Source organism: Hypanus sabinus, chromosome 12 (assembly GCF_030144855.1).
Source record: "Hypanus sabinus isolate sHypSab1 chromosome 12, sHypSab1.hap1, whole genome shotgun sequence".
Lineage (NCBI taxonomy): Eukaryota > Metazoa > Chordata > Chondrichthyes > Myliobatiformes > Dasyatidae > Hypanus > Hypanus sabinus.
The window spans coordinates 101,191,379-101,335,557 of record NC_082717.1 but is presented as its reverse complement, the minus strand read 5'-3'; the positions used below and the strand labels follow the sequence as shown (position 1 = coordinate 101,335,557).

Below are 144,179 nucleotides of genomic sequence, written 5' to 3'. Positions count from 1 at the left end.
CAACACCTTCCAACAGTATGTCAGCTCTTTCCAATGATTTGATTTTTTTTTTGCCAACAGAGAAACCCCACTCCCTCTGCCTTCCTGCCTGCCCTTTCAATACAATGTGTATCCCTGGACATTCAGCTCCCAGCTACAATCTTCTTTCAGCCATGATTCAGCAATGCCCACAACATCGTACCTACCAGTCTGTGACTGCTGCAAGTTCATCAATCTTATTTCGCACGCTGCGCGCACTCAGATGTACCATCTTCAGTCCTGTATTCACCCTTTTCCATTTTGTCTGCCTTTGTTGCAACTCATCCTGTTGACTGTAATTTTGCCCCGTCATCAGCCTCTCCTTGCTTGGAGTCTCATTGGAGCCTCTGTTTATAAACTAACTACATCTTCCTCAGCACTGTCACCCGTCCTTCCTATGATACATCTTGCATTGAAATATATACAGCTCAGGACACTAGTTACACCATGCTCAACATTTTGATTCCAACATCTGCCTCCACAACCTCTCCACTAACTGTTCTGGCAGTCCGGTTCCCATCCCCCTGCAGCTCTAGTTTAAACCCCACTGTGCAGCATTAACAAACTTCCCCACTAGGATATTAATCCCCCTCCAGTTCAAGTGCAAACTGTCCCTCCTATACAGGTCCCACATTCCCTGGAAGAGAGCCCAAAGATCCAAAAGTCTTATGCCCTCCCTCCTACATCAACTCCTTAGCCACATATTAAACTGGACAATCTTTCTAGCCTCACTAGCACGTGGCACGGGTAGCAGTCCTGAGATCAGAACCCTCGAGGTCCTGCCCTTTAATTTAGGACCTAATTCGTCCTACCTATGTCATTGGTGCCTACATGGACTGCGACCTCTGGATGTTTACCCTCCCACTTAAGAATGCTGAGAACTCGATCCGAGATATCCCAGACCCTGGCACCCAGGAGGCAACATAGCATCGGGGAACCTCGTCCTTGCCCACAGAACCTCCTGTCCATTCCTGTAATTAACGAATCCCCTGTCACCCCAGCGTGCTTCTTCCGGGTCACAGAGGCAGACTCAGTGCCAGAGACACAAGCTCTGTGACTCCCCTCCGCTAGGTCATCCCTCCCAACAGTACCCAAAGTGATATGCCTGCTGTTGGCAACTAACCTGCTCTCAACTCTCTGAAATGAAACCTATGGGCCATCAGTTTGTGAACCCTGGTTGATGGAATTTTGCCTGTCGAGGGAAAGTGGCCCTGAAGTAAGTGGTCTTGATGTTACAGAACAGTGTCCCAGTCACTGTGTCTTCAGCACACTGGGAGGGAGGGCAGGAACCAGGACCCTGGTGAATTACAAGGGATCACGGAAACCAGGGCTCCAGGTAGGGGGAAGAGAGCCTGGGAACTGTGGCTCCGATGAAGAACAGGAGTGGCGATACCAGAACCCCAGTGAGTGGATGTGAGTGTGGGGAGCAGGTGGATGAAAGCGAATATGAGAACTGGGACCCTGTTGAGTTGAGAGCACAAGAACGTGGTGAGTGGGAAATGAACATCACAAACATCATCCAGTGAGCCAGATAGGCAAAGCCAGTGCATACAGAAACATTCCTAAACACTGGAAGTTTCTTCAAAGCCTTTTCAAGGATTTTGTGAAGATTTTTGGGGACGGGAAGAGCTGGGATACTGGTTTCACACACACCAGCCAACCCAGCCAGCAGTCCTATCCTCAGTCAATCACGGTTCCCCTCCTACCAGCTATGTAGATAAATGGCTGCTTTTCAGACTTCTAGTGCCCAGTGAGACCTTGGGTATCACCAATTCTCCAACTGGACCAGATCGACTCCACCCAAGCTCACGAGTTCCTGGGATACCAGTATGTCTATACTTTCAACAAATTAGATTCATTACCAAATTCAAAATGTTTGTAAGTGTTTGTTATATGACATTACATAATGTGTTAAGTACTGGGGACTCATTCAATGAAAGTTATTTAGTTATTGTAGAAAAGTGTTTTGTTAAATCTTCATTCAGTTCAGTTCTTTATAACTTCTACCAATGTACATATAGTGACAAGTGGAAATTTAGAGGAAAACAGGAAATCTGTGCTAAACAACTTTATAAAAATGCGAAGATATATGCAAATAAAAGCCTTTCCAGGTAATTAAAGCTATAAATGGTTTCTAAATATAGTCACCGGAAACTGAAAGAGAGCCATTTTCAACAATAATATTGTTTTAATTTCTCTGGGATTTTTTTGTGTGTCGATAATTACCTACATTCTATATTTTCACAAACCACCAAGGGTCACCAAGGCGCTGGCTGCCTACTCTGACTGTCAAACGTGGGTTGTCTGCTTCAAGATGTAGAAAGTGAGTGATTACTCAGAGAGGAGTCATAGTCCTGGGCTGTATATGTGTTATATCTGGGCTTTACAGTGCGATGTATTCCCTGAAACTACTGTTGTAGTTTAGATTCACTTCCAGTATATCCATCTTGCTGTCTAATTGTAATTAGTATTCGGACTAATTCTGATCGTGAAGTGGCGTACTAGCAGTCAAATCAAACTCGGACTGAAACTAATAGAAATGAGTAGTATCACAGCTTACAAATAAGCAGCACAGTTACCATAATCTCAAGGTTAAAAACTGATCATAATCTAGGGCAGATGTTCCCAACTTTGTTTACGCCATGGACCAATACCATGAACCAAGGGGTCCATGGATTCCAGGTTGGGAGCCCCTGATCTACGACCTCATCTCACATCAGCCATTTAATTCTGTTTTGTTCTGTACTGTGGGCAGGACTGTGAATTTAGAAAAAATAAAATCCATTTGAACCAAGGTTGCCCTTGGGCTAGAATATGAGTGAGATGGTTAAAAGGCATACATTTGGCTTGATGGGAAGATGCAGAGGCTGTGACTAGTGGTGTAACTAAAAAATTAGTGCTGGCTGGTTGTTATTTACCATCTATACGAATGATTTGGATGAGAGTGTACGAGGCATGGTTAGTAAGCTATGAACACAAGAGATTCTGCAGGCGCTGAAAATCCAAAGCAACACACACAAAATGCTGGAGGAACTCAGCAGGTCAGGCAGCATCTACCGAAATGAATAAACAGTCGATGCTTCAGGTGCTGAAGAGGGGCCTCGGTCTGAAACATCGACTGTTTGCTCATTTCCATGGATGCTGCCGCATCCATTCTGAGTTCCTGCCGCATTTTGTGTGGGATGTTTGTAGATGACATTAAAATAGATTATGGTGTGTAGACAGTGACGATGGATTTCAGGATTTAAAGGGAGATCTCGATCAGCTGGATAAACGAGTCAAGAAATTGCAGATGGGGTTGAATTCAGATAAATGCAAGGCGTTGCGCTCTAGGAAGACAAGTGAGGGCAGGACTTTCAAAGTGAACAGTGGGGTCTTGCAGAGTGTTGTAGTACAGATTTCTCTAGGGCTATGAGTGCATCGTTCCCTGAATGTGGCATCACATGTAGACGGGGGCGAAGGTGGCTTTTAGCCCGCTGCCCTTCATCAGTCAGGGCACTTACAGGCCTCCGGTTCTAGATACATAGAAGATAGCACACAGCACAGTACAGGCCTTTCAACCCACAATTTTGGGTTGACCTTTTAATCTGCTCAAAGATCAATCCCTCCTACACAACCTTCCATTTTTCTACCATTCATGTGCCTCTCTAAGAGTGTTTAAAATGTGTTCAATGTTTGCAACCACTCCTGGTGGGCATTCCACGCACCCATCACTTCACGTGTGGCTTGGCGGAACTGTGTCTACTGCTAGGAGAAGAGGCAAAGGCGTGTTTCTGACTCCCTGAAACCAGTTGCTCCCGGTGGATGGGACTCGTCAGCAGCTCACCTAGCAGATGGAAAACTCTGATCCCAAACCTCCACTGCCTTGTGGCTACACCCACTCACGGGGAAGGCTTCGGGAGTGAACCACGAGGGAAATATCCGGAGCTGGAGTCCCGAAGGCAGTCTGATGTTGAGTTCAATTGCTCTGATCAAGTTATCCCAGAGCAAGAATCAGTTCACAAAATGGTAGCTTCTATCACCTCAAGTACATGGCGAGGACAAAGGTTTGTTTACTTACGCTGTCCTTGACCCATTCGAGTTCACAGTTTTCTTCCATATTTTAATTCCTTCATGGCCAACAATAGCTGATAAAATGAACACGTGATCCAATCTTTACACACAGCCTGGAGTCCATTCTTTCCAGTGGCACAACTGCGCACAATGCATGATCGGGTGAGTAATGTTGCAGAGTAGCAGAAGGACACACAATACACGAAGTGCTGTCGTGTGTTCAGACCTCTGCAGTGCAGGCAGGCAGCAGGGCTCCAGATTCTGGATCATTAATGAATGTCCCCTCAGTACATCAAGCAGCAGGTGAATGAAGCTCAGATCTGTAGACCTTCCCTACCACTGCCACTTCTCTAGTGCTCCAGCCTTTTCTGAACGTCTTCCAGTTTCCCAGCTCCAGCCATTTGCTAATACAAGGGGCATCATTTTAAGCTGATTTGGAGGAAAGTATAGCGGGGAAGTCAGAGATAAATTCTCTACACGGTGAGAGGTGGATCTGCAGAATGCACAGCCAGGGTGATGGTAGAGGCACATAAACTCTTAGATAGACACTTGGGTGATAGAAAAATGGAGGTTAGATTGACCTTAGGGTAGGTTAAAAGGTTGGTAGAACATCTATGTTCCTATCGTGGTGAGACAGTGCAGCTCAGAGTTGGCCTTCCTGGCACAGATTTGCTGGTCCTACGGGCACCTCCTCCACATCTGCGGTACTCTCCCGGTCCCAGTTGTCATGAGGAGGCCACTGAAATGGGGTGATAGGGCAGGCAAAGGTATAGAATAGACTGGACTTCACAAGGGTTCATGGGTTTGGAGAGGGTCCTGAGGAGGTTCACGAGAATTATTCTGGGGTTGAAAGGGTTAATATATGAGGATGGCTTTGGGTCTGTATTCACTGAAGTTTGGAAGAATGATGAGGGATCACATTGAAACCTATGGAATATTGAAAGGCTTATACAGAGAGGATGTTTCATATAGTTGGGGAGTCCAGGACCAGAGGGCACAGCCTCGGAATAGAGGATGTCCCTCTGGAGCAGAGATGAGGAGGAATATCTTCAGCCAGAGGGTAGTGAATCTGTGGACTTCATTGCCACAGACAGGTGGAGAGGTCAAGTCATTGGGTATATTTAAAGCAGAGTTTGCTAGGTTTTTGATTAGTTATGGAGAGAAGGCAGGAGGATGGGGTTGAGAAGATAATAAATCAGCCATAACAGTATGGTAGAGCAGATTCAAAGGGCTGAATGGCTTATTCTCCTCCTATGGCTTATGGTCTTATGAAAGTAAAGTTATGAAATGCTGAGTTGAATCTGTGAACAGTAGTGAAGAAGGAAGGGAGTTTAAAGAGTTCGACCCTGTGGCAAGTATGAGCTATGGAGATATTTCCGTCAGAGTGAACACCCTGGATTACTGTCTAGATAAGGGTTTGGGTTTTCCACGTGCTCAGAGGGGTCTTGGCAGGGCAATGATGTTTGCGGAGTGTAGATGGGAGGCTTGTTCAAGATGACAATCGAGCTAACTGCTTGGTTCTGGAGACGTGGACCTCACCGAGCCCTGCTGAAGAATCTGGTGCCTCCCATTCTCGTTTTCCCCCTCATCTCCGACACACCTTAAGCACACATCTCTAGTTATGAACAATTTCCAGCTCTGTCTCTAACAGGCCAACCCTCTCATGAGCTGACCTCATCGCCGCAGGATTATTATGCAGTTCCTACAGACAAACCATGCGGCAACTTCCTGACCTGCCCAGCTATGCCAGATGAGCATCTGGCGAGCATGGACGACCATTGAACCCAGCGATCGTGGATTGGGCTCTCTCTCATTGGTATTGGTGTGGCTGGAATGTGTCCATGCTTATAACAATCATCATCAGATCATTGGGAACCCACTCAAACCTCCACCACTGGGTGCCACAGGGCCTCGTATCTCTGTCTCTGTCACCACTTCCTCCACATGACACCACGCTAAGAGTGTGTTCAGTACGGGGGTCGCAGGGAGGCCTAACTGCACTGCCCTGCCGTGCACCCTGACCGATCAGCTTGCTTTTGTCTCTATTCGCAGTGGTCACACGCACAGCTCTCATTGTTACAGTGCCCCTTTCACTCCTGGAGACCTGAATGGAGTAAGGCAATCAGGCAAAATGGAGAGAACTCGCCCCTTACCTGCTGCACAGAGAGGCCTGATGTGGGTAGGGAAGATCTGGGGCTATGCAGTATCCAGCTGCCGGAGTAAGGAATGCTCCAAGCCTCACCATTACAAAGGCAGGGTGTGTTCCAGGGCTAGCTTGTGATTTCAGGAGAGTTAATGGAGCTTTAAACCTCCTGGCTCCAGTAGTATATGACCAGGTGGAAAGGCCACCAGACACTGAACTGTGCCCACGTTGTTTGCTGCACTCTGCACAAAGTCCAGAATAAAGACTCAGATCTCCTTTATTAGACAGCCCCAGTCAGCAGGCAGACATGGGAACACACACTCACTCACTCACTCAGATACACACACACACACTCTCACTCAGATACACACACACACACTCACTCACTCAGATACACACACACACACTCTCACTCAGATACACACACACACACTCTCACAGATACACACACACACACACACTCACTCACTCAGATACACACACACACACTCACTCACTCAGATACACACACACACACTCACTCACTCAGATACACACACACACACACACTCACTCACTCAGATACACACACACACACTCACTCACTCAGATACACACACACACACTCACTCACTCAGATACACACACACACACTCACTCACTCAGATACACACATACACACTCTCACTCACTCAGATACACACACACACACTCACTCACTCAGATACACACACACACACTCTCACTCACTCAGATACACACACACACACTCACTCACTCAGATACACACACACACACTCACTCACTCAGATACACACACACACTCACACACTCTCACTCATTCAGATACACACACACACAAACACACACACACACTCAGATACACACACACACACACACACTCACTCACTCAGATACACACACACACACTCACTCACACACACACACTCACTCAGATACACACACACACACTCACTCACTCACTCAGATACACACACACACACTCACTCACTCAGATACACACACACACACTCTCACTCAGATACACACACACACACTCTCAGATACACACACACACACACACACACGGACACACACGCACACACACACCATTTTTCTTCCTGCCATTGTGTGGAAGACGCTACAGAATTCTACAGATCTGCACTTGCTGCGGGACAATGGAGGGCCCAGCCATTCCACTGTGTTACCTCTGGGTTGAGCCAGTGCCTGCACTCGCCGGAGCTCAGAAGAATGAGGGAGCAATCTGACTGAAACCTATTGAATGTAGTGGGGGTGTCTGAGACCGGGGGCACAGCCTCAGAATGGAGGTACTCCTATTTAGAGAGAGATGAGGAAGAATTTCTTTAGCCAGAAGTGGTGGATCTGTGGAATCTGTTGCCACACGAGGCTGTGAAGGCCGAGCCACTGATTTTACTGAAGGTGAAGGCTGATAGATTTTTGATGTGTCAGGGTGTGAATGTTACGTGGAGAAGGCAGCAGAATGGAGCAGAGAGGGGAATGGATTAGTCATGATCAAATGGCGGAGCAAACTTATGGGCTGAATGGCCGAATTCTGCTCCTATGTGCTCTGGTCAGATACCACACCAACATCTCATCATTGTCTAACCCTCTATGAGGACACTCCTCAGCCTCCTACATCTGAGTGAGGGTAAAGCCAGCCCATGCAATTACTCCATCCTGCCATTCCAATTACCGCTCTCTATCTCTCTCACCCCTCCTGCAGTCCACAACTCCAGATGTTCTGCAGAGTTTTACTCATGGAATGGAAATGTTGGAATGTGGAGAGCAGATTAAAAAATAGGATTGTGCGTGTTTAATGAAGACGGGTGGGTGATGGTTGGTGTGAAAACGCGAGCTGAAGCACTTGTTACTGCGCCATGTCACTCGTCCAACGGTTTGGGTAGGCCGGGAGATGGCCCTTGGCGCATGGTTACCTGTTCAAAGTACACTTATTATCAAAGTATATAATGCAGTGTACAACCCTGAGATTCATCTTCCCACAGACAGCCACGACACACCATGGAACCCGTTCCAAGCAAAAAGAACAAATTACGCAAGCAGTGAAAAACAAGCAAGAAACTCAAACTGTGTGAGAAAGTGAGCCCTAAGGGACTTGAGAGGTTCTCTAAAGGTCAATTTGCAGGTTGAGTCAGTGGTGGGGAAGGCAAATGCAATGTTTGCATTCATTTCAAGAGGGCGAGAAAATAAAAGCAAGGATGTCATGTTGAGACTTTATAAAGCATTGATGAGGCCTCACTCTGAGTATTGTGAGCAGTTTTGGACCCCTTACCTTAGAAGGGATGTGCTGATGTGGGAGAGGGTTCAAAGGAGGTTCACAAAAATGATTCCAGGATTAACTGGCTCGTCATATGAACAGCGTTTGATGGCTCTGGGCCTGTACTCACTGGAATTCAGAAGTATGAGGGGTGATCCCATTGAAGCCTATCGAATGATGAAAGGCCTTGATAGAGTGGATGTGGAGAGTCTAAGGCCAGAGGACACAGCCTCAGAATGGAAGGGCGTCCTTTTAGAATGGAGATAAGGAGGAATTTCTTCAGCCAGAGAGTGGTGAATCTGTGGAATTCCTTGTGGCAGCTGTCTAGGTCAAGTCTTTATGTATATTTAAGGTAGAGGTCGATAAATTCTTGATTGGCCAGAGATGAAGGGATACGGGGAGAAGGCAAGTGATTGGGTCTGAGAGGAAAATTGGATCAGCCATGATGAAATGGGAGGCTCAATGGGCTAAATGGGCTAATTCTGCTCCTATATCCTATGGTCTTGTGGTCTTATAAAACATCAAATCACAGTCATTGACCCAATCTAGGAATATTCAGTTCAGACCAGTTTAGCGCTGTGTCATTCGTTGGCTGCTGGCTGCAGAGCCAGTCTGCCCTGCTCAAAATCGCACAAAATAGCAATAAAAGAGAAGTCAAACACGTCATAACATGAACCGCAGAGTCCCATCCACAAACCACATCCATCCAACCCTGCCCAAGACCCAGGACTCCAGCACCATCCTTCGGCAGCGTCGAGCGAGAGGGTCAGACGCGGGCACCTTCCTCCGGGAGCTGTGAGTGAGAAACCAGTCAAGCTCAGGCAGACACCCATTCGCCTCCTGCTTTTGTCCTTGTTGAGTTCAATCTTTCTCAATGTCTTAATGGACGAGATCAGTGAGAAATTAAATCAATCATGGGCTCGCGCCCCATCATGAGGCTTCTTGGCCTCCAGGCCGCGCACTTCGCTCAAAACCTCACCGAACACCCTCGGAGTCAGGAAAGCTCCAGATCGCCCAACCCACCATCAAAATGTAAATCCCAGGTTCCAATAGCAGCAGAATCACATTTGAAAGAAGTAACAGAAGCGAGAGGAGAAGTTTCGTTAACTGCCTGAAGGACGTCAACTTTGGGCTCCATCTTCTCCATTCTGTACATGACTAACACGCAGCAGTGTGGCAGATGCACCACTGTGCTTCCTCTAGCACTGAGTCAACAGTTCATGAGGACCATCACTCTTCCTGACACGAGGACCATCACTCTTCCTGACACGAGGACCATCACTCTTCCTGACACGAGGACCATCACTCTTCCTGACACGACGACCATCACACTTCCTGACACGAGGACCATCACTCTTCCTGACACGACGACCATCACTCTTCCTGACACGACGACCATCACTCTTCTTGACACGAGGACCATCACTCTTCTTGACACGACGACCATCACTCTTCCTGACATGAGGACCATCACTCTTCCTGACACGACGACCATCACACTTCCTGACACGAGGACCATCACTCTTCCTGACACGAGGAACATCACTCTTCCTGACACGACGACCATCACACTTCCTGACACGACGACCATCACTCTTCTTGACACGAGGACCATCACTCTTCTTGACACGACGACCATCACTCTTCCTGACACGAGGAACATCACTCTTCCTGACACGACGACCATCACACTTCCTGACACGAGGACCATCACTCTTCCTGACGGGCTAACATGAGTCAGCAGTTCATGAGGACCAACACTCGCGCTGCCCAACGACTCCAGGCCTCTGCTGGGCACAGGCAAAGCACAAGCTAGCGTGCTCTCCACTTTGCCACGTAGCGACTCACTGAATATGCGTACTTGCACATTCTGATTGTATTTAGAAGCGAATTGGTTCCCACAGCTGTGATTGAAGAGGTGGCAGCACAAGACCCGGCTTTGAAGCCATCATATTGCTGAAGACGGCTCAAGGGAAATGGAGCCTCACGACTGCTCCAGCGTTCATGGTTAATCTCCAAGCTCAGCTCTTCCTTTTTGCACAACCTCCACTGCCTTGATTCTCTGCAAATTCAGAACTCAACCAACCTCCGTTTTCAATGGAAAATAAACTTCCACATCTCCACAGTGCAGAGGATTCCATAGATCCAGGGAAACTTCACCTTCAGTGAATAACATATTATGCCTTATTGTGAGACTGACACCCTTGGTCCCAGACTGCTCAGCTGGAGGAAATGTCCTCCCTGCCACCTGTCTGTCACGCTGTATAACAACTTTCACTCAGATCTTTTTCACCCTCCTAAGCTCCAGTCTTGTCTTCTCAAGCCTCCCATCTCTGGAACCAATCTGGTGAATCTTCACCACACTCCCTCTATGGCAAGTCCATCATTCCTTAAGTAAGGAAAGCAAAGCTCTGCTCAATTCAAGTCCAGTCTCATCAAGCCCCTGGACAATATTATTGACCTTACTAGCAGCCCCCTGTGTGTCATCACCCAGCAGCTTGGTACTCGCACAGCCAGTTCCCTTTTAACATATGTGCTGCTCTTCTGTTTTCTGCACCAAAGTGGTTGAAGGCAGCAGCAAGAAAAGAGCATGGCCTGGATGGTGGGGATCCCTGATGATGGATGCTGCTTTCCTGCGACAGCATTCCAGGTTCAGGAACCGTTATTACTCTTTAACCATTGAACCAAACGGGTAACTTCACTCAACTTCACTTGCCTCATCATTGAAATGTTTGCACAACTAATAGACTGACTTTCTCTTCATCTCATGTTCTTGATGTTTATTGCTTTCATGTTAAACATTATTATTTCTTTCCTTTTGTATTTGCACCATTTCTTATCTTTTGCACATTGGCTGAATGCCCGGTTGGTGCAGTCTGTCATTGCTTCTATTATGGTTATTATTCATAGAAACATAGAAAACCTACAGCACAATACAGGCCCTTCGGTCCACAAAGCTGTGCCAGACATGTACTTACTTTAGAAATTACCTAGGTTTACCCACAGCCCTCTGTTTTTCTAAGCTCCATGTACCTGTCCAGGAGTCTCTTAAAAGACCCTATTGTATCTGCCACTGTCACCGTTGTTGGCAGCCCATTCCACACACTCATCACTCTCTGCGAAAAATCTTACCCCTGTCACCTCATCTGTACCTACTCCCCAGCACCTGAAACCTGCCCCCTCACATGCTAGTCATTTCAGCCCTGAGCAAAAGCCTCTGCCTATCCACACGATCAATGCCCTCTATCATCACATAGTCTAGTCGTGACCATTGTGAAGACTGCCGAATTGTTAAAATTTCAGATTTATTTATTAATTTAATTTGTATTCTCCACCTATGTGGTGAGATTCAGACTCATGTACCCAACTAGTAACCTTCAACTGTTATGGGCTTATTGAGTATGCCCACATGAAAATAGATCTTGAGGTTGTATGTGGTGACGTATATGTATTTTGATAATAAATTTACTTTGAACATTGATGTCATAGTTTTTCACAATACTTGTTCATGCTCCTTCACTTAAGCTTGCCATTACTTATGTTCCCACACAGTTTAGTATCATCAGCAAATATGGAAATATGTTGTCTGGTCTCTTCCACCAAATCTCTGATTGTGTTCTGAAAAAGTGTCTAAGACACTTACTTAACGCCAGCCGGTGTGTGGTGGCATCTGCACCAGACTTCGAGGGTTCGAATCCGGCCGGCTCCTTGCCTGCCTTCCATCCGTGCGGGGTTGAGTGTCGAGGTAGGAACTCGGCCTCGTGAGAACACGGACAAAATGCTAAACAAAACAGCAAGGCTGCCGACTGTTGTACCACAAGGAGCGGGGAGCAATTAAAACAAAAACACTTTCATAAGGTACTGCACACATCTAACTATAGAAGATACCTGAATAGCTACAAACCAGGATACTAGCAAAATCCTTAAGTGCTTGAAAACTGACAAGTTGAATGAGTCAGAAGCCTGCCTGCCTTCCTCCTTAACGGAGGTGTGAATGGGCAAGAGAAAGTACATCAGAGAACTGAAAATCACATTAGAACTTAGTCCATGTTGTTTGGTTCATATTGCTAAGAAGCATGTTTCATTATGTGTGTGTGTGTGTGTAAAGTCATGTGCACCGCTACACAAGTTAGTCAATCCACTATTAACAAGAAAGGTCACTCCTGATAAGATGACCAGTGACTAATCATGACATCATTTTCAAGGAACAAAATGAATACAAATTTGGGGACTGCCAAGTAAGATTAACAAATCAAGCAGCCTCTTCTTGTAAATCTTGTTTTCACTAATTATTTCCCATTAGTCAATCTGGAGTTTACATACTTTGTTTGTTGAGATCTAACTGCTTCTCTGCAGGGTATTTCAGAATCAAAAACAGGTTTTTTTTTATCAGATATATGTTGTGAAATTTGTTGTCTTCTGGCTGCAATACAGTGCTAAATATATACTATAAATTACAGTAGAAATGTTGTTTGAATAGAGCTACAGAACTGCAAGGGTAAAGAGACCTTGATGGGAGTTGTCTACAGGCCCCCAACAGTAGTAAGGATGTGCTTATATGGACATAGTAAGGATGTGCTTTAAACGCATATGCTTTTATGGACCATTCAGAAATCTGATGAGGGAGGCGAAGAAGATGATCCTAAAGCATTGAGTGTGTGTCTTCAGGCCTCTGTACCTCCTCCCTGGTGGAAATAATGAGAAGAGGGCATATCTTGGGTGGTGGGGATCCTTAATGATGGATGTCATCTTTTTGAGGCATTGCTTTTTGAGGATGCCCTCGATGCCAGGGAAGCTAGCGCCGATGGCTGAGTTTGCAACCGTCTGTGGTGTTTTCCAATCTTGTGCATTAGCCCCTCCTTTACCAGACAGCAATTAAACCAGTTAGAATTCCCTGCACAATACTGTTGTAGAAATTTGCCAGAGTCTTGGGTGACACACCAAATCTCCTCAAACGCTGCCTTCTTTATAATTGCTTCAAGACAGATCTTCAGGGATAGTGGCACCCAGGAACATGAAACTGATCCCTCAGTGAGAACTGGTGTGTGTTCCCTCGACTTCTCCTTCCTGCAGTCCGCAATCAGTTTTATGAGTGCAAGGTTACTGCTGTGACACCACTCAAACAGCCAGTCTGTCGCACTCCTGTACCCCCGCTGGCTGAATTATCACCATGTCGTTTTCCTAGCACAACTCTTCACTGTCCCAGCAACAGGGTTCAGTTCCCGTTGCTGTCTGAAAGGAGTCTGCACACCCTTCCTGTCACTGCATGGGTTTCCTCCCACAGTCCAAAGACGTACCAGTTGGTAAGTTCACTGGTCATTGTAAATTGTCCTGTGATTAGGCAGTGGCTGAATCAGAGATTGCTGGGCAGTAAAGCTCAAAGGCCTATTCCAAGCTGTATCTCAATAACATTTTTAATAAGTGTTTTCTGGTGAATAAACAGAAACCACGCCATCTTACTGAATAAATAAACCCCCCCCCCCACAGCATACAAAGTTCATTTCAAGCAAACTGATCGGTTATGAAAGATAATAAGGGGCTAGCTGAGAAATCTGAGATTACATTGAGAACTTTCATCTTTCACTTTGTATTCACAGTGAAGTTCGGTTCAACATTGACGGCTTCCCATGACGGTTTACTCAAAACAAAATCTGGGGGCTTTTATTTTATCCTTTTGAGTCTTGGTGATAATAAAATGCCATTTGGTGGTGAGGAGAGACTGTCATACAGGCCCTGCAGGGTTCCGTGAGTAAGTGCTCTCAGTACCATTGTGGTCAATTGTGGTCATTTTGTGTTTTTTTTTGTTGTTTGCTGCAGACATAGATCAAGCCCACTGAAAAATTCCAGGGCTTGGTGCAATCTCCCCCTCACCGGTGGTAACAATGGAGAGCATTTTGACAGGTTGCATCAGGCCTGGTATGGAGACTCCAATGACAAGGTAGCGAGTTACTGCAGACAGCTATACCCTCAGCCCCATCCATCACCAGTACATCTCGTCCAGCCATCAAGGACATCCGGGGGAAGCAGAGCAAAAGAGAAACGTGCAAAAAGAAAGAGAGCGTAATTAGGAAAACGCTGTCCTAAATTGCTGAAAGTGGATCTTCAGCTTCCTGTACTCCTCCACGGTGGTAGTAACAAGAGGAGGGCAAGTCCCTGGAGCTGAGCGATGGATGCTACCTTCTTGAAGATGTCCTGAGTGGAGGGGACGACTGTGCCTGTGATGAAGCTGCTGAATCTGCAGATCTCTGCAGCTTCTGGCAGTCTGTGCATTGGTGCCTCCATACAGGCTGTGTTGCATCCAGTCAGAATTCCCTGCAGGGTACATGCACAGAAACCTGCAGGAGTCTTTAGTGACACGCCACATCTTTGCCCGAGCTAAGGGCTGATGATTCAAACCCTCTGGAGCACGCCAGAGCAGGAACGGTGCACTCTCTGTGTGTTGTTAGGTGACCTGGCACTAGACCCTGGGGAATATTCAGACATACAGACAAATAATTGTCGTTTGATCATCACCATCGTAACAAGATTTCTGAGTATCTGTTTCACTGCTTTCAGCTCAACATGGCAACATGTCCGGACACAACCTTGGACTGCTGCTGGGAGAGTGTTCTGGTTTGTCTAATATTTCTTGCCCTTCCATTGGATGATGTGTCCACAGGCAGATGCTGCTGACTGGAAAATTGTGGCTTGGACTCGTCCACGCTGAGGGAAGTGATGAGGTTTCTGTGCGGCCGCCACAGTGAGGAAGGAGCTCTCCCGCCACTCGACACTGTGTAATGGCTTCCCAGACATGGGAATAGGAATGTAAATGATTGTACTAAATATTTTTCTTTTTGAATGAAATGTATATTTGAAATAAAAAGAAATTTCAACAGCCATGAAATCACTTGCAGAAAGGTTGATCAGAATCAGAATTATTATCACCGGTGTGATGTCTGTTGCTTTGACACAACAGGACTGTGCAAAGGTATAAAAGTACTGGAAATTGCAAATATTAAATAAACAGGGCAGGAGAAGTGAATGATGGGGTGGGTCAGGTGCAGAAGGGTACCGTGTGGCAGAGATTCCATAGACTGGTGAACAAGTGGCAGAGACCCTCTTCCACCGGCCAGACTGACCGGCACAGTAAGCTCCTGCAGGAGCTTTTGGAAATGGCAAATCTGCCTAGACCCTTTTTGAAATCAGACAAAGAACTGCAGAAGGTAAATCTTCAGCAGCGTAGAAGAAAGTGGCTCAAACGCTGGAAATCCAGGCGGTGCAGGCAACCAGCGGGAAGAACCCAGCCGGACAGGCAGCGTCTCTGGGAAAGAGTACAGTCGATGTTTCGGGCCGAGACTCTTCATCAGGACGGGAAGATGAGAAGACGGTGGAAGAAGGTGGCGGGGGGTGGGGGTGGAGGAGGAAGAAAGTGGTTAAGATCAGTGTGTGAAGGGCTCTCTCCCTCTGTATTCCTACATTGGACAATTTTCAAGAAATTAATTGCAGATTATAGGAACAATGTGGTGAAAACTAAATGGGGGATCTCTAAAATTGCTAGCTAATCATATGACAGGCATGCTCTCAATGGAGAAGGAAGTATTGCAGCAATAAAAACCAATGTCAATTTAGGAAATCTGAAGGCTTGTGACCAAGTGCAAAACCCAGAAACTGTCATTGTTGTCAAGGGTAGTTTCATGGATAGAAACTGAAAGTTAATGTTGATAAGAATTGGCAACCCACTTCCCAGAAAAGCACTTTTGACCAAGACCGTTAACCGTTCAGTTTAGGTTAAGACAAGCACTCTCAGACACTTTGTTTGCATTGAGTAATAGAAAGCAAAATTAGAATAACTCAGAATCCATCCATACTATGAGCAAAATTCGTGGCACAGAGTGATCTTAAGGACACTAATCACCTCCCGGCTTCTTACGTTGTCCCCTCTCGCCTAGCAGCTGGCTCCACCTGCCAGCTTGCACTCCCCCCCCCCCACACCTTCTTATTCCGTCTTTTCCCGCCTTCCTTTCCCATCCTGATGAAGGGTCTCAGCCAGAAACATCAACTGTTATTCATTTCCATAGAAGCCACCTAACCCCCGCTTCGTGTGCGTTGCTTAGGAAAAATCATGATTTTACGTGGAGTGATTTTTAAAAATATGATAATTTAATAACTATTTCTAGAGCGCTTTTCATACAGATGACGTGGTTCAAAGTGCTTTATGGTGAGGAAAACTACAAATATGAAAAATAAAAAGAACATGAAGATGAAAGACAGAAAAATGTTAGTTAAGTTGTTGTAAAATACACCTTCTGGTGCTACTTGGACATGTCTTCAGTGATGAACCCGGGGTCGTAGGATGTTTCCGGTCTTTAACCATCAGACACCCTCGCCCGGGCGACCCAGCCGGGGGTGATCAGCCCCCGACTTGCGTCCAAGTGGCTCACTAATCCACGGATTCCCCCCTCCGGATCCACAGCCACCGCGAGGCCTTTTCAGCAGCCTCCGGAATGTTCTTCTGCACTGCAGTCCTTTTACTCCGAGGAGTTTAAGAGTGGGCTGTAATGAATGGCCAGCAAAGCCCCGGCGCCCAGCTTCGATTGGCTGACAGCGAGCTCTCCGGTCTCAGCCCCAGCACTCTGCAACAAGATCTGTGTACTTAGCCCTCTTGTGCTCGTTGGCCTCTTCAATCCGGTTTTCCCAGGGGACAGTAAGTTCCAGCAGGACCACTTGCTTAGTAGCAAGGTTGAATAAAAAGTTTTTGAGCTGGTGTTTGAAAGTGTCAACTGAGTCTTCACCCATTATAGTTAGGTGTGTCGTTCAGAAAAGCTGACCTGCCAATTATCCTTTGAGAGAGATTGTTTAAATTCAGAAGAAGACCGGAGAGCTCGAGCAGGATTACAAAATGAAAACGATTCTCTGCAGTACCCTAGGCAATTATGAGCTTTAAAAGCAAGTAAGAGAATTTTAGGATCAATCTTAAAAGATACAGAAAGCCAATGTAGAATCGCTAGTATGGGAGTGATATCTTCCCCAATCCTGGCGAGAAGGGATAAAAGGCCAGAGTGGGGGATAGAAGAAGAGGGGAGGGGGAAGGAAGGAAAACACTTTTTACTGGAGGGAGACATTAATACTCATGCCATCAGGTTGGAGGCTTATGAGGTGGGATATGGAATATGAGGAGTTGCTCCCCTGCAGAAAGAGGACATCCTGGCAAAAGAGACCCTGTCAGAATGGGAATGCAGATAAGATTTCAAATGGTTGGCACCGGGAAATTCTGCATTTGGAGGATGGAGAGGAGGGGCTTGACAAAGCAGCCCCCCAATTTACATTGTGATTCACCAATGTGTGTGCATAGATTATATTAGTGTCTGGAATACAGTACACAGCAAGAAATAAACGACAGAACCATGAAAGATAAGCAGGGGAGTGGAAAGAATTAGTTTGGTTTTGCAGAATGTCAGCAGGGACTTAAAAGCTCTCTGTGAGTGCAGTTGCCTTTTTAACAATGACGTCTGTCAATCAGACTTGCCGCTCTGACATTCAGATGCTGTGCTACACGCCAGACTTTGCAAGAATCACGCCCACATCTCATACTGTGCGCACACTGCTAGCAACATATCATCATACAAACACCCACCAACAACACACATCCCCCCGTCTGACTGGTGCAGGACCAACGCAAACACGTCAAGCCAACCCCCAGGAAGGAGGCGGGCCTGCACAGAACTCCAATGGCTACGAGTGAGGCAGTGACCAACAAAGAGTTCCGAACCATGAGTGGAATTCTCAGCTACTCAGTCCTCCTTCACAATATCACACTTCCCATCCCACACGCTTTTCTGCTTGACGAGCAGCAGGCGACGTAAGCCTACGCCTCCTGCTCTTGCCACACCATCTGCCCTTCTACTCTAATTACAATCTGGCCGGGAAGGGGTCACACAGGTTGTTTGGTGCCTTGCAACTGGTTGAACCTGCACGTGGTCTAGCTGTGTACACGTGTAGCCCGTGTAGACAGGGCCCAGAGGGCAAGGTGCACTCCCGCCGTTGGCACAGAGGAAGACCTTGGCGGGGTAGCCTACCAAAGTCAAGAAGGTGCATTGATTGCTGCACTACAGGCCCCAGTACCCTAACCTTTCAGAACTGAATGAGACTCAGCGTCAACTATTCGTGCAATCAAGAGTCATCAGCCTCCGTGGTGGCACAAGGAGCTGCTAGAACACGACTGGGTGCTGCAGTTTCTATCATGGCGGAGGATGCCATAGTTCAGGGGGGCTCAGGGCAATTTATGCTGGGTATATTGGGTTGTGCACCAGAGCCCTGCAGTCCAGCTTTTCCTGCTGAACAGCTCTCCCCTGGTTTCTCGTAGGAATCGAATATCAAAATGATTGGACCTTGACTATCTTTACCTTTCCAACCCACCTGGCTTCGCCTATCACCTTCCAGCTATCTACCCTCCCCTCCCCCTCCCACCTCTTTATTCTGGTGTCTCCCCACATCCTTTCCAGTCCTGATGAAGGGTCTCGGCCTGAAACGTTGACTGTTTATTCACTTCCATAGGTGCTGCCTGACCTGCTGAGTTCCTCCTGCATTTTCTGCGTGTTGATTCGGATATTTAGCGCCTCCACGTGTTTATGATTTATTGATCAGTATTCAGTATAGACTGGGGTAGGAGAGTCATTCTTTTCCTCTTCCCTCAGCAACTGGACACTGCTGAAGGCCCCAGTGTCTTCGAAGTCAACACAAACTCCAGAAACACCGCTTCCCGTGAAACTTCTAAAGGCCTGCAAACATGAAGGATTAATACACTGCAACCCTGGAGCTACATTGGCAAGTGACTCATAAGGATCTGACTATGCATTCGAGGTGGGGTTTGGTGGGTGCAAGGTGCAGATATCCTTTCAGCTGCTGAACACTTGGCTCTCCTTACATGCTTTCGAGTGGCATCAGCTCCATCACTTGGGACCAATTCCAAAACCAGGCTTGCACAGTCAGTGATGCACACATCTGGCAGCTGACAAACTTCAAAATTCAATGTTATTATCAAAGTACATATACGTCATTTTCCTTCAGGCATACTCAGCAAATCTATAGAATCGTAACTATAACAAGGTCAATGAAAGATCAACCAGAATGCAGAAGACAACAAGCTGCAATTCCAAATCTAAATAAATAATGAGAACATGAAGTAACAAAATAAAGAGTCCTGAAGTTGGTTATGGCACCATCTCAATGGATGGGCAAGTGAGTGTAGTTGTTCAAGAGCCTGATGGTTGAGGGGTAGTAACTGTTCTTGAACCTGGTGGAGCATGTCCTGAGGCTCTTGGACCTCAGCAGCAAAAGGGCATGGGCTGGCTGGTGAGGATTACTGATGACTGCTTTCTTCGACAGCGTTTCATGGAGATGTGCTCAGTGGTTGGGAAGGCTTCACCCGTGATGTACTGGGCTGAATCCACTCCCTTTTGTAGGGCTGACATCATCGCTCTTCCCCATTAGTGTCCAGCTGCGCTGTGACATGCATCCCTATACCACCCCCACCTTGCCATGCACTAGTTCCCATAGCAACCGTCCAAACATTCTCTAAGATGGCATCGAGAGTCAGATGCAGATTAAATTGAGTGGAAGTGTTAAGTTTCAACTGTTTACCAACACACTGGAACTCCTTGCCTGAACCAGTTTTGTTACAGCTTTTAATTCCTCCTTTAAGATGTTCCTTAACTCAATTCTTTTAATAATCTGGACAGTTAAACCCATATGTTTGATAATATCAGGTTTACTTTGATGAAGTGCCACAATGAGTTATATTCTGTTGAAAGTTTAGCTTCTAGGTTTCTCCCTTGGTTATTTTTCAGAAATGACAAAATTGGCAACTATTTTTGTGTTCTCTTAATGGGGCTTGCACTCACGAATAACTATGTTAGAGCACTCATGTTAAAATCACAACCACTTCATTTTGCAAATAATGCAAGAAGGGCTGTTCCCACTTCTTCAGGGAACTCCTGGTGAAGTTACAAGAGTGAAGTAAGGGGAAGGCTTTCTGAAATTCCCAGCCAATCCCACTGAACCACTAGACAGTACAAGCCACTAAGTCGTTCCCCCTCCCCCCACAACTTCCCTCGTTCTATCTGTCTGTCTGTCTGTCTGTGTAGTTTCTTTTTTATTGGTTTACAGGTTAATAATAACTTGCTCTCAAGTGTACAGTACCATTACATCTCACTTTTTCCAGTCATCATAGGGGAGAATACCATAGGCTGCTGGCCTTATTTGGAAGAGGGAAGTTCACTTTCAGCTCCAAACAGTAGAGCAAAATGCCGTGATGTAATTTCCGTCCTCAGTATTTCCACCTGCCCACGGCCCCTTTATATAGAGTGTGTAACAACAGACATGTGAACAGATTCTCTGCCTGCTGGATTTGTAGCTGTACAGTGATGGTGCTTGTTTCACCTGGAGTTTACCTCAAGTAAAGATACTGTGGCACAATTATCTCCACAGGTAAGCATACTTTTATTCAGTCACCTGCTTACATCAGGATTGGATAAATGAGTACAATTAAAATCAAGAACGCCGGCTAGTTCTGGTAGTCTTGCCTGCCTTCAGATGACCTTATAATCCTGAGAGTCTGAGATCCTTGCCACGTTCCCCTAATTAAATTGCTCTTAAATTCTCTGTCAAGCTCTCTGTCCTCTGGGAACCTCTCCCCAAACCCATCTGCCTCTTTGCAACTTTCCACTTTAAAAATCCCTTAACTGAACTTGAACTTGATAATGTGATCATGTCCAAGTGGCTAGCAAGCCACCACCTGGAGCTAGTTTATCCTTGAACCCACGAGTCCTCTAGATTAATAATCTCACTGTGGTGTACTTCCTTTGTGGTATCCTGAGTGTAGATAATGTAAAGCATTTGGATCATTGGCATTGGACTGGCTTTTATTCTTGTGTGCCATCACTTGCACTGAAAGTAAACCCAGGGGGATTTTCAGTAACGGTTTTTCATCTCTTGTCTTTAGGTAACTCAAGAAACTAAAGAAAACAAGGGCGTAACTTTACCTTACGGATTGTATTAATGAAGGTTTTAAGTAACTCTGTTCTGGTAAGCTGGATTTTTGTTTTAATATCAGCTAATAGTTGTGTTGAATCAGACTAATTTTCAGCCTTAGGCACTGAATTACCAAACTGTAAATGTAATATGCTCTATTGACAGCTATTGTACAAATGGTTTTGTATAAGCATATGGAAGCGTCACACACTGAGACAACAGAACAGGAAAAAATAAACCCAGTGGCCCGTCTGAAAGATAATTCACTTATCTCTTAGGCTTTAAAATAACACTCTTTCCTTTCATGTTACAAAACCAATAGGTATCAGGGGCTGCATTTTTCTAAGTAAGCCAATGTGAAATAACTCTGAAATAAGTAACATTTATTAAGTGAGCCAAATAAATCCATTGTGCAGTCTCGGAGATTTAAAAATGCTCTTCCCCAGTATCATTTCTGAGTCAAAGGACAGAAAGTGAGTGTGTGTGTGTGTGTGTGTGTGTGTGTATGACAGCATGGGAATATTAGGGTTATAACAGTATGAATATGAGGGAAGTTGTGTAAGTGGGGGGTTATTATATCATGCAAATGTGCTATTGATGTATGCAGATGGGAGAGGCTTACATCTGAACTAAAACAAAGGGGTAATCAGCAGGTGAAGCAGCATCTATGGAAAGAGAAATAGTTAATTTAGGGTCAATAGTCTTCCATAAGAATGTGAGAGTTATATTGGTTTGTAAGTTGGAGATTTAATTGAGTATTAAGTCTGAGCGTGTCTGTATATGTATAGAAGTATGATAGTTTATATCAGCAACATGGTGCATGTCTTCCTGTGATTATATACGGACCACTAACAATTGATCTTAACAAGTAGGAATTGATGAGGTGTTCCTATTCTCGAGTTATTTCTGGGCTTAGCACCAGCTGTGGGCCATGAAGCAAAGGCAGCTGTGAGGTCAGGAGGGAGGTCTGAGGGGGTGGAAATGAAAGTGAAAATTTCTGCCTGCTCTTTGGTAATTTCTGGATTTTCAGAGGTGTTTCAATGCACACTTACTCATGACAAAAATACTTCTGTTTTGACAGTCTAAGACACTAACCGTAAGCAATATGGAACCACCTGGCAAGGTGGTGAAGACACTACCACAGGAACCAGCAGAGCAGGTGGGTACCCCTGGGGTAAATATCTTGCAGTGGTCTTGTTACACAGACATTTACCTGTGATGATAGTTGATTAAATAAATGTCTACGAGATTACTGTTTGCAGCGGGGTGCAGCACCATTAGAGGCATGTCACTGTTTAATTTTAGATTTCATTGTTTTGGGTATGTTTATTAAATGTTGGTGTGTAAGATTGAGATGAGCCAATGTAAATACAAGTACTCATTGGATTTAGTATTAAATTGTACCTCTGAATGTGACAGTATCTGACTGCACCTGCTTTGTATCTTTAGGGAGATGCCCAGAAGCTCCAACTGGTGTTGTCAAACAGCAACAACTTGTCTTCTCTGATTGGTAAGTTTGAAAATAAACCTGCACATTCTCCCACCACGTGTACCAGCTGGTTGTTCTGCTGAAGCTCAAACACTTGGTCAACCACTCTTTTTGTGCTAACTGGCATCATATTAGAAAACATCGTTTTTTTGTACCTATCAGTGAAGGTGGTTATTTGACTACTGGCTTTAGGTGCTGGTTGCAAACAAACCTGCAGAGGAGTGATGCTTTTTCCTAATAGTACGTAGCAGTGTACTACGTACAGAGTTTCTGTTAGACCACTTCTCATTAGGATTTTACAAAGGAGAACAATGGAAATATTTAATCCGGTTTTTAACCTGGGGGCTGTACTTTCCCCAATCACTTCCCTATGTACTTTCCCCATGAACTTTTTTGCATGTGCTTTCACATGTATCTTCTGCACTTAATTTCACATCTATATTTTCCTCTTTTACTTTCGCATGTTCAGATGTCTGGGACTGTGGTCAAGACCTCCCTTTAGATGAAAGATTAAATTGACTGTAAAATCTGCTTCTTGGTTCAAATAATGCACGCTCCCATTTCAAACAGGAGCTGATCCAGTGTGCAATTTATAACAAAAAATCCTTCATTTGGATTTTTTTATTGTTACTGTTCAGTTTCTATCTTAAGGAACAATGAGGATTAAACAAAATTAGCTTATCAGTAGATTTCATTTCTTAGAAATGCTGCCTTGGTGTGCAGATTGGCATGTGTTAAACTGTGCTCCAGCTAACTAGATTGTACCGCAGATTATTTCAAAATGCAGAAGCGGGCTGGAGGAAATATTAAAAAAAAGAAACTTGCTCTTTTAGGTCGTGGCATATGATCTAACCTCACTTTTTGCACTTTTAGGTCAAGAGAACACATGTGGCATCAAAACAAGACAAGAGCACAAAGAACAGGCAAAGTGTGATCTGTCACCCGGCAGCATGGAGAGAAAGCCTTCAAAACCATCAGAGAAATCCTGCTGTCAAGTCCAATACTCGCAAGGTAAATTGAGATAAAGCCTTTGTTCTCATGCAGGTTGGAATAAAATTAATTACTTTTGAATTCAACATTTTAATGGATAAGATTCCATCTTTTCTGTTAAATTTCATTCACGGACGGCTACAAAGGATTTTCATCTTTCTTTCCCTGTTTGAAATAGATGCCAGATTGAAGCATAGCAAGAAGAGCAAAACAAGAGTATCGTGGCCTTTCCTCAAAAACTTGGGAAGTGAATCCCCCTCTTCTCGGAATGATGGCCTCTTTGATCGGCCTCTTAAAGACATCTGTGATGATCATGACAATCTCGCCAAACCAGTCCTTGTAAGTGGATGTTATATTTTGTAACTTCAAAGCTTTAAACTAATTCAAGGGAAGATACGGGGGTCTGGGAATGTGGCTCTTACCTTGTGTTTACTTTAAGTGAGGGATGCATGTGGTAGCCTGATGATGTATGTCATTCATATAACCCATAATGAATTATTTAAATAAACAAGAATGTTTAATCAAACAGTTTTACTTAAATATTAAATGTACATCAGTGGACTGTTGCGATCTCTTCCAATCTAATACAAAGTGCTGAAGCCCAGCATTCTAAAGATCTAACCTAACTCATACTCTGGATGCATATTCACTTGAAATGGTCCAGTAGGCAAATTAAACTAACATATTAAAGGTAATGGTAATAGTGTGTAAACACATATAGCTCTCTTCAGGTTTTCAAAAAGACATTAGTGGAATTGTTTCAAAGAATCACTTTTTTCCAATGTGCAAATAAAATTTTAGAGATTGATATGAGATTCACCAATCACACATCCAAACCTATTTTCCAAGTCAGCTATTTACTATAGTGGTTAACTTTCCTCCTTGTGCTTTGTTTTCTCCAGGATGTGTTGATGGTCCTGTTCCAGAAAGGACCCTCAACAGTTGGAATATTTCGCAAGTCAGCAAATTTAAAGGCCTGCAAGGAACTAATTGGAAAACTAAATACAAGAAGTGAAGTGGCCTTAGAAGAGGAGCCTGCCATCCAGTTGGCTGCTGTCTTCAAGGTAGAATAAATTGAAATTCAGTGCTCTAAAGGGGGATTGTAAATCAGGGCAGTACTGGGCAAATTAAGTTAGTTACTTTTTCCACACCTGTGGCCTCAATGGTAATTCTAAATGTCTGAAATGCAGGATTTCCTGAGGAGAATCCCAAACAGTGTGTTGGTGACTGAGCTGTACGAGAGCTGGATGGTGGCCATGGAGGAAAAGCACCTTGAAGAAAGAGTTACAAAATTCAGACAGTGAGTATCCTGACATGTGAGATCACCTGGGGTGTACTGACTTGCTCACCTCCTGTCAGTTGTTCAAGAGCCGTGACTGTTCCTTTACCTTCTTGCTGAGGGTAGGGGGCAGGGATGTGATGTGATGGCAAAATGCATCTCAACTCAAAGTCGAAAACGTGTTCAAAATCTCGGGTGCAACATATCCTTACAATAACTATAGCGCTTCAAGTTTAATAATTGCCTAACTGATTGGCACCAAGTGAAATCATGGCTGGAAATGGAATATAGATTGAAGAGATAGGTTAGAAAAATTATCGGCCTTGATAATACATCGACTGCTACACAACCGCATGTTGTAAACCAGCATAGTTTCGAACATGCAAAGACTACCACCAAAACATTAGCCAGATTTTAGAATATTATCAGCGCGAACAGCTAAGTATAATATATGTAAATAATCAAGTTACGAACACACAGCAGATAAAGCCATTCTGCGTGTTAACTAGCTTTACAAATAAATTGATCCTCACTTTTCTGTGCACTTTTTTCATGACATACCAGATATTTTTAAAATCGTCATTGAGGTGATCTTGTTCAAAGCATCTCAAAGTCTACAGCTAGCATTTCCCAAACAATGTTTGGAGAAGTTTAGTGTCTTGGAAGAAATGTTGAATTGAGTAAAGAAGACTTCAAACCATAGCTAATGTTTGGAAACTCCCTTTTTATTTCTGCTAGGCTTCTGGACAAACTTCCAAGGCACAACTGTCTCTTACTTCGTTACGTGTTTTGTATGCTCTACCACATCAATAAGCACTCTGAGGTGAACAAGATGGACGCCTACAATCTGGCTGTTTGCATTGGGCCTAATATGCTCTGGACCAGCAAACCTCCACCAGATGAATTACAGAAAGAAGTAACTGCAAAGGTAAATATTTGTTACCTGCTACTGACCTGGTCAGTTTGTCTCCAGAAGAGCTGTTGTGCTTGCATTAAGAACTTCTGAAGCTACTGAGAAGGGAATTTGGAGGGCCTTTAATATTGGCCATTTATTCTGAATATTGACTCTGAAGTGAGTAAATCCATCTTCATTTCAGGTTGTGGGTCTGATGCAGTTTCTAATCGAGAACTGTTGCCAAATATTTGGTGATGAGATACCTACAATTCTGGGTGAACCAGCACAGAGACGACCAGAACACATTGATAACCTGGGTACGTAGCATCATATTTTAAAAATGACTTGCATTTATACACTTCAGGACATCACTTTAAACACTGCTTTAAATCAAGGATAGTGTGTATTAGAGAACCCTAACAGTCAGACATTACACAAAGAGAAAAACAGTATTTTACTTCCTAATTGATAAACGTTTGCCACTGGTCAGTGCTTAGAGAACTTTACATTCACATTCAGACATCCACACTTGTTCAGCATCTCACTTCTTTTTCACATTATGGCATGCCTACTCAAATGTTAGACTAGATTGTACACTCCAAGATTGAGGAAGGTTCGCATTTCATATGAAAACAAGTTTAAAGTAGGCACAGTCAAGGCAGATAGAATGTCTTGATACTCATAGCATGGGTCTGAGATTCAAACTTAGAAGTAAGTCTTAGCCAGTGCTTCAGGCTGATATATTATGCATACAAGGGAAGTTGGTTTTGCTGTGTTACTAAAGCAATGCTACTTCCATGATGAAGGCTCAATCAGATTTATTTGTTCATTCGTTTGTTATGTGCCACGTCATGTGACGTGGGTGATCACGGTCTTTCCATGACAGTGATTGCTCTTGGCAAATCTTTCTCCAGAAGTAGTCTGCCATTGCCTTCTTCTGGGCAGTGTCTTTACGAGACGGGTGACCCCCAGCCGTTATCAGTACTCTTCGGAGAATGCCTGCCTGCTGTCAGTGGTTGCAAAACCAGGAATTGTGATATGATCAGATGATCAGGGGGCTTAGCAGGTGCTACACCTTGCCCAAGGGTGACCTGCAGGCTAGCGGAGAGAAGGAGCATCTTAGACCTCCTTTGTTAGAGATGCATCTGATGCACCATCAATAACTCTCTCTGAGACGGGAAGGCGAGATATCGGCTTTTATTGACTGGAAGAAGGAACAAGCAGTGGTTGACCACCATACTACATCCTGGAGACTGAGAGGCCGGGCTCAGGCCTCGATCACCTTTATACCGGGGTCTGTGGGAGGAGCCACAGGAGCAGTCAGCAGAGGGGCGTGTCCAGACAGGTATATGTAGTTCACCACAGCATCCCACCCCACCACCCACCGATAAGATTACTACTGAGAAACTTTGCCAGTGAGATCTCAAATGTTGTAAATGTGACCTTTTGGTTGCACATTTATGGTGATTGAACAAAAGATGGTGGTAGGTAACCACACTAATCCATAGGACATCACTGGAGTCTTCAAACTATTGGGCTAGTCTCTCAGTATCTCCGGTAGGGAACTGTGGCTTTTGAGGTGATTGATTAGAGCAGTTTTGGAACTGTAACTGAAGTGTTTATCATTTTTTTACAGACACATCATCTTCTCTCCAAAATGACTCTGCCTATGACAGCACTGACCAGGATGACTGGAAAGAGGGCGAGAATGAAAAAAGGCGAAGAGCAAACTCCAGCTGTTATCCATTATCAAGGAGCCATGAAAGGTTGAGGTTGGCAAGAAAGCAGAGCTATCAAACAGACATAAAGGCTGGAGCTAGTGTCACAACGTCTTGCAGCAATGAGTCAATTGATGGTAATAGCAGAGTATCGTTTAATCATAGTGTGACAACTTGTCCATCTGGAGAGCTAAACTTGAGAGCAAACAGGCGCAGCTCTGAACCGACCATAGGTGTCACCATTAACCCTAAGAATATCAGACAGCAGGAATTAGTTGCAAGGAGCCATGATGGTTGCTCATTTCCATTTGTCCAGGACTTTACTCATCAGCTAATAAGAAAGCAGGTGTCCGACGAAAGCTTCACAAGACGTGAGATTAGCAGGAGGAGGCCTTGCAACCTTAATGCCAGCTCACACTCCGAACTTTCCACAGCCCCTTCCTCAAAGGCTTCATCAGTTTCATCATTAGCCAGCTCGTGCTCAAACGTGTCAGAGTGCTCAGTCTTTATCAACTCTCCACTTGTTTCCCCCACTTGTACCAGTCAGGAGAGTAGCATCTTTTCAGACCATACAACAAAACTTCAAACCAGTTCAATGCAAGATCCAAACAGTTGTGCAAAGAGCGCAAGAGAGAAAGCTAAGAACCCCGTAAGGAAGACTTACAGCTGGGGGCCATCAAGGACACTTACAAACCCAGAGTCTTACAAGGAAAACACTCTGAGAGAAAACCTGACAACCTGTCAGACTGTCCACGAGGACCAAGTTGATGACAATAGCACTGCCAGGTCCAGGACTCGTATCTTCTCTGCTGATGAAGTATTTCAACAGGTGGACCGTAGAAGGCGTTGCAGCCCACCTTCCTATACTGAAGCTATTGAAGAGAACAGTCCACCTATTGCTCCAATGAATGAAATGACAGTGAAAAACATGAGAAGGCAGGTCCAGCTGAAAGTACACATGAGAGCTGGTTGTAGATTAGCCGCCGAACAGAAAGTCAGACATTGTTCATTAACAGAGGACTTGCTCCAGACTTTGCAACAAAATCAGACCGATCTTGATTCTTGCGATAAACCGACCACAGCTGCTAATCAATGCACGGCCCTGCACATTTGCTCTGAGAACACTTTGCATCTCACGAAATGTGAAGAAGCATACCAGTACAGAGGGAGAGCTATGTCTGAAGCTGCAGGCAGGAGCAAACATAAACTGTGGTCCACTCAGGCCTTTGACGCCTTCAAAGAGTTGCAACATGCTAAAGAGTCTTACGTATAATCCTTGCATGAACTATATCCCATATGATTAACATTGAGGAAACTCATTAGAACAGTCTGATAAGCCAGAGACACAAAGTACTTCCGATGCTGGAATCGGGAACAATGCACAAGTTCCAAGATGAACTCGGAGGGCCAAGCAGCCTCTGTGGAGGGGAATGGGCATTTTGGGTCAAGGTCTATCATTTGGACTGTCTCAGTCGTTGATCATTGTGATGCTTTTCTGTTATCAATGTATTTAGTCTAATGGAATAAAATGCCACCACAGAGTAACATGGTCTCGGAGTCTCTCTGAATGCCTCCTCGGGCTCTTGCCTCTGCTCTTGGGTGCAAATATGGCTTGAATTCCAGGCGTTTGTACACTTTTGTGCTGTGTGTCAAGTTAGTAAATACATGTCACAAGTATACAGACAGGCAAACTCTGCCAACAATCCTTGAAAGATTCCTTTGAGGAAACAGATCTAAGCAGTTTCCGTTCATTTATTCACTCTTTGGGGTGGCCATCAAACTTTACAACTCCTCCCTCGGAGTGTCAGACACCCTGAGCCAATAGGCTGGTCCTGGACATATTTCCACTTGGCATGATTAACTTATTATTATTTAACTATTTATGGTTTTATATTGCTGTGTTCCTTCACTATTCTTGGTTGGTGCAGCTGTAATGAAACCCAATTTCCCTCGGGATCAATAAAGTATGTCTGTCTGTCTGTCTGTCTGTCTGGGAGTAGGAATTGCACCCAAGGCCAACTCTGACTGCCCATTCCTAATTGCCCTGTAAAAAGTGATGGTGAGTCATCTTCTTGAACCATTCATTCACTACTTGCCACAGACCAATTTGCCACAGATTTTACCAATCTGGTAAAACTTCCGAAGTCAGTCAGCTGGGTCACTCATTGTGCTAAGAATTTGCTCGTGGTCATGGGCCACAAGTACTTTTTACACCTTTGCTACTTCTCCTGAGTTTTCTTCAACAAGTAGGGGTGCTGAGTCATCATCCTCATCATCAGTGGAGGATGGATGATATGGTCGTTATCAGGATGAGTTTATCTTGCTCATGCTGATACCATGAGAGTTCATTTGGTCTGAAGTCAATGCCTGGGAATTCTCACCTCTGTACCACTGTACCCCTATCTCCAGTGAGTTTGACCTTCTGTGGGACACGATATTGACAGTAATGAATTAGCACCCAGAGCCATCCAGGGCAGATAATTTCAGAGTTCAAACCATTAGTGGAATTCGTTGCGGCTGAATCATTGGGTATATTTAAGGCAGAGGTTGACAGATTCTTGATTAGTCAGGGCATGAAGGGATACCGGGAGAGAGAAGGCAGGAGACTGGAATCGAGAGTGTAATTGGATCAGCCATGATGAAATGGTGCAGCAGACTCGATGGGCCAAATGGCCTAATTCTGCTCCTATATCTTGTGGTGTTATTTACATCAGGAAAGTTTTTCCTTATGTTGATCCCACATAGATGAGATCGTGCTCCTTGACTCTAGGCTTTTCAACCTAGAGAAGTGCCCGCCCGCCTTGCAATCATTCTTAATGTCAGTGGGAACCCCTCTCTCCTCACTTTTTCAGACTAGTGAGCACTTATCAACCTTACACATTATTTCCAAAACGGTAATCAATTTAGCAAATTTAAAATCTTCCCATCTCCTAGTCAAATCCTTTTTAAGTTAAGAGACATGGGGCATATACTTTTCCAGCTCTATTCTCAACATCAGAACAAGGCAGTCTTACTTTTGTGCACTCTGAGTTGCCAAAGATAATAGTAAACACAAATGATTCTGCAGATTCTGGAGATCCAGAGAACAGCTATCCTCCTTCCCCTCCTCCCACCTTTTTACTCTGGGACCTTCCCCCTTCCTTTCCAGTCCTGAAGAAGGGTCTCAGCCCAAAATATCGACTGTTTATTCATTTCCAGAGATGCCTCTTGACCTGCTGAGTTCCTCCAGCATTTAGTGCGAGTTGCTTTGGATTTCCAGCATCTGCAGAATTTCTCATGTTTATAACTTGCACACAAAATGCCAGAGGAGCTCAGCAGGTCAGGCAGCTTCAACGAAAAGGAATAAACAGTCGATGTCTCACGCCGAGACCCTTTAGCAGGTTGTGATAAAGGATCTCGGCCTGAAATATCAGCTGTTTATTCCTTTCCATGGGACTGGAAATATTGTAGAATTCAGCCAAGGTGTTGCAACCACAGATTCTGCAGCGCAGCAGATTCAGAAATTATGAATACGCACATGTCAGCTAATTATTGTTTCATTGTGATAGTATTTAACTCGATTCATTCTGTCATAGTATTTGTTGAGACTTCGACACAGTAACACTTTGCTGCCTGCTTGCATTCCACCTTGCCTGATAAATTGAACAGTCAAGTCAACTGACCCTGAAGACCGGCAGTATTTGTTTTATTCTTAGTTGCTTTTTCAGCCAGTGTAGACTTCATTTTCCATTTTGAGAGTTTTAGTTAATAGCCCTGTTCGGCCTAGCGTTTATTGTTTTCTTTTCCTGTTGACACTGATCGTATTGAAGTCTGTGAACTACCGACCTGCTTCAGTGTCTCTCACTCCGCACTTGGGCCATGTCCGCACTCGGTGACCCAAGGAGGACCAAGCAGCTAATAAAGAAAGGCAAGATAGAATATGCTGAGAAATAAAGAGATGTAAGATTTTCTACAAACATGTAAAAAAGAATAAAAGACTAATAAGAACAAATGGGCTTCCTTAAAATCAGATGAGAGAACTTATAGTGGAAAATGAGAAATTTCACAACTGCTTTCTGCCTGTCTTCAAGGAAGAATATATAAAATCAGCCAGATGTACTAGAGAACTAAGGACCTAGTGAGACTGAGGAACAAAACTAAAGCAGTGTAAACAATAGCATACTATTGGACTGCTGAGATGGAAACTGATAAATCTCCAAGTCCTGATGATCTATATCCTATAGTATGGACACAAGTGGCTATGGAGATAGTGGATGTTCTGCTTATTGTCTTTTCAAGTTGTGTGGATTCTGGAAATTTTCCTATGGATTGGGAGGTTGTAAATGTGACTGTGCTGTTTATGAAAGGAGGGAGAGAGAAATCAGAACCACCAACCTGTTAGTGCAGTATCAGTTGTGGGGAAAATATTGGAATCTATAATGAAGGTTGTTTAAACAGAATACCTTGAAAAGTATTATAGAATTGAACAGAGTCAACATCGATATATCAAAGGAATCTTTGAGGATGTGAGTATTAGAATAGATAAAGGGAAACAGTGTACTTACATTTTCACGAGAAGTTAGTCAACAAGTTTATAGTACACAAAACTGAGGGTAATGTACTGGCATGAATTGAGAACTTGTTACGAAGAGAGAAGTGTCTTCTATTCCTTCTCAGGTTGTGACATGTAGAATCCGTGCTTGGGCCCTTGCTAGTCACAAACTATAACAACAATTTGGTTGAATGGATCAAATAGCGTATTTCCTAGTATGCCAGTGATATAAAACTAGCTGGGGTTGTAAGTGTAGAGAAATATCATGAGAAGACAGATAAGCTAGGTAAATGGATAAGAACATAGCAGATGGATTATAATGCAGAAAAAAACACTTTGGTGAACGAAGAAGAGGAATATTTTTAACGGTCCAGATTGCGAAAATGCTGATGCTCAAAGGGACTTGAGTGAACTTGCACACAAGTCTCAGATGAAGAAAGCAGTTTTGAGGATAAATGGTGTGTTGGCTTTTACTGAAAAAGATTTGAGTAAAAGAGCAAAGAGGTCTTACTGCATTTAAATAGGACATGTGCAAGAATGCACCTAGATTAATGAGTACAGCTTTGGTCTTCTTACCTAACAAGGGCGTTCTTGCTATAATGGATGGCTGACTAACCTGGTTGCTGCGCTGGTGGGTTGGCCAACAGAGCGGAGATTGAGAAGCTGACATCAATATTCATTAGAGTTTTGCATGATTAGAGGTGATATTATTGAAACTTACAAAATTCTTACAGTGTTAAACAGGGTAGATGTTTTACTTGTCTCTGTAGTCCAGAATCATGGTTTAGGTTCTCAGAACATTGAGGATTGAGACAAGGAGAAATGTCTTCACAGAGGGGCAGGTGAATCAATGGGAGTTCTCTATCCCAGAGGGATGTGGACACAGTTAATTGAATTCACTTAAGACATATATTGCTAGGTTTTTGTATATTTAAGGAATTAAAAAGTAAGAATGGTGCAGAAAAATACAGCTATGAGTAGCCATGACCTTGATGAATGGTGACATTGCATTTTAGAGCTACAAGGTCTACTCCTGTTCCTAACTGGAATGTTCTTCATATTCAAGTAATGAAGGAGATGGAGAAATAAGTCACAAGACCGATCTTCAGGGAGAGATGTGAGGAAAACCTGGATTTTGATGTATTTTGATCCGAAGGAGAGGTGAAATAGCAAATCACTTGGAGAAAATTAATATGGAATATTTCTAATTGGAATAGAACAAAATGACAAGTTCATTCAAAAAAAAACAATGACCACAGTAGGAAGACAAAGAACCTATATCTTACAGAAATTAGATACAGCAAGGGTTGTAACAACAAGACATGGAATTAGCTGGCAAATCATCTTCGAGAAGTCTTTATGGTGAAAGTACAGCCTCAGAGACTTTGGGAGGGCAAACTTAATATTACGTTTTCAGATAGTGGTCCACCCGTTAAGGCAGATGGACTATGACTTAACATTATCCAGAGGTTTATACGGTTGTTGGGAGCTCGTGAAATGAACCACTCTCAGAATCAGAATCAATGTCAGCTTTAATATCACTGGCATATGTTGTGATATTTGTTGTTTTGTAGCAGTAGTACATTGCAATACATAAAAATTAATCAAAACTATAAATTACAATAAGAAACATATTTAACAATCAAATGAAGTAAGTACTGCAAAAAGAGAGCAAAAAGAAATATTGAGGTAGTGTACGTGGGTTCATAGTCCATTCAGAAATCAATGCAAGAAGTTGTTTCTAAAGCATTGGCTGTGTTTCTAGAGGGCATGTCCTGGGTAATGGAGGGTCCTTAATGATGGATGCCACCTTTTTGAGGCATTGTCCTCGATGCTGAGGAGGCTAGTGCCCATGAGTTTGCAACTTTCTGCGACTGTTCCTGATCCACTGCAGTTGCCCCTCCATCCCAGACAGTTAGAATGCTCTCCACGTACATTTGCAGAAATTTGTGAGCCTTTGGTGTTTTACCAAGACTCCTCAAACTCCTGATGAAGTATAACGGGGGTCATGCCTTCTTTGTAAGTGCATCAGTCTGTTGATCTTCAGAGGTGTTGAAACTGCTGATTGATGAGGACTGGTGTTCGATCCTTCGACTTCCTCTTCCTTATATCCACAATCAATTCCTTGGCCTCACATACATCAACACCACTCAGTCAGCTGATCTATCTCACTCCTAAACACCTCCTTGCCACCATCTGAAATTATGCCAATGTGTCATCGGCAAATTTATTGATGACATTTGAGCCGTGACAAGCCACGGACCGAGGGCTGTAGAGAGAGTAGAGCAGAGCAGTGGGCTAAACACTCATCCCGGAGGTGCAGCAGTGTTGATTGTCAGTGAGAAAGAGGTGTTATTTCTGATCCATACTGACTGTGGTCAAGCATACAGCTGCAGAGGGAAGTACAGAGGCCCAGGTTTTGGAGCTTGTAGATTAGTACTGAGGGTCTGATGGTGTTGAATGCTGAGCTGTAATCAATAAGCAGGGTGGTAGTCATTGAGGCAGCTCACCCTACTTTACTTGGGCATTGGTAAGATGCAGGACAACACACTAGGTGCTGGAGGAACTCAGCAGGCAGCATCTACGGAAACGAATAAGCAGCTTTTGGGATGAGACCCTTCATCAGGACGGGAAGATGTCAGAATAGGAAGGTGGGGTTGGGGAAGGAGTACAAGCTAGAACATGATGGGACTAGGTGAGAGTAAGCGTTCAGCACGGACTAGAAGGGCCGAGATGGCCTGTATCCATGCCGTAATTGTTATATGGTGATCAGTGAGACCAGGTGGGTGGGGGAGGTCAGAATAGGAAGCTGGGAGGTGATAGGTAGAAAATGTTAAGGGCTGGAGGAGAATGAATATGATAGGAGAGGACAGTCGACCATGGGAGAAAGGAAAGAAGGGGTGCCAAGCGGAGGTAATAGGCAGGTGAGAAGAGATAAGAGAGGAGCCAGAATGAGGAACTGAAGAAGAGGGAAGACGGAAGAGGGAAAAATTATGGAGAAATCAATGTTCATGCCATTAAGCTAGAGGCTATCCAGATGGAATATGAGGTGTTGCTCCTCCAACCTGAGAGTTGGACCAGAGGAGTTCATGCAGTGATGTATCAGAATGGGAATGGGGACTGGAACTGAAATCTTTGGCCACCAGGAAATCCTCCTTTTGCGGATGGAGTGAAGGTGTTCAGCAAAGCGCTCCCCCAATTTACCAATATAGAGGAAGCTGCATTGCAGAAGAGGACACCAACAGATTCGCAGGTGAAATGTTGCCTCAATGGAGAGGAAGGTGTAATGCTTCCACTCCCAGGAGGGAGATTAGTGGGGAGGGACGACTGGACAAGGGAATCACTGAGGAAACGATCCCTAGCGACACATTCGAGCTTGTCACCCCCCACCTCCTCATTCTGGTTTCTTCCCCCTTCCTTTCCAGCCGAAATACCGACCGTTTATTCCTCTCTACAGATGCCGCCCGACCATTCTGTGTGTGTTTCCAGCACCTGCAGAACCTCCCGTGTTTATGACGGGCTCTCTGCAGGATATCTACCCCCGAGCCCGGTCGAGTCGAGCGACGGAAGCAACGCACAGGTTGCCAATGGCAACGGTTGCCGGGACACGAGGCGAGTGGTGGTTTCCAAGGAGAGCGGCGGCCCTGCGACATGGCGACCGTGTTAGCGCAGCAGGATGGCGGCGGCGGCGGCGGCACCTACACCTTTTCCAGCCGCCCCCGGGCCCTGCAGGGGAGGAAGAAATACCGGCAGGAGGAGCAGTGAGTGGGCGGGAGGAAGCGCTGTGTGTGTGTGTGTGTGGAGGGGCCGGCTCTGCGATGCACGGCCTGGGGTCACCTGGCTCAGTGTTGGTCAAGGGGTGAGCGCTGGACCAGTGTCTCAGTTTCCCTTTTACTGGCGCACGGTGAACTCCGATACCCCAGGGAGAGTTGTTGGAGCATTGGTTTCATCTGTCGCCCCACTCCGAGACTGAGCCCTTTGGCTTTCCAGCTGGCTGACCTGGGGTCTGTAATATTTGATGTCCCGGCTTGCAAATGTCGCTCCACTGCCTGACTGTGATGCCAAGGTAAACTTAGAAGCCAACACCTGGGGTTGCACTTCTCACAGCAAGGCAACATGCCCTTCCAAATCCCTTGCTGAGTATGATGTCTTCCCTTTGATACCCCAAAATAATTCTCCCAGGCTTGCAGGCTCTCTCACCAAGCGCACAATCTCCAGCCCATGCTGACTCGGGGTCGGTGGAGCCTGGATGAAGTACTGACTTGAGTCAGCGTGGCATAGTATCACACAAGTAGGTGCTTAGATCATAGATCTAACATAGATTTGGGTCCAACTATGTTCAGGTCAGGGTGCCTGCCTGTAATTCAAAGTGGTTGGAAGGAGGAGGCAGGTGAGAAATTACTAACTGAATCATAGGTTAGTGGATCAAAAGTCAGCACAGATAAGCACGCACAAATGGTGAATGGTATTGGTGTGAACATAGAACAGCAAAGGAACTGATTCTTCGCCCCAATTTAGTGCTGAAGTAATTAAATTAGTAATCAAATGGACATCTAAATGAATCCCTTCTGCCTAAACAATGTCCATATCCTTCTATGTTCCTCACATTGATCTGCTTATCTAAATGTCTCTTAAACTCCCTAATGCATCTGCCTCTACCATCACCCTCACCACCACCCTCTGTGGAAAAAAAAACTTGCCTCTCATACCTCCTTTGAAATTGCCCTTTCTCATCTTAAGTGCATGCCCTCTGGTATTAGGCACTTCCACCCTGGGAAACAGATACTCCCTGTCTACTCTTATCTCTACCTCTCAAAATTTTATAAACCTCTATCAGATCTCCCTTCAGCCTCCACTGCTCCAGATAAAACAACCCACGTTTGTCCAACCTCTCGTTATAGCACATGCCCTCTAAACCAGGCAGCATCCTGGGAAGCCTCTTCTGCACCCTCTCCAAAGCCTCAACATCCTTACTATAATGGGGCGACCAGAACTATACACAGTACTCCAGATGCAGCTAACTAGAGTTTTATTAGGCTGCAACATAACTTCCTGACATTTGAACAATGCTTTGATTAATAAAGGCAAGTGTGCCATATACCTTGTTTACTGCCCTATCAAACTGTATAGTAATTTTCAGAGAGCTGTGAACTTGGACCCCAAGATCACTCTGCTTATCAACACTGTTAAGGATCTTGCATTTAACAGTGTACCGCCTCGTAACATTTGATCTACCAAGCTGCAATACTACACATATAGCCTGGTTGAACTCTGTTTACCATTTCTCCACCCATATCTGTAAATGACCTTTACCCTGCTGTGTTCTTTGCCAGCCTTCTATGCTATCTACAACACCACCTATGCTTGTATCATCTGCAAACTTACCTATTTACATTTTCATCCAGATCATTTATATACATCACAAACAGCAGAGAACAGTATAGATCCCTGTGTAACACCACTGATCACAGGCCTCCAGCTGGAGTATGTCCCTTCGAACACAACCCCCTGTCTTCTATGGGCAATCCAAGCTGCTAATTTATCATGGATCCCATGTAGCTTAATCTTCTAGATAGGCCTTCCATGAGGGACCTTGTCAAATGCCTTATTCACAAACAAGTTCATAAGACACCACTTGCCCTGCACAAAACCATGCTGGCTCTCCCTAATTGGGGCATGGTTTTCCAAATGTTCATAAATCCTATCCCTAAGAATTTCCCTACCATAACTTCCCTACCACTGACGTGAGACTCAACAGTTTCCAGGAGTATCCCTCTTTCCCTTCTTGAATAATGGAACAACATTAACTACCTACCATTCCTCTGGGACCTTGCCTGTGGCTAGGGAGGGTATGAAGATATTGGTCAAGGCTCCAGCAACCTCTTACCTCTGTCAATAACCTGGGGCATATCCCATCATGTCACGAGTACTTAACAAATGTAATGCTCTTTAAGAGGCCCAACACTACCTCCTCCTTTACATCAAAATACCTCACTGATCTCCCTATACTCCACTTCCTTCTCCTTGGTAAATAGTGATTTAAACTGCTCATTAGTTTTTATAAATGACCTGGATGAGGAAGTGGAGGGATGGGTTAGTAAGTTTGCTGTTGACACAAAGGTTGGAGGTGTTGTGGATAGTGTGGAGGGCTGTCAGAGGTTACAGCAGGACATTGATAGGATGCAAAACTGGGCTGAGAAGTGGCAGTTGGAGTTCAACACAGGTAAGTGTGAAGTGGTTCATTTTGGTAGATCAAATATGATGACAGAATTAATGGTAAGACTCTTGGCAGTGTGGAGGATCAGAGGGATCTTGGGGTGCGAGTCCATAGGGCACTCAAAGCAGCTGCGCAGGTTGACTCTGGTTAAGAAGGTGTATGGTGTATTGGCCTTCATCAATCGTGGAATTGAATTTAGGAGCTGAGAGGAAATGTTGCAGCTATATAGGACCCTGGTCAGACCCCACTTGGAGTACTGTGCTCATTTCTGGTTGCCTCACTACAGGAAGGATGTGGAAACCATAGAAAGGGTGCAGAGGAGATTTACAAGGATGTTGCCTGGATTGGGGAGCATGTCTTATTTGAATAGGTTGAGTGAACCCGGCCTTTTCTCCTTAGAGCGACAGAGGATGAGAGGTGACCTGATGATGTGAGGCATTGATCGTGTGGATAGTCAGAAGCTTTTTCCCAGGGCTGAAATGGTTGCCACAAGAGGACACAGGTTTAGGTACTGGGGAGTAGATACAGAGGAAATGTCAAGGGTAAGTTTTTTTCTTTACTCAGAGAGTGGTGAGTGTGTGGAATGGGCTGCCGACAATGGTGGTGGAGGTGGATACGATAGGGTCTTTTAAGAGGCTTTTAGATAGGTACATGGAGCTTAGTAAAATAGAGGGCTATAGGTAAGCCTAGTAATTTCTAAGGCAGGGACATGTCTGGCACAACTTTGTGGGCCGAAAGGCCTGTATTGTGCTGTAGGTTTTCTATGATTCTATTAAGGACCTTATGTACGTGTTCCACATCCGAGCAAATGTTCCCCTTCCCCTTATCCTTGAGTGGTTCCACCCTCTCCCCAGTTATCCGCTTGCTCTTAATGTATGCATAGAATGCCTTGGGATTCTCTTTAATCTTACTTGCTAAGGTCTTTTCACGGCCCCTCCTGGCTTTCCTAATTCCCTTCTTGAGTCCTTCTCTGGCTTCTTTATAATTCTCAAGGGCTCTGTTTGATTCTAGCTTCCTAAAATTTACACACTTTTTATTTTCAATACAAACAAAATGCTGGGGGAACTCAGCAGGCAATCACTTTTCCTTCTTCTTGACTAAATTCATCACTTCGCTCGACATCCAAGGTTTTTGTGTTGTTCTTTCTTCTGACTGGAACATACCTGACCTGTACTCTGTGCCATTGTTCATTAAAAAGCTTGTAAGTTTTTTTTGAGGCATTGTAAGTGTTGTTACTTCGATGTACCTGTGTATTTTTGAATAATATTATTCATAAAAAGATTTGAAAAGAAAGAAAAAGCTTCCACATGTCAGATGTGGACTTGTCCAAAACAGCTTTTCCCAATTAACTCTCCCTAGTTCCTCCCTAATGCAATTGTAATTTGCCCTGTTTCAATTTAATATGCTCTCACAAGGTCCATACTTATCCTTGTCTATAGCTATCTCAAAACTTAAGAAGCTGTGGCCACTGTACCCACTAAAAGGTCAGTCACCTGGCCAGACTCATTACTCAACACCAGGTCCTGTTCAGCACCTCCTTTGTTAGACTATATATTAATTTAAGAATCTCTCATGGATGCACCTAACAAATCCTGCCCCATCTAAACCTAAATCTAAATCCCCCATGACAACAACCCCATTGTCTTTACACCTTCCCTTAATCTGCCTGTATATCTGTCCCTCCGTGTCCCATTGGCTTTTGGGTGGGGGGGGGGTGCTCATCACAGTGAGTGCACTCTTCACTTCTACCCATATAGACAGTGAACGAGCTCTCCTTTATGTCCTTGATTAGCGGTGCAACTCCTCCCATCCCTACTCTTTTACCACCCTCTCTATCTTTTGTAAAACATCTATACATTGGAACATTAAGCACATTCCTGTCCCTCTCTCAACCAAGTCTTTGTAATGGCCACAACATCATTGTTCCAAGTACTGACCTATACTCTTAAGTTCATCACCTTTACCCGTAATACTCCTAGCGTTACAACTTCAAACTGTCCAACACATTGTATCTGTTACTTTATTCCTGCCTGTTCTTACTGGTCCTGACATCTACCTTCCACTCCATCCCTCCACTTCTGACCTGGTGCTCTGTTTTCCAGTTTCTTGACCTTGTCAGTCAGGAGCTGAAGTTGGGTGCAGTTCCTGCAGATGTAGTCATCAGGGAGACTGAGGTACCCTGAAATCCCGCATCTCACAGGAGGAGCATTCTACTTCCATCCAGCCTACTCTGTGATTTCAGACAAGGCAACATAATAAAAGCTTATCAGTTCTTATTTGTATCTTGTCTCTGAAACCATTCAGTTTTGCACTCACCTGTGTCACTCATTCAGCCTCTTCTCACTGAGTTTGTTATACCTTTGGCTCTAACTTCTCAAGCTTAAGTTCTACAATCAAACAAGTGATTCCAAATGACTCAGCACTCTTAGCCTTCGTCTGTTCTTTCTGAAGCCTGTTGAGCCAAATTCTCCGACTCTAACCCTGGCCCGCTCCAACAATGGATGTTCCCCCAGTAGCCAGTTGTAGAATTCTGGACGATCTCAAGGTTGTGCAAGATTGATGGTAGCAAGCCAGGAGACCACAGTTAATACGTATGTTAGATCAAAAAATTATCATGATGGTTAGATGGCTGTTAAGGTGGTTTTCAAATAGGAGGGTGGAACAAACAGGAGAAAATTTAGTGAAAAAATACTATTCTAACCATATGGCAGATTAGGTGGGAAGGTGATAGAAGGGATAGCTTGAAATAAGCTTCATTAAAGCTGAGGTATCAGCATCAGAAGCCAAGTATCCTTTAAATCTATCATGTTGATGCGATGATCCACAATGTTTGCATGGATGGAAAGGGACTTGTTTGCAAGCAAATGCACATTCTCAAGAGAAATAGGCAAGGGTTTTGGGTGAGGAGAAGTAATGATTGTTGAACCACTGCTGGAGTCTGCAGTATCAGATGTGGGCGAGGTGAATAAGAAGGGAAAGAGTTTGAGAAGATGAGCTGCTAGCATTACATCTGGTTGGAACGTTGGTCAGGATCATCTGGGAATTGGGTCTTTGAGAGAATAATGAAATGATGTAATACTGAGTGAGGGTTTGTGGTGGTGAGTGAGTTATCTACAAATCACCCAACAAGGGTGATGTAGCTGAAAGGTAAGGTGTCAAGAATGGTATAAGGAAGAAGAAACAAGAGATGAGTGGGTTGGACTAGTAGCTAAATGGAGAAGGATACTGGTTAACTTAGGTTAGTTAGACATAGACTCTTTCTCTTGTGTACACCTCCCTATTTATTGCCATCTACGATTCTGCCAACACCAATGGTGTCATCATTCAATTTATAGATGGCAATTGAGCTGTACCTAGCCACAAGGTCATGAGTGTACAGAGTACAGCAGTGGGCTAAACACTTATCCTGATGTGTGCCTGCGAGGAGGAGATGTTATTACTGATCTGTGCTGACTGTGGTCTCCCAATAAGGAAGACAAGGATCCAGTTGTCGATGAAAGTACAGAGGCTGAGGTTTTGATGATTAGGACAGAAGGGTTAATGGTGTTGAGAGTGGCGCTTTAATCAATATACAGCAATCAGGCATGCATTTTGCTTTTGTCTAAGTGCTTCAAAGCACTGTGGAGAGCCAGTGAGGTGGCATCTGCTGTACACCTGATGTGATGGTAGGCAAATCACAGCGGGTCCAGGTCCTTGATTAGGCCTTTCAAAGCACTTCATCACAGTATGTATGAGTGCTACTGGGCAATTGTTGTTGTGGCAGCTCACTCTGCTCCTCTTTGGCATTGGTATAATTGCTAGCCTAATCAAATAGGGAGGAACCTCTGACTGTAGCAGTGAGGGCTTGAAGATGTGTTTGAACACTCCTGTCAGTTGGTGAGCACAGTACATCTCTGGAGTACCATTATCTGACTTCACCCTTATGAGGGATGTTGTAATGTCAGCCTCTGACACAGAGACCATAGGGTTGTCAAATGTTGTGAGGATTTGCACAGGTGTAGTGTTATTCTCCCTAAGTGTGCATAAGAGGTGTTGAGCTCATTGGAGAGGGAAGCATCAATTAGTGCTGTTAGGTTTCGCTGTATAAGAGGTAATGGCATGAAACCTGCACAGCTGTGGTTCATCCAATTGTGTTGCTATCTTCACATGGAATTAGCTTTTCACTCACGTGAAGGTCTTCCATAGGTTGAACCTGGACTTCTTGTAGGCTTCTGGGTGTTCGTCTTGAATGCCCTCAGCAGACTGAATCCTGGTTCATCCAGGGTTTCTGGTTTGGAAAAGCTTGATATGTTCACAATGGCACATCTTTATTCATGCAGTGTTGATGGAGTTGGCGATGGTCATGGCATATTCATTCACAATTTTACCACAGGTTAAAAATTATAACTATCAATGCCGTGCAATTCTCCCATCCTGGGTATGTGTGCAACTCTATTTTATTTAGAGATGGAGCACAGTAGCAGCCCTTTTTGGTTGCGTCTGCACCCACCAGTTTTACCCCTATAACCATTGACCTACTACCTTGTACATCTTTGGAATGTGGGAGGAAACAGGAGCACCCAGAGGAAACCCATGTGGTTATGGGGAGATGGTACTTGCAGAATTGAACCCAGATCACTGGCACTGTAATATTGTTAAGCTGACTGTTACATTACCATCCCTGTTTTGACCCATCCCCATGCTACTAATTTCCTTTGACTCTCCACTCCTTGTCTTTCTACTTTAGTTGGTTTTAGGCTATATCCTGGTCACAGTCTTATGGTTGAGGTAGAAGCTGTTTCTACACTGTTTTCATTCCAGGTTCTCATTGTTATGGTTCAGCTTATAGCTGGAGCTGCCTACCCGACAGCCGCAGCTTATTGTGAAACCAGAATCAGGGTTATTATAGACAATAGTCAATAGGTGCAGAAGTAGACCATTCGGCCCCTCGAGTCTGCACCGCCATTCTGAGATCATGGCTGATCATTCACTATCAATACCCAGTCCCTGCCTTGTCCCCATATCCCTTGATTCCCCTATCCATCAGATATCTATCTAGCTCCTTCTTGAAAGCATCCAGAGAATTGGCCTCCACCGTCTTCCGAGGCAGTGCATTCCACACCTCCACAACTCTCTGGGAGAAGAAGCTCTTCCCCAACTCTGTTTTAAATAACTGACCTCTTATTCTCAATCCATGCCCTCTGGTACTGGACTCTCCCAACATCTGGAACATATTTCCTGCCTCAATCCTATCAAATCCTTTAATCTTAAATGTTTCAATCAGATCCCCTCTCAATCTCCTCAATTCCAGCGTGTACAAGCCCAATCTCTCCAATCTCTCTGCGTAAGACAGCCCTGCCATCCCAGGAATCAACCTAGTGAATCTACGCTGCACTTCCTCAATTGCCAGAATGTCCTTCCTTAAACCTGGAGACCAAAACTGTACACAAGTGATGTGAAATTTGTTAACTTAACAGCAGCGGTTCAATGCAAAACATAATCTAGCAAAAGAAAAGAAAAGAAATAATAATAAATTAAATTTTAAAAATGATAAATACATAAATTGGTTGCAGTATACGTATATTGAATAGATTTTAAAATGTGCAATAAACAGAAATACTGTATATTTAAAAAGTGCACTAGTGTCTGAGGGTTCAATGTCCATTTAGGAATCGGATGGCAGAGGGGAAGAAGCTGTTCCTGAATCGCTGAGTGTGTGCCTTCAGGCTTCTGTATCTCCTACCTCATGGTAACAGTGAGAAAAGGACATGTCCTGGGTGCTGGGGGTCCTTAGTAATGGACGCTGCCTTTCTGAGATACCGCTCCCTGAAGATGTCCTGGGTACTTTGTAGGCTGGTGCCCAAGATGGAGCTGACTAGATTTACAACCTTCTGCAGCTTCTTTCGGTCCTGTGCAGTAGCCTCTCCATACCAGACAATGATGCAGCCTGTCAGAATGCTCTCCACGGTACAACTATAGAAGTTTTTGAGTGTATTTGTTGACATGCCAAATCTCTTCAAACTCCTAATGAAGTATAGCTGCTGTCCTTTTACAAAAGTCATGTCTTAGTCTGAAATTGATTGTCTTCAACCTCTTGCCATGGAAACCTTACTTTGATCGTGTACTTAGTGTCCCTCTACTACCATTAATGTAAATCTGTGCTGGTTTCGCCAGCATGGTGTGAAGTTTTCCCTCATCATCCTTGAGTCGTCATTTATTTCAACCCTGTGTCCTTTCGTGCTGCTGTAATTGTTTCCCTTATGCACTTTTTGTTTAGAACATATTCTGAGCACTGATTAAGCAAATATGTGATAGTACAAGTGCATACTAACTTATTCTTTTATTTTTGAGATGTACAACAGCGTATTATGGAAATATCATGTACGACAGAAGGGTGGTGCGAGGAAACACATATGCACAGCACACACTCCCTTTGGTAAGTATATACAGCATGGTTCCAGTTTATTAGTCAGGATTATAGTAGTCAATTTTTAATTAAATTGAACATACGTTGAACATAGAAATCTACAGCACGTTACATGCTCTTTGACCCACAATGTAACCTACTGTAGAAATTGCTTAGAATTTCCCTACAGCATAGCCCTCTATTTTTCTAAGCTCCATATACCTATCTAAGAGGCTCTTAAAAGACCCTGTTGTATCCGCTTCCACCACCACCGGCAGTGCATTCCATGCACCCACCACTCTCTGTGTGAAAAACTTACCCCGACATCCCCTTGGTACTTATTTCAAAGCACCTTAAAACTATGCCCCCTCGTGTTAGCCATTTCAGCCCTCGGAAAAAGCCTCTGGCTGTCCACATGATCAATACCTCTCATTATCTTGTATACTTCTATCAGATCACCTCTCATCTTCTTGTCACTCCAAGAAGAAAAGGCCAAGTTTACTCAACCTATTCTCATAAGTTATGCACTCCAATCCAGGCAACATCCTTGTAAGTCTCCTCTGCATTCTCTCTATAGTATCCACATCCATCCTGCAGTGAGGTGGCCAGAGCTGACACAGTACTTCAAGTGGGGTATCTCCAAGGTCTTATATATCTGTAACGTTGCCTCAAGGCTCTTGAACTCAATCCCATGGTTAATGAATTGCCAACACATCATACGCCTTCTTAACAACCCTGTCAATCCTGCACAGCAGCTTTGAGTGTCCTATGGAGACAGACCCCAAAATCTCTCAGATCCTCCACATTTCCAAGAGTCTTCCCATTAATATTATATTCTATCTGCAAATTTGATCTACCAAAATGAACAACTTCATACTTATCTGGGTTGAACTCCATCTGCCACTTCTCAGCCCAGTTCTGCATCCTATCTATGTCCCGCTGTAATGTCTGACAACTCTCCAGACTATCCACAACACCCTCAACCTTTGTGTCATCAGCAGACTTACTAATTCGCCCTTCTACTTCTTCATCTAGGTCATTTATAAAAATTACAAAGAGGAAGGGTCCCAGAATGGATCCCTGCAGAACACCACTAGTCATTGGCCTCCATGTAGAATATGACCCAACTACAACCACCCTTTGCCTTCTGTGGGCAAGCCAATTCTGGATCCACAAAGCAAGGTCTCCTTGGATCCCATATCTCCTTACTTTCTGAAGGAGCCTTGCCTAAATCCATATATACTACATCCACTGCTCTACCTTCATCAATGTGTTTTGTTACATCCTCAAAGAATTCAGTCAGGCTCATAAGGCACAACCTGCCCTTGACAAAGCCATGCTGACTATCCCTAATCAGATTATGTCTCTCCAAATTCTGCCTCTCAAGATCTTCTCCAACTACTTGCCCACCACTGAAGTAAGACTCACTGGACTATAATTTTCTGGGTTATCTCTACTCCCTTTGGGAACAACATTTGCAACCCTCTAGTACTTCTCCCGTCCCTATTGATGATGCAAATATCATCACAGGAGGCTCAGCAATCTCCTCCCTTGTTTCCCCCAGTAGCCTGGGGTATATCTCATCCAGTCCCGGTGACTTAATTTTAATGTCTATATGCTTAAGCATTTCAGTCTGCTGTAAGTCATCCCCACAATTATCAAGGTCTTTTTCCCTGGTGAATACTGAAGCAAAGTATTCATAAGTACCTCTGCTACCTCCTCCGACTCCATGCACACATTTCCACTATTGCACCTGATTGGTCCTATTCTCTCACGTCTTATCCTCTTGCTCTTCACATACTTGTAGAATGCCTTGGGTTTTCCTTAATCCTGCTCACCAAGGCCTTCTCATGTCCCCTTCTGGCTCTCCTAATTCCATTCTTAAGCTCCTTCCTAGCAACTTTGTAATTTTCTCGAGGCTTAACAGTACCTAGTTTCTTGAACCTTTCGTAAGCTTTTCTTCTTAACTAAATTTTCTACATTCTTTGTATAGCATGGTTCCTTAACCCTACCATCCTCTCCCTGCCTCTATGGAACATATACACTACATCCACTATGCAGAACTCCATGCAAATATTCCATTAACATTTGCTACATTCCTGCCATGCGTTTCCCTGAGAACATCTGCTCCCAATGTATGCTTCCAAGTTCCTGCCTACTAGCATCATATTTCCCCCTACCCCAATTAAATGTTTTCCCAAATTGTATGCTCCTATCCCTCTCCAGCACTATGATGAGATAGAGATAGAGTTAGAGTTAGATGAGATGAGATAGAGTTGTAGTCACTACCTCCAAAATGCTCTCCCACCGAGAGATCTGACACCTGACCAGGTTCATTTCCCAATACCAGATCAAGTACAGCCTTCTCTCTAGTTGGCTTATCTACAAACTGTGTCAGGAAACCTTCCTGAACACACATGACAAACTCCACCCCATCTTAACCCTTTGAGCTACGCAGATGACGAACAATATTAGGGAAGTTAAAATCTCAACCAGAGTAATTTTCCTATACTGGTGGTGCACAGACTGAATTTAAAATTCTACTCACAGCTAAGTACAGGTAATTCCAGATAAGAATCTCTATAGTTAGTGCTTAAAGACATGTTTAAAACTAGAACACAGATATAAGCGTTTAAGGTAGGCTGAGATTTTCTTCCATCTTTTAAACTGTGGAGGAGGATGTTGACAAAGAGGCAGAACAACAGTGGGCAGAATTTAAAAGAGAAATCTGTTTGGTGGAAGAAGTTTCACTAAAGGTGATAAACTAATGGGGAATGAATAGCTAAAAAGATGAAGGTAAGATATATTTGAAACAGAAACAGTGCAGGATAAGAAATGCAGTATCATGAGTTTAGCAAAGTAAAAGTATGAATTGAGAGTATGAACATGTAAAATAAAACAATAAGTATACTGTCAGTGCGTAAATAGCTAAGAGGAATTGGGATATGAAAGCGACTTTGCTTGGAAATGCAGGGACATTGAGGCAGGGTGTTCTGTCATAGATTTTGGTGAAAAACATAACAGGAACTTTCAAGCACAGGAATCAAACAACAAAGTTAAAGTGGAGCAAAAGGAAATACGGAATGTACTTACAAACTATGGCTCCTTGTATTGTGTCAAAACAGAGAATATAAACATTGTATAAAAAAGAATAATGCTGGGAGCCATAAACAAAATTGTACAATTCCTACCTTAAAAAAGAAGACAATTAGATAAGCATCAGTAACTGTTATGACTCAGAATCTTTATTAAAAGATCAGATAATAAAAACAATTAGAGTTGGAGAATATAATTTATAAAAAAGTTCTGATTTGTAAACTGTTGGGTATATTTAATTAACCTATTGAGGTATGCGTACAAAGCAGTATAATTGTGGTAAAAAAAATTCAGGACCAATGATGAAATACTCAGGAGGCATGTGACAAATACAGTAGATGCACGTTCTGAATTGGGTTCAAAGTAAATTTTATTATCAGTACATACGTGTCTCCACTTACAGCCTGATCTTCTTACTCTACGAGCGTATTTAGCAAATCTGAACAGTAGATCTTAGCAAATTAGAACAGTAATTGCAAGCAGTATCTGTAAATTGTAAACATCAGGAACTGTAAACTGTATGCAAACTATGCAAATGCAGATAAAAATAGCACCAGATAATGAGTGTGAACTAACAGATAAATGAGTTTAGTTATCCCCTTTTGTTCAAGAGCCTGTTGGTTGAGGAACTGTTCATGAACGTGGTGGTGCAAGTCCTGAGGCTCCTGTATCTTCTACCTGATGGCAGCAGTGGGTGGTGAGGATCTTTGATGATGGGTACTGCTTTCCATAGCAATGTTCTGTGTAGATATACTCAATGGTTGGGAGGGTTGGGAGGATTTTACCTGTGACGTACTGAGCCAAATCCACTGCCTTTTGTAGGACTTCCCAATCAAAGGTGTTCCCATACCAGGCTATAATGCAGCCAGTAGGCACACATTCCACCATACGTCTATAGAAGTTTGCTATGACATGCTGATTCTCTGCATACTCCTGAGGAAGTAGAGGCGTTGTCGTGCTTCCTTCACAGTTATATGATGGGTCCAAGATAGGTCCTCTGAGATAGTGACACCCAGAAATTTAAAGTTACCCACCCTCTCCACCTCTGATCCTCTGGTGATTACTGGCTCATGGACCTCTGGTTTTCCTCTCTTAAAGTCTACTATCAGATCTTGGTCTTATTGACATTGAGTGAGAGGTTGTTGCTATTACACCACTCAACCAAATTTTCAATCTCCCTCCTGTATGCTGATTCGTCATCCCCTTTGATACAGCCCGCAACAGTGGTGTCATCAGCAAACTTGTATTTGGTGTTGGAGCTGTACTTAGGTGTAAAGCATATAGAGCAGGGGGCTAGGTAGACATCCCTGCAGTACTCCTGTGTGTGTGCTGATGAAGATTGTGGAGAAGATATTTTTGCCAATCCAAACAGACTGACTGGTGTTTACAAGTAAGGAAATCCTGGATCTAATTGCACAATGGGGTATTGAGGCCCAGGAGTTTACATTATTTTTGAAGGGATGATGGTGTTAAATACAGAGCTGTAATCAATAAAGAGCATCCTGATGTATATGTCTTTGCTGTCCAGATGTTCTAGAGTTGTGTGAAGAGCCAACAAGATAGCATCTGCTGTAAACCCATTGCTCCGCTAGGTGAATTGGAGTGGATCCAAGTTGCCACTCAGACAGGAGCAGATATGTTTCAACACCAGCCTCTCAAAACACTACATCACTGTGGATGTCAGTGCCACTGGGTGATAGTCATTTAGACAGGTTGCCATATTCTTCTTGGGCACTGATACGATTGAAGCCTTCTTGATGCAGGTGGGTACCACACACTGCTGGAGCGAGAGCTTGAAGATACCTGTGAATACACCAGCCAGTTGCTCACACAGGTCTTCAGTACTCGGCCTGGTACTCCATCCAGACTGGATGCTTTCCTTAGATTCACTCTCTTGATGTCAGCCCTCATGTCTTCTTCAGACACTGAGACCAAAGGATCATCGGGAGACATGGAGGTGCACAATGCTTCCTCCCTGGTCAAATTGAGCATGGAAGGTATTGAGTTAATCTGGACCAGGAACAGAAGAGATGTGAAGAATACCACCAAAGAACAAAAAAGTTGATTGAGGTTTATTTGTCAGAAAGCAGTAGAGCCATAGAGTCATAGTGTTATAGAGGAATACAGCACGGATAAAAATCCTTCAGCCCACCCAGTCTATGGAGGCCATGATGCCAACCCAGCAAGTCCCAATTTCCTGTGTCTTGCCCATCTCCCTGTAGGCTCTCTGTCCCATATACCTATCCAACTGCTTCTTAAGCATTTCTATTATACCTGTCATGTCAGCCACTTTGTCTGGCTGCTCATTTCATATTCAACACCCTCGGCAAAAATAAGTTGCCCCTTTTAAATCTTTCCCCACTCACTCTAAATCTTTGTCCCCTAGATGTGGACTCCCTACCCTGGGAAAGACTCTTAGATTCACCTTATCAATGCTGTCATAATTTTAAGCACTTTTATAGGTTCTTCTGAAATTCTCCACTGTTCCAGGGAATAAAGACCCAGCCTGACCACCCCCTCCCTATAACTCAGGCCCTCTAGACCTGGCAATATCCTTGTAAATCCTTTGGCATCCTGTCCAGTTTCGCCATCTCTTTCCTATGACAGGGTAACCAAAACTGTACACGTAGCCTCAACGATGACTGTACAATTACAGCATAATGTCTCAACCTTTCATCTTGTGATAAAGGACAGCGTGCTAAAAGCCTTTATTGTCAGTTTCAGGATGTAGAATATAGATTGATGTTGCACACGAACAGGCCCTTCAGTCCACGATGATGTGCTGAACTAATTAAATGCTAAACTAAGTTAATCCCTTCTATATTCTGGGGAAGTCCAGAATGAGGGGTCACAGTTTAAGGATAAAGGGGAGATGAGGAGAAACTTCTTCACACAGAGTGGTGAATCTGTGGAATTCTCTGCCACAGGAAACAGTTGAGGCCGGTTCATTGGCTAAATTTAAGAGGTAGGTAGATATGGCCCTTGTGGCTAAAGGGATCAGGGGGTATGGAGAGAAAGCAGATACAGGGTTCTGAGTTGGATGATCAGCCATGATCATACTGAATGGCGGTGCTGGCTTGAAGGGCCGAATGGCCTATTCCTGCACCTATTTTCTACGTTTTCTATCTGTACAATGTCTGTATTCAAGTTCAAGTTTAATTGTCATTTAGTCATACATATGAATACGGCCAAACAAAGCACGGTACCTCTGTGCCAAGGTGCAAAACACAGTACCAACAGTCACACAGCACAAAGCAGCACATTTAACAATAACAGAAAAAGATAATAGTCACAAAAAATATATATAGTGCAACACCCTGAATCTCATGTCCTGAAGATTACTGGTGCAGCAGTCCTCACACGCTGGTGCAGCCGCAGATGAACGTAGTCCAGCTCTCTTTCACAGCGGCTTCAGTGCCTTCTTCCCAGGGTGGCTGCAACAGATGACCCCATGGCAAAAGAGTCTTGTCCCTGCAACAGCCGGGGCCACACATCTCCCCTGCCATTGAACCTGTGAACTGGACTTGTACTGTTTGAACTTTGAACCTTGAATAGTATTCTAGATTACTGTACCAATGTATATTCCTCCATCTCTGCATATTCATCAACATACCTAAAACACTTCTGAATGTCTCTGTTGTATTTGCTTCCACAACCACCCGACAGCACATTCCAGCAACTCAGCAATCTCTGTGTAAAAAAAGAACTTTTCTTTGAACTTCCCTCTCCTCACTTTAAATGCATGCTCTTTAGTATTTGACATTTTGACCCTGCCTACTCTATCCATGCCTCTCATAATGTTAAAAACTTTAATCAATGAGTAATAAAACTCAAGAGCTGGAGGTCATTGAGCTGATACTACATTGAAGAAGACAGCAATGAAGTAGTAAACATACTTAAAGTGTGGATACATAAGCAGCAAAGTAAAATTCAATTCTGCTCACTTATTGATGGGAAAGAATGAAATTGAATGGGACAGAGGCATAAAACTGTCTGTGAATAATGTAAATTACTAAAGTAATGGCAGAATGCAAAGCTCTTGGCTTAATTTCCAGAGGGAAAGAGAAAAAATGATTTTTAAAAATTAGCATTTGGTTGGCCATGTTTGAGAATGGACAGTTTCTGAATATGGATATAAGAAAATGGATCAAATAAAAAGAATGTTAGAATATCGGAATCAGGTTTAATATCACTGGCGTATGTCCTGAAATTTGTTGTTTTATGGCAACAGTACATTGCAATACATAATAAACTATAAATTATAATAAGACCACAAGATATAGGAGCAGAATTAGGTCATCTGGCCCGTCAAGTCTGCTCTGCCATTTCATCATGGCTGATCCAATTTTACTGTCAGTCATAATCTTCTAACTTCTCCCCGTATCCCTTCATGCCCTGACTAATCCAGAATCTATTAACCTCTGCCTTAAATATAAATAAAGACTTGGCTTCCACAGCTGCCTGTGGCAAGTATTTCACAGATTCACTACTCTCTGGCTAAAGAAATTTCTCCTCATCTCCATGTTAAAAGGACACCCCTCTATTCTGAGGCTGTGCCCTCTGGTATTAGGCACTCCAACCAAAGGAAACATCTTCTCCGCATCCACTCTTTCAAGGCCTTTTACCATTCAATTAGTTTCAATGAGGTCACCCCCTCATTCTTCTGAATTCTAGTGAATACAGGCCCAGAGCCGTCAAATGCTCTTCATATAATTATTCATTCAATCCTGGAATCATTTTCGTGAACCTCCTTTGTACCCTCTCCAGTTTCAACACATCCTAAGATAGGGGGCCAAAACTGCTCACAGTACCCCAAGTGAGGCCTCACCAGTTCTTTAAAATGTCTCAACATAATGTCCTTGCTTTTATATTCTAGTCCTCTTGAAATGAATGCTATGATTGCATTTGCCTTCTTCACCAGAGACTCAACCTGCAAATTAACCTTTAGGGAATCCTGCACATGGACTTCCATGTCCCTTTGCACCTCAGTATCTCACTGAGAGAAGTCAGACTAACTGGCCTATAGTTTACTCTCTCACTTCTTGAAGAATGGAGTGACAACTGCAATTTTTCAGTCTTCCAGAACCTAGTGGTTCCTGAAGGGTCATTCCTAATGCCCCTATGATCTATTCAGCCATCTCTTTTGAACTCTGAAGTGTACATCATTTGGTCCAGGTGACTTATCTACATTCAGACCTTTCAGTTTCCCAAGAACCTTCTCTCATGTTATGGCAACTTCACACACTTCATGATGCCTGACACCTGGAACTTTCACCATACTGCTAGTGTCTTCCACCATGAAGACAGATGCAAAATACTTATTCAATTTGCCCCCCATTTCCTTGTCCCTCATTACTATCTCTCCAGCATCGTTTTCCAGCAGTCTGTTTTACACTTCATGTATCTGAAGAAACTTTTGGTATCCTCTTTAATATTATTGGCTAGCTTACCTTCCATCTTTACCTTCTGAATGACATTTTGAGTTGCCTTCTGTTGATTTTTAAAAGCTTCCCAATCCCTCTACTATATGCCCTCTCTTTGGCTTTTGTGTTGGCTTTGACTTCTCTTGTTAGCCCCAGTTGTGTCATCTTGCCTTTAGATTACTTCTTCCTCTTTGGAATGTATATATCCTGTGCTTTCCGAATTGTTTACAGAAATTCCAGCCATTGCTGCTCTGCTGTCATCCCTGCCTGTGTACTTTTCTAATCAATTCTGGCCAACTCCTCTCTCATGCTTTTTTACTTCCCTTAACTCCACAGTAATACTACACATCTGACTCTAGCTTCTCAAATTTCAGGGTGAATTTGGTCATTTTATGATCACTTGCTCCTAAGGGTTCTTTTACCTTAAGCTCTCTAATCAATTCTGGTTCGTTGCACAACACTCAACCAGAATAGCTGATCCCTTAGTGGGTTCAAACACCATCTGTTCTAAAAATCCATCATGGGCGGTCTAGAAATTCCCCCTCCTGGAATCCAGCACCAACCTGATTTTCCCAATATATCTACATATTGATCTCCCCCATGTCTATTGTAACATTGCCCTTTGGGAGTGCATTTTCTGATTTTCTGTCTCCTATTGTAACTTGGAGGGCACACCCTTAGTACTGTTTGGGGTCTGTACTGAGCTCCCATCAGGGTCTTCTTACCCTTCCAGTTCCTTAGCTCTATCCAAAATGATTCAACACCTTATAACTCTATATCACTTCTTTCTAATGACTTGATTTAATTTTTTTTTACCAACAGAGCAACACTGCCCCCTCTGCCTTCCTGCCTGCCCTTTTGGAACAATGTGTACCCTTGGATATTAAGCTCCCATCTATAATCTTTCAGCCATGCTTACAACATCATACCTTCCAATCTGCAACTGTGCTGCAAATTCATCTACTTTATTCTGCTTTGTGCATTCAAATGTAACACCTTCCGTCCTTTTCGATTTTGTCTGCCTTTTATGTTGCATCTCATCCTGTTGATTGCAATTTTGCCCTATCAATAGCCTCCCCTCTGTTTGTAAACCAACTAGTTCATCTTCAGCAGTATTATCCACCTTTCCTACAATACTTCTTACATTGAAATATAGGCATCTCAGGACATCACATCATGCTCAACTTTTTGATTCCTAACTTTTTCTGGGGTCTTACCAAAATTTGCTTCCACAGCCTCTCCACTATCTGTACCCTGGCACTATGGTTCCCATCCCCCTGCAACTCTAGTTTAAACCCCACCAGGCAGCATTAACAAACCTTCCCATTAGGATATTAGTCCCCCTTCAATTCAGGTGCAAGCCATCCCGTCTGTACAGGTCTCACCTTTCTTGGAAGAGAGCCAATGATCTAAAAATCTTACACCAACTCCTTTGCCATGTATAATTTTCCTAGTCTGGCCTCACTAGCTCGTAACATGGGTAGCAATTCTGAAATCTCAACCCTCGAGGTACTGTCCTTTAACTTAGCACCTAAGATCTGTATAAAAAGAAGAAAATTAAATTAAATAAGTAGTGTGAAAAGAGAGGGGAGAAGTACGGAGGTAGTGTGCATGACTTCATTGTCCATTCAGAAATCTGATAGAGAAGGGGAAAAAGCTGTTTCTGAAATGATGAGTGCATGCCTTCAGGCTCCTGCATCTCTTCCTTGATGGTAGCGATGGGAAGAGGACATTTCCTTGGTGATGGGGTCCTTAATGATGGATGGTACTATTCTGAGGCATCTCCTTTTGAAGGTGTCCTGGATACTGGGAAGGCTAGTACCAATGATGGAGCTGGCTGAGTTTACAACTTCCTGCAGCTTTTTCCGATTCTGTGCAGTGGCCCCTCCATACTAGACGATAATGCAACCAGTTAGAATGTTCTCCACAGTACATACGTAAAAACTTGCAAGGGTCTTTGGTGACATATCAATTTTCATCAAATTCCTAATGAAATATTACCTTCTTTGAAATTGTGTCAATATATTGGGAGTATAGATCCTCAGGGATGTTGACACTCAGGAACTTGAAAATGTTCACCCTTTCCACTTCAGATCCCTCAGTGAGGACTGGTATGTGTTCCCTCAACTTTCTTCAATTATTTTCTTGATCTTATTGACATTGAGTGCAAGGTTGTTGCTGTGACACCACTCAACCAGCTGATCTACCTCGTTCTCGTACGCCTCCTCATCACCATCTGAAGTTCTGCCAACAATAGTTGTGTTGTCAGCAAGTTTATAGATGGTGTTTGAGCTGTGCCTGGCCACACAGTGGTGAGAGTAGAGAGAGTAGAGCACTAGGCTAAGTACATATCCTTGAGGTGCACCAGTGTTGATTGTCATTGAGGAGTTGATGCTATTTCTGATCTCCTGGTGAAGAAGTCAAGGATCCAGTTACGGAAAGAGGTACAGAGACCCAAATTTGGAGCTTCTTGATAGGAACTGAGGGGATGATTGTGTTGAACACTGAGCTGTATTCAATAAACAGTAGCCTAATGTAACTATTACTGTTGTCCAGGTGGTTCAAGGCTGTGGAGAGCTAGTGAGATTGCATGCACTGTTGACCTATTGTGGCGATAGGCAAATTGCAGCAGACCCATGTCATGCTGAGACAGGAGTTGATTCTGGCCATGATCAACCTCTTAAACCACTTTACCACAGTAGATGTGGGTGCCACTGGGCAATAGTCCTTATGGCAGCTCATCCTGGTCTTTTTGAGTACCGGTATGATTATCGCCCGTTTGAAGCAGGTGGGAACTTCCGATTGCAGTAGTGACACATTGACGATATCATTGACCACTTTTGCCAGTTGGTTAGCACAGGTTTTCAGTGCCCTACCAGGTACACCATTAGAGCTTGATACCTCGCGAGGGTTCACCCTCTTGGAAGATGTTCCTCTGAGAAAGAGATTACTGGGTCACCAGATGCTGTGGGGATTCACGCAGGTGTAGTTTTATTCTCCCTTTTAAAGTGTGCATGAAAGGCATTGAGCCCATCTGGTAATTTCTGTATGTTTTGTTTGCTTACATGAGGGTGAAGTAGGCAATTGTGATGTATTTGGTGCCGACTATGTGGAATGAGCTGCTAGAGAAGGGGCTGTCAAACCTTTTTTTTTGGCCATGGACAAATACCACTAAGCAAGGAGTCCAAGGATCCCAGATTGGGCACCCTGATGTTGCAGCATTTAAAAGGTATGTGGGTGGGAAAGGCCAAACATATTCAAATAGAACTAGCCAATGTACACAACTTGGTCAACATGGTGTATTGGGCTGAAGGGTCTGTTTCTGTGCTTTATAACAATGAATATAAGAAGGATAGGAAGCCAAAATTACAGTGGCAGGAGATCCACATAGAGTGCAAGTATTAGCGGATATTATTCGGACTATCAGTGCCTAACCTTATTATGGCATAGAAGAAATCCATTCAGTCCATCGAGCTGTGCTGGCTTCCGGCATACCAGTCCCATTAATCTCATTTTCCCTCAGCAACTAATCATTTACATAGCCACAGAGATCCCTTTGATCTTTTTTGCTATCTACCTACACAAGTGGTGATTTACAGTGACCATTTAACTGCCAGCGTGTCTCTGGGAACTGGGAGGAATGGAGCCCTTGGGATGGTGATGGGAAGGAGTACCAACTCAGTGAGAGTGTGCAAACTCCACACAATCTGCACCAACCCCAAATCTCCAGCACTGTTAAAGTCAAACAAAGGGTAACTGAATCCTGGAAACATGAAATAAAAGCAGGAACTGCTGGAAGTACTCAGCAGCTGTGCAGAGAGAAGCAAACCAACGTATCAAAGATAAAATGGCAATTTTAAATTACTGAGAAGGTGGCAGGAAAGATGAATCAGACAGCTTCTGTGATTGAATGAGATAAGGTGAAATGGGTGCAGGCAGATAGAGGCCGATGATGCAGTTTTGTGTTTCACCTTGCAGGACTATAAGATATGTCTGTGAGTTAGGCTGTAGTAAATGAGAGAGAGAAAGACTGCCTTGTTCACTCTACTTTCTAGTCTTTAATAAAGTGTTGACCAAAAAGCTTTGAAATGCCTTCTTGGGTCATGCTTTCCCCTCTACTCAACTTCATGCAACTCAATGCATAAAAGCATGCAGACATAGTTCAATAGTTTAATATAAGAGAAGTGTATACAATACACATCCTGAAATTCTTTGTCTTTGTAGACATCCACAAGAACAGAAGGGTGCCCCAAAGAATGAGTGACAGTTAAAAAGTTAGAACCCCAAAGCCACCCCACCTTCTTTCACAAGAAAGCATCGGAAAGGTCCAGAGTTTCATTTGTTCAGACCAAACATCAGAATAGGGAAGCAATGTGACCTAAGTGACTTTGACTGTGGAATGACTTTTGGTACCAGGCGGGGTGGTTTGAGTTTCTCAGAAACTGCTGACCTCTTGGGATTTTCATGCACAGCAATTTGTAGAGTTTAAAGAGAATGGTGCAAAAGAAAAAAAATACAGTGAGTGTCAGTTCTGTGGGAAAAAGTGCCGTGCTAATGAAAGAGGTCAGAGGAGAATGGCCAGGTTGGTTCAGGCTGACAGGAAGGAGACAGCAGCTCAAATAACCACAAGTTACAACAGTATTGTGGAGAAGAGCATCTCTGAATGCACAACACATTGAACCTTGAAATGGAGGGGCTACAGCTGCAGAAGTTCATAAACATACACTGTGTGGCCACTTCATTAGATACTGGAGGCAGCCAATTTTCATCTCCCACCGTCTTCTCTGCAGGTTCTCTATTTTAGCTTCATCCCAGTTCCAGCATAGGGTCGGGGACCTGAAATGTTGTTTCTGTTTCCTTTCCCACAGATGTGTTTCCCTATTTTCTGCTTTTCTTCTCTGGAGTTGTGAGACTGCAGCTGTGAGCTGCATGAACTGTTGTACCGTAAAGCTGCACTATTTCATTTCTGCATCTCTGTGCACATTTTGCTTTATTGAGTGACCATTGAAGATTGTAAAAGGCTGATGTGACTTGGTTATAGTTGCAATGAAAGGTGTTCCTGACACAGGTCTTTTGGTTTGTGAATTGTGGGTAAAGCACAATTTGAGGCAAGTGCAAAAAAAAAGACTAATATCAGAGAGTGGTTAGGTAATGCAGTAGTTTGATGAAAGCTTTTCAAGCTTGTAGATGTGTTCAGTATCACTGAGCTTCTTTAATATGTATTTTAATGGTATGTTTATTTTCGAAAAGAACAAGCACCCATAAAACATGTACTTTTCACATCTTACCAAACCAATAGACAGCCCAGCCTGACCCTATTGAGATCCAGCGACAGCAAGAAATGCAGAGGAGGACTGTTGCCAGGAGACGAGCCAAAGCTCAGCTGCGAGCCACAACTCCACTGCCTATAGAGGGCAGGATACACACCGAGGTACAAACAGGTAGGGATCTGTTCAACACAGTATCTGTTCTCACTGTTCTGGGCAACTGCTTTTAATTTCTTTCAGAATGATTTGAAGTACAGATTTTACTTTCTTAACAGGTTTCCTGATTGTTTACTCTTTGGTATTATCAAAGGTTTACACAGTCATCCTGTTGGGGAAAGGGGGAAGGATGTCAGCTGTGAGCAAGATGAATACATTGCCATATAATCTAGACAAGTTGGGTGATTGGGCAGCTTCAGTTATCTATCCTCTTTGGTTTTTGGGGCAGACTGAAAAAAAGAGTAGATGCAACAAGACTTGGATGTCACTGTACACCAGCCACTAACAACAAGTGTTCCTGTGCAGAAAGCAACTAGGAGGTCAAATGGTCTGATGGCCTTCATTGTAAGAGGACCTTGGTAGCCTGAGTTTGGTCTCCTCATTTGATAAGGAAGGACAGTCGGTGATGTCAGGCCTGACATGAGTAGAGATGAGTGACTTAGAGCCATGTTCTCTGGTGTACTGAAGAATGTGAGGAGATCTCATTGAAACCTATAAAATCCTGTCAGATCTAGTTGGACAGACTTAGATTGTTTTCTCTGGACCATTGGGAGCTGAAGGGACCTGATATAAGTTGATGAAATTATGAGAACCATAGTTAGAGTAGACATGTGAAATACTAGGGAGCATAGGCTTAAAGGTGAGAGGGAAAATGTTTAATGATTTGCGAGGCAATTTATTTAATACAGTTGCCTAGGGAAGTGGTGAAAACAGGCCCAGTAGCAATATGTAAGGGAGGTTTAGACAGATACATGAACTGGCAGGGAATAGAAGGATAAAGGCCACGTGCAAGCTGATGGGATTAGTTTAAATTGGCTTCATGTTCTGCGTAGACATAGTGGGCTGAAGGCCCTATTCCTGTTCGGTACTGTTTTATCTTCCATGATTAGATGCAGGGAGGGCTGGAGAGTGGGATATGTCATTTAGAGCCCCTACAATTACTCTGTTTTATCCTGAAGTAAGAAGAATCATCGTAAATTGTGATTTCCTGTTAAGGACACCACCAGAATTTCCAAGCTAATTGTGAATTGGTAGTCTTATAAGAGAAGTAGTAAATCTGCGTTTTCAAAAGCATCAGGGTGTTTTAGAACCAGAATGGTTGAAGGAAAAGCTCAAGAGCACTGGAGAAGTTGAGGTAGATCTTGTGCTAAAGGTCATAGAGTAGCACAGCATGGAACTTCCGATCATGCCCATCGTTTGAGGTCCCTGATGGATTTGAAAGCACTGGGGAGAGATTTCTGAGTTTATGAATATTTGAGAGAATGTTTTGAATTTTAAGAGGATTTGTGAGTTGGAATCCTGGAATCAGGCTTAGAGACAGCTAAGGAGGATTCAGATGACCAGCAAAGCTAGGGAGGATGATTTCAGTGAGTTGGGAACCAAAGTTGACTTTGGCAAAGCTTGGTTTCCGAAGTGTGGAAAAGCAAGTGTAATCAGGGAATGTGGTAAATGTGAAATATTGTTGTGCTGAGCCTGGATCAGATGAGCTGGTACAGTGTGCATGAACCTTGGAAGAGGTGCTACACCACCATCTAGTGTCACATTCACCAACTACAACAGATAAGCAACTTAAAATATCGATGCATTTTGTGAGCAGCATCTGCAGTGTCTATATTCATTAATATTGGAATTTTGTAATATGAAGCACTATTTTCAGACCTGGAAAAATATCATGGTGCAGTATTAACTGATTTTGATTACTGGATCTCCAAATCCACTGTGTCCTCTTCCTCCATTCTTCCCTTTCCTCCTTCTCTGCTTTTATAGATTCTAACTTAATATGCAAGCAACCTGATGATCTATATCCCAGAGTTTTGAAGGAGATAACTGTAGATATAGTGGATGCTTTAGTCATTGCCTTCCAAAGTTATACAGATTCTGGAATTGTTCCTTAACTCTGATTTCTGTAAATTGGAGTGTAGCAAACATAACACCACTTTTTAAGAAAGGAAGGGTAGAGTACACAGGGAACTACTGACCCTTTAGTCTAACATCAGTAGTAGGGAAAAAGCTGGAATGTATCATGAACATTTTTTGGGGGGAGTTAAGCCTGGACAGGTCATGTGCAGCTAATGGTAGGACCCTGGAGAGAGTTGTAGAACGGAGAGATTTGTGGGTACAAATGCATTGCTCCCCCCAAGTGGTAACAGAGTAGACAGGGTAGTAAAGAAAGCATTTGGCATGGTTGTCTTCAGTGGTCAGAGGACTCGGTAAGAGAGTTAGGACATCATGTTACAGCTGTACTAGATATCAGTGAGCTGGCAGTTGGAGCGGTGTGTGTAGTTCTGTTTGCCTAGCTATAGGAAGGCTGTGATTAAACTACAGAGGATGTAGAAAAGATTCACAAGGATGTTGCCAGGACTGGAGAGCTTGAGTTATTAGGAGAGACTGGGTAGGCTGGGCCTGTTTTCTCTGGAGCATAGGAGGCTAAAGGGTAAAGGAAGGTCATGCAGAACATAGATAAGGTGGATGGTCAGCCTTTTTCCCAGGCTAGGGGAGTCTAAAACTTGAAGGCATAGATTTAGAACAAGATGAGAAAAATTTAAAGGGTATCTCGGGGCAAGTTTTTCATACAGAGAGTGATGAATACATGGAATGAGCTGTAGAGGTGGGTAAAATTACAAAATTTGAAAGACATTTAGGCAGGAACATGGATGGGAAAGGTTTAGAGAGACATAGGCCATTAGAACTTGCTCAGGTGGATGACCTAGGTGAGGTGCTCCATGCTATTTCCATGCTGTATTACTCAGTGACTCTGTGTTGTAATGGTAGAGTGTGATGAACAGAATACTACGATTGAGCAGAGTCAGCACTGAGTTATGAAAGGTATATCATGTTTGACTAATTTGCTGGAGTTCTCTGAAGATACGAGTAATAGAATGGATAAGGGAATATCGGTGGAGCTGGCGCATTTGGTTTCTCAGAAGTTCCTGAACATTGAGAACTAGGGGAATATAATGGCATGGACTGAGAACTGGCTGTCAGACAGAAAGCAAGAATAAACAAATAATTCTGAGACAACATATCACTGGTGACATACCAGTGGGATGGTGCTTGCAATCCAGATGCCCACAATCTTGTATCAATGATTTAGCTGTGGGAGGTAACTGTCATATCTCTATGTTTGCCTATAGTTCTAAACTGGCAGGATTGTGACTATGAAAGCTTCAGTTATATGTGGGTAAATTGACTGGGTGAGCAAGAACACAGTGGGTATGATAGAATGTTGAAAAAGGTGAGGTCATTCCTTTTGCTACACAAAATAGGAAAACAACGTATTTGCTAAATGGTAAGCAAATGGTAGCGAAAGTGAACATATATATGCAGCTGGCAATTAAGTGGTAATGACAGGGAGTAAGGAAATCTTATTGTATAGGGTAGGATCAAAGAGGCTTTGGCAAGGAGAAGTGAAAGTTACAGTAAGATACTGGTTAGTTTCACTTTCTTTCTTTGTCTATTAGACCTAACTAGTGCAGTGAGAATGGGTCCAGGGTCAGACGTGTGTTCTCCATGTCGGATGTGGGAGTTCCAGGAGATATCTCCATTCAGCTGCAGCTCCTTACAGATCAAGTTAGGGGACTGGAGTTGCAGCTGGATGGGCTACAGCTCATTAGGAAGAATGAGGAGGCAGTAGATAGGAGCTACAGACAGGTAGTCACCTCTAAGTTGCAGGAGGTAGGCAGCTGGGTGATTGTTAGGTGAATGACGGGGAATAATCAGACAGTGCAGAGTGTACTCGTGTGTGATCATTCCCCTTGATAACAAGTATGCTGCTTTGGATACTGTTGGTAGGGGTGGAGCAAGCTACACTCTGACAAGCTACAGTGTCTCTGACACTGAGGCTCAAAGAGAAGGGGGGAGAAGAGGAGTGCAGTGGTGATAGGGGATTCAATAGTTAGGGGAACAGGCAGGAGATTCTGTGGAAGTGAAAGAGACACCCAGATAGTACGTTGTCCCCCAGGTGCCAGGGTCAGGGATGACTCAGATCTGATCCACATCATTTTAGAGAGGAACAGTGAGCGGCCAGAAGTCATGATACATGTTGGTACCAATAGTAACAGGTAGGAAAAGGGATGAAGTCCTGAAGAGAGAAATTAGGGATCCAGGGAGGAAGCTGAAAGGGTAAGAATAGGCAGGTGAATGTGTGGCTGAGAAAGTAGTGCAGGGGCCAGGGTTTCAGATTTGTGGATCATTGGGGGCTCTTCTGGGGAAGTCATGACCTTGTACAAAAGGGTGGGTTACAACTGAACGAGGGGAATAATATCTTTGATTGGCTAGAGCTGTTGGGAATGGTTTAAGCTAGTTTGGCAGGAGGATGGGAACCAAAGTGTTAGGTGCTATACAGATAGATGCAATGTTTATAGAGACTATGAGGAAGAGAGCCAGTTGATAGGGCAAAATTGTAGTCGGAAAGATTGTTTGACTTAGGTCCATTTTAAAGCAAGAAACACCAGGAACAAGGGTGATGAACTTAGAGCATGGAACTATGATATTGTGGCTAATACAAAGACATGGCTGTCACAAAGCAGAAATGGCTGCCCAATGTTCTGCTGTTTCGATGCTTCAAAAGGGACAGGGAGGGAGGTAAAAGAGATGGAGGAATGGCATTGCTGATCTGGGGTAGTATCACAGCTATGGGAGGACGTTGTGGAAGTGAGAAACAGGGAGGGAGCACCCAGTCGATTAGGAGCTTTCTATTGACCCCCCCCCCCCCACCTCCAGTAGCAACAGAAACACTGAGGAACAGATCAGGAGGCAGATTTTCAAAAGGTGCAAAAATAATAGGGTTGTTATCATGCATATCAACTTCCTTAAGATTGATCGGCATTTCCTTAGTGCAAAAGGTTCAGATGGGGTAGAATTTGTTACATGTGTCCAGGAAAGGTTCCTGACACAATAGAGGAACTATATAGCAACAATATAGGAACATAGCAAGTCAACTTGAGGAGAGGCCATACTGGATCTGGTACTAGGGAGTGATCCTGGATAGATGTCAGACCTCTTGTGGGAGAGCATTTCTGAGATGGGGCATTGGAGAGGGATAGGAGCCTGCAGTTTGGGAAAGTTGGGGGAGGGGGATTTATGGTGCTATTTGGGGAACGTGAATTGGGAACAGATGTACTCATGGAAATACACAATAGAAATGTGGAGGTTGTTTAGGGAGCACTTGCATAGGATTTTGGATAGGTTTGTCCTAATGAGGCAAGGAAAGAATGGTAGGGTGAAGGAACCATGGTTGAAGAGAAATGCGAAGCATCTAGTCAAGAGGAAGAAAGAAGCTTAAGGTTTAGGAAGCAAGGACCAGATGGGGTCTTGAGAGTTGCAAGGTAGCCAGGAAGGAGCTGAAGAATGGGTTTAGGAGAGCTAGAAGGGGGCATGAGAAGTTGTTGTCGAGTAGGATTAAGGAAAACCTCATGGCATTCTACACGTATGTGAAGTATTGGAGCTGACTAGAGTGAGGGTAGATCTGTGATAGTTGAGGAAACCTGACTCTGGAGTCAAAGGAGATAGGGGTAAGTCCTTAATGAATATTTTGCTTCAGTATTTATCAGTGAGGGGTCCTTGATGTTTGTGAGAACAGCTTAAAAAAGGCTGATATGCTAGAATGTGTCAACGTTAAGAAAGAGAATGTTGTGGAATTTTTGAAAGACATTGGGATAGTTAAGTCCCAGGGCTGGATGGGATATACCATAGGTTACTCTGGGAAGCAAAGGAAGAGATTACTTCACCTTTAGCGATGATCTTTGCATCCTCACTGATCACAGGAGTACTGGATGATAATAGGTGACAAATGTTATTCCTTTATTCAAGAAAAAGAGTAGGGAAAACCCTGAGAATTGTAGACCAGTGACTTCAGTGGTGGGCAAATTATTGGAGAAGATTCATAGGGACACGATTTATGAGAATTTGGAAACGTATAGTATGATTGTGGATAGTCAGGAGTCACGGGATCTAGGAAAACCTGACTGTGTGAATTCAGAATTGGCTTGCTCATAGAAATCAGTATGTGACTGTAGATGGAGCATTTTCTGCCTGGAGGTTGGTAACCAGTGATCTGTTCTGGGATCCCTAGTCTTTTTGAATTTTATATATGACTTTGGTGAGGGAGTGGAAGTGTGGGTTAGTAAATTTGAAGATGACACAAATGTTGGTGAAATTGTGGAAAGAGTAGAAAGTTGTCACAGGTTACAACAGGATATTGACAGGGCGCAGAACTGGGCTGAGAAGTGGCAGATGGAGCTTAACTGGAAAAGTGTGAAGTCATTCACTTTGGAAAGTCAAGATTAAAGGCAAAATACAGGGTTAATTGCAGAATTCTTAGAACTAGGGAGAAACAGAGGGAACTTGGCATCCATAAACATAGATCCCTCCAAGCAGCTGTGCAGGTTGACAGGGTTGTTAGAAGGCGTATGGAGTGTTGGCTTCATTAGTCGGGGGATTGAGTTCAAGAGCTGTGAAGTAAGATTACAGTTCTTTAAAACCCTCGTTAGACCACATGGAATATTATGTACAGTTCTTGTCTCCTCATTACAGGAAGCAGAAGAGATTTATCAGGATGTTGGCTGGACTAGAGAGCATTTCTAATGAGGGTAGGTTGAACAAGCTTGGTCTTTTCCCCTTGCAGCAAAGGAGGATGAGAGGTGACTTGACAGAGGTGTACAAGATGATGAGGCATAGATTGAGTGGGCAGTCAGAGACCTTTTCACAGGATGAAAATGGCTGATACGAGGGACATAATGTTAAGGTGATTGGAGGAATATACGGGGGGGATGTCAGAGATAAGGTTTTTTTTACAGAGTGGTGGTATATGTAACACTCTTTCAGGGATGTTGGTAGAGGTAGATACATTAAGAACATTAAAGAGACTCTTAGATAGGCACATAAGAAATGGAGGGCTATATAGGAGGAAAGGGTTAGAGTGGATTAAAAGGTTGACACAACAACAAGGGCCAAAGGGCCTGTACTGTGCTGTACTGTTCCATGTTCTTTGCCTACACCTGAAGTACCTGTACAGTTTATTCTCCCTACTCAAGAATAGATGTACTTGCTATAGGGGGGTACATATTCATGAGAGTGGACACGGGATGCCAAGTTTGCCATAATAGGAGGGTCTGTAAAGATCGGGCTGGTAGTACTTACTGTTTGAAGAATAAAAGGAGATTTTATCAAAAGCTGAGAAATAGCCTCAGGCTCAACAGGCCAGGCTGGGGGAGGGGGATGTTTTCCCTGAGACTATTTGGCAATAAGGGGTGGGCTATTTGGAAGCTTGATCACAACTGAGTGTGATTAATTTCAAAGCAGACTGATAGATTTCCAGATATTCCAGAGCTGGAAAAAGGTGCTGAGGTAGAAGATCAGCTATGACCTTGATAAATGGTGGAGCAAGCTCAGAGCGTCAGATGGGCCATTCCTGCTTCTGTTTCTTACGTTCTTATTTCTGATATTCATGAGGGTATTGTAACAAACCTTGTGATACATTGACTGAAAAGTTTGTCAGTGGGAGTTACTAATGCATCATTGGGAGTTCTTTTTTCACCCTCCACCTCACTAGGCCGTTCCATTTCTGGGATGGGTCCCACACATAAGAACAAATGAGCTAACTTAAAATTATTGAAGACTAAGTTGTTCTCGAAATAAATCTTTTATCCACAATTTACTTCAGTACAATCCCATCCATCCAATTCCCCATCTCCTTATTTACTTATGCCTTTTGCAGCTATTTTCTCTCACATGCTCAGAAACTCCACTTGTTTTAATCTGGTGTTTGTAAACAGATTTGAGCTTCAGTCCCCTGCTTGTAGTGATCTGATTCAGTGTTGAACATCCACAGAATGACCACAACCAGTAGTCTGGACGTAAAAAAACAACGTGCAAGTTTGCTAATAGCTCCTAGATGTGTATACATGTTGATGTTGGTCAAAGTCATGGATCGGTTCATTTCTGATGCCTGTTATAACCAAAATCACAAATGGATAATTGAGTAACATCTACATGAGGGAATGAAAAAACTGATGTGATGAGACAGGCCCTGGTATGAATATTAAGCTTGCAACAATATTAACATTATAAAAGACTTAAAGTAAATTTTCATGTCTATACTGATTAGAATTGTACTTGGAAGAACTCAGCGATCGAATAGAGGAAGTCGATGTTGATACTCAAACAGATGCATTTTTGGATAAACCTCCAACACCCCTTTTTATCCCTGGAAAATCAGGCAAGGATGTGGCCACACAGATCGAAGATGGAGAGGTATGTGTAAAGGGGGTTTCTTCCTTTTGTTAACTAGCAGGAATTCTAATTTACTGATAACGAGAATGGTATTCCTTTGTAAACCAAATGGGGATTAATGTTCTTTCTTCTGAGTCTGTAAGCTTTTGTTGACGGGCTTTTGGGCAGATCGGCGCGAGGGGGTCGAGAGAGAGGACGCAATGCTCTAAGCTGGGCGAGGATCGGACCCCAAAGGGGGGTCCGAGGCCGGGAGATTCTCCGGGGGGGGGATGAAGCTAGATGTGCTTGGTTGACCACTCGGAGGGTCCTGAGCTGTTTGGAGAGTCGAGGAGTTCGGAGGGTCCTGAGCTGTTTGGAGAGTCGAGGAGTTCGGAGGGTCCTGAGCTGCGAGTCGAGGAGTTCGGAGGGGATCGAATGGTGGCCAGAAGACTTCAGAAATTGAGCTCCAATGGCTGTGCACGAAGTGGTTTGGACTTTGATAAGTTTGGCGCCTTTTCTTTAATTTTCTCTTCATATATACTGTATCGTTATTAATCACTTAGTTATAGTAATCTTTATAAATTGTACTCATTTAATCGCATATGGTGTACTGTCTGTTTTTTGGGCGAGGCAGGGACATCACACAGCATCCACACCAGCTGATTACCCAGTTTGGCGGGGCCGAAGGCTGCTCCCCCTAGACAAGAACGAGCTGAGCGAGCCTGAGGCGACCCAGGGAGTTACATATATTATGCAAAATATGGAGAGTGTATGTTTGCACATATGGTATCGTGTTGGTCAGTTAGTGTACTGTACCAGTTGGTGTTTATAAAGCTTTGTCTTTTATAAGGTAAATTGTTAAGTAAGTGTGAAGGTAGAAATCATGTTAAAATTGTTTAACAGATGGGGATCTGTCATGCGTGTTGGAATGTAAGTGAAAATGTTTTTTAAGATTATCACCCTGATATGGTAATAAATAATTTGCTTTGAGAAAATGAGTCCAAAACTAAAGTATAGCAATAATAACTGATTATTTCTTTCCTGTCTGCTCGAGCTTCAAATTGTCAGTTTATCATCTTGTAATCGCTAACATGTTTTGTCCATCATAGGGCTTCTAGTTTCTCAGACTTAGTGTAAATACTCCACCACACTAAATTCTCTCCATGTCTGCTGTAGAAAAACTACAGATGAGCAGGATTGTGTAGCTTCAGATGCTAACTGGTAAATAACTTTAACAGAAAACCACAAACAGCTTTGCAAGCCCTGATTGTCCAACTTCATTTCTACATCAAAGTGCTGGTGGAACGCAGCAGGCCAGGCAGCATCTATAGCGAGAAGCACTGTCGACGTTTCGGGCCGAGACCCTTCGTCAGGACTAACTGAGAGGAAAGATAGAAAGAGATTTGAAAGTAGAAGGGGGAGGGGAAAATGCAAAATGATAGGAGAAGACCGGAGGGGGTGGGGTGAAGTTGAGAGCTGAAAAGGTGATTGGCAAGAGGGATGCAGAGCTGGAGGAGGGAAAGGGTCATGGGACAGGAGGCCTAGAGAGAAAGAAAGAGGGAGGGGAGCAGCAGAGGGAGATGGAGAACAGACAAAGTGATGGGCAGAGAGAGAGAGAGAAAAAAAACAAGCAACTAAATATGTCAGGGATGGGGTAGAAGGGGAGGAAGGACATTAACGGAGGTTAGAGAACTCACTTGTTCCCCCCCCCCCCATCCCTTCCCACCTATCTCCCTCAGAATCAGAATCAGACTTTAATCGCCAAGTACCTGTACACATACAAGGAATTTACTTCCGGCAGATGTTGTCTCTGCTCATAATAATAATAATGATAAATATAAATGAAAATATAGATTATACATACAAGTAGTGCAGTCCTTCTCCTGGCACTTATCCTTGTAAGCAGAACAAGTGCTACACCTGCCCTTACACTTCCTCCCTCACCACCATTCAGGGCCCCAGACAGTCCTTCCAGGTGAGGCGACACTTCACCTGTGAGTCGGCTGGTGTGGTATACTGCGTCCGGTGCTCCCGGTGTGGCCTTCTATATATTGGTGAGACCCGACGCAGACTGAGAGACCGTTTCGCTAAACGCAGGATCTCCCAGTGGCCACACATTTTAATTCAATGTCCCATTCCCATTCTGGTACGTTAATCCATGGCCTCCTCTACTGTCAAGATGAAGCCACACTCAGGTTGGAGCAACAATACCTTATATACCGACTGGGTAGCCTCCAACCTGATGGCATGAACATTGACTTCTCTAACTTCTGTTAATGCCCCTCCTCCCCTTCTTACCCCATCCCTGATATATTTAGTTCCCCCCCCACTTTTTTTTTCTCTTTTTCTGCCCATTACTCTGCCTGTTCTCCATCTCCCTCTGGTGCTCCCCTCCCTCTTTCTTTCTCCCTAGGCCTCCCGTCCCATGATCCTTTCCCTTCTCCAGCTCTGTATCCCTCTTACCAATCACCCTTTCAGCTCTCAGCTTCACCCCACACCCTCCAGTCTTCTCCTATCATTTCGCATTTCCCTCTCCCCTCACTACTTTCAAATCTCTTACTATCTTTCCTTTCGGTTAGTCCAGACGAAGGGTCTCGGCCCGAAACGTTGACAGTGCTTCTCCCTATAGATGCTGCCTGGCCTGCTGTGTTCCACCAGCATCTGCAGGTTTCCATGTGTTTTCATTTCTACATTTCTGATTTGCCTTTTAAAAATTTGTCATCTTGGCTTGCAAAGAGCTATTAGTTCCATCTTTAAAGGAAAAGTCATTAATCAGGATATCCAACTCAGTACTAATAGCAATACAAGCCAGCTAGATATTGAAGCACACACTTCAAACTTGATGGTTTTTGAAGCTCCATACTTTCTACTTGTAAGTTCACAATGACAAACATGAACATTTAAATTCAGAGGCATCATGAATTACTTCCTGGAATAAGAACATGGGGTAAACCCCACTGTAGTCAGCAAGCCTATTTATTTCCATAGATCTATTTTCAGCTTTATTCGGTAATGTGTTTCTATCATCTCCCGCTATTTGCACCTCCACAGCAGACAAATCAGCTGTGAGCAGCAGTTCATCATCTTCTCTTACACGGCACCAACAATATCTGCATCAGCTGCATTCACCTGGTCACCATCCTTCAATTTGAGACCTGTTGTTTTTTAACCTTTCCCAGTTCTGATGAATATCATTAACCTGTGATGTCAACTATTTCACCTGAACAAATGCTGTCTGACCTGCTGTGCATTTGCAGCATTTTATGGTTTTATTTCAGCAATGCATTCAATTACCTCAAACTAATATACAGCATTTACTCAAATGTCCCTATCTACTCCTTTCCCATAATTCTGTGGGTGTTGGGATCAAGTCAACTGTTCCCAGTTTACAATGGGACAGGTGAATCAAGCCATCTGTTCCCAGTTTACAGCAGTACAAGCGTTTACGTAGTTTACAGTGGGACAGGTGGATCAGACCAGCTGTTCCCAGTTGACAAAAGGACAATTCTGTGTGAACAGAACAGTTGATTCCAGCCAATGATTTCCCATTTATCCCAGAAATGCAAGATTCAGCTTAAGGAAGCATTTCCTTCCTTATCTTAACCACTGATCCCCATCCCTTCTTTGAGCTGAACTCTTGTTTAGCCAATATTACTTTATCATTTGACAAGAGACAACTAAGACTGGTAGATTGGAAGTAGTACTGTCAAGCAGTTTGGTGGAGTTAAAGAGGCTTTTAGGCTTTTATGTTGCATTAACTGTTGCTGATTGAAGTCTCTTGTTTTTGCAGCTTTTTGACTTTGACATTGAAGTGAAACCAATGCTGGAAGTACTGGTGGGGAAAACCATTGAACAAGCTCTTCTGGAGGTTTTGGAAGAAGAAGAGTTGATGAATCTACGTGCTCTCCAACGTGACTTTGAGGAGGTTCGCAATGCTGAGCTTGCAGAAGTACAGCGCATGGAAGAAAGGGAGAGACGTTACAGGGAGGAAAAGGTAGGATCACTTCAGGTGAAGACTGGATGAAAAGGATCCCCTTTAGTTCTTTAGTTCTGTTGTCCCTTCTAAATTTATGTCTTTTAGTTTTATATCCTCAAATATGGAGAAATGTTTTCTGCAGTCTACTTATCTATAGCCCACACGATTTTACTGTACATACCTCAGTCGTGTCCCTCTTAACCCCCTCCTTTCCAGGGAGAACAGAGCTTGCCTCATTATTCTCTACTCATAACTCAGAAGCTTCTTTTCAGGTAATATCTTGGTGAATCTCCTCTGCAACCCTCCTGTGCTATCACATTCTTCCTGTAGTATGGTGACCAGAACTGTACACAGTACTCTAGCTGTTTAATAAAGTTGGACAAATTCTTCCCTACTCTTGTATTCAGTGCTCTGACTAATTAAAGCTAGTATCACGTATGGTTGTCTTAACCACACTGTTAACAGGCACAGCTCAAGGAGGGCTCAACTACCATCTATGAATTCAACATTGACACTACTGTTGTTGGTAGAATCTTGTATGGCAACAAGGAATGAGGGGGATCAGCTGGTTGAGTGGTGTCACAAGACAACCTCACACTCAGTGTTCACAAGACCAAGGAACAGATTGTTGACTTCAGGGAGAGGAAGTTGGGAAAACACACCAGTTGTCATTGAGGCAGTAATGGAGGCAAGGGTAAGCAGCTTCAAGTTCCTGTGCATCAACATCTCAGAGGATCTATCCTGGTCCCAACAGATCAAGCAATCACAAAGAAGGCATGCCAGCAGTTCTACCTTGTTAAGAATTTGAGGAGATTTGGTATGTCACCAAAAACTCTTACAAATTTGATGTACAGGAGAGCATCTGACTGGTTGTATCAAAGCCTAGTATGAAGGCTCAGATGCACACAATTGCAATAGACTGCAGAGTTAGCCAGCTTCATCATGGGCACAACCCTCCCCTCTACCAAGGATCATTCAAGGTGCAATGCCTTGAAGCATGATCCTGCTGATGTTGTTTATCTATTGGCACTCCAAGTTGATGCTCAGAATGTGAAAAACTAACTCCTGTTTTGTCTTCTCTCCTTTCAGGAAGTAATTATTTTCTGTGTTTCACCCACTATCAAGGAATTTTGATATAAATCTGTGCCCCAACATATTGATATCATTCAGTGTTATGTGCTGTGTCATTATGATATAGGCAATCATGATCTCACGATGATGAATGTTGTTGGCAAAGCTCTCAGTGCTCTGCCACGAAAGTTCACAAAATGTTCGTAAAATCTCAAATAATCCTGACAAATGTCACTCCCTTTGGTCTATATCTGGTATTAGAAATTTTACAGTGAAACTGGTGTCTATTGTGCTATTTTGCAGAAACGCCGCATGTTACAGCAGCAAGAAGTGTTGAAGAAAGAGAAAGAAACTTCAGACAAGATTGCAGCACATGCATTTGCCCAAAATTATCTGGCTGATCTAATTCCTGCTGTCTTCAGTACACTTCGCAATAATGGCTACTTTTATGACCCTGTGGAGAGAGGTTTGTCTTGATTATATTTTACAGTTACGCATATCTTGGCAATAAATAGATTTAGTCAGTGCTTCAATTTTCTCTTCATGCTCTGAGCATTTCAGCTTATACCATTGCTCTTGTCTGTCCTGTATATTCAGACCATAAGATCATAAATTAGACCTTTTGGTCCATCATGTCTGTTTCACCCATTTCATTTTACTCTCAGTCCCAATCTCCTGCCTTCTCCTCGTATCCCTTCACGCTCTGATTAAACAAGAATCTATCAAACTCTGCCTTGACTTGGCCTCTGAAGCTGCCTGTAACATTCCCTACTACCTACTCAATATCAAGCCAACATTCTCCCTGAGGTATAACCATTTTCTTCCATTAATGATTATTTCTCATTTCTTATTCCTCATTGCTAGTCTATGGTATCCCACTAATCATTCCTTGTCACAAACAGTCCACTTTCTCCTTCCAAAGCAACTTCCTACTGCATCCAAAATGGGACTAAAAGTTCAATCACAAACAAGAGAAAGTCTGAAGTTGCTGGAGATCCATCCAATCAACACACACAAAAAAAAGTAAAATGTATGTTTCGGGCCACAGCCCTCTGGTAGGACTAGAGAAAAAAGATGGGAGCTCCCCACCATTTAAATCTACTCCTCATCTTTTTTTCTCCAGTCCTGCTGAAGGGTTTCGGCCCAAAACGTCGTCTGTGCTTATTTCCATAGAAGCTGCCTGGCCTGCTGAGTTTCTCCAGCATTTTGTGTGTGTTGCTTAAAAGTTCAACCCCAAGTCACTGTACAATAAGTTTCTCGCTTGTATAATCTTTGACGTTTCAGTGTTTGCACCCTTCCATCCATCTGTATTGTTGTTTCCATTAAAATCATTGCACTTCATTTTAAAAGATCCTCATCCCTGCTCATTGTGTATGAATTACAAATCGGAATGTCCACAGTAGACAATTAAATCATCACCGTATCAGAAGAGATTGCTGCTCCTTCAGTGATGATCTTTACATTCATACTGACTACAGAAGATTGGATGATGGCAAATCTTATTCCTTTGTTCAAAAAAAAGTAATAGGTACAATCCTGGGATTTATATACCATTGAATCTCACATCAGTGGTAGACAAACTATTTGAGAGGATTCTTAGAGAAATGATTTGCAAGCATTTGGAGCAGTAGAGTCTGATCAGAGATACTCACCAAGGCTTTGTGAAGGGCAGGACATGCTTCAGCAGCCTGACTGAATTATTAGGAGAAATAATAAAACAAATTGATGAAGATAGAGTAGTTGATGTGGTGTATATGTATTTTAGTAATATGTTTGATATGGTTCCTTGTTGTTGGCTCATTCAGCAAGTCAGGAGGCATGGGATCTAAGGAAACTTAGGTATGTGGATTCAGAATTGACTTCAGAAGACAGAGTGATTGTAAATGGTGCTTATTGTGCCTGGAGGTTGGTGACCAGTGATATTCCACAGGGATCTGTTCTGGAGCCCTGCTCTTCATGATTTTTATAAATGACTTAGAATAGGAGGTGTAAGTTTGCAGATGACATGAAGATTGGTGATGTTGTATTTAATGCAGAGTGTTGTTACAAAAGGACAGACAGAATGCAGAGCTGGGCTGAGAAGTGGCAGATGGTGTTCAATACAGGAAGGGTGGAACTTGGAAGGCAGAGTACATTGTTAATGGCAGGATTCTTAGTGTGGAGGATCAGAAGGATCTTAGCATCCACATCCAAATATCCCTCAAAGTTGCCGTACTGTTGCTAGGGTGGTTAAGAAGTTGTGTGATGTGCTGGCCTTCATTAGTTGGGAGATTGAGTTCAAGAGCTGTGAGATAATGTTCCAGCTCTATAAAACCCTGGTTAGACTGCATCTGGAATATTGTGTTTAGTTCTGGTTGTCTCATAGGAAGATTGGCAGAGGGTGCAGAGGAGATTTACCAACATGGTGCCTGAACTACAGAGCATGCCTTATGAGGAAAGGTCTTTCTCTTTGAAGCAAAGGAGGATGAAAGGTGACTTGATAAGCATATATAAAATGATAAAAAGGCATTGATATGGTGGACAGCCAAGGTCTTTTTCTAGAGGTGGAAATGACTGATATGATAGAACATAATTTTAAGATGATTAGAGGAAGGTATGAGGGGGATGTTAGAGGTAGTTATTTTTACATCGAGTTTTTGATACATGGAAACTCTGGTGGTAGAGATGGACTTTTAAGAGACTCATAGATAGCCATATGGGTGAATGAAAAATGGAGGGAAGGGTTAAATTGATTTTAGAGTAGGTAAAAAGAGTTGGCACAGCATCAAAAGCCAGAAAGCCTGTACTATTTTACGTATGTATATCTGCCTAGATTCAACGAGCTCTCCTGCACTCCTAACTAAAATCACTTGCTCTTCTTGAGTCTTGCTGGAATGTATAGAGACCCCCACCAGCACCCTCTCCATTACACTGTTGAATTTCACTCTCAGACAGAGGTTCCCAACCTGGGGACCACGGACCCCTTGCTTAATGGCAGGATATAAAAACAGTTGGGAACCCCTGCTCTAAGTGGATCACTTCCATAATGTGGCCAATGCATTGAGTTCCAATTCCTAAGAACACATTAAGTTCCCCACCATTGTTCACCTGTGAATTTAAATGCTTGGGATTTTCTGACAAACTGGTAACTGAATAACTAATTAATTTCTTAATTTACTTTCATATCCAAGTTTGGAGACTAATTGTAACACTTCTGTGATATTGGTGAAGATCTTTGAACCAAGGACTTTGGGTCATAACAGTGCATGTTCTCATATAGTAAATTTGATAATCTGGCATGTTTAGAAACTTGATGGTGTAATAGCAGATTTTTTGGACTAATTAATGTTATTCTGTTACTATAGAAACATTTTTTCTACCTGAATTTCCCAAGTAGGTTTAAAGGAATCATGGCAAAAAGGACCCAGTCAGTTTAAAAGGGGCATTGCCAATGGAACCCCCAGTATATCGCGTAGAAGTGTGGGAACTGGGGTCCTGGTGTTTCAGGTGGGACTGTGGGAACTGGGGTCCTGGTGTTTCAGGTGGGACTGTGGGAACTGGGGTCCTGGTGTTTCAGGTGGGACTGTGGGAACTGGGGTCCTGGTGTTTCAGGTGGGACTGTGGGAACTGGGGTCCTGGTGTTTCCGGTGGGACTGTGGGAACTGGGGTCCTGGTGTTTCCGGTGGGAGTGTGAGAACCGGGGTCCTGGTGTTTTGGCTGGGAGTGTGGGAACTGGGGTCCTGGTGTTTCAGGTGGGACTGTGGGAACTGGGGTCCTGGTGTTTTGGCTGGGACTGTGGGAACTGGGGTCCTGGTGTTTCCGGTGGGACTATGGGAACTGGGGTCCTGGTGTTTCCGGTGGGAGTGTGAGAACCGGGGTCCTGGTGTTTTGGCTGGGAGTGTGGGAACTGGGGTCCTGGTGTTTCAGGTGGGACTGTGGGAACTGGGGTCCTGGTGTTTTGGCTGGGACTGTGGGAACTGGGGTCCTGGTGTTTCCGGTGGGACTATGGGAACTGGGGTCCTGGTGTTTCCGGTGGGAGTGTGAGAACCGGGGTCCTGGTGTTTTGGCTGGGAGTGTGGGAACTGGGGTCCTGGTGTTTCAGGTGGGACTTTGGGAACTGGGGTCCTGGTGTTTCCGGTGGGTCTGTGGGAACTGGGGTCCTGGTGTTTCAGGTGGGAGTGTGGGAACTGGGGTCCTGGTGTTTCAGGTGGGACTGTGGGAACTGGGGTCCTGGTGTTTCAGGTGGGACTGTGGGAACTGGGGTCCTGGTGTTTCAGGTGGGAGTGTGAGAACCGGGGTCCTGGTGTTTTGGCTGGGAGTATGGGAACCGGGGTCCTGGTGTTTTGGCTGGGAGTGTGGGAACCAGGGTAGCATAGCCCATATGGTTTTGTGAGGCAGATTCTGAGCCACAAAATATTTGAACAAGTGGGTAGCAGATTATCAGATTCTTATTGTGTTCAGGAAAACATAAGGTCACATTTTCTGATATATGGTTGCAAGTCCCAAATGCTAGCTGTTTCTCTTTCTATGGATGCTATTTGGGCTGCTGAGTTTTTCTAGCATTTTCTGTTTCTGTTTTAGATTTTCCAGTATTTGTAGTTTTCTTGAATTTCAAGAGAAGATGTGGTTAACCCCAATTTGCCTACCTTCTATTTTCACTTGAATTTGAAATCTCTTTTACAAATAATGAAAAGGACTCTAATTCATCAAGCCCCTTAACATTGATGAAGTTATAATCTCCTCTGTTCAGGAGTCCGTTCCCATTTGTAGAAATGAATAGTTATTTGGTGCTATAGCCACAATCTTGTGCTGCTGATTGATCAAAATGACTCTTGTAGAACAACATTAAAAGCAAATTACTGGAAAATGGTCACAAAACCACCCATTCTGCTTACTTTGTGTGCTAAATTAAATAACTTAGAAGTAATGCTGCTACTTACAGGGATGTCTTATATTTTTCTTCACACTGCGCTGGTATAATCAGGTTCTAAAGTTTTTCTTAGAATAGTTTTGAATGAAGATGTTCAAATCCTTCCATGTCCAGCATTTTCTTTTAATATATAGAATGAAAGAGGAAATACCTTTGTGCCATTACCTACATTCCTAAAGCTGAAAATAATCCTCCGTTACCACTCCTCTTCCCCAGTTGTTTAGGTACAGTATATTGACAGTGACATCTTGGAGGAACTCAGTGAATCGAGCAGAAACTATGGAAGGAAATGAATGGATAGACAGATAGTCAATGTTTCGGGTCGAGACCGTTTAACTGGAAGGTCCAGATGATTCACCAGTCCAAGTGTAGGGCTTCAACACAAGTCATTGACTGTCTAATTACTGTCCTTGGTTGATGCTGCCTGAATTGCTGAGGTCCACCAGCTTTTTCCATTTTCTCTAGATTCCAACATCTGCAGTCTCTTGCGTCTCAGTGAAACTTTTAATTTGTATTCATCACCACCTGTCTGTGAGTTATGACATCCTTCACAAACATGGGAGAGAAGGATGAATGTGGAGCATTTATTGCCCTAAGATCAAAAGTGTCATAAAAAGATTTGTCTCTTTCAATTTATTCACTTCTTGCAACTCTTGACCTATCAAGCTGAACTCTGAGAAGGAGGTCATCCAGATTTTTACTTGGGTGGGAAGTGACCAACACAACCATGCTGATATGTTGGTATTTGAGTATTTTAATAATTAATTGTTTCAAATTATTAAGTATTTTCTTAATTTCCAAGGCTTGCTCCTTTATTTTCTAACAGACTGGAGTTACACATAACTCTTCATTTTTTTAGATGTGGAGAACGTATTCCTGCCTTGGCTGATGGGAGAGGTAAAGAAATTGATGGACAAGAAAATTTTGGGAAGGACAATGTTGGACAGTAAGTACCTGGTCTATAACAATTCTGTGAAATTATAATACCACAGGCAAGTTAGCACATGGTAAAAGTAATCAAGAGGGCCTCAGTGTGGAAGCCAAAGGTTCTTAGGGCACTAACAGCACTTAGGGAGCTGTTCCATTAATTTGGGCTTCATTTGCACTTGGAAGGGATCAGTGCTCCAGCAAATTGAATAACTAGGGAAATTGATATGGATTTGACCTAAGTGGGAAGGATTTAATTGATGGTTTCTGGTGATTGGAAATTTGAAAAATTAAAGAGAAAGAGGAAATGCAGTTAAGTAAAGTGAGTAATAAAATCTGAAGGCTGTCAGGAAAGAAGAGCTTACACAGGGAATGCACATTGAATCCATGAACAGCACCTCACTACTTTAAAAAATAGTTTTGTACTACTTACTTAATTTAGTGTGTGTGCATACATACACACACACACAAAACAGCATTTGTAACAAGGTTGGTGAATCAATTGATTATACAGAACAAAAATGAACATGTCTTCATGCAGCATGTTGCAGACTCCAACCACAGTAAAAAGAAATCCTGTCAGATCCCATCTGAGCCTCCTACCTCACTACATATATTTAAGACACAGTTTGAGATATTTTTGTCTAGTACAGTGAATTAAGGGTTATGGGGAAAAGGGAAGTAGGTGGAGCTGGGACTAAGGCAATTCATCTATGAGCTTACTGAGTGGCAGAGCAGGCTCAATAGGCCAAATGGACTAATCCCACTCCTATTTCGTATGTTCTCACACCTTAAGCCTATGCCCTCTTAGACACTTCCAACATGGGAAAAGATTATTACTGCACACTATCATCTATCCTCTCAGAACCTGATCAGGTCACCCCTCATCCTCCTCTGCTCCATGGAAAATAAACACAGCCTATCAGAATCTACTCTTACAACTGTAATGCTCCAATCTAGGTAACATCTTGGTGAATCTCCTCTGAACTTTCCCCAACTCAATCATATCCTTCCCATATGAGATGATCTGAATTGCACACAATACCTCAAGTTATAAAGTTGGAGTGTGTGGCATCTCAACTTTGTGCCTTTGTCAATGAAAGCAAGACTTCCATATTTTTTCTCACTACCTCATCACCTACGCTGCCACTTTCTGTCTGTTCATCAACACTCCTCTGGATCCTACCGTTTGTTGCCTGTGTTCTATAATTACCTCACTTGTGTCTGGATTAAATTCCATCTGCCACTGCTCCGTCCAATTCTCCAGCTGACCTGTATCATGCTGTAGTCTTGGACAATTTTCTTTGCTCTTTACAATCCCATCAGTTTTCATATAATTTGCAATCTTTCTAATCATACCTCCAACATTGATAACTAACTCATTAATATAGAGTATATCACAAACAGCAGGATGGCGCAGCGCTGATCTCTGTTGTACACCACTGGTCATAGACATCCATTCAGAAAGCAGCACTCCGCCATCATACCCCACCTCTTTTTACCAAGCCAATTTCGGATCCACTTTGACAGCCTGCTTTGGATCCAGTGGACTGCGTTCTTCTGAATCTACCTACCATGCAGAGCCATTTCAAATGCCTTACCTCAGTCCATGGAGACAACATCTACCATATTCTCCTCAACAATTCAATTAAGTTTGTTTAACAGTTTTTCCCATAAACCAAGCTATTACTGACTATCCCTAATCAATCCCTGCTCTTCCAAGTGAAGATAAATGCTGTATTTTCCAATTTTTTGTAATAGTTTCCTTAGTGCTAATATAATACTAACTTGCCCATAGTTATCTGTGTTATCCCTCTGTCATTCTTCCATACAGAATTTAGTTTTGGACTTTCAGAAGGCCTTTCACAAGGTACCATTTTATTAAATAAAATTGGTGCTTTTGGTTTCAGTAAAATAAACCGACATGGGTTGAGTAGTGGTTAGCAGGTAAAAAACAGAGAGCCAGGATTTATTTTAGAGTCTGGAAAGCCTTCGACAAGGTCCCGCATGGGAGATTAGACAAGAAAATTAAGTGGCTTGGCATTCAGGATGGGGTAGTAAATTAAATTAGACATTGGTTTTGTGGGAGAAGCCAGAGATTGGTAGTAGATACTTGCTTCTCGGACTGGAGGCCTGTGACTAGTGGTATACGATGACGGGTCCATTGTTGTTTGTCATTTATATCAACAATCTGGAATCTAATGTAGTAAACTGGATCAGTAACTTTGTGGATGACTCCAAAATTGTGAGTGTGGTGGACAGTGAGGAAGGCTATCAAACCTTGCTACAGCAACTGGACCAGTGACAGAAACGGGCTGAAAAATGGTAGATGGACAAGTGTGAAACATTCTACTTTGGAAGGACAAACCAGAGTAGGATTTGTGCCACTGTTCCCTCTAAGCTGTGTGGGTGTGCACAGTAATTGAAATGCTCCTGCACACATAGCACTTGTTGCTGTGTAGCTGGAATTTTTTTCATATAATGTTAATATAATTCTAAAATAATAAATATTTTTGAAATCTATGTTAATATACTTGTGAAGTACCCTGTAATTAATTAGGTGTTAATAAAATCCATTAATTTTCTAAATAATAAAGTACCACAACCTTTGAAACATTTTAGAGCTTCACTGTATGTACGTGGTCAGAGTTTCAATTACAACAGTTACAGATTGTAACAATAAACACAGAATGGAAGTTGGCAGCTCATAGTTAATAAACCACTGGTCTGCTGAACACCAACGATGTTCAGTCAATATTCATAGTATGCATATTAGAAAAAAAATTAAAGTCCCACAGGCCTTGTAAAAAATTTATTGATCAGAGCAATGATTGGTCAGCTGTAAGTAAAATTATAGGGAACTTTAAGTGGTTGGGCACTGAGGAGTACAGTTGAACAGAGGGATCTGGGAATACAGATCCATAATCCCTTGACAATGCCACCATAGACAGATATGGTCATAAAGAGAGTTTTTGGCACATTGGCCTTCATAAATCAAAACAATGAGTACAGCAGTTGGGATGTTATGAGAAGTTGTATAAGATGTTGGTGAGGCCTAATTTGGATATTGTGTTCGGTACTAGTCACTAACCTACAGGAAAGGTGTTGAAAAAATGCAGAGAAAAGTTACAAGAATGTTACCAGGACTTAAGGACCTGAGTTATAGGGAAAGGTTGAATAGGTTAAAACCTTATGCCCTAGAGCGTAGGTGAATGAGGGGGAATTTGACTTTGGTATACAAATTATGAAGGGTATAGATAGGATATTTTTCCACTGAGGTTGGGTGAGAGTACAACTAGAGGCCATGGGTTAAGGGTGAAAGGTGAAATGTTTAAGGGGAACATGAGGGGGAATTTCTTCACTCAGAGCATGCTGAGAGTGTGGAACGAGTGGAAGTGGGTTTGATTTCAACATTTAAGAGAAATTTGGATAGGTACATGAATGGGTGGGTGGTGGGGTGGAAATACATGTCTACCAAAGGAGGTGAGGAGCTCTCCTTCCCTCCGCTATCCTGCATATCACCCTTGGGCAAGGTGTAGCACTTGCTTAGCGCTCCGGATCAGGGTCATGTGAAGCCATGGTTGCAAGTGGTGAATGGTCATATGAGCAGCCGGCGCAGATCACAAGTCCTGGTTGTGCGACCACTAACGCCAGGCAGACAATCTCTGAACAGTATCGATAATGGCTGAGGGTCACCCGTCTGGTAAACACACTGCCCAGAAGAAGGCAATGGCAAACCACTTCTGTAGAAAAATTTGCCAAGAACAATCATGGTTATCAGCTGAGAGATGTATGGAGGGCTACGATCTGGATGCAGGTCAATGGAACTAAGCTTAATAGTTTGGCATGTAGTTGAGCCAACTGTGCAAACTGTTTCTGTGCTCTAGTATGCTATGAATTTTATGAGGTTTCAGGGGCTATATGTAGGTTAAGTCACTGTGCAATCACATGGAATATAATGTGGTAAAATGTGAAATAATTCACTTACGTTAGAAAAAAATACAAGGAGTTGAGTACTTTTTAACTGATGAGAGATTGAAAGGTGTTGGTGTTCAGAGAGGCCTGGATGACTTTGTACCTGGATCATTGAGAGTTAACAGGTAATCAGGTAGTGAAGCAAGCAATCAGGAAGGCAACTGATCTATTGGAAGAAGATTGGAATTCAATGATAGAGGTATCTTGATTCCACTACTTAGAGCCCTTGTGAAAATGCAGTTGTGTACAGGTCTTATTTGCCTACCAAGGGAAGGATATACTTGCAAGAGAGGGAATACAATAAAACATTACCAGATTGATTCCTCTGACTGGACTTGTATTCTATTAACTTTAGAGCAATGAGATGTGATCTCATTGAAACATACAAAATCCTTCTGTAGCTTTTCAAGGTAGGTACAAGGATTATGTTTCCCTTGGCAGGGATGCCGAGAACCAGGGAACCTTTGGAATTTTCTGTCAAGAGACATAAGTTCATGTGTGTGGTCTGAGGCACTGGTGCTTTTTCTCATTGCCTATTTCTTCCTTCCTACCATACGCCTCATCCGTCCCTTGACCCTCTCAACCCCAGCTTTCCTTTCCCCTGAATCACTTCCCTTTGAGTATCCAAATGCAGATCTCCTCACCAGCCTCACGGACCACTTTGCTACTGCCTTTAAGCCCTTGACTATCCCGGGTACATCATGCTCCGTAACACCTTTTTAAAAACCCCACAGCAGTACTGCTGTACTATGTCTTGTAACCTGACACACTCCAAAACCCTCACTGTGCTCTCAACCACACTCCAGACCTTGATGTCAGCTCTGCTCAGGATGTAGGGTGCATTCTCTTTGTTGGTAATTTGAGTGAAATGAAATATTTGCTGCCACGTCCTTTTCTCAACACCTCTACATCACTCTTACGTCAGAATCCACAGCCTCAAATGACTTCACACCACTTTAATTATGTATCTATTTATGAAAGTTTTTGATGTTCCCTTTTATATTGCCTGCTGATCTTTTCTTATGGCCTCTTTGATTAATAAAAAAAGTCAATAGAAACCAACAGACCTTGCAACAATGCACTTTTTAGATGTGCATAATCCTTCTCCATTACTGAAGAAGGGACTTACTTTTGATTTTTATTCATTTATTTGAGATACAGCACAGTAACAGGCCTTCCACCACAATGAGCTTATGCTGCCCAGTTACACCCATGTGACCAATTGCCCTGCCATCTTTGGAATGTGGGAGGAAACCTGAACATTCACGGCGAGATCATGCAAGCTCCTTCTAGACAAGGGTGGAATGGTTGCTGACAATGTAACAGCGTTACACCAACCACTGTGCACCCACGGCCTTGGTGTTCCCATACCTTGAAGCAGTCATGACAGAGTTCAGTTTTTCTGGAGAAAAGTGAATTACTAACTAAGTCTTTTCCCCTTGTTTTACAGTACTTCTTCGCGACGTAGCAAGAAATAGAAACCAGTTGTTCAGACACACGGACACTCAGTGAACAACAAATGAATGATGGGACAAGGGACATATTTGGTAATGAAGGAATGACAGAAATTTGAGATTTTCTGTTTATTAAACAGTTCTTTTTGATTAATAAACCATAAATCTGTGATTAAATTAAATAATTACTTTGTTTTTGTCTCATATCCCTTCATTCAGTTTTGTCCTTTACTAATTAAAAAGTGTCTTAGTTTATAGCAAACTTCAGATAACAAGAGCAGGGTTACATAGAAACATAGAAAACCTACAGCACATTACAGGCCCTTCGGACCAAAAAGCTGTGCCGAAATTACCTAGGGTTAACCCACAGCCCTCTATTTTTCTAAGTTCCATGTACCTATCCAGGAGTCTCTTAAAAGACCCTATCATAACACCCAGTAGAGTTATTGAACCCTTCCTGCTCCTAACTTCCACCCACAGAAACTCCGTAGACAATCTCTCCATGACTTCCTCCCTTTCTGCAGCTGTGACTCTATCTCTGATCAAGTGTCACACCCCCACCTCTTTTGCCTCCCTCCCTGTCCTTTCTGAAAGATCAATGCTCCAAGTACTGATCCACGTTCTAAGCTCATCCGCTTTGTCCACAATACTCCTTGCATTAAAATAGACACATCTCAAAGCATCAGTCTGAGCGTGTCCCTTCTCTATCACCTGCTTATCCTCCCTCTCGCACTGTCTCCCAGCTTTCTCTATTTGTGAGCTAATTGCCTCTTCCTCCATCTCTTCAGTTTGATTTCCACCCCCCAGCAATTCTAGTTTAAACTTTTCCCAGTAACCTGAGCAAACTTCCCCACCAGGATATTGGTCCCCCTGGGATTCAAGTGCAACCCGTCCTTTTTGTACAGGGCACACCTGCCCCAAAAGAGGTCAAGGTGATCCAGAAAACTGAATCCCTGCCCCCTGCTCCAATCCCTCAGCGACAGATTTATCTTCCACCTGTTTATATTCCTATACTCACTGTCACGTGGCACAGGGAGTAATTCCGAGATTACTACCTTTGTGGTCCTGCTTCTCAACTTCCTTCCTAACTCCCTGTGGACTGATTTCAGGACCACTCCCCTTTTCCTACCTATGTCGTTGGTACCAATATGTACCACGGCCTCTGGCTGTTCTCCTTCCCACTTCAGGATATCGTGGATGCGATCAGAAACATCCCGGACCCTAGCACCTGGGAGGCAAATTACCATCCGTGTTTCTTTCTTGCATCCACAGAACCGCCTGTCTGGCCCCCTAACTACAGAGTCCCCTATCACTGCTGCCATCCTCTTCTTTTCCCTACCCTTCTGAGCCACAGGGCCAGACTCTGTGCCAGAGGCATGGCCACTGTTGCTTCCCCCAGGTAGGCAGACAGGAGTACTTATTGTTAAGGGGGACAACCACAGGATACTGTCTAGCCTCTGACTCCTCCCCTTCCCTCTCCTTACTGTTACCCACTTATCTGTCTCGCAAGGCCCCTTTGTGACTCACCTCCTCACTCTCCCTGACCAGACGAAGGTCATCGAGCTGCATCTCCAGTTCCCTAACCCTGTCCCTAAGGAGCTGCAGCTCTATGCACCTGACACAGATGTGGCTGTCCAGGAGGCTGGGAGTCTTCCCACATCTGGCACCCAGTACAGAGCACCAGCCTCACTCACATACTTCCTGTTTCTATTCTTCACAGATAACCTACCTCTCCTTGACCCATTATCACTGAAGCCCTGTTGAGACAAAGCCTTCCTACTCTGTCTCCCTCTACACTGCCGCCCAATCTATAAAGCTGACTCCTTTTAAACTCTTCTCACTGTTCTACCTGGCTTGCGCAGTCATCTTCTCTGAGACTGCACCCTCTGGTCAATAGGGAACATCCTCTCCACATCCACTCTATCTAAGCCTTTCAATCTTCGATAGGTTTCAATTTAATCCTCTCTCATTCTTACAAACTCCAGTGAGTACAGACCCAGTGCCACCAAATGTTCCTCATATATTAATCCTTTCATTCTTGGGATCATTCTGTGGACCTTCTCCAATGGCAGCACATCTCTTCTTAGACAAGGGATGCAATACTGCTCACAACAGTCCATGTGCGGTCTGACCAATGCCTGAACAAGCCTCAGCAGTGTACTTTTTTGCCGCACTTGGAGAAGTGTATTATTGTGTACAGTTCTGGTCACCGAATTATAGGAAAGATATCAATAAATTAGAGAGAGTGCAGAGACGATTTACTAGGATGTTACCTGGGTTTCAGCACTTAAGTTACAGAGAAAGGTTGAACAAGTTAGGTCTCTATTCATTGGAGCGTAGAAGGTTGAGGGGGGATTTGATCGAGGTATTTAAAATTTTGAGAGGGATAGATTTGACGTGAATAGGCTGTTTCCATTGAGAGTAGGGGAGATTCAAAAGAGAGGACATGATTTGAGAGTTAGGGGGCAGAAGTTTAAGGGAAACACAAGGGGGTATTTCTTTACTCAGAGAGTGATAGCTGTGTGGAATGAGCTTCCTGTAGAAGTAGTAGAGGCCAGTTCAGTTGTGTCATTTAAGGTAAAATTGGATAGGTATATGGACAGGAAAGGAGTGGAGGGTTATGGGCTGAGTGCGGATAGGTGGGACCAGGTGAGATTAAGGGTTCGGCACAGACTAGGAGGGCCGAGATGGCCTGTTTCCGTGCTGTGATTGTTATATGGTTATTATAAGTGCTATCCTTCTGAACTTATACCCAGGAAATATACAGTAGATTGAGTAGCAGGTATTTCCCCTGTGAGGCAAGTGTGGCACAGCTAATTTGGTGTCAATGATGGCTATAAGTTTAGTGTGTGGAAAGCAATTTCTAGCAATTCCTTTGGTGATGAAGGGAATCACCAATTGCTTGCAGGCTTATTGGGATTGATTGTAAAGTGTTATTTTCTTAATAATGGTGTGGGTAACATTATAGATTTTTACTCTACAAAGAATGGTTTTACAGAAACACTGCATATCACAATTTCAATTTTTAATGTGGCCCTGTTTCCACACGAGTGACATGATGGTCCTCTTGATGGGAGTGAAGCTTCATTCAGAAAACGACAGGTATAATGGGACACCTGCCAGAGGAGAAATGTGGAGAAAGTTAAAGGGTTCATTTTCCCACATGAGAATTGTGCCTTGGGAATAGGATGTGTGTTCAAACACAGTGCAGGTTGTCTCCATTGCCTTTTTTAAGCTTCTGCTTCTGTCCAGACTAGGACATTGGACATCAACAACATGATCCAATGCATTGGTAAAGTATTTCAGAATTCATCCTGTTCTGCCTGAGCACATACACCACAAGGATTCAACAGGATTGCTGGAAACATTGACTGCATGTAAATCCAACTCAGGTTGCTCTACTGAGCACAGAATCATTTCTTCACCAGTCGGTGATGGTTCTTGAGCTTTGTCTTTGCTAACAACTTCAGCCATGAGGAGGAGGGAACTATCTCATACCACAGAGTCACAGAAAGCTGATTTAATGACTAGTATCTTATTCTAATAGAGTTCCCATTATTCCTTCACCTGCTGATTATCACAGTGTTATTGTCAAAATATCAACATTAGCATTCAGAATCATTTAATAAATATCTAACTGTTTAAAAAACACAGAAACATTAACTACTCACACATCCTCTGTGGCCTTCGTTCCTGTTCTATGACCATGGTGTAGTCATGGTATGATAATAATGTAGAGCAGCTGAGGGATTCCAGAGTAGAGCCTCAGATTTTTAAGGATGAAGGAGTGATCAATAAAATTTAAAATAGGATACTTTCTTTTATTAGGTGGGATATTGAAATTAAGGACAGGGACGTTTTGTTACAAGTATCTACAAAGGTAACTAGACCAGGAACGTAGAATGAAAAGCAACACACACAAAATGCTGGAGGAATTCAGCCGGCCAGGCAACATCTATGGAAAAGAGTACAGTTGACGTTTCAGGTCGAGACCCTTCATCAGGACCAGCATCTGCAGATCTTCTCGTGTTTGTGATGTTGTATCAAAAAAAAATTGCAGATGCTGGAATTCTGAATAAAAACAGTGTGCCATAAACTATCATTTCTCAAAGGAATAAAAGGTGGTTTTGTCAGTTGAAGGTCAATTATCCCAGCCCTTGGACATCATTTGTCGGAATGCCTCAGGGCCCAACCATTTTCAGCTACTTTATCAATGAACTTCCTTCCAATAGGAAAGGATGTGGATATTTGCTCTTAAATACTCAATGATCAATTCCATTAACAACTCCCCAGCAAATGAAGCAACATGTATCTGTTCATTCCCTTTAACATCAGCACAGTGACTGCAGTGTGTACCCATCTTTAAACTGTGTCATAAAGTCATAGAACAGAAGCAGGCCTTTTGGCCCATTTAGTCCATACTGAACTATTATTTGACCTAGTTCCATCAACTGCACCTGGACCATAGCCCTCCATACCCTCCCATCCATGAACCTATCCAAATTTCTCAAGTGTTGAAATTGAACCTGCATCCACCACTTCCACTGGCAGCTGGTTCCACACTCTCACCACCCTCTGAGTGAAGAAGATCCCCTTCATATTCTCCTTAAACATTTCACCTTTCATCCTTCACCCGTGGCCTCTAGTTCTAGTCTCACCCAAGCTCAGTGGAAAAAGCCAGCTTCCATCATAATTTTGTAATCCTCTGTCAAATCTCCTTTCGTTCTCCTATGGTCTAGGGTATAAAGTCCTAAGCATTCAACCTTTCCCTATAACTCAGGCCCTCAACTCTTGGCAAAATTCTTGTACCTTTTCTCTGCATTCTCTCAATCATATTGATAACTTTCCTGTAGGTCAGTGACCTGAACTGCACACAACACTCCAAATTAGGCCTTACCAATGTTTTATACAACTTTAACATAACATCCTAATTCCTGTTCTCAATACTTTGATCTATGAAGGTCAATGTATGAAAAGCTCTCTTCACAACCCTTCCTATCTGTGATGTCACTCCCAAGGAATTGTGGATCTGTGTTCCCAGATCCCTCTGCTCTATTGTACTCTTCAGTGCCCTACTGCTCACTGTCTAGGTCCTACCTTGGTTTGTCCTCCCAAAGTGCAACACCTCAAACTTATCGGCATTAAATTCCATCTGCCATTATTCCAGTTGGTCCAGATCCCACAGTGAACTTTGATATCATTCCTCATTATCCACTACACCCCCAGTCTTGGTGTCACTGATCCAATTTACCATATTATCATTCAGATCATTGGTATAGATGACAAACAACAACGGACCGAGCACTGATGTCTATGGTCTGCCACTGTTCAAGCTCCATTTCCTCTGTAATCCGTATATGGTTCATGACCTCACTGCTGTTTTGCCTCACCTCTATATCTATATACTCTGCATCTGCCTCCCGAGTAAATAGAGATGCACAAAAATCCATTTAAGATCTCCTTCACCACTTTCAGCTTCATGCTTAGATAATCATGCTGATCTTCAAGACTAAGTGTGCTAGGTGACCCTGACAGCACCTCCTAAGCCTGAGATTTTTGCTGCCAAGGGGAACAGCAACAGGTGCAGGGAAAGCACCTCCAAAGTTAATGAAAAGTGAGGGAATAGGCTGCAGTGGAATGTAGGAGGATGCAGTTGATGGGACTCATATAAACAGCCTAAATGTTCCCCTATGTTGTTAGAGAAATGTACACCGTCATTAAATTGCTAAGTTTAGATCCTGGAGCTCCCTCCCCAATAGCACCTTTACCAGAAAGACCGCAGTGATTTTGTAGGTAGCTTGCTACTCCGCTCTCCAGGGCAATTAGGAATCAACAACTACTAGCCTTACCAGTGACACCTTCATGCTGTTAATCTAAAACTTTAAATCAGAACGAGTCACCAGATTTATAGGAGTAATACAGTGACCCAGGCTAAGGATCTATAGGGTGCCATTTTGATATCCCAGCCACTTACACTCAGTGGCCACTTTATTAGGTACCTCCTCTACCTAACAAAGTAGCTCCCTATTGTCTGTTCTGGACTTCTGCTACTGTAGCCCATCCAATTCAAGGTTTGAAGTTTTGTCTGTTCGGGATGCTCTTCTGCACACCACTGTTATTTGAGTTACTGTGGCCCGCCTGTCAGCTTGAACCAGTCTGGCCATTCTCCCCTGACTTCTCTCATTAACAAGGCCCACAGAACTGTCACACACTGGATGGTTTTGTGTTTTCCACAACATTTTCTGTAATCTCTAGAGACATTTGTGTGCGAAAATCCCAGGTGATCAGCAGTTTCTGAGATAGTCAAACCACCCCATCTGGCACCAACAATCATTCCCAGTCAAAGTCACTTAGATCACATTTTCTTCCCCATTCTGATGTTTGGTCTGAACAACAACTGAACCTCTTGACCGTGTCTGTGTGTTTCTATGCACTGAGTTGCTGCCATGTGATTGGCTGATTAGATACTTGCATTAACAAACAGGTGTACCTAAAAAAGTGGCCTAAGTGTATGTTCAGTAAACTAATTTGTAATCAAAGCTAGAATGATACCTAGCCATTGGATCTGGACATTAAAAAAGACACATTTCACTCCCCACCCAGCTCCACCACAATCTTCCTCACAAATTTCCAGGTATGTGCTTAAGTCGAATCGAGCAACAGTAATGATGTAATCATACAGAATCATATTTTCCAGCTTCTTCTATAACATTCCCCGAGTACTGTCTGTCCCATGAGAAGTCCTGCTTATACATTTGAGGAAAGTTATTTGAATATTGCGTCCCTCCATTACTATGTGTACCATGCAGTCATGCCCCTTAATGATGGGGTTGCAGGTTTGAGAGAGACTCAAACAACACCTCCTAAACCTACAACCCTATCACTAAGGGGTATTACGACATCAAGTGATTGCTATCAACCCCAAGCTCCCATCTGTATTACACATTATTTTGACTTTAATATATGTTGCCGTTTCCTCATATGACCTACTGATCAAAATCCTAGAAGCCTCCAGTCAGTGCTGTTGTAGGTGCTACCTTCCACTGAAGTCCAGCTGGTTCCATCACCACCTGGTATGGAGGGGCCACTGCACAAGATCAGAAAAAGCTGCAGTAAGTTGTAAACTCAACCAGCTCCATCATGGGCACTAGCTTCTCCAGTGTGAAGGACATCTTCAGAAGGAGATGCCTCAAAAAGATAGTATCCATCATTAAGGTTCCCCCCTCCCCATCACCCAGGTGAGGCTCTCTTCTCACTGCTACCATCAAGGAGGTACAAGAGCCTGAAGACACATACTCAACATTTCAGGAACTGCTTCTTCCCCTCCTGCCATCAGATTTCTGAATGGACAGTAAACCTGTGTCAGCTTCTTTCCCATCTTTTTGCAATAGTTATGGCACAAGAAAGTTTGTGAACTCTGTAGAATTTTCTCTATTTATGATCTAAAATGTGATCAGATCTTCACACAAGTCCTAAAACCAGATAACGAGAACCCCATTAAATAAATAACATAAAACATTATACTTGTTCATTTATTTATTGAGAAAAATGATCCAATATTACATGTATTTGTTGGGAAAAGTATGTGAACTTCTGGGGTAATGCCTTCTACAAAAGGTATTTGGAGTCAGGTGTTCCAGTCGATGAGATGAGACAGGAGGTGTGGGTTGTAGAGGTGCCCTGCTCTATAAAAAAGACACACAAAGTCAGGTTACTGACAGAACCTGCTCTTAAGAAAGATCTGTTTATGTGCACAAAACCTCGATCAAAGCAACTTTCAGGGGACCTTTGAAGAAGAATTGTAGAGATGCATGAAGCTGGAAAAGAGTACAAAAGCATTTCTAAAGATCTGAGTGTTCATCAGTCCACAGTGAGAGGAATCATCTCCAAATGGAGGAAACTGCCCCTAGGAGTGGGCATTCTGCTAAGAAATGTTAGGGGAGTGAAAGGAAACCTGTGCTGGTCCCTGGGCCTGATGTTCGCATCCAGAGTGTTCATGAGGTCGTGGAAGCAGCAGAGCTGATCTTCCAAAACTCTGCAAGTGACAGAACTGGCCCCGCAGACTGGAGAGAGGCAAATGCAATCCCATTACTTGACGAAAGAGTGAGAACAAGAACAGAATGGTTTGCCAGTAGTATGAAAACTGCTGAAGTGTGTTGTAACAGGGGTACAACACCTGGCATGGGGTGCCTTGAATTTCAAATTTTAAATGTAATCCTTCAGGAGTTTAGCAAAAATATGACAGGTTGCCCATTATAAGTAGTAAATCAAAATTCTGCTGAGGAAATCAGAAGGCTTAGAGCATAGACCATAGAAAAGTACAGCACAGTATGGCTCACAGCCCACAGTGTTATGCCGGACCAATTAAATCAGTAATCAAATGGCCAACTAAACAGTCTCCTTGGCCTTCACAATGTCCATATCCTTCTGCTTTCCACACATCCATGTGCATCTGTAAGTGTCTCTTCCTGCTCCTACCACCACCCTAGACAGGGCATTCCAGGCACCCACCACTCTGTAAAAAATCTTGCCTCTCATATCTCCTTTAAAATTACCCCCTCTCACCTTAAATACATGCCCTCTGGTATTAGACATTTCTACTCTATATACTCTGTATATATCTCTCATCATCTTATAAAACTCTATCAGGTCTTTCCTCAGCCTCCACTGTTCCAAATAAAAACAACTCTAGTTTGTCCAATCTCTCCTCATAGCACATGCCCTCTAATCCAGGCAGCATCCTGCTGCACCCTCCCCCCTCGATATGCTTCCTTTAAAAGGGCAACCAGAACTGTGCAATACTCCATATATGGCCTAACTAGACTTTTGAACTCAATTCTTCAAACTTTAAAGACAACCATGTCATATGCCTTCTTAACCACCCTTTTAACCCGAGTAGCTACTTTTAGGAACTTATGAATTTGGACCCCAAGATGCCTCTGCTCATCAACACTGTGAAGGTCTTGCCTTTCACAGTGTACTGTCTCTTTACATTTGACCTACCAAGGTGAAACGCTTCACATTTGGCCAGGTTAAGTTCCATCTCCCATTTCTCTGCCTGTATCTGCAACTGATCTATATCTGCTGTATTCTTTGCAAGTCTTCTACACTATCCACAACACAACCAATCTTCTTATTATCTGTAGACTTAACTAACCCATCCACCTATGTTTTCATCCAGGACATTTATATACAGCACAAACAGCAGAGGTCCCAGCGCAGATCCCTGCGGAACACCACTAATCACACACCTCCTGCTAAAATAAGTCCTTTCGACCACTACCCACCGTCTCCTATGGACAAGCCAGATCTGAATTGAAATGGCCAATTATCCATAGAGCCCATGCACCTTAATCTTCTGGATGAGTCTCCCATGAGGGACCTTGTCAAACACCTTACATGTAAGCAACACCAACAGCTCTACCTTTAGCAGGCACCCTCGTCATCTCATCAAAAAACACAGTTGTTAATAAGACACCACTTGCCCTGCACAAAGCCATGCCTTCTCTCCCTAATTGGGCCATGGTTTTCCAAATGTTCATAAGTCCTATCCCTAATAAATTCCCTAACACTGATGTGAAACTCAGCAGTCTATAGTTTCCAGGATTATCCCTGCTTCCCTTCTTGAATAATGGAATATTAGCTTGCTGATAATAATATTAGCTGAATAATACTGGCTACACCTCTGGGACCTTGCCTGTGGCTAAAGAGAACATGAAAATATTGATCAAGGTCCCAGCAATCTCTTCTCTTGCCTTTGTCAATAATCTGGGCTATATTCCACCGGACTGGGGATATTTCCATCTTAATGCTACTTAAGAGGCCTAACACTACCTCCTCCTTTACCTCAAAATACCCCAGCATATTAATACACCAGTCACTGATCTGCCTATACTCCACCTCCTTCTAAATACTGATGTAAAGTATTCATTAAGGACCTTACCCACATCCAAGCAAATGTTGCCTCATTTATCCTTGAGTGGTCCCACCCTCTCCCTAGTTATCCTCTTGCTCTTGATGACTGTATAGAATGCCTTGGCATTCTCTTTAACCCTAATTGCCAATTACTTTTCATGGCCCTCCTTGGATTTCCTAATTCCCTGCTTGTGTTCTTTTCTGGCTTCTTTATAATCTTCAGTGGCTTTGTTTGATTCTAGGTTCCTAAGGCTTTCATACTGTCCCTTTTTCTTCTTGACTAAATTTATCACCTCTCTCGACACCCAAGGTTCTCTTACCTTGCCATCTGTGTCCTTCCTTCTGACTGGGGACACCTTACAAATTCTGCTCTGTCTAAACCACTTGCACTCAGAAGGTTCCAATTTATATTAAGGAAGTTGAAGTCCCTTATGACAACAATCCTATTGCTTTTGCACCTTTTCTTAATCAGCCTGTATATTGGGGGTGGCTGTTGGGGGGGGGGTCTATAGTACAGTCTTATCAGTGTGATTGCATCCTTCCTGTTTTTGAGTTCTACCCACATAGACTCAGTCCTCCATTTTGTCTGTTCTGAGTGCAGCTGTGATATTGTCCCTGATTAGTGTTGCAACTCCACACCTCCCATGTTGCCTCCTTCTCCAGCTTGTTTAAAACACTGAAACCCTGGGACATTAAGCATCCATTCCTTTCCCTCTGTCAACCAAGTTTCTGTAACGACCACCGTGTACTGATCCATGTTCTAAGTTCATCACATCAATGGATAGCATAAGTTTTTATAATTATATAAAGTGGAAAAGGGTGGCTGAAGTGAACGTAGGTCCCTTGGAGGACGAGCAGGGAGATTTGATATTGGGTAATGAGGAAATGGACGAGGCTTTGAATGACTATTTCATGTCACTCATTATGGTGGAGACACATCTAACATGCCAAAGGGAAATGATATGGATGTGATGGAGGTGAGGACCTTGATACAATAACAATCACTAAAGGGGTAGTGCTGAGCAAACATGTGGGCCTGAAGATAGACAAGTCCCCTGGTCCTGATGGAATGCATCCCAGGGTACTGAAAGAAGTGGCAGGGGTTATGGTAGAGGCCTAGGTGATTATTTACCACAATTCTCTGGACTCTGGGTAGGTCCCGGTGGACTGGAAGAAGGCGAATGTTATCCCACTGTTCAGAAAAGGATGTAGGCAAAAGGCAGGTAGCTATAGGCCAGAAAGTTTGACATCTGTAGTTGGGAAAATATTTGAAGCTATCATTAAAGAAGAAATAACAAGGTATCTGGAAAGAAATGGATCCATCAGGCTGACACAGCATGGATTCAGCAAAGGCAGGTCCTGTATGACAAACTTACTGGAGTTCTTTGAGGATATAACGAGCGCAGTGGATAGAGGGAACAGATGGATGTTATTTACTTGGATTTCCAGAAGGCGTTCGATAAGGTGCCACATAAAAGACTTATCCATAAGATAAGGATGCATAGAGTTGGGGGTGATGTATTAGCATGGATAGAGGATTGGTTAAGTAATGTAAAGCAGAAAGTCAGGAAACATGGGTGTTACTCTGCTGAGCGGTGTGCCGCAGGGGTTGGTGCTGGGCCCGCAACTGTTCATGATATACATTAACAATCTGGAAGGTGGGACCGAGTGTAATGTATCTAAGTTTGCTGGTGATACTAAATTGAGTAGAAAAGCAAGTTGTTCAGAAGATACGGAAAGTCTGCAGAGAGATATAGATAGGTTAAGTGAGTGGGCAAAGGTCTGGCAGATGGAATACAATGTTGGTAAATGCGAGGTCATCCACTTTGGAAGGAAAATGGAAGATCAGATTATTATTTAAATGGTAAAAGATTGCAGCATGCTGCTGTGCAGAGAGACTTGGGAGTGCTTGCGCATGATTCACAAAAGGTTGGTTTGTGGGTGCAGTTGGCTGTCAAGAAGGCAAATGGAATGTTGGCCTTCCAGAGGGATTGAACTTAAGAGCAGGGAGGTTATGTTACAACCGTACAGGATACTGGTGAGGCTGCACCTGGAGTATTGCATGCAGTTCTGGTCTTACTTGAGGAAGGATGCACTGGCTTTGGAGGCGGTGCAGAGGAGATTCATCAGGTTGATTCCAGAGATGAGAGATTGAGTTGCCTGGGACAGTACTTGCTGGAACTCAGAAGAATAAGAGGAGATCTTATAGAAACATAAATAAAATTATGAAGGGGATAGGTATGATAGAGGCAGGAAAATTGTTTCCTCTGGTAGGTGAGACTAGAACTAGGGGACATTGCCTCAAGATTCAGGGGAGTAGATTTAGGACATGGATGAGGAGGAACTACTTTTCCCAGAGAGTGGTGAATCTGTGGAATTCTCTGCCCAATGAAGCAGTGGAGGCTACCTCAGTAAATATATTTAAGATAAGGTTGGGTAGGTTTTTGCATAGTAGGGGAATTAAGGGTTATGGGGGAAAGGCAGGTAGGTGGAGATGAGTCCGTGGTCAGATCAGCCCTTATCTTATTGAATGACAGAGCAGGCTCAATGGGCCGAATGGTCTATTCCTGATCCCATTTCTTATGTTCTTTTGTTACCTATAATACTCCTAGCAATAAATCCTTAGGACACTGATCCTAATATTGTGTGAGCGATCACAAGCCCCTCTCTAAGCAGTATAACAGGCCTGGCCTGTGTGCTCACACACCTGTTTTATAGATGAATCGGCCACCGATCTCCACTGATTGAACATCGATTAAAATACCTTTTCAACTAGAGAGAAGAGCAGAGGAGAGCGGGGTTTGTCTCCTGCTGTTGAGGTCAGGAGCTCAGTGCAAGGCATAAGTAAAGTGTTTTTACACAATTACTTTGTGGCGGGGTTTTCCAGACACGGCAGCCAAATGCAGCAGTTCCATTTGTTACCTCTCATATTTCACCTGCTTGGCAGAATATTTGCTAGAATTGCCTTAGGGTCAAATTCGACTTTCCACGATTAGCAAACAGGTAATAAACTTCTACTGGAATTGCTATTTTAAGTTCAAGAAAACACTTCTTAATATGTGATTATATACTGCTCGTTTATTAAAAATACTCCCCCAAATTGTTTGAGACAGCTCCCATTCAAACAATCCATGCCAGCATGTCCCTCACATTGCTCCTGCTTGCTTTTACCGGCTCTGATATCTACTTTCCTCTCCATCCTCCACTTTCTGACCTGGTGACCCGGTTCCAAGCCCCCGCCAACTATTTTAAACCTTCCTGAGCAGCGCTAGCGCACCTTCCGGCCAGAATATTGGTTCCCCTCCGGTTTATGTGCAACCTGTCCCTCTTGTACAGATCACTGCTGCCCCAGAAGAGGTTCCAATGATCCAAGAACCTGTAACCTTGCCCCCTGTGCCAGTTCCTCAGCCTCACAGTTATTGGTACTATCATCCTACTCCTGCCCTGTCCAGCACGTGGCACTGGAAGTAATCCAGAGATTACTACCTTTGAGGTCCTACTCTCCAGTCTATTTTCTAACTCCCTGTACTCCCGTGTGCAGGAACGTCCCCGATGTGATTGGTGCCAAAGTGCACCATGACCTCTGCTCACTCTGCCCCTTGAGAATATTCTGCAGCTGCTCCGAGACCTCCTGGACCCCAGCAACTGGCACCTCTTTCACAGCCATAGAGTCTCCTGCCTGTTTGCTGACCTATCGAGCCTCCTGTCACTATCACTCCACCTGATTTTCGCCTTCTCAGAGCCGGCCACAGTCTCACTGGCCTGGCTGTTGCTGCTGTGCAGCATCCAAAGGGGTGTGCTTGTCGCTGAGGGGGATGGTCACGCAGGGAAACTTCTCCTGGTGCTCACCAATCTACTGCCTGAAGCCTGTGAGGTTTTAATACCCCTGGATGGTGCATTAACCTCCAGCTCCAGTTCCTTGATGTGGACAGTCAGGAGCTGAAGTTGGGTGCATTTCCTGCAAATGTAGTCAGGGAGACTGTTAGGTACCCTGAAACCCCACACCTTACAGGAGGAGCATTCTACCCCCTTACCTACCATCCTGCCTGCACTGACTATGGGTTTACAGGCTTACCTCTACCTTCTCTGTGAAACCTTTGAGGAGTGTTGCACTCTCCTAGGTCACGCATTCAGCCTCTTCTCACTGTGGCTTGTTATATCTTTGGCTTTAACTTCTGATGTTGAAGTTCCACCACCAGAAAATGATTCCAAGTGACTCAGAACCCTTAGACTTTGCCTGTTCTCACCAAAGCCTTTTGATCCAAATCCTCCCACTCTGCTTGAACCTAACCAATTGTTATTGGCCCTTGCTATGTTACCAAGCAATCTCCCACTCTCTAGAAAGTCCTGACAGGCCCCACTCGCTTTGTAAAGCTGACGTGTATAGTCCACAAAGAACAGTCTCCAATTCTTGCTGTGATCTCCTGCTCCACAGACAGCTTCATTAATGGTTTATCAATACAGCAACTCAAGTTTGGCTGCATCACAATCATTCCCTCACCTGTCCCTCCGCACCCTTATTGCAACTGAAAACTAACTTCTTTTCTCTTTTTTACCTGACTTTGACAAATGGTTAACTCTGTTTCTCTTGCTATATATTGCCTGATGTTCTGAATGCACGACTGCAGTTTCTGATTCCATTTCAACAACACCAGTAAACAGATGGTTATGTATTTTTGATAGTGTTAGTCACTTAGTGGGGTTACTCAGCAGAAGAGTATTAAAAATATTTTCATTGTTATTAATTAATGTTCAGCTTGCATGCTCTAAATTGCACAGGCTGAACGCAAGTAAAGTTAATTGCTAGATACTTACAGTAACCTGGCAAGAAAAAATGTCTCCAACAGGGCTGAATTTGATCGTAGATCACTTCTGCACCCAAAGCAGACACTCTTCTTAGATTGGACTGAAAGAAAACTGATCTCTATATTGTGTGAGCTATCACAAGCCCCTCTCTAAGAAAGATCTTCAAAGCAGTATAACAGGCCTGGCTTGTGTGCTCACATACCAGTTTTATAGATGAATTGGCCACTGATCACTGATTGAAAACCAAGAGATTAAAATACCTTTTCTACTACAGTGAAAAGGAAAGTTCGTCTCCTGCTGTTTGGTCAGGAGCTCAGTGCAAGGCGCAAGTAAAATGTTTTTACACAATTACTTTGTGGCGGGGTTTTCCAGACACGGCAGCCAAATACAGCAGTTCCTTTAGTTACCTCTCATATTTCACCTGCTTGGCAATATGTTTGCCAAAAATGACCTTATCCACTGCTTTAGATCAAATTCTATTTTCCACGATTAACAAACAGGAAATAAGCTTCAAATGGAATTGCTATTTTAAGTTAATGAAAATCCTTCTTAATATGTGACTATGTACTGCTGATTTATTAAAAATATTCCCAAAAATTGTTGCACCCAGCTCTTGTCTTACATTCTGGGTGGCAACTGCAAGATGAAAGCCTGTTTAATCAGTGCTTGCTGATCAGATTTAACTGGCTTCAGCCTATCTGAACTTTCAGCAAATGACATCATCCACTGCAGGCAAGGGTGTGGAAAGGGTGTAAATACCATGAACTGTATCAAACAGTGTCACCGCGTGTCCTAGGTGGTAAGCAAAAGACCTTGAACTGCTTCTCAGACAATTGAAAACTGACATTCCATAAGTTATTGCAGACTTCTGGAATGGGCAGGCCGTCTACTGTCCTCCGATGCTGTTCCTGTAAAGATTGCCTATTCTCCCCATGATACTGTCTGTGTAGAGTTTGCCTGTTCTCTCTGTGATGCTGTGTGTGTAGAGTTCGCCTGTTCTTCCTGTGATGCCGTGTGTGCAGTTTTCCTGTTCTTCCTATGATGCTGTCTGTGTAGAGTTTGCCTGTTCTCCCCGTGATGCTGTCTGTGTAGAGTTTGCCTGTTCTCCCTGTGATGCTGTCCATGTAGAGTTTGCCTGTTCTCCCTGTGATGCTCTGTGTAGAGTTTGCCTGTTCTCCTTCTGATGCTGCCTGTGTAGAGTTCGCCTGTTCTCCCTGTGATGCTGTCTGTGTAGAGTTTGCCTGTTCTCCCTGTGATGCTGTCCATGTAGAGTTTGCCTGTTCTCCTTCTGATGCTGCCTGTGTAGAGTTCGCCTGTTCTCCCTGTGATGCTGTCTGTGTAGAGTTTGCCTGTTCTCCCTGTGATGCTGTCTGTGTAGAGTTTGCCTGTTCTCCCTGTGATGCTCTGTGTAGAGTTTGCCTGTTCTCCTTCTGATGCTGCCTGTGTAGAGTTCGCCTGTTCTCCCTGTGATGCTGTCCATGTAGAGTTTGCCTGTTCTCCCTGTGATGCTCTGTGTAGAGTTTGCCTGTTCTCCCTGTGATGCTGTCTGTGTAGAGTTTGCCTGTTCTCCCTGTGATGCTCTGTGTAGAGTTTGCCTGTTCTCCCTGTGATGCTGTCTGTGTAGAGTTTGCCTGTTCTCCCTGTGATGCTCTGTGTAGAGTTTGCCTGTTCTCCCTGTGATGCTGTCTGTGTAGAGTTTGCCTGTTCTCCCTGTGATGCTGTCCTTGTAGAGTTTGCCTGTTCTCCCTGTGATGCTGTGTGTGTAGAGTTTGCCTGTTCTCCCTGTGATGCTCTGTGTAGAGTTTGCCTATTCTCCCTGTGATGCTGTCCATGTAGAGTTTGCCTGTTCTCCTTCTGATGCTGTGTGTGTAGAGTTTGCCTGTTCTCCCTGTGATGCTGTCTGTGTAGAGTTTGCCTGTTCTCCCTGTGATGTCTGTGTAGAGTTTGCCTGTTCTCCCTGTGATGCTGTCCATGTAGAGTTTGCCTGTTCTCCCTGTGATGCTGTCCGTGTAGAGTTCGCCTGTTCTCCCTGTGATGCTGTCTGTGTAGAGTTTGCCTATTCTCCCTGTGATGCTCTGTGTAGAGTTTGCCTGTTCTCCCTGTGATGCTGTCTGAGTTTGCCTGTTCTCCCTGTGATGCTCTGTGTAGAGTTTGCCTGTTCTCCTTCTGATGCTGCCTGTGTAGAGTTCGCCTGTTCTCCCTGTGATGTCTGTGTAGAGTTTGCCTGTTCTCCCTGTGATGCTGTCCATGTAGAGTTTGCCTGTTCTCCCTGTGATGCTGTCTGAGTTTGCCTGTTCTCCCTGTGATGCTGTGTGTGTAGAGTTTGCCTGTTCTCCCTCTGATGCTGTGTGTGTAGAGTTTGCCTGTTCTCTCTGTGATGCTGTTCCTGTAGAGTTTGCCTGTTCTCCCTGTGATGCTGTCTGTGTAGAGTTTGCCTGTTCTCCCTGTGATGTCTGTGTAGAGTTTGCCTGTTCTCCCTGTGATGCTGTCCATGTAGAGTTTGCCTGTTCTCCCTGTGATGCTGTCTGTGTAGAGTTTGCCTGTTCTCCTTCTGATGCTGCCTGTGTAGAGTTTGCCTGTTCTCCCTGTGATGCTGTTCCTGTAGAGTTTGCCTGTTCTCCCTGTGATGCTGTTCCTGTAGAGTTTGCCTGTTCTCCCTGTGATTGTGTGGGTTTCCATGGTTACTCTGGCTCCATCCCAGAGCCTGTTTCTGTGCTCTGTCTCAATGACCAGCAGTTAGTTAGTGCACTGTCAGTGATATTTCAAGCAGAAAGTTATAATTAAATATTTCAGTTCTTTGTGATTTCTTGAACTCTATTGCTGTACTGGGATTTGTCAGTATCATTCCTTCCTGGTTTTGCAGAAAGACAAATCCAGGAACCTGATAAAACCACCATGGGAGGAAACTATGGGACTTCAGGGTGCAAAAACCAGAAGTCCAGGAAGGAGTTCTCATTTGGAGATCAGAGGTTGAGTGGGTCAGCAACTTTAAATTGTTGGTATTATAATTTAAGAAGATCTACCTTGGGGGCAGCACGCAAGTACCGCTACAAAGAGAGCATGGCATCACCTCTACTTCCTCAGAAGTTTGCAAAGATCGGCGTGTCACCTAACACTTGGATGAACTTTTAAAGATGTATGTTGGAGAGTATTATTGACAGGTGGCATCATAGCCTGGTATGCCCTTGAATGGAAAAGCCTGCAAAAGTCATCAATACAGCCCAGTTCATCATGGGTGAAGCCCTCCCCAACACTGAGCACTCTACACTCTACACACTGTCGCAGGAAAGCAACATCCGGCATCAAGGACCCCCAACTATCCAGCTTATGCTCTCGTCTCAATGCTGCCATTGGGAAGAAGGGACAACAGTGTCAGGACCCACACCACCAGGTTCAGGAACAGTTATTACCCCTCAACCATCAGGCTCCGGGTCCAGAGCGAGTAACTTCACTGAACTGTTCCCTCAACCTATGGACTCACATTTAAGGACTCTTCATCTCATGTTCTCGAAAGTTACTCTTATTTATTTCAGAATCAGGTTTATTATCACCGGCATGTGATGTGAAATTTGTTAACTTAGCAGCAGCGGTTCAATGCAAATCATAATACAGAAGAAAAAAAACAAAATAAAATAATAATAATAAATAACTAAATCAATTACAGCATACGTATATTGAATAGATTAAAAATTGTGCAAAAAGCAGAAATACTATATATTAAAAAACTGAAGTAGTGTTCAAGGGTTCAATGTCCTTAAATAATAATATTTGTTATTATTGTTATTATAATGATTTTTGTTTATCATTTTGTATTTGCACAGTTTGTGGTCTTTTGCACACTGATTGTCCGCCTGTCCTGTTGGGGGCAGCCTTGCATTGATCCTATTGTGTTTCTCTGTGAATGCCCGCAAGAAACTGAATCTCAGAGTTGTATGTGCCGACATATAGGTACTTTGATGATAAACTTACTTTGAACTTTGATGAGCTTTTGGGTTGGAGCAGGATTTGTGGTGCGACTGTGCCTTTCGTAACTGTCTGCTTGTTCGGCTGATCAATAAAATAAAATTAAAATTTCACATCTCCAAACATGAGAGCTGAAAGAAGGAATGAAGCCACGTCAACTATTGAATAGCGGAACAATTGGAAGAAAGGTAAAATTAAAGTTATAAAAGTTAGAAGAGAATAAAATAAAGGTCACAAGGCCAACATCAGAGATGACTGAATTTTGATATCAATGCTCAGTGGCATGCTTAATAATTACTACAAAGGGTTACTTTCCCAGTCCATATTCAGTTACAACCTATTTGAACATTTAACTCCCTTTTGTTCTGTTTCCTCGGTAACTGTAAGGTCAGGGGAGAGGAATTTGTCTTTGGTTGCTCTCACAAACTACATGCTGGAGTATCACTGCCAGTTGTGCTTACTTCCAGTATATTCGGTTCTATTGAAGTCTGAGGAAGCAAGCGGGCAGACTGGCAACTGATACTGTGACACACAGGTGGTGCTTCAGCTTCAGCCTGTCTTATTCAAATGTCAGTGCAATGCTCCCCTTGCTATCTACTCCAGACCCGAATCGGGCAGGAGCAAAGCATGCTGGGAATGGGGAGGGTGGAGTGCCAGAGGAGGGGTGTGGGACAGGTGGCAGAGAAGAAATGCCAGGGGTAGGGGACGGCGGGTGCAGACACTCACATCCCTGAGACACCAGGCAAGGTCATCTGAAGCCAAAAATCCCTTCCTCTCCCTTCCCCTTTTCCCAACCATGATTCCCCTCACCCTGCCCCCTTCCCACTCTCGCTCCACAATCGAGACCCGTATCAGAATCAGGTTAGTCATCACTCACATATCTCATGAAATTCGTTTTTTTATTGCGGCAGCAGTACGGTGCAAGAAGAAGCACCCTTGGTATATTTATATACCTTCTTAAAAGTTTTGCATAGTACTGTACTTCGCATAGTAATATTGCAAATAAATGTGAACAAGGGGTAAATACTTAAACTGATAATCAGACGAAATGGAAAGTTTAACTGAAGCCCATCTGAAAGGTATGAAATCTGAGTTTCTCAGAGCTCCGTCGTCATGGATACCGTGTCCTAGCTGTCTAGATACGCAAGCCTGGGCAGTACAATATGGAGAGCAAGCTGTTGCCCATGTGCAAGCTCCCCATCTCCGTTCACCTGGAGAACCCAAAGGAACGGCAGAGACCGATGCAGTTTGGTGCCAGACAGCACTGAACTCAATGTCGGACTGCCTTAGGGGCTCCGGCTCGGGATCTTTCCCTCAGGGTTTACTCCCAAAGCCTTCCCCATGAGCGGGTACAGCAGAGGCTTGAGATCAGAGTTTTCCTTCTCCCAGATGAGCTGCCAACCACAGCTGACGAACCCCACCTGTCCGGAGCAACCGGTTTTAAGGTGCCAGAAACCCGCCATTGTCCCTTCTCCTGTCAGTAGAAACGGTTCTGCTGGGCTCAGTAGCTGAGCCACACGTGAAGACCAGGAGCTGGACTTGGTTGTCAGAGGCTATTCGAGACGTATATCGAAGGGCCGAATGGTCTACTACTGCACCTATTGTCTATAAACGGTTCTGCTGGGCTCAGTAGCTGAGCCACATGTGAAGACCAGGAGCTGGACTTGGTTGTCAGATGCTGTTTGAAGCGCAGACCATTGGGAGAATTTAATAGGTCGTGGGAGCTTATCCCCATTGCCACCCCCGGCTACAAAATATAATCCCACAATACCACACAAGTTCTCAATTCTGTTCTTTTATGTATTTGTTTAAAATTAGCTTTGTATATATAGTGTTAATGTTATAGCACTTTTATTTCCAACTTTCCATAGGCAACAAAACAAAACACAATATGGCAAAATTGGACAGGAGGTGCTTTGGTATCTAGTCTACCTTGGATAATATTTAAAATAATCAACCCCTCAAGTTCCTTTTTGGGTTTGAGTGAAATAGGGACGATGACTTAAGCTGGAATATCCTGCATCTGTCTGTAAGTGAGTGAGTGATTGGTGTAGAGAATTTAGTGATCTATACATTACTAACATGTCGTGTGAATCAACTCTGGATTTAGCTCTGCACGTAGTGGATCATACACTCTTTCAGTCCTTAAGTCGTATAGTTTTGTACGGTCATTGCTGCGGCTTAGCAGCTGGGAACGTTTTCCAGTTCTGAGCTGAGCACTTCCACGTGAATTCTATCAACCGGCCACAGGCCCGATAGTGAGGTCAGCTGAGAAGATCATCGGGGTCTCTCTTCCCACTATCACAGACATTTACACCACGCGCTGTGCACTTCCACGTGAATTCTATCAACCGGCCACAGGCCCGATAGTGAGGTCAGCTGAGAAGATCATCGGGGTCTCTCTTCCCGCCATCACAGACATTTACACCACGCGCTGCATCCGCAAAGCAAACAGCATTGTGCACTTCCACGTGAATTCTATCAACCGGCCACATGCCCGATAGTGAGGTCAGCTGAGAAGATCATTGGGGTCTCTCTTCCCGCCATCACAGACATTTACACCACACGCTGTGCACTTCCACGTGAATTCTATCAACCGGCCACATGCCCGATAGTGAGGTCAACTGAGAAGATCATCGGGGTCTCTCTTCCCGCCATCACAGACATTTACACCACATGCTGCATCCGCAAAGCAAACAGCATTGTGCACTTCCACGTGAATTCTATCAACCGGCCACATGCCCGATAGTGAGGTCAGCTGAGAAGATCATTGGGGTCTCTCTTCCCGCCATCACAGACATTTACACCACACGCTGTGCACTTCCACGTGAATTCTATCAACCGGCCACAGGCCCGATAGTGAGGTCAACTGAGAAGATCATCGGGGTCTCTCTTCCCGCCATCACAGACATTTACACCACATGCTGCATCCGCAAAGCAAACAGCATTGTGCACTTCCACGTGAATTCTATCAACCGGCCACATGCCCTGAGGAAAGATCGGGCTGGCGCAGAGTCCTTGCCGTTGAAAGAAGCCTGGACTGGAAGCTGAAAATGTGAGAAGGTAAAACACTGCCTTCTGCTGTTACACTGTACGTCAAAACATCCACACCCAACCTGATTAACTGGTTCCTCCTTGTGACTGGGCCAATCAACAATTTACCATTGTCACTTCATCTGCCACCACTCTTCCCAATGAAAAACCCAGCTTCTAAAGCTGTTGGGGCCACTGTGTACCCATATTAAAAAGAAAAAGCAATTTCAAATTGATTTGAACGTAGGAAACACAGATTAGTTGTTTCAAAGTGCATCAGGAAGATTACACCTTCATTTAAATATCGATGCGCTGGTTTTCTTTTTGGTAAAGTTTATAAGCTGATGATCAATGGCAGAGATTCCCGACCTGGAGTCCATGGACCCTTTGCTTAATGGTATTTGTCCATGGCGTAAAAAACATTGGGAACCCCTGATCTGGGGATAGCTTTGTTTTCAATGAATCAGCATCAGGTTTAACATCACTGGCATATGCCATGAAATCTGTTGTTAAGCAATTAAAATTGTAAATAACAGTGAGAAGTATATTTGTTAAAAAAGTTAAATTGAACAAGTGGAGCAAAGATTGGAAAGAAAGTGGTGAGGTAGTGTTCATGGGTTCTATGTCCATTCAGAAATCCGACGGCAGAGGGGAAGAAGCTGCTCCTGATCACTGAGTGTGTGGCTTCAAGCTTCTGTACCTTCTCCCTGATGGTAGCAGTGGCAAGAGGGCATGTCCTGGGCGACGGGGGGTCCTTAACGATGGATGCCGCCTTTTGGATGCATCGCTCCTTGAAGATGTCCCGGATAATCCGGAGTCTGGTGGCCAAGGTGGAACTGACAGAGTTTACAGGTCTCTGCAGCTTATTTCACTCCTGTGCAGTGGCCCTCCCTCCTCCCTCCGATCCAGATGGTGACGCAGCCCATTTCATTTTTACATGTTTCTGCCTGAGCACTCAAGTTATGTATGTAGGTGGAACCTACATGTGTTTTTATTGATTGGTGAATGCTAAGAGAGAAACGTTGGCCAAAACAGCAGAAGAACACCTGGGCCCTTCATCAGATGATCTGCTGGCTACAGCCGGACATCGCTGGTGGGGGTGGGGGTGCATATCGGACAATATTGTTGACATTAAAATCCTTGCTCTTTCGCAGGAGAGTCGGTTAAAGGCAGATGGTGCCAGAGTAACGTGATAGGTTAATTCATTTTCATGATCTGAATGTCACTAGTAAAGCCAGTCCTCCCTGTCCTCAAGAAGATTACGTCTAAATATGACCTCCGTCTTTAACCACCGCAGTCCTTCTGGTGAAGGTGCCCCCACAGGGCTGATGGGGAGGGAGTTCCACTGAGCTGGAAGGGAACCTGAAGATGGTGCTGTCCCCCTGCACCTGCCTGGTACCTGAGGAGATGTGTTTGGGAGATCCGGGCCAGTAAATCCACCATCTCTGAACAGGGTACACGCTGTGAGAGAGCGAGGGTGTGAATGGGGCGCCAATCGAGTAACCTGGATAGTGTTGAGTTTTCCGTGTGCACCCCTGCAGGGAAGCGGAGTGGAATCCCTGAAATTCTTCACTGGTGCCTTGTAGTCTGTGAGAAAGGCCTTTGGTTGTCAGGAAGTGAGTCATGTGTCCAGTCCCACAGTTACGGTCCATTTGACTGGCCAGTGATCAAAGTGGCCTAGTAGATGGAATATCTGTGAAGAATATTGATCTGGCGGAGACAACCGTGTATTCTAATAGCTGGGTGCAGAGGGGCAGTTCCAGCCAAGTGAAGCACAAGAAAGCACCATCTATCAAAGACCCCCACCATGCAGACCACGCTCTCTTCTCACTGCTGCCATCGGGAAGGAGATACAGAAGCTGCAGATGCCACACCACCAGGTTCAGGAACAGTTATTACGCTTCAATCATCAATTTCACTCACTTCAACTCTGAACTGATTCCACAACCTACAGACTCACATTCAAGGGCTCTTTACAGCTCGTGTTCTCCGTATTAATTTTTAATTGTACGGTTTGACGTCTTTTGTACGTTGGTTGTTGTCAGTCTTTATGTATAATTTCTTGTGTAAATTCCATTGTATTTCTTGGGAAAGGCTTCACCGTTAACATCATGGTCTTTCTGCAGAAGCAGTGTTTGGGTTATGGTGAGAGATAGCGGGTGCTTTGGAATTGAAGGAAGTGAGTTTTCCACGTTGTGTGAGCTGGGTCTTTGGTTCGGTGGGGGATGAAGGGAGAATTCGCCGGAGAGAAGAGGTCGTAGGACTCGACCTGGAGCAGGGCCACGGTTCGAAGAAGCCCGGGGAGATTGAAGGAGGATTGGCGAAGGGGAAATCGTGAGCTCCACTTGTGCACGTTAGACTGTTTCCTTAAAATGGGCCCTTTTTCTTTTTTTTTGCTTTTTCTTTACTAACCCTTCAGTCAAATTAAGAATTATAATGCTAAATTGTTTAATTGTATGCGGTATACTGTTATTACGTTTGTAACAGGGTAGCGAGCCACACAAACAGGGGGTTTAGAATGGGCTCACCCCTCAATCTCACACGTTGGGCGGGGCCAGAGATTCTCTTCCCTAGACTTACGCAGCTGACGGAACCTGAGTGGTTCACCTGTAAATGCCAGCAAGAAAATGAACCTCAAGGCAATATATGGTAACATATACACACTTTGAACTGACCCTAGAAACATAGAAAACCTACAGCACAATACAGGCCCTTTGGCCCACAATGATGTGCTGAACATGTACTTATTTTAGAAATTACCTAGGGTTACCCATAGCCCTCTATTTTTCTAAGCTCCATATACTTATCCAGGAGTCTCTTGAAAGACCCTATCGTATCCGCCTCCACCACCGTTGCCGGCAGCCCATTCCACGCACTCACCACTCTCTGCCCCAAAAAACTTGCCCCTGACATCTCCTCTGTACCTGCTTCCAATCACCTTAAACCTGTGCCCTCTCGTGCAGCCATTTCAGCCCTGGGGAAAAGTTTCTAACTATCCACACAATCAATGTTCAAACTTTACTTTGGACTTTGAACATTGAAGTGGATTAAATAACTACTTTCTGCATATTGTTGGATAAATTAACACTGTTCCAGGCAGGGATGTTAGGAAAAGAAGTTAATTTATTTCATAAAGCATGGTTTACTGAAAGCTGTCAAGTGTTGAACCCAGTTGTTAGATGGGAGTTACACTCATTTAAAACTTATTCTCAAATATTTATAGCCTCCATTCATGGGTTGTTTTAAAGGAGCCGCTAATATTTCCTCCCCGCTGACAACTTTTCCAGGAGACAATCACCAGAGGATTTCACCCCAGGTGTTGTTGTCTCAATTCAGACAGAAGCTGGGTGTTATTATTGACAGGGGAGATTTCAGTGGCTCTGATGAAGAAGCTGAAAGAGAGATTGTCATAGATCAGTGGCTGCCTTAGGCTTTGATGACAGACCCATTTGTACATAAACACAGGTAGCAGCAACTGGCGGGGAGACATCTGGATCTCTTGACAAAAGGAACATTGAAATGCTGTTCCTCGCCAGCCTCTGCCTTCTTCAAAGTGTGTGTGTGAGTGTGTGAGTGTGTGTGTGAGTGTGTGTGTGAGAGTGTGTGTGTATGTGTGTGTGTATGAGTGTGTGTGTATGTGTGTGTGTGTGTGAGTGTGTATGTGTGAGTGTGTGTGAGTGAGTGTGTGTATGAGTGTGTGTGTGAGTGTGTGTGTATGAGTGTGTGTGTGAGTGTGTGTGTGTGAGTATGAGTGTGTGTGTATGTGTGAGTGTGTGTGTGTATGAGTGTGTGTGTATGTGTGAGTGTGTGTGTGTATGTGTGAGTGTGTGTGTGTGTGTATGAGTGAGTGTGAGTGTGTGACAGTGAGTGAGTGTGTGTGTGTGAGTGTGTGTGTGTATGAGTGTGTGTGTGAGTGTGTGTGAGTGTGTGTGTGTGAGTATGAGTGTGTCTGTATGTGTGAGTGTGTGTGTATATGAGTGTGTGTGTGTATGTGTGAGTGTGTGTGTGTGTGTGTTTGTATATATGAGAGAGAGAATACGTACAGAACGCTGGAAGAACTCAGCAGGTCAGACCGCATCCGTGAGAAAAGAGTAGCCAACGTTTTGGGCCGAGACCTTTCATCAGGAAAGGTATGAGAGAGAGAGACTGCTTGTCTTTGGAGCTGAGGGTCTGGGCCTCTGGTTGGTGGGATGAGGGATCACTGAACATACTAACCCAGTGGGTTGCTCACACCTCAATCCCTGCACTGTCTCCAACACTTATCTACTGTATGTTATATAAGCTACTGCAGATGCTGGGAAGGCAGGAAATGCTGAAAAGATTCAGTAAGTCGGGTAGTGTTAGTGGAAAAAGAAAAATTATTAATCTAAAATATTCCCTCTTTCTCTATAGCAGCTATATTTTAAGGTAAACACAAGAGATTCTGCAGATGCTGGAAATCCAGAGCAACACACACCAACTTCTGGAGGGACTCAGCAGACCAGGCAGCATCTACGGAAATGAATAAACAGTCGACGTCTTGGCCAGAGGACCTTCTTCAGGACCCTTATATTTTAAGGTGTAATTCACATTTCCATGAAGCATAAAGGTAAATTCCCTTTTATATTCAAACTTCATTTTGGGAAACAACCCAATACAGGTGATACCCTCCGGAGTGAGTCATAATATTCTGTTTAAGTACCTCTCAAAGGTTTGAAGCATTAGATGTGAATCTTTGGGGTACTGGACCGCTATGAGTACTAACAAATCTCATCTCCCTGATCTTTGAAACTTTGTGGATTCCTTCCCTCCGAGTACTGCCTCCCGAAACACTTCCAGCCAGTACAGTCACTGGCATTTCACTGAGTCTCCAGTGAAAACAGAGACGCTCATACAGTGAGATGCAGAATGGATCAAGGCGATGAAGGCTAGATATACTGACGACAGAAAGGCAGGTAGAGAGGTGAAGGAGGCATTCGCAGAAAACACAGGGAAATTTAGAATTATCCCCCTGGACAGGGAAAAATAAAACAAAGTATACTCTGAGAATTAAGAAACTCCAATGGAACTTCTTTTGTGGTTCAGGCAACTGAAGTCTAAAGGGGTTTGCATGCATTATCTAGGGTAATGGTGAGATCAGCTCTGAAGCAGCGAGCACTGGTTTTGTTCTTTAAGAAAGGACGCAAGCTGCTTGGAGGAAGTTTACTAGAGAAACTACTTCTTTCACTTCTTTCAAAAGGGGTTTTGCTACTGTCAGAGTGTTGTAATGTGAACCAGGTCATCAGAGAACACTGAAGCTAGTGGATACAGAGTGTTTTATTCAACAAAATGAGACACTCCCGGAGGAAGAGGCCTCTTGAGCCAATATTACATGACGTTTTATATGCTGAAGATCAGAGGCAGCAGCAGGACGATTCTGTAGTTACAGTGCCTCCTTTGAATTACATATAAATTTTCAACATTTCCTTCCTTGCACCCACACTCCGGACACCCAAATTGAATGTTAATCAGTATCGTCTGGTTTTCAATTAACTGGTGTCCCCAGCTCCAGGAAAATCTTGTCCAGGGCTGCATTTTAAATTTAATCTACAATCCACGTTCAGGTCTAAAGATTGGTTGCTGGAGTGGAAGTTTGCTATATACCCTAACTCCAGAAGGAGCCTGTGACGTGCTGTGTTTTCAGGCTGACTGAGTGGCCTTGGGCTTTGCTGTCCTTGAGAGTCTTCGAGAGAAGCATGTGTTCTTGAGGCAAAGTAGCCTGGAGGCTCCATCTCTCACCAATCTCGCCAATTAAAGCATCGGGCGAGGAGGATTGTAATCATCAAGGCGAGTGCAGAAGGCAGGAGAGTGTTCAGCCTCTCTGTGTTGTTTGCACAATTTGTTTTTTTTACGTGGGGGAAGGTTGATGCTTTTTTCTTTGAGCAGGTTCCATAGTGTTTCTTTGCTCCCTGGCTGCCTGTGGGAAGACAAGTCTCAGGGACGTATACTGCATGCATACTTTGACGATAAATGAACTTTGAGTATTTGATATGTCCTATGCGGAAAGGTTGGACAGGCCAGTGTTTTTACCTGCCAGAGTTTAGGAGGGCAGATCCTGAAGAGTCGTGACTCGGAGGGTGCGGAGAGGAATGTTTCCTCTTATGGGAGAATAGAAAAGTACAGATCACTGTTTAAAAATCAAGGATTGCCCTTTTGAGGTAGTCTGTTTGGAACTCATTGATAGAATGCAGACTCTGAATATTTGCCAAAGGATAGCTGATGAGCAACGTTTGGAAGGTAATGTGGGGACTAGGAGCAGAAGTTACCCGGCTTCCAGCAAAATCGTGGCTCCTCTAACTGTACCTGTATCTCCATACTCAGACCCTCATCCACTACTGCTCCTGCCTTACTCACATCCTTACAAAGATCTTGTGTTTCAGTCAAAAATTCTGTCACTTCTAAACACCAGCAGTTAGAAATCTGACCTGCCCAGCATATTCCCATTCACAGGGGAGGTGGGATGTGAAGCTAATTTGTATGTTTGTACAAGCAGAACCACTTCCTACCACCCCTTCAATGAGATCACTGCTCTGTGAGGAAATCCAGGCACTAGAAGCCAAACCATTGTCTCCTACAAGGGCAGGAAGGTATTCTTTATCTTGTGTTGAATTATCTGGTTCAGTTCAGGTGCAATGTAGTGAATTGGAACCACGGGGAAGCAATCACAACACATAGCTCAGAGAGCATCTGCGGGCTATATCCTCTTCGTTGTTGCTTTGGAACACTTTCATGGCATCTTGGCTAACAAGGCTGGAATGTAAAGATCATATTCCTGGTAATCTGGATGCCAAAATAAAACACCCATAGGTTACACATACCTAAGTAATAGGTGATCTGAACCTATTCTGGGCTGATCGCTGACCTGAAGTCATACTTTATTTGTCACTAACCATACTAATTTAACACAAAGGGGCAAGGCTAATATTTTGTCACTTACAGTTATGGTAAAGATTACTTAAGCAAACAAAAGATGAAAGGGGGCTGGTGTTGGTGCTACGCTGTTGGCCTCACCCTTTTCTGTTGAATTAATAAGGCTGCTGGTCAGGTGAGCAACAGAAAGCCACATCAGTCCTGTCGTAGCTCCTTTGATCTCTTTCCTGTTTGATGTTCTAACGTTTGTAAACAGACAACGCTCTCAAGTTACAACAGTATTGCGTCTGAGCTTCAAATTTCCCACTCAGAGTGACCAAGATGGCATTGTCTCCAGGCCCACAGTGCAAGCAAACTTAGGCCTAACACTCAGCGGACGTGATTAGTCGAGATGTGTAGCTGGTGGAGCCAAAAGGCCTTTTACTCTGCTGTAGACTCTATGACCAAGAACGTCTGTGAGTTGATGCACTTTCAGGAAGGCAGATAGGGCTGAGGACTATACACTGAATGGGAAGGCATTGAGGAATGCTGGGCAACAGAGAGACCTTGGGATTGAAGCGCGCGGCTCCCCAAGGAGAGGTCCCTGATCTAAACCTTGACTGGCTTCTCATCCCACAGATGCTGCCAGGCTAGCAACTTTCCGTAGATCTCACGGCTTTTCGTAGATATGGCAGGGAGATCACAAAAAAGATGGCAGTGTTTAAGGTGAGAGGAATATGTTATAAAGGGGATTTGATTAGTATGTTAACTGCATGGGAAGTTGTTGGTATCTAGAACTCATTGCCAGAGGAGGTGATGGAATCAGATGTAGCCATATTTACACAGGCTCTTTAACAGCAAGGCACAGAAAGATATGAACCTAATCCGGGCAAATGATGTAACTAAAACACACACAAAATGGTGGAAGAATGCAGCAAGTCAGGCAGCATCTATAGAGAGGGGTAAATCGTTGACATTTCTGGCCAAGCCCCTTCATCGGGAACGGAAGGGAAGAGAGCAGAAGCCAGACTATGAAGGTGGGGGATGCAGGCTGGCAGGTGACAGGTGAAGCAGATGAAGGGGAAGGTGTGTGGGGAGGGGATAGGTGATAGGTGGAAGGGGTAAAGGGCCGAAGTGGAAGGAATCTAATCGGAGAGGAGAGTGGACCATGGGAGAAAGGAAGGAGGAGGGGAGCCCCCCCCCGAAGGAAGCGATGGGCAGGTGAGGAAAAAAAATAGAGTGAGAGGGTAACCAGAATGGAGAAAGGAAAATTAGAAAAGCAGGGGGAGAAGTTACTCAAAGCTGGAGAAATCAGTGTTGATACCATCAAGTTAGAGGCTACCCAGATGGAATATGAGCTGCTGTTCCTCCATCCTGAGCTTGGCCTCAGCAGAACAGCGGAGTAGGCAGGTCAGAGGGGGAATGGGAGGTCAAGTTGACATGGGGAGCCGTCAAGAGCCCCCATCTTTTGGCACAGACAGAGTGGAGATCCTGGGCCAAATGGTGGACATTGTTATGGTGGGCTGTCCTCTGCAACACAGGATTCCAACTCTGAACCTACACTTACCCGTACCAACAATGGAGATACGTCTACCTGGTCTACACTTGGTTGACAGCCTGCAAATACTGGGGAATTACAGGCACCAGCCTGCATCCTGCCAGTCCCCGAGGGAACAATACAACTCTGCTTGGTACCAACATAACAACCAATTAATCCCAGTAAATCTGTGATGGGTATCCAGTTATAGCCAGTCCTAAGAGAAGAGGCTGTATATAATAAAGCACATTGTATCTTCAAAATGGTTAGAGATAATTTTGTTCTGACTTCCAATTAAGTTCTGTGACTCTTTCTTTATTCTTGTTCTAGCAAGTACCTGATTATATTACCTTGTCAGGCAACTCGGGAAAGACGTGTGATGTCACAGCCTCATGATTCAAGACCAGTCATTCCAAAGATTGGACAGGATGCCAAGGAGTCTTATAATGAAGTGGCTGGAAAAAGATTAAAGCTGTATTGCCAGTTTGCTATACGATCTTTTGGTTCCTGTACTTAACCATAAGATCATAAGTGGAGAATGAGGCCATTTGGCCCATCTGATGGCACCTGAAACAACATTCAAGAAGAATGGAAAGTGTTCTTGCACTTGTACTATGGGCGACCTTTACAATACTGTGCAAAAGTCTTAGGTGTGTGTGTATATATATATCTAGGGTGCCTGAGACTTTTGCACAGTAGTGTATTTGTCAACGTGGAGCAGAGAGTGAGTTTGTAAACATGGGGGGAGCAAAAGGTGTGAGGGAATGGTGAGGGTGGAGTGCCTCGGGAGGGGTGTGGGACAGGTGGCAGAGGAGGAGTGCCAGGGGCGGGAGTGGTGCGGGTACAGACACACCCAGTCCTGAGTCACCAGGCAAGGTGATTTGATTGCAAACAATGAGTTTATTGATCATTACAGAATGTCTCTTTGGTGCTTCCAGCTCCCTCCCCTCTCCCCTCCTCCTTTCCCCAACCATGATTCCACCCCCCTCCCCACTGTCCCCTTCCCACTCCTGGTCCACGATAGAGACCCATATCAGAATCGGGTTTGTCATCACTCACATACGTCATGAAGTTTGTGCTTTTCTTGCAGGGTCCGCTTGCGTGTTCTCACTGTGCCCATGCGTGTTTGCTTTGGTGCTCCAGCTTCTTCCCACTTCACAAATACGTGCAGGTAAGGAGGTTAAATTGCCCCTGGTGCCTGGGCGAGGGCTGGAATCTGGGAGATGTTGGGAATGGAATGGCACTGCTGTGGGCTAAATGGTACCTAATGGACGGTGTAGACTTTGTGAGCCAAAGGAGCTGATTTTGTGCCATGTGTCTTTGGGACCCTGTGATTACAGAAGGGCATTGCCTCATTTCCCTGCGTCAGGCCACGCACTGTCTAGGATTATCAGTTTCAGCACCACCTTCTCACTGATGTTTTGTGACCTCTCACAACCATCAGCATTTAACCCAACAGCTGCCACCTCTGCAGCCGGCTCCCGAAAGCACAATGTCAGCAACACCCTTCCTCACAGTGTGGGGTGGCGTTAACCGAATGAATGGATGGATGGGGCCAGTGTCCGTGACAGTTCTCCCAGGTGGTCGGAGGGACCTGGGCCACCCAGGGTTCTAGCTGGAGTTTCCCGATGAGACGTGGCCAGGGAGGACGGGGCGGGTGTGAGCAACGTCACTGAGTGGGTCTCGACGACTGGGTGCTCTCCGCGGGCAGTGGGGCGCCACACAGGTGGCCAAAGCAGAATCTCACGTTGGTCCGGAGGCTGGCTGGGTCAGAACTCTGGAGCTCCTCTCTTACTGTATAGTGGCTTGAAGCAGCCCACCGTCACCTTCTGAAGGCCAGTTGGGCACGTGTAATGAGTGGCAAGTTCAGCCCCTGAACGAGTGCGACCACGACCCTGAGCTCCAGGGACAGAGCAGTCCGAGCAGGATCCAAGAACAAAGAATTCTGTTTGCCGGCTCCGGGCAGGGCAGTTTCATGCGAAGGCCTAAGTAAACAAGAATTGTTTTCTGGACAGTGAGGTTAACTGGTTTAATTCAGTATGTTGCATTGCTGTTGGAGCAGGGAAGGTTGTCATGGAGATGAGGGAGTGAGGAAGATTTAGCATCTTTAGTTCATATTCCCATAATCCCACAGGGCCTGATCGTCGACAGTGACCGTGAGACATGGCTCCACTCTGCGGGGATCGAGCACAGGCAGAACTGCAATAAGTAACGTGCAGTAACTATACAGAGATGATTCAGTGCCTCAGTCAGGATGCTTAGCTCATGGCGCCTGGGTGGGAATGGGTCGCTGGGGTAAACAAACGTCGTAGGCTGCACGTTTTTGCTCCAGTGAGGCAAAGCCAGGCATCCCGCACGTGGATGTGTGAATGAACAAGGCCGCCTGTGTCAGGGTGAATGCATTCTGCCTGGAGCGAGGTGACTAGTGATGTTCTGCGGGAATCTGTTTGTGATTTTGATGGAAGTAGAAGGCTGGGTTAGTCGGTTCTATCCTGTGGAAGAGGACACTGCAGCACCTCACTGAACAATCACAAATAGCTATAGCGTGCACGTCTGGAGCTGCTGCATGGGAGGACGTTCCCGTGAACAGTGTGGTGAACTGCATATCCCTGTCTGGACACGCTCCACCCCCGCTGACTGCTCCTGTGGCTCCTCCCACAGACCCCGGTATAAAGGTGATTGGAGGCACTGCTCCCCCCTCAGTCTCCAGGATGTAGCATGGTGGTCAATTGCTGCTTGTCTTTCTTCCAGCCAATAAAAGCCTACATCTCGCCTCACGTCTCCAAGAGTTATTGATGGTGCATCAATTTTATTGGCTCGAAGTTTAAAACATGGACAGCATTTTACGTCTGGAAAAATTAGACGTTGATCCGCAAGACTCCGAAGCAGCTCTTGCCTTTGAACTCTGGCTTGCATGCTTCCAATCGTACTTGGAAGTGATTCCAGTGACTGAGCCTGCCACAATGTACAAAATCCTCCTTTCCAGGGTCAGCCCGAAAGTATTCTCCCTTATCAGAGACCTGCCGACCTACCAAGGGGCACTGGACGCCCCCAAAAGACAGTACCTGCAGCTGGTGAACACCGTCTACGCAAGGCATCGCTTAGCTACGCGGCGACAGCGGGCCGATGAGTCGAGCGCCGAGTTTCTCCGAGCCCTACAGACACTCGTGCGAACTTGCGACTGCAAAGCTCTGACGGCGGAACAACATTTGGAGCTGCTGGTACGGGACATCTTCGTTACGGGACTGAGGTCAGTGTACGTGCGCCAGCGGCTGCTGGAAAATGCTGATCTTACCTTACGCTCGGTGATCAAGATGGCCGACACGCTGGAGGCTGCTCTGCACAACGCTGACGCTGTCCAGCCGCGCGATCCCCCGCCGGTTCCGTGGACACCTCAGTCCCCGCCACCTGTGAGCGAATTCACCGCCACCGCTGCCAGTCGCGAGTCCACGAACTCCCCAAAACCGACCACAGCTGCTGCTAGTCGCAAGTCAGCGCAGTGTTACTTCTGCAGACTTGAAAAGCACCCCCGAAAACGCTGCCCGGCCCGAGAAGCGACCTGCTCCACTGCGGGAAGAAGGGCCATTTCACCAAGGTCTGTAAGTCTAAACCACGAGCGGGGTCGGGCAGCGCTGCGTGTGAGGCATGGGGGCCGCCATCTTGCCTGCCCGCCTCGTGCAAGACATGGGGGCGGCCATCTTTGTCAGCGCCACCTCACCCCGCCCCCGCCCCACCGGTGCTTACCGGGCACCAAGGTGGCAATTCAACTCTGGCCCTTGACCAAAGCGCCCCACACCAGCTTGCAAGGTCAATGGACATCCTGGTGGAGGGGCACAGGACTAGCTGCCTGTTTGACACGGGCAGCACTGAGAGTTTTATTGACCCGGACATGGTGCAACACTGCGGACTTGTGACACAGCTGGTAAGCCAGAGGGTCACCTTGGCTTCTGGATCGCATTCCACAGACATCCGGGGGGTTGTGTAGCGACATTGGTGGTGCAGGGCACAGAATATCGGGACTTTGTCTTACTGGTCATGCCTCAACTGTGTTCCCCTGTGCTATTGGGGCTCGACTTCCAGAGCCATATGGCATATGACGGGTCCCTCCCACCAATCACTGTCAGGAATCCTCAGTTCTGTGGGACTTCATCATATACCCCACTACTGACCACACACACACACCAACCCGTACATCCCACCCAACACCATGCCAACGGCTGCGCTACTGACACCATTTGCAGCCTCTCCACCCTCAAGATCCCTCCCCCACCGCTGTTCGCCAACCTGACCCCTGACTGTAAACCTGTGGCAACTAAAAGCAGGAGGTACAGCGCGGGGGACAGGGCCTTCATTCAGTCGGAGGTGCAGCGGCTGCTCAGGGAGGGGATCATTGAACCAAGCACAAGTCCTTGGAGGGCCCAGGTGGTTGTTGTTCGGACCGGGCAGAAAAATAGGATGGTCATGGTCTATAGCTAGACCATCAATAGGTTCACGCAGCTTGACGCGTACCCCCTACCCCGCATCGCGGATATGGTCAATCAGATAGCTCAGTACAAGGTGTACTCGACCATAGATCTGAAATCCGCTTATCACCAGCTCCCCACCCACCCAGAGGACCGCCCCTACACCGCCTCCGAGGCGGGCGGCAGGCTCTATCACTTCCTGCGCGTCCCCTTCGGTGTCACAAGTGGTGTCTCTGTCTTCCAGAGGGAAATGGACCGGATGGTGGACCAGTGGCAACTGAAGGCCTCATTTCCCTATCTGGATAACATCACCATCTGTGGTCACGACTGGTCAGATCACAACGCCAACCTCCAATGATTTTTCCAAGTGGCCAAAGCCCTGAACCTTACTTTTAACAGGGACAAGTGTGTGTTTGGAACCACCCGACTCGCTATCCTTGGGTATGTCGTGAAGAACGGGGTCATTGGCCCTGACCCCGACCGTATACGCCCCCTGTTAGAACTCCCTCTTCCCACCACCCTCAAAGCCCTCAGACAGTGCCTGGGCTTCTTTTCCTATTACGCCCAGTGGGTCCCCCATTACGCAGACAAGGCCCACCCCCTGGTCAAGTCTACCACGTTTCCCCTCTCTGCCGAGGCCCGCGCGGCCTTCAGCCACATTAAAGGGGACATTGCCAAAACAACGATGCATGTGGTGGACGAGACCATTCCCTTCCAAGTAGAGAGTGACGCCTCCGATTTTGCGCTGGCTGCTACCCTCAATCAAGCAGGCAGGCCGGCAGCATTCTTTTCTTGTACCCTTCAAGGTCCTGAAATTCGGCACTCTGCGGTGGAGAAAGAAGCCCAGGCCATAGTGGAAGCTATTAGGCACTGGAGGCACTATCTCGCCGGCAAAAGGTTCACCTTGCTGACCGACCAGCGCTCGGTTGCGTTCATGTTTAGCAACCAACAATGGGGCAAAATCAAAAATGATAAAATTTTTTGGTGGAGAATAGAACTCTCCACCTCCAACTATGATATCCTGTACCGGCCTGGCAGACTCAATGAGCCCCCTGATGCCCTATCCCGGGCAGCGTGTGCCAGGCACAGCTCGACCAGCTATACGCCCTCCATGCACATCTTTGCCATCCGGGGGTCACCCGATTTTACCATTTTGTGAAAGCCCGGAACCTGCCGTACTCCCTTGAGGACATCAGGACGATGACCAGGGACTGCCAAGTCTGCGCTGAGTGCAAACCGCACTTCTACCGTCCTGAAAAGGCGCAACTTATCAAGGCCACCCGCCCCTTTGAGCGACTGAGTGTTGACTTTAAGGGCCCCCTTCCCTCCACCGATCGCAATGTCTACTTTCTCAACATTATCAACGAATACTTGCGGTTCCCCTTTGCCATCCCCTGCCCCGACACCACTGCCATGTCCATCATAAAAGCCCTGCGCCAGCTCTTCACTCTGTTCGGATATCCCTGCTATATCCACAGTGATAGAGGGTCCTTCTTTATGAGTGAGGAGCTGCGTCAGTACCTGCTGGTTAGGGGCATTGCTACTAGTCGGACCACGAGCTATAATCCCCGGAGAAATGGACAGGTGGAGAGGGAGAATGCCACAGTGTGGAAGGCCACACTTTTAGCCCTTAGGTCAAAAGGGTTGCCGATCTCTTGATGGCAGGAGGTCCTCTCTGAGGCACTCCACTCTATCCGCTCCCTGTTATGCACGTCCACCAATGCCACCCCTCACGAGCGCCTATTCTCTTTTCCCAGGAAGTCTGTCACTGGGATCACCCTGCCAGTTTGGTTGACGTCCCCAGGGCCAGTGCTGCTCCGGAGACATGTGAGGAGCAATAAATACTCCCTGCTGGTCGAGAGGGTTCACCTTCTATGTGCAAACCCCCAGTAGGCCTACGTGGTCTTACCTGATGGGCGGGAGGACACGGTCTCCGTCTGCGACCTGGCGCCCGCAGGAGCAGCAGACCACTACCCCGAACACTCCACAGTAACTATGAACCCTGTACCCGAGGTGACACCGCGCACACCGAGCCCTACACAGACTCCTCACAACACTCATATACCGGGCGTCTCGCACGCGCATATACCAGGTGCCTTGCACACGCTTGAGGGATCACTGACGCACCTTCAGCTTCCCAAGCATCTTCTCCTTAGTAATAGTGATTGCACTCATTTCTGTACCTGACACTTTTCCACTTCTGGCATACTGCTAGTACCATCCACAATGAGAACTGACACAACATGCCTATTCAGTTCATCTGGCAGTTTTCCAGAGGATGCGAATGGGCCCATCAAGATTCTCCATCGGAACCACCTTCTACCTCTGGGACCCCGAGCCCGACCTGGACCCTTCACCTAGTAAGAGGACTCTGTGGCGACGTGGAGAGACTGGAGGGTCAGTAGCGGGAAAGATTCGACCAGCCCCGGCCCTGAATGGGATACAGACTCAGAGGATGAGGAAATGGGGCTGTGGTATATGCTGCCTTTCGCTAACTAATCGAGGAAAAGGTTCTCAACCCTTCTCACGCTGAGGCAGGTGAAATTGTGGGGACTATCTGTGGGTAGGCTGGCATGCAGCTGGACCACGAAGGGGGGCTGGGCTCTGAAGTAAATGGGAATGAAGCTGAGCTCAGCCCAGTGGCCGAGGGAGCTGAGTTGCAGGAGGGCACGAGTGATAGGCCTCACCATGTAGACCAGCTTTATCCCAAGGAGTGTCTGAAACCGAAGACGTAGATGATTGGATAAGGAGGTCTTAAAGACCCCTAGATAGGCTGGCTATTGTAGCACCGGGGGAACAGAGGGTTATGACCACCCCCTGGTGAGATATCTCACTACCATTTACAAATGGATTGGAGGTTATGACATCACAAAGTTCCTTTGAAAACGGTGTTATTAATGATAGGGTGACAAATTATTTGTGGTGTGTGGGTGGTGTAATGCCCTGGTTCACATCATTGCTGCTGTGCTGTTGGGATTTCATTCAGCAGCTCTGTTCTACTTTCAGCCTGTTTGGGTTATTGTTGAAGATAAGGGATGATGTGGAATGTGCGTTATCTAATTAGCAGGAGGTTTTCTTGATGAGGGCCAGTAAGGTTGGTCTTGGGCTTTTGTTCCAGAGGAGATGAAGAGAGAAGACACTGGGGGAACCGGTCATAGGACACGATCCAGTGGGAGACCGGTTTGTTTGAGATGGAGTACGGGTGACGTTCGGATGGCAGTGTGGGTGTTCACACTGCCCAGTGTGTGGGTCCAAGATGAGCTCCCACTTGTGCACTTTTGACTGTTTAATTAGAACGGGCCCTTTTCTTCTTGTTGTTCTTTACTAACCCTTCAGTTAAGATTCATAAATAGAATTTCTTTAATTGTATGCAGTGTGCTGTCTGTTATTTTGTGACACTAGTTGGTAACAGGGGAGCAAATTACACAGCATCCTCGCAAACAGGGGATTGGGGTGGGACGAGCAATCTCAATCTCATGAGTTTCTCAGGACTTGAGAGGGTCTTCCCTAGACTTACACAGCCAAGGAAACCAGGGTGTTTCAGATACATTTCCATCAATGAAAACGGGACTCAGCACTCCACATGAGCTTACACAATCCTGATAAGAAGTACCCACCACTAAACTACAACACAGAAAAATTAAGAAACTATTACTACAGAAGAAAGAGTGGAAAGAATAAAATGAAGAGTATGAATGCAATGGAGGACATGATCCTCCATGGAAGACATCCCCACGGTCTGGGCAGACTAGATCTTGATAAGGAGGCATCAAACACCTGGCTCAGAATTGGAGACCTCTTCCCAGAAACAGAGGGCTTCTTGTGGCAATACAAGACCAGGTGGTTAACACAAAAAAAAAATCAAAAATACAGAATAAAAGACCAACAAATTCAAAATAATAAATGCAGAAAATGGCCGAACAGCCTACTTCTGCTCCTGCTCCTGTATGGTCTTGTATGCCAAGAGAAACCAGAAACAATCTGACAATTACAGGATCCTGTCGCAGTTTAACTCAATCTGATTACAAACGCAGGCACAATCAATGCAAATGTCATTCACCAAAATCTTGCATTAAAATACAAACTCTTAAAATAAATTGTATCTTACAATAAATAGAAATCTGATCCAGTTTTACAGTCAGAATCCTACATATTATTATTATAGATAGTACAATCCATAATAATCCATAATAACCATCTAAATGTAATATTACAGGAAAAACAAACAGGAACAATTTACTTAATAAATATAGTCATTCCAGACACACATAACTTACAGAAATTAATAAGTGAAAAACATCAGAAATATTCAGAATTAAAAGAGGAAATTGAAAGACTATGGAACATAAACAAGGTGTTTACACTGTCCCCATTTTAATATCGACAACTGGTATCATCACAAAGTCAAAGTCACTACATTTTTGTGTTTAGATTTTTGAGTTCAATAAAATATGTGACAGGTTTCATTGAACATAAAATGCCTCACTTTGTTTTATTTGCGAAAACCTACACTGACGACTCTGATGCTCCAGGCCGATTCCAAAGATATTGAACAAGTTGGCCAACACAGTTGCTTTGAAACTGCTGGAGTTTTGGGAGCGAAATCCTGTCAGATGGTTTGCACAAGCTGCGGCCCAGTTCTCACTGCCAACGACACCAAATCCGCCTACTTGGCAGCGTTGCTCAGAAACTCCACGGCTGCGAGAGTGAGCAGTCTGCTTGAACTCCCGCCTGAACACAATAAATACCGATGGCTGTGAACTCACCTTTGTGAGTGTGGACTATCGGAGTCAGTAGCTGCTCTCCTTACCTGCTTTCAGCAATGCTAGGCTGTCAGATTTAAAGGACTACGTGCTGACTCTCCAGGGAAATCACCATCCTTGTTTCATTTTTAAAGAACTCCTTCTGCAGCAAACACCTGATCAAGTTGAAGGGCTATAGGGAGCTTGTTAAAATGGCTGATAGTCTACAGTCTGCCAGGCAGCGGTGCATCATTTCTCCTCCTTCCTCTGCCCAACATAAGGATGTCTGCAGCAGTGATACAGACAACGCAGAGCCTGTGGTTTTTACCGGGCTGGCTTTGGTACGAACACTGGGGATAATCGACCGCCTTCCAGCTTCGTCAGTGCCAGCGCATCGGGACATCAGAGGTCTGTAAACACCGTAGATTCCAGCTGTCGACTGTTCATTACAGACACCCTCTCAGGGTGACACGGGTGCTCAAGTGAGTGTGCTGCCAACATCGCCTATCGATGAGAAGGCAAAGAGCGATGAAACCTCGCTGGCAGCAAGATCCAGACTCACGGGATACAATGGGTGACGCTGTGCTTCAGTGGGCCATGTTGTGCTTCATCCTGGCTGACGTGGCCAGACCTCTGCTTGGTGCAGATTTCCCGTGAGCCCAAGGACTGTCAGTCCATCTGAAGACCTGGTGGCTTGTGGATGTCCAGGACTTTGGGTCATTATCCTACTCCCTCAGTAAGTTCTTCACGACTCTGTCAAGCACATGCACCATCATATGTGAGCTTACTCGAATGCTGGGCGAATTCCCAGACCTCGTCAAGCCCACATTCTCCACTACAGTCACAAAACATGGTGTCAAGTGCCACATTCCCACAAGTGGTCCGCCAATCTATGCCCACGCAGGTAGACTGGACCCAGAGAACTTGGTAACTGCGAAAGCAGAGTTTGCCAACATGGAAAGACTTGGCATTATACACTGCTCAAGCAGCCCCTGGGCTCTCCCTGCCTCCATTTGGTTCCTAAGTCTGATGGTGGTTGCCACCCACGTGGTGATTACTACTGAGGCCTTAACGAGGCCACCACCCCCGACCGTTACCTCCTCCCACACATCCAAGACTTTTCGGCATGTGTAAGTTTATTTTTTTCCAAAGTTGATCTGGCTAGGGGCGACCATCAGGGGCCTGTGTGCTCGGAGGACATTCCCAAATCAGCTGTGACAACCCCGTTTGGCCTCTTTGCAAGATGCAGCACAGACTTTGCAATGGCTGATGGGCTCTACATTAAAATTCTTAGGTTTCCTTTTTGTTTACCTGGATGGCATACTTGTTGCCAGTGTGTCCAAATCTGAATACCTATCTCACCACCACACACTTTTCGAGCGCTTTAACGAACGCAGGTTGGTTATTAACCCTAGCTTGGGTTGTCAGCCTTTGTCTTTCTCAGCCATCGCCTGTCTGCTGAAGCTGCAAAGCCCTCCCGTGAGAGGTACTTGCTATCACGGATGTCCCAACTCCCCACACTACTAAAAAACAACGGGGGTTTGTAGGAACTGCCTCATTCTGCAAGCTGCTGAACTTAGATAAGTGGCGTAAACCTGAATGTGTTTTGGTAGATCACCTTAAACCAGCCCACCAAGATTTGGAGTATTCAGCTACCATGCCCCTGGCATCACAACATGACCATGGGCCTCTGGAGGAGCCAGAGGCTCCTGATGTTCCTCCACCCACGGAACACATGCCCGAGCTGGGCTGCCCGTTCGATCTGAACTGACTGGGGCCTGCAAGTGTGGAAATCGAGGATCCAACTGCACAAGGGGGTATTGAGGCCAGGCTCTTGAAGCTTATTGATTAGTTTTATGGGGATGATGGTATTGAATGCTGAGCTATAGTGGTTAAAGAGCATCCTGACTTTGCTGTCCTGATGTTCCAAGGCTGAGTGAAGAGCCAATGAAATGCATCTGCTATGGGCCTGTTATGTAGGTAGTCAAATTCTCAGGGTTTTCCCTACTCTCTTTCTTGAATAAGTCCTTAAGTTGGCACCTATTATCATCCAGTACTCCTGCGATCAGTGAGAATGCAAAGATCATCTCTAAAGCTGAAGTAATCTCTTCCTTTACTTCCCGTAGTAACCTGTGGTATATCCCATCCAGTCCTACGACTTATCTATACCAAAGTTTTTCAAAAATTCCACAATGTTCTCTTTCCTAACTGACATTTTCTAGCACCTAAGCTGTTTTAAGCTGTTCTCACAAACTTCAAGGTCCCCCTCACTGAAGTAAAATATTCATTAAGGACTTACCCCTATCTCCTATGACTCCACAGTCAGAGTCTCCTCACCTATCACTGATCTACCCTCACTCTAGTCATCTCCAATACTTCACATACGTGTAGAATGCCTTGGGGTTTTCCTTAATCCTACTCGACAACAACTTCTCAAGCCCCTTCTAGTCCATTGGTCAGCTTGTAACTCACTGGAGCCTCAGCATCAGGGGTGTTTATAGAATACCCCCGATTGCTCCCTTCCTGTTCCTGACTTACACCCACACTGACTCCCTCCTTGACGTCATCCCTTTCTGCAGCTGTAACACTATCTCCGATTCGCAATGCTCCTTTACCTCCCTCCCTGTCCGTTTTGAAACGTCTGAATCCCAGAACATCCAGCAGCCATTCCTGGCTTTGTGACAGCCAGGTCTCGGAAATGGCCACGGCATCGTAGTCCCACGCACTGACCCACGTTCTATGTGCATCACCCTTGTTCCTAATACCTTTCGCACTAACTTCTGGTAAGATGGCGGAGCACGTAGTCGCTGCGGCCCTTCTGGGTCCAATAAGTGGAGCAAATATTTCTTTATTTACTTAGTGATTCGCCTTGGAGTGGGTGTGTCCAGCCTTTCTAGCCATGCTGCAACCACGATTAACCCTAATCTAGTCATGGGACGATTGACAAAGACCCATTAGCCCGTCTGGTACACTTTGGACTCTGGGAAGAAACTGGAGCAGCCGAGGAAAACCCATGCATTCCATGGGGAGGGTGTATAGACTCCTGAACCAAACGCTGTGCTCCATAAAGCCCTGAGCTGTAATAATGTCACGCTTACTGCGACGCTGCCATAGTGCCCCGTTTTTGTTCGTCTTACTTACGTTTTTCTTATTATCGCAGGACCTTGAAGTCCGGTTCATTAGCGAGACCGACAGCGGAGGGGCAGAGTAGCCTCAGTTATTGCACCGACCGGGCCCTCCAGGGGCTCATACCTTAGCGCTGCCTAGCGGGGAGAGAGAAATCAGAAATGCAGCAGGTGCACTGGAATCCATGCCAGATTGAACGGCTAACCCCGCAGGCAGCCCCTCCTGTCGATTCTGCTCTCCAGTACTCGCTCCCTGGAAAACAAACTGAATTACCTTCACCCGCAGCTGACCAGAGTGAGATCATTAACTGCTGGGTGCTCAGTCTTACAGAAACGTGGCTCCAGGACAACATCCCTATGCACCATCAACCTTCACTCAGAGACTGTACTAATATTATTTTTGTGCGTGTACGTGCTATTGTAGCTATGTGTACTCTGTGTGTATTTTGCACCTTGGCCCAGGAGGAACGTTGTTTCATTTCACCGTATACATGTGTATGGTTGAATGGCAATAAACATGGAACTTAAAATAAAACTGACTGCAATTTTGCCCTAACGACTGCCTATCCTTCCTCAGAGTCTCTGTAAATACCATGTCTACCTGTATACCAACTGCCCCATCTTCTGACCTATCACTCTTTTTCCACCTCCCGCCAGATGAGTTAGACCCTCCCCTGCAGCTCTAGCAAATCTGCCCACACGGATATTGGTCCCCCTGAAATTCAGGCGTAACCGGTGCTTCCCAAGAAGGGATCCCAATGACCCACAGATCTGAAACCTTGCCCCCTCAGCCATGCATTCATCTTCCAAATCACTCTATTCTTAATCTCACTGGCATTTGGCAAAGGCAGCAGTCCAGAGATTACCACCCTGGGATCCTGTTTTTCAGCTTTATATCTAGCTCCCTGTAACCTCTCTTCAGGACCTCCCCCCTTCCCTATCTGTGTCCTTGGTACCAATATGTACCATGATTTCTGGCTGCCCATCGTCTTCCTTTGCAATGCTTAGACCAACCATGAGATGTCCTTGACCCTGGCACCGTGGGAGGTGACATGCTACCTGGAAGTCTCTTTCATGTCCACAGAATCTCCCATCTGCTCCCCTAACTACTGAATGCCTTATCACTACCCCACTCCTCTTCCCACCACTTCCCTTCTGAACCACAAAAGCAGGCTTAGTACCAGGGGCCTGACCAAGGCCTCAAGCACATCACTCTGACACTTTACCCACCCACTCTGTGGCTGCCGCCGCAAAGGGCCCTCTGTTTGAACTTAACTTATTTTTATGGGCCTTCCTATTGGACCACGGTATCTCGAGCCTGCCAAAAACTTCCAAGAGGCCCCACTTGCATTATAAGCTCAGCTCACTCACCTCAAAACAGGGACTGCCCACAATACCTCGAGCCTGCTGTATTGTTTTCTCTGTGACGTCTGCAGCGGCTGGGGGGAATGGTGTCGGAGGATGGAGATACAGAAGATTATTGAATGATGAGAGGTACAGATAGAGTCTTTACCCCAGGGTGGAAGTTTGAAACACTAGAACTAGAGGTAGTAAGAGGTGGAAAGTTTAAAGGAGACATGCAGTTTTTTTTACACAGGGAGTGGTGGGTGCTGGAACATACTGCTAGGGGAATGCTGGAAGCAGATTCAATAGCACTTAGACCAGGTTTGTTGTAATGTACAGGACACCCCTCACAATGATGCCCAGTTGTGGCGATGGCCTGGCATCCATCGCTGGTGTTGGTGGCGAGGCTCAGCTGTGGGATGGTAAATGCGGTGGAGAAGACCTGAACTCTGCCAGCTGGCAGTGCCCTCTTCTCCAGGATAGCTCACTTCCACCTGCAAAGCACAGTTTGATGGAGCCTTTCAGCTGTTGACCCAGGGCACCTAGAGGATTGACAAAAGCACCCACGTCTGGGCCACTGTTGCACCATTTCCACTGGCTGTGATGCACCATCAATAACTCACTCTGAGACGTGAAGGCGAGATATCGGCTTTTATTGACTGGAAGAAGGAACAAGCAGTGAGTGACCACCATACGACATCCTGGAGACTGAGGCCGGGCTCAGACCTCGATCACCTTTATACCGGGGTCTGTGGGAGGAGCAGTCAGCAAGGGGCGTGTCCAGACAGGTATATGTAGTTCACCACAGGCTGGTTATTGAGTTGGTGTTTCAGCCTCAAGCACAACGCTGCCGCCTCCTCTTGCAGAAGTCTGCAAAATTTCCCACACAAGCATCTCAATTGCTGACACAGCCTTTCTAATCTCCACCAATGCTGCATGACTTTGGTTTCAATTTTGTGCTCTGCTGGTTGTCTACTGGGGAGATACACAGTGCTGTGCAGAAGTCTTTGACACATACTTGTATACAGGTGCCCCCCCTCCTTTACAAAGGTAGAGCATTCCTATGAAACCTTTCTTAAGCCGAAATGGTGTAAAGTGAAGAACCATTCATTTATATGGGAAAAATTCTCTTGAAAGCGAAAATCCTCCTTGTAACGCAAAAACAGGTTACTAATGTAGGTGTTTTGTAAAAGCAAAGTGGCGTAAGGGACCAGGAGACCAGTGCCAAGTGTATAAATACATTAAGGTGTTTAGATGTCAAGGAGGAGGAAGTGTTGGGCCTCCTAATGAGTATTAAGGTGGATAAGTCACCAGGGCCTGATGGAATTTACCACAGGTTATTGAAGGAGACAAGAGATGAAATTGCTGGGGTCTTGACCAGTATTTTTGTGTCCTCTCTAGCCACAGCTGAGGTCCCAGAGGGAAATTGCAGGAGAATATGCTTAGGGATAGGATATGAGGGCATTTGGAAACCCATGGCCTAATTAGGAGGAGCTAGCATTTGCTTTGACTTACCAACTTGACTGAGTTTTTTGACAAGGTGACAACAGAGATTGATGAGGGTCGAGCAGTGGGTATTGTCTACATGGATTTTAGTAAGGCATTTGACGAAGTCACTCACGGGATACTAGTTCAGAAGGTTAAGATGCATGGGGTCCACGGCAAATTGATTGTTTGGATTCAGAACTGGCTTGCCCATAGAAGACAGGGTAGTGTTGAAGGGACTTATTCGAATTGGAGGTCTGTAATTAGTGGAGCTCTACAGGGATCTGTACTGGGACCCTTACTGTTAGTGATGTACATCAACGACAAGGATGAAAGTGTAGGTGAATGGGTTAGTAGATCTGTCGATGATATGAAGATTGATGGAATTGTGGATAGTGTGGAAGACTGGTAAAGAATACAGCATAGCATAGATCAGTTGCTGATATGGACAGAGAAATGGCAGATGGAATTTAACCCAGGTTAATGTGAGATGTTGCTGAGCAGAGAGATCTTGGGATCCAAGTCCATAGCTCCGTGAAAGTGGCTGCACAGGTCGATAGGGTGCTTAAGAAGGCTCGTGGAATGCTTGCTTTGATTAGTCCAGGCGTGGAGCTTAAAAATCAAGAGGTTATGTTGCAACTTTATAGAACTCTGGTTAGGCCACATCTGGTTGCCCCACTAGAGGAAGGATGTTGAGGGTTTGGAGAGGGCACAGAAAAGGTCTACCAGGGTGCTGCCTGGTTTAGAGGGCATGTGCTGTCATGAGAGGTTGGACAAACGGGGGTTGCTTTCTCTGTAACCTCAGAGGCTGAGGGGATATCTGACAGAGGCTCACAAGGTAATGAGAGGCATAGACTGGACAGAGAGTATCTGTTTCCCAGGATTGAAATGCTAAATGCCAGAGGGCACGCATTGAGGGTGAGAAGGGAGTAGGTTCAAGAGTGATGTGAGGGGTAAATTTTTTACCCGGTGGATGCCTGGAATGCCCTGCCTGGTGTGGTGGTGGAGGCAAATTCATTAGAGGCTCTTAAGAGACATTTGGATAGGCACATGGATGCAAGGAAGGTGGAGGGATACGACACAAAGTACACTGGAGGTGCTGTGGTCAAATCAACACGTACAAGCAAGCTGGAGGAACGCGGCTTGACATGCTGAGTTCCTCCAGCTTGCTTGTACATGACATTGTGTAGGTAAGAGGGATTAGCATCTGGTTGTTTTGGATTTGCTGTTTAGCTCATTTGGTACAACATAGTGGGCCGAATGGCCTGTTCCTGTGCTGTTCAATGTTCTACGTTCTAATTTCAAGATCAAGTCCAACTTTATTGTCATCTGATTGTACGTAAACAGCCAAACAAACCGATGTTCCCCTGGACCACCGTACACCCACAAAACACAAAAAACAATTATAAAGAATAAAGAATTATATAAAAGATAAAGTTAGAGGTTAAAGTACCGATATGGAATAAACTGTGCATAAATACCTGGATGTACTTACAATGTAAACAACATTATAAAAAGTGGTTTAAAGTGTTTCCAGTGAGGTGACGGGGGTAATAGATGGAGGGGGGCGGGGTGGGGCTAACTAGAATAGTTGATCAGATTTAACTGCCTGAGGGAAGAAATGTTTCAGCTGGCGTGAAGTTTTAGTTTCGATAGCCCTGTGGAACTTTCCAGCAGGGAGCTTTTGGGAAAGTCGGTTTGCAGGGTGGGTAGTGTCAGCCATGATCTTTCCTGCTAGCTGTTGTGTCCTGGACACTTAGAAATCCTGCGGTGATGGTAGACTTATCGTGCTGGGCTGACAGCTGGCTGGGATTTTCAGACAGAGGATGTGCTCAGCCTGATGACAGCGTCCGGAAGCATCTTCCCCCACGCTGTGTGCCAGGCAGCGGCCGGCACTCTGCATTCCTCTCCAGCCCCAGCATGTACAGGCACTGCCTGCACCGACCTGCCTTTTTATAGTAGCTATTTATAAAGCAGCAGCCCCATTGGCCAGACGGGGAGAGGGAGGGCCGTGCTCAGGTGTGGGACAGGGATCGGCTCTGACTCACCAGTTGTCATGGTCACTGTGTTTGTGAACAACTCACCTGGATCCAGGCAGCACCCGTCTGTCTGCGAACCCAGCCCCTTCACGGGTCACTCGCCCTTGCTGGGGGAGCAGTGTCCCGTCATGCAGGCTCTGGGGCACAGGCTTCAGTCAGGAACAACCTCTGGCCCTCTCCCTACAAGGGAGCAGGATTTACTGCACACACAGCGTGGCATTGTGATCCAGCGTCTGATAACCTGGGTGCCTTCTCATCTAATCTGCAAGAACTGCTGGAACAGGGAGCTGCAGGCGGCTTTCATAAACCCAGCACTGAGACTAGACTTGCAGGCCTCTGGACACTGAGGCCTGAGACGGTGTGCCTCGGTGGCGTCACCATCTTCCATCTGGTGTGTCCAGCTTTGCAGGTGCCCCACTGGTGGTGTCTCTCCAGTGCTTTCTGAGGTGCAGGTCACCGATACAATCAGAACGTCACTGCTGCTAAGATCGAGCTTTGTGCCAGGTTTAAAGTCATATAGCACAGACCAGGCCATTCGACCCACCATGTTCATGCTAACCCTCTTGTCCTTCTGCACTAATACCATTTGCCCACATTGCCCACATCTATATCCTTCTATGGTTTGAGTATATACCTAAATGTCTCTTAAACATAGCGACTCTATCCGATGCCACTACCTCATCCGGCATAGAGTTCCAGAGATTAACCACACTCTGTGAAAATAAAAAAAACTTATCCTACAAATTGGACAGGGAAGGATGATGCTAAAGGTCAAGGCATAGTTGGTAGATTGGGTTCAATATTGGCTCGATCACAGAAGGCAGAGGGTAGAACCGGAGCGTTGTTAATCTGACTGAAGGTCTATGATCTCTGGTGTTCTGCAAGAATCAGTACCCCTGTTGTTTGTGATATTCAGTATATAAATGATTTGGATGAAAGCGTAGGTGGGATGATTAGTAAGTTTTCAGATGATACAAAAGTAGGCAGGGTATGGACAGATTTAGCAGGATATGGATCAGTTGGAAATTTGGGTAGAGAAATGAGAGATGATAGTTTAATCCAGGCAGGTGTGAGTTGTTGGGTTATGGGATGTACAGAGGGAACGAGGTTTGCAAGTCTATAGCTCCCTGAACATGGCACCACAACTGGACAAGGTGGTAAACAAGGTGCATGGCATACTAGCCTTTATCAGTTGGGGCATTGGATATAAAAGTTAGCGATATTGTACAAAACTTCGGTTGGGCCACACTTTATTGTGTGCAGCTCGTGGCTGCATTACAAGACAGATGGTGTGAAAACGGCTCACCAGGATGCTGCCTGGTTTGGAGTGTATCAACTGTAAGCAAAAGTTGCACAAACTTTTGTGAACTTCAGTTCTAAATGTTATTTGCTTATTTTTATTGTTTGCATGATTTTTAAAAAATTCTGCACCTTTGTTCTGCCGGGTTTCTTTGTTTCGGGGCTGCCTGTAAGTTGTATATAGTATACATAGTTTGATAGTAGGTCCACTTTAAACTTTGTTGCCCCTGGAGCAGCCAAGGTTGAGGAGACAGCTGACGGGAGTTTATCAGATCATGAGAGGCATTGATAGAGCTGACAGCCGGTATCCTTAACCATGGTTCATATAGCTAATACTAGAGGGTAAGCATTTGGGGTGAGAAAGGGTAAGTTCAAGGGAGATGTGTGGGGTAAATATTTTACACTGAGATTAGTGGATGCCTGGACTGAGACAAACACAATGGAGGCATTTATGAGGCTCTTAACTGGGCACATGAATGGAGGGATGTGGATATTGTATAGGCAGTATTAGTAGTTAGGCATCTTCTCACTCGCCGCTCTGACAGGGCAGGTGGTGGAAATAGATATCATATTTGTGTTTAACAGACAACGATGGAGGGATGTGTTGACAGTTTAGTTTGGCATGATGGTTGACACAGACAAGATGGGCCAAAAGGCCTGTTTCTTATGCAGTCTGTTCGCTGTTCAATGTTCCCGTACTGATGCACCATCAATAACTCTCGGAGATGTGAGGCGAGCTATCGGCTTTTATTGACTGGAAGAAGGAACACGCAGTGAGTGATCACCAAACTACATCCTGGAGACTGAGAGGCCGGGCTCAGGCCTCAATCGCCTTTCTAAAGGGGTCTGTGGGAGGAGCCAAGGAGCAGTCAGCGGTGGGGGTGGGGGGGGGCCTGTCCAGACAGGTATATGTAGTTCACCACATTTACCTCTCACCTTAAACCTTTGCCTTTTTGTTTTCGAGACCCCTACAGTGAGGAAAGTGAATTTGATTATTTACCCTATCTCTGCCCCTCATCATCTTTATTAGGTTATCCTCACCCCTTCAGCCTTTTTCATTCCGGGGAAAACAAGTCCAGCCTATCCAATCCTCCAATCTGGGCAACCAACGCCCTTTTCGTCTGATGGCCAGGGGCTTGTGCTACTGAGCCGAGGGTGGTGCAGGGACTGATTCATTAAGGACCGTCACCAAGCCCTGGTTACAGAATGGTTGCTCGACAATCTTGGCGGCATTCCTGGAGGAGGCAACCAGGAGGGTTAGTGAGGGCAGAGTTTTGGCATTTGTTGTGATGCCCGGCTGGCCACAAAGTGAAAACCCATGGGATCCAAGGGAGAGCAGAAGATTGGATTCAAAGCAGGCTGGAAGAGAGGGCAATGGTTTGGAAGTAACTCAATACACAGTGCCCTGCTTTTGGTAATATTTATTAATGATTAGATCTAGAATCATTTAGAAGGCACTTGAGAAAGGAATAGATGATCAAAAACCGATGGTGTGGTGTGTGAGACCACAGGAGGACATCGATGGTCTGGTCAGTAAGAGTCACAGAAACAGAACCCTGTGGCTTGGCACACCCATGCTGACTCATCCCATCTGCCAGTATTGTGACTGTGGGCAGAAAAACTGCGACTGGCGTCTGGGATTTGATCTGGAGAAGCGGAGTAATGAGAAACACGCACACAAAATGCTGGGGGAGCTCAGCAGGCCAGGCAGCGTCCATGGAGGCATTTCAAGCAGAGACCCTTCATCGGGACTGGGGAGGAAGGGGGACGAAGCCAGAGTGAGATGATGGGGGTGGGAAGGGGCAGATGATAGGTGAGACCAGTTGAGGGAGAGGGAAGGTGCATGAAGAGGGGGAATGAAAGGGAATAATGTGAGAAGCTCGGGGGGGGGTGATAGATGGAAGGGTAAAGGGCTGAAGAAGAAGGAATGTAACAGGGGAGGAGAGTACACAATGGAATGAAGGGAAGGAGGTAGTGAACCAGTGATGGGCAGGTCATGGGGCTGGGAGAGGGGAAGAGAAGGGTTGTGAGGGCCATCAGAATGAGGGAAAATAAAGCCAGGGAGGGAGGGGGGGGAGAAGGAAAAAGAGATGAGTAGTTACCAGAAGTTAGAGAAATCAGTTTTCATGCTGACAGCTTAGAGACAACCAAGACAGAATATGAAGTATTGCTCCTCCAACCTGGATTTGACCTCATCAGCACAATAGAGAAGGCATGGCATCGGGGGGGGGGGGGGGGAATGAGAAGGGGATGGTGACCTCCGGGGGATCCTGGCAGCCAAGGAGATAGACTGCACGTGGCGTGATAGTGAGTGACATGTGAAAACAAATTGCAAAGATACTGTATGTCTACAAGTCCTCAAAAGGCCCATCAATTAGGTGGGGAGAGAGGCATCAGCAGAGACACAGGTTAACACACATAAAAAAGATCAGGTCAGCACAGGGCCAGGTATAGGACCAGGTGAATACAGAGCAGGTACAGAGAACCACTATAGTAACTAAGTGTAAACATCAGTTGGGAAGTGGAATGTAAAGGTTTTAAACAATGCATATGACACATACCATGGTAGAATCACAGTTTGTACAGCACCATTACAGCTCGGGGCCTCGGAGTTCAGAGTTCAATCCCATCATCCTCTGTCAGGAGTTGCTATGGTCACCCTATGGAATGCATGGATTTTCTCCAGGTGCTCCAGTTTCCTCCCACGGTCCAAACAGGTACCAGTTAATTGGTCATTGTAAATTATCCTGTGATGAGGTTAGGGTTAAATTGGGGGTTGCTGGTGGCTTGAGGGCCGAAAGGGCCCATTTCCCACTGTATCTCTAAATAAATAAATGTCACTGTATGTTTTGATGTGTCAGTGTAGGTGAAGTGGAGGGCTCATCTCTTTAATCTCTCTCTTCACTCTTAGTAAGTGCATTGATTTGTCGGTTTCAACTTTTTTTTTATTGTCCCCCAGTCTGTGTGTAAATATTCCTTCCTCTAACCAGTTCAGTCACTCTGTGACAAATTTGGGAAAAATGTTCGGAGTGGCACCAACCTCACAACTGGAAGGTGGCCTGTTTCAAGCTCACAGATATCAGTGGGTTTGCTTTAAAGGGATTCCTCAGCAGCGTGGACCATGTCAGCACCGACCTGTCACTCTCCACCTTCTCCAGCTGATTCTAATCAACCGATTCACCTCAGGCCCTGGGCCGAGGCCAGCTTGGCAAGGGTTGAGGCAAGGTGTGTCATTACCCGCAATACTGCATCTCTCTTCCAGCAACTTCCACACTGCAACAGAGCTAAGTTATAGGATGACCAGGAAACCATTCAGCCGAGATCACTTCAGTCCAGAACCAAGGTCACACCAACCTTGTCCATCGATTTAGAACAGGCATAAGAGACAGCCTTTTCTGTGCGCTTGGAATCACATCCACTGTTAACCCTTTCTCTGTTCGGGATGAAAAAATTGAGAAGATAAAAATGGTACTCTCATCTGCCCATTGAGTACCATGCCACCCTCATCTGCCCCCACTGGCAACATCTGCCCATCGAGCACTATTGCACCCTCCATGTGTCTTCCAGTGACTGATATGCGGGCAGCCAGTGAATGGCTGGCACCAGGTTCCATTGTACCTGCCCAACGCAGGTGTGTGTGTGAACAGGGCACGTGACTGGGCAGCGGGTCTATGAGCCGGAAAGGTTGGCATGCAGAGAAGAAGTTTGGATATCTAGCGTGTAGTGATAAGCAGTGGGAGTACAAGAATAAGCAAGTCTTGCAGCTAGCGTGGAGGCTTTTGGACATGATCACACCTGGGTGGTTGTGCATCATATTCCTCTCCTTACCTAAGCTGGTTACCTCGGAGGGAGTGCAGTGAGGATTCACAAGACTTGTGCCTGGGGAACGGGCTGCCCTTCATTCAGAACTAGCCTGCTTTTATGAAAATTCAGATGCGTAAAGTTTTTGAGGGTTGGCAGAATGGAAGCTGAGGGATTTTTTCAAAGGGCCAACAGCACAGAAGCAGGCTCTTTTGCCCTCCATTTTCGCACAGACCATCAAATACCCACTTACCGGCATTTGATCTTCCGTACCCTTAAAGTGCTTGTCCAGTACTGTTTAGGAGTTGTAAGAATCTCTCTCACCCCCTCAGTCAGTCCTTTCTAGATTGCAACCAACTCTGGGTGAAAATGCTCTTCCTCAGATTTCCTCTGACCATCTTACTCCTCTCCTTAAACCTTATCCCACTCGTCTTAGACACCTCTGAACAGACAAGACATGGAAGCTCCTTCACCAAACCCCTGTGATTTCCGTCTCTCAGGCTGGCGTGAGAGAATCCTTCAGGAGGGTGAACGCACGGAAACCTGGTCCAGGTGGTCTACCTGGCTGAGTACTGAAGACCTGTGCTAATCCACCAGCTGTAGCGTCTATTGAACCTCTCTGCAGTCTGTGGTACTCGCCTGCTTCAAGCCAGCTTTAATGATTCTGGAGCCCAAGAAGAACATGGTAACCTGCCCAGTAGCAAAAACACCCACTTTGATGAAATGCTGGTGACAAGGCATATCAACACCTGCTTGAGGGGTGAATTGGATCCGCTCCAATTTGCCCACCGGAGCGATAGGTCCATAGCGGACGCCGTTTCACTGGCTCTGGGACGTCTGGACAATGAAGATGCATGCATCAGGATGCTCTTCATTAACCGCAGTACCATCATCCCCTTCAAAATGATCACTGAGCTCCAAGGCCTGGGCCCCATAACCTCTTTGTGCAACTGGATCATTGATTTCCTCACTTGTGGATCCCAGTCAACTGACTGGCAACAGCATCTCCACAATCACCACCAGCACAGGTGCACCACAAGGCTGTGTGCTTAGCCCCCTGCTCTACTCACTTTATACCTTTGACTGTGTGGCAAAGTACAGCTCTGAAGCCGTATTTAAGCTTGCTGATGACACCACGTCTGTTGGCCGAATCAAAGGTGGAGATAAATCGGCAAGTAGGAGGGAGATTGGAAAGCTGGATGAATGGTGCCACAACAATCACTTCTCACTCAACATCAACAAAACCAAAGAACTGATTATTGACGTCAGGAGGAAGAAACCAAAGGTCCATGAGTCAGTGCTCATTCGGAGGTCGGAGGTGCAGAGGGTCAGTAACTTTAAATTCCTTGGCGATGTCGTTTCAGAGGACCTGTCCTGGGACTAGCACACAAGTGCTTTTGCAAGGAAGGCACAAGAGTGCCTCCACTTCTTTATAGGTTTGCGCAGACCCAACATGTCTTCTAAAGCGCTGACACACTAATAAAGATGTACAGTGGAGAGGATCGCGGCCTGGGGTGGTAATGCCAATGCCCGAGAACAGAAAAACCTACAAAAAGTGGTGGATGAAGCCCAGTCCAGCACAGGGAAAATCCTCCCCACCATCGTGCACATCTGCAAGGCACAAGAAAGCAGCGTCCGCCATCAAAGACCCCCACCATCCCGGCCACGCTCTCTTCTTGCTGATGTCGTCAGGAAGGTGATACAAGACTCGGTTCAGGAACAGTTATTACCATTCAACCTTAAGGCTCCTGAAGCAATATGGATAACTTCACTCACCTGAACTCTGAGCTGATTCACTTTCAAAGTCCCAACAACTCATGTTCTGAGCATTATTTGTTTATTTATCAGGTTAACCATTTCTTGATTGGTTGGTCGGTTTATTTATCGATTGATTAATTTATTATTGTTTGCACTTGCGCAGTTTGTCTCCTTTGCACATTGGTTGTTAATCATAGTTTGTGTGTATATTTTCATGGATCTGTCATACACCTATGTTCTGTGAATGTCTGTAAAGAAATGATAGTATATAATGACACCTGTGTACTTTGATAATAAATTTACTTCAAACTTTGAACGTCTGACATGGGGAAAAGTTTCATATTAACTACCCTGTTCTAATTTTGTGCCGCTCTGTCAGGTTCAGCCTCAGCCACCTCTGCTCCAAGGGAAACAAACCCAGTCCCTCCAACTTCTCCTTGTGACCGAAATGCTCCATTCATGTTAATACACAAAATCTCAGGTCAGCACATACTGACTCCCCTCTGCACCCTCTCCAATCACGTCCTTCCTTGCCATGGCAACCAGAAAGGTACCAAGTCCTCCAGCTGTGACTAGAGCAATGCTTTATGAAGTTAGACCATGACCTCTCTGCTCTCACTCTCTGTGCCACAGCCAACAAAAGCCTACATCCTTATCCCTTCTTTGCTGCCTCATCTACCAGAGCTGTGATGTCCAGGGATCTATGGATATAAATCAAGGTTCTCTGATCCTCTGTACTCTCTATGTCCCTAGTATTCATGACATATGACCTGCCCTTTTTTTAATCGCCCAAAGTGAATTGAATTCAATAGACAATAGACAATAGGTGCAGAAGTAGACCATTCGGCCCTTCGAGCCTGCACCGCCATTCTGAGATCATGGCTGATCATCTACTATCAATACCCGGTTCCTGCCTTGTCCCCATATCCCTTGATTCCCCTATCCGTAAGATACCTATCTAGCTCCTTCTTGAAAGCATCCAGAGAATTGGCCTCCACTGCCTTCCGAGGCAGTGCATTCCAGACCCCCACAACTCTCTGGGAGAAGAAGTTTTTCCTTAACTCTGTCCTAAATGACCTACTCCTTATTCCCAAACCATGCCCCCTGGTACTGGACTCTCCCAGCATTTGGAACATATTTCCTGCCTCTATCTTGTCCAATCCCTTAATAATCTTATATGTTGCAATCAGATCCCCTCTCAATCTCCTTAATTCCAGCATGTACAAGCCCAGTCTCTCTAACCTCTCTGCATAAGACAGTCCTGACATCCCAAGAATCAATCTTGTGAATCTACGCTGCACTTCCTCTACAGCCAGGATGTCCTTCCTTAAGCCTGGAGACCAAAACTGTACACAATACTCCAGGTGTGGTCTCACCAGGGCCCTGTACAAATGCAAGAGGATTTCCTTGCTCTTGTACTCAATTCCCTTTGTAATAAAGGCCAACATTCCATTGGCATTCTTCACTGCCTGCTGCACTTGCTCATTCACCTTCAGTGACTAATGAACAAGGACTCCTAGATCTCTTTGTATTTCTCCCTTACCTAACTCTACACTGTTCAGATAATAATCTGCCTTCCTGTTCTTACTCCCAAAGTGGATAACCTCACACTTATTCACATTAAACGTCATCTGCCAAGTATCTGCCCACTCACCCAGCCTATCCAAGTCATCCTGAATTCTCCTAACATCCTCATCACATGTCACACTGCCACCCAGCTTAGTATCATCAGCAAACTTGCTGATGTTATTCTCACTATCTCACTAAATCAGCTGATTGATATATTTCTATAATCTACAACTATCCTCCTTTTTGTCAGCAAACCAACAATGTTCATGTCATCTACAAACTTACTAATCATACCAACACACAAAATACTGGAGGAATTCCTCTCCAGCCCTTTATCTTTCCCACCCACTTGGCTTCACCTATCTCCTTCCAGCTGTCCTCCATCCCCTCCTCCCACCTTTTTATTCTGGCGTCTTCCCCTTCTTTCCAGTCCCGACGAAGGGTCTGCTTGTTCATTTCCATCGATGCTGCCCGACCTGCTGAGTTCCTCCAGTATTTTGTGTGTGTTGCTCTGGATTTACAGCACCTGCGGAATTTCTCATGTCAGTAATCATACCTCCTACGTTCATACCTGTCATTAATGTTTATGACAAACAGCAAGGTGTAATGTATACCACTGATCATTACACTATTACGAGCTGCCAATCATAAAAATACATCTCCATCACTGCATCCTATCACCAAGCCACCTCTTGATCCAACTTGCCCTGGATTCCATGGACTCTAACCAGCCGTCCATGCGGTCAAACGCTTTATTGAAGTCCATGTAGACTACACCAGCTGCACTGCCCTCTTCAATAAATAGCTGAAGGTCACAGGTTGACTGTAATAGATTGCAAGACACAATAACCTCCCCGACATGTTGGGGAACCAAGAGTTTAGGAAGAGGAAGGAGCTGAATCAGCATTAGGAAAGTAATAGTGCTAGAAAAGTGAACAGGGCCAATAAAGGTCTTCCACGTTCTACAACCCCAGACCATAGAAATGGGTTGGTGGACATCTTCAGAATTCTGGGAGAGCTGGGATAGTACTATGAGTGGTTGCTACAGGCTGGAGAGTGATAGTTGTAACCCAACTGTCAAAAAGGAGGAAGGGGAACAATGAGGGATTACAGACCAGATCCCTTTTTCCTCACAAACCCCCTGCATTCAACGCTTCGATGGTAAAAGCTCCATTGTTGTTGTGTGTGGGGAAGGGTGGAAAGGCTGCGAGCAGACATAGAGAAAACGGAGGGCAAGAGGGCAAGCCATGTTTCCAGAGGAGTGAATCGGAGGTTTGCCTGCACTTCCTCTGGCCTGCCTCACTGCACTCAGTGACCTCCTCCACGCTGGTGTGAACTAGGTGGCCGTCTTTACTGCCCAGCAGCCATAGAGTCATGGAGGTACACAGCACAGAAACAGGCCCTTCAGCCCACCTTGCTCATGCTGACTAAAATGCCCTATCCAAGCTGGTCCTATTCCCCAATGTTTGCCCTATAGCCTTCTAATGCAGGGGTTCTCAACCTGGGATCAATGGATCCCTTGCTTAATGGTATAGGTCCATGGCATGAAAAAAGGTTGGGGACCCCTGTTCTAAAGCTTGCCATTATTTTACCTGTCTCAATCACTTTCAATGGCAGCCTATTCCACATAGATACCACCCTTTATGTAAAGAAATTATCCCTTATGTTCCTCTGTTCTCCAGCATTTCCCAGAGCCCTGCCATTTACTCTGGAAAATCCTACCCGGATTTGACTTCCCGAAATGCAACAGCTCGTACTTCTCCCAATTAAACTCCATTTGCCATCCCTCAGCCTACCCACTCAGTTGCTCAAGATCAGCTGTAATGTTTGGTAATCTTCCTCATGGTTCATGATATCACCTACCTCAGTGTTGACTGCAAATGTATCCAATTCATTGATATAGATAATGAGTGCAGGGCGACCGATTTCAGATATCAACCATACTCGTGCATTCTTATCCAATTCATTGATATAGACAGGGCCCTGGAAGTCCTTTTTATGAGGATGTCCTCCCCTTGCCACTGGGGACCTGGGGTGGAGGGTGTTGCAATAGGGCAGTGTCCTGTATCAAGCTTCTCAGTTTGCACATGGATCTTCCAGTCGCCTCTCACCTCTGCGGGCTGGAAGAGAGAGTATACCTCGTGTACATGGAGTGTGCAAGGCTGCAGCCCCTCTGCACATATCTGAGAGCTGCCTCTTGCATCTTAGCCCCACCATCTTCATCTTTGGTCACCCACTATGGAGGGGGGAGGGCAGGGAGAGAAGAGAATGTCCTAATTAACCTGCTGCTGGGGTTGGCTAAGATAGCTATCCATGGGTCCTGCAGACGAGGGTTCTGCCAGGTCTGACTGCCTGGCAATGTTGAGGGGGTATGTCCATTCTCAGGTAGCCATGGGGAAAAACACACACACACGATCCAGGGGAAAGAGAGGTGTCACGGGCGTGGGGGAATGGATAAATGCCATCTGGAGGATGGGAATGTGTTAATTTAATCCGTATTAGTCATGGTTTGTTTGAGTCATGGAGAAGTACAGCACAGAAACAGGCCCCTTGGCCCATCTAGTCCATGCCAAAACCATTTAAACTGCCTAACAACCTGCACCGGGACCATAGCCCTCTATACCCCTATCATCCATGTACCTATCCAAATTTCTCTCAAACATTGAAATTGAGCTCACGTGCACTGGCAGCTCATTCCACACTCTCATGGCCCTCTGAGTGAAGGAGTTTCCCCTCATGTTTCCCTTAAATTTTTCACCTTTCACCCGTAACCCATGACCTCTGGGCAGAGTCTCTCCAAACCTCAGTGGAAAAAGCCTGCTTGCATTCATCCTATCTATACCCCTCATATAGATTTGGTTTTTGTTTGTAATGTGATTATACAATAGTACTGTAATGATTTGAATTTACAATGTGCTTTTGTAGAACAAAGAGGCATGCCACTAGTCACAGCCCACCAACCTGAAGAACAGCCTTCATCATCACCCATCAAGCCAATTGTGCATCCAATTGGTCAGCTCTCCCTGGAGACCATATGATCTAATCTTCCACAGCAGCCAAGGGAACCTTATCAAAGCCTTACCAAAGTCCACATAAACCACATCTAGAGCCCCACTTGCATCAGTTTTCTTGGTAACATCATCAAAAACGCAACCAAGGTTGTAGGACATGATCTCCCATGCTCAAACCCATGCTGACTACTTCTAATCAACCCTTGCTTATCCAGGTATACGTACAAATATCCTTCAGAATCCTCTTCAATAACTTATCTACGTCAGATGTTATACTTAATGATCCATAGTTCCCAGGTTTTTCTTTGCCACCTTTCCGAAATAAAAGTACAACATTGTTTAACCTCCAGTCTACCAACTCCTCACCTATGGTTAACAATGATGCCAATATTTCAACCATTTCTTCTGTAGCTCCCCATAGTGTTCTTGGATATTACCTGGTCAGACTCTGGAAGTAGCCCAGCTTCATGCGTAGAACACAGCACAATACAGGCCCTTTGGCCCACGATCTTGTACTGAGCCTCTAACCTACTCTAAAATCCAAACTCTCTTTCCTATCACCCTTGTGCCTGTATAAGAATTTCTTAAATACCCCTTATGTAACGACCTCTACTACCACCCCTGGCAGAGCGTTCCAAGTACTCACCAGTCTCTGGGGAACGAATGTACCCTGTACTTTCCTCCAATCACTTAAAAATTATGCTCCCTGGTACTTTCCATTTTGTCCCTGGAAAAAAGTCTCTGGTTATCCAATTGATCTACAGTATGCCTCTTCTCATCTTGTACAACTCTATCAAGAGATCTGTAAACATTTTGAGACATTCAGCACCTCCTCTACTGTCATCCTCAAGACCTCCCCATTTACTTTTCCTAGTTCTGAAGTCTACACGTCTTTCTCCATCATAAAACCAGAGGAGGAATATTCATGAAGGACTTTGCCCATCTCCTGTGGCTCTAAACAAAGGTGACCCCTTTGGTCTTTGAGATGCACTGTTCCTTCTCAATTTATTCTTTCGCCACATAATATACTTTAAAAATGTCTTTGGATTTACCTTAATCTTCTCATGCCAAAGTTATCTCATGCCCCCTTTTCTACCTGTTTGGTAGCCTACAACTCAGTATGATTACTGAGTTTTGCTATTTCATGTAACTCACACCCTCTGTGTTCTCCACCCTCACACACACCTCTCCAGCCAGATTTCTTCGCCTTTCCCACCCTCCCTTCCCACCTGGTTCTGCCTGCACATCCTCCTCGCCCATCTGGTACTACTCCCAACCCCACCCCCTCCTCCCCTTGTACTGTTATATATAGGCAATCTTTTCTCATCCCTTCCCCCCCCCCCCCCCAATTAGCACCCTGGGTTAGTAGGTTAACTAATCACTGTAACTTGCCCCAAATGGGGGTGGGTGGTAAAATCTTGGAGCTGGGGTGTGGGGGTGACAGATGATGGGAATGCGGGGAGGGTAAAGCAGGAGTGGTTGACGCTCAGCATGGATTTGGCCGGCTGAATTATCTACTTCTGTACTACATCTATCTATGATCACAAATGCCTTCATTCATTAGTCCCTCTGGAATACCTGTTGACTTGGGTGTGCTCTTCCATGTCAAGTGAAAGTTTTAGGTACAACATTTAAAGTCATCTAAACTTAATTGCTTAGAGATTTACTTGTTAATTCAAATTGATTTCTACAAGACCTTATCAGAGTTATTCCGTTGTCCAACACCTTGTGGAGAAAATTCGGCTCGGACAGCCTCAGTGAAACCCCAGCCCAGCCTCCCACAGGCAAATGCTCTAAATCCTTGAACAAAATGGCAGTGACTGTGGTAGTTTCTGTAGCAGAGTGGTTATCACTACAGACAGGCAGAAAGTGTGATTGTGTCCGTGTCGATAACGT

At 44.7% G+C, this 144,179-nt stretch overlaps 3 protein-coding genes across 4 annotated transcripts; all 3 read left to right on the top strand.

The window, feature by feature from the left end:
* The first annotated feature begins 20,872 nt into the window (after window positions 1-20,872).
* On the top strand, window positions 20,873-29,397 carry tagapb (T cell activation RhoGTPase activating protein b). The gene is made up of 11 exons (XM_059985386.1): window positions 20,873-20,954; window positions 21,469-21,551; window positions 22,579-22,656; window positions 22,947-23,007; window positions 23,860-23,997; window positions 24,155-24,315; window positions 24,879-25,040; window positions 25,167-25,276; window positions 25,994-26,183; window positions 26,353-26,467; window positions 27,787-29,397. Exons 2-11 carry the CDS (start codon window positions 21,525-21,527, stop codon window positions 29,139-29,141), a joined length of 2,397 nt encoding a protein of 798 aa, XP_059841369.1. The 5' UTR covers window positions 20,873-20,954; window positions 21,469-21,524; the 3' UTR covers window positions 29,142-29,397.
* Window positions 29,398-35,992: 6,595 nt separating this feature from the next.
* rsph3 (radial spoke head 3) lies at window positions 35,993-83,740 on the top strand. The gene is made up of 8 exons (XM_059986565.1): window positions 35,993-36,160; window positions 44,947-45,031; window positions 58,820-58,961; window positions 67,111-67,256; window positions 71,005-71,208; window positions 72,565-72,727; window positions 78,030-78,116; window positions 83,523-83,740. Exons 1-8 carry the CDS (start codon window positions 36,051-36,053, stop codon window positions 83,582-83,584), a joined length of 999 nt encoding a protein of 332 aa, XP_059842548.1. The 5' UTR covers window positions 35,993-36,050; the 3' UTR covers window positions 83,585-83,740.
* A 25,389-nt stretch (window positions 83,741-109,129) lies between these two features.
* LOC132403197 (uncharacterized) lies at window positions 109,130-118,480 on the top strand. 2 transcript variants are annotated; one of them, XM_059986563.1, is made up of 5 exons: window positions 109,130-109,373; window positions 109,636-109,831; window positions 112,750-112,836; window positions 113,978-114,818; window positions 116,399-118,480. In XM_059986563.1, the coding sequence occupies exon 5, from the start codon at window positions 116,479-116,481 to the stop codon at window positions 117,559-117,561; it is 1,083 nt and encodes a 360-aa protein (XP_059842546.1). In that variant the 5' UTR covers window positions 109,130-109,373; window positions 109,636-109,831; window positions 112,750-112,836; window positions 113,978-114,818; window positions 116,399-116,478; the 3' UTR covers window positions 117,562-118,480. The 2 variants fall into 2 exon arrangements, with proteins under 2 accessions (XP_059842546.1, XP_059842547.1); XM_059986564.1 differs by lacking the exons at window positions 109,130-109,373; window positions 109,636-109,831; window positions 112,750-112,836 and having other exon boundaries at window positions 114,108-114,121; window positions 114,738-114,818.
* Window positions 118,481-144,179: the final 25,699 nt, after the last annotated feature.

Excerpts from the sequence above, each read along its gene's own strand:
- LOC132403197 (XM_059986563.1), top strand. The coding sequence starts at position 116,479 with ATGGACAGCATTTTACGTCTGGAAAAATTAGACGTTGATCCGCAAGAC.
- tagapb (XM_059985386.1), top strand. The coding sequence starts at position 21,525 with ATGAAGGTTTTAAGTAACTCTGTTCTG. Across the intron at positions 26,184-26,352 it reads AGAAAGAAGTAACTGCAAAG|GTTGTGGGTCTGATGCAGTT; the intron begins GTAAATATTTGT and ends TCTTCATTTCAG. Across the intron at positions 26,468-27,786 it reads AGAACACATTGATAACCTGG|ACACATCATCTTCTCTCCAA; the intron begins GTACGTAGCATC and ends ATTTTTTTACAG.
- rsph3 (XM_059986565.1), top strand. The coding sequence starts at position 36,051 with ATGGCGACCGTGTTAGCGCAGCAGGATGGCGGCGGCGGCGGCGGCACC. Across the intron at positions 58,962-67,110 it reads ACACACCGAGGTACAAACAG|AATTGTACTTGGAAGAACTC; the intron begins GTAGGGATCTGT and ends TATACTGATTAG. Across the intron at positions 71,209-72,564 it reads GACGTTACAGGGAGGAAAAG|AAACGCCGCATGTTACAGCA; the intron begins GTAGGATCACTT and ends GCTATTTTGCAG.